This window comes from Cnephaeus nilssonii, assembly GCF_951640355.1.
Source record: "Cnephaeus nilssonii genome assembly, chromosome: 3".
NCBI classification, from domain to species: domain Eukaryota; kingdom Metazoa; phylum Chordata; class Mammalia; order Chiroptera; family Vespertilionidae; genus Cnephaeus; species Cnephaeus nilssonii.
In genome coordinates this window covers 96,654,466-96,798,644 of record NC_137074.1, presented here as the reverse complement: position 1 = coordinate 96,798,644, position 144,179 = coordinate 96,654,466, and positions in this window count along the sequence as shown.

Genomic DNA, 144,179 nt, shown 5'->3' with positions numbered 1-144,179 from the left:
AACAAAGAAAATATCATCACTTTTTATTTTCTTATAGTATCCTTAACTAATTTTTCAACCAATAGGTCAGTTATTCTTTATTAGAAAAAGTGTTATTCTCACCTTTAGCATACACATTTCAAAGTAATCAATTTTTACTTGAATTTAATTTAATGAGCACTAAATAAGTGGGCCATTTCTTTTAAAATGTTTTTGTTATATTCTGGTTGTGTCACATTAACTACTTTTTTGAAATATTAAATTATGCAAATGAATTTCTTTAAAATCCCAGAGATTTTACTCGCCTATAAAATTTGCATTGTTAGGAATATATAGCATAAAAAGAACCCAAATGCTATTAAGGTTTTTAAGCTGTCAACTGAATTCTGCACACTACACTTATTGAGCTCCCATTTGCTATCAAGGAAAAGTGCAAAGTCAAACATGTTCTTACAAAAAGCACTATGGGCTGCATGTAAATGAGCAGTCTTTTCCTGAGGGTTTATCTTCAATTTGATGGTGCATTTAAGTGCCTGCTTCCACTTAGAATAGACTGAAATATACAAATAGAAATTGAGAGCAGTGAAAATGCCATTTATCAAGTTTTTTTCCAGGAATAAAAAATTGAAACAGATTATCCTGTCTCTTTAAAGCAGCTATTTTATTAATTAAACAATTACTTTTTATCAAGAAATAGAAACATTAAAGGTAAAACAAATGCTGCAGGCAATAACTGGCCAAAAAGATACACAAAATTGTCAATTTTATTGAATATCATTCTTAAGTCATTTAATTTCTTTCTTTTATTTTTCTTTCTTGGTCTGAATATGGCACTGATATCTACAGATGTTTTGGACTTATAGCTATGGCTACTTTAATTTGCAATTTTTCAAATAGTAGGAGTTCTGTAGATATGAAAGCCTATTAATTCAGACAAAAAAAAAAAAACCTGCTCATATTTTCTTCTTTATTTCATGATTTGTAGACACATCTTATCTTTTTAATATTAGTTGTTATGGCCTGCATTATCAACATTTCCCATTTCATAGTTACTTCTACAGTGGTTTACCAAGTGGAACCTATTTTGGATGAGAGTGACTTTGATAGGCCTGGTTACATAGTGGTTAAAAAGCACAATTTCTGTTGTCAAAACATACCTAGGTTTAGATCCTGAGTCTCCTCCTAACTAGCTATACCACAGAATGTTAGTTACTAAACCACTCTGAGCTTGTTATCTTTTCTAAACAATAGGTATAATCTTATCTAACTCAGCAGTGAAAGAATATTTATAAGTTTCTTAGAATAGCCCTGGAATTTAGAGAACATAGTAAGTGCTAGTTCTTGTTATTTCACCTTTCCTCTGCTGTATGTGGCACTGAATAAATTCTGAAGAGCAACTCTGTCCATGATGAAAATAATTTTAAGTAATATTAAATAGAACAAATCAACTTAGTGTATGAATCAGATTCTGTATTGCTTGCAGAAATCCATCTGCTTCTTTACTGTGTGAGAATCCCTCTTCATTCCACTGAATTGGGATTAGTTCAATTGACATGCTTAATGAACATGAGCAGAGGTGAGTTATCTATTTTCCAGCAAAAGCTTGAAGAGGCATCCAAGTTACCACAACCTCTTGGGGCCTTTCAGATATGAGAACTGGAATGTCCCACATAAAGGGACTCCTTCAGCCTAGGCTCTGGAGCAGAGCTGAGCAGAGCTAAGCCGCAACCAAAGTACAGCAGTCAGTATATAATTAACGTGAATTAAAAAATAAATATTTTTATTGTAAGCCACTGAGTTTTGAGGATTGTTATTTCAAGATAATTGCCTAATACAAAATTTGATACCTAAAAGTAGGGGACATAACAAAACTCTAAACTGTGTGTCTTTGGCTTTGAGATTAGGTGCCTGTATTGAGAAAACTGTTATTGCAGTCTGGAAAAATGACAGCTCATTCTATGCAATGGTAAGACAAATTTGGATGGCAACTGACATATGTAATAAATCTGTGGCTTTAGACAAGGACTTTGCCAAATTTACCATTGCTAATATCTCTTGGTTGCTATTTGTTGCACTGAACAAGGCATGACAAGAAAGAGGTGCTCTCAGATGCATCATTTTTCAGGAAGGAGTATAAGAGAGAAAAGAGAATCTAGGTTATATTAAGACTCTTTGAAAGATGCAAATATTCATCTTCTGAGTGATAAAGGCTGATTTAAATGCAGTTTTGGTGCACAGATCAAATCAAGGGTGAAAGCTTCAAAGGTTTCATTAAAACTTCTGATTGGATTAAGGTGCTCCAGGAGGTCCTTTCAGTTAGACAGAATGGTGGAGCACAAAGAGAAAGGATGGGGTCCTGCAGAAGCAGGGAAAGTTGAACACATACCTATACTTATCTTTAGGAAGAGAAATGCTCCAGGGAGTGTAGATTGGCCATTGGTATATAATACTAACTGCGGTCAAATGATAAAATGAAACACTACAAGAAGAGTTTGTGACTGATCAAAATGTAAAATGATCTTTGGTTCCTAAATTTTTCAGGCAAAAAGTAGTCTTAGATGACTTCTCAACCTGTATAGAGAACATATTCTACTCAACTTTCTTATGATGTAATCAAGGAAAATAATATTAAAAACTACTATAGGCTACAACCAAGCATCATGGAGGTCAATGGCCTAGGCCCTAGGGTCCTACTCCAGGCTAAGATAACTAGGCCTATTCAAAAAAGATGGCCACTATCAAGGTAAGTATTCCATGCAAGTTTTCCCAGAGGGATTTTTTTCAAATGACCTTTCATCAGTGGCTGCTACGAACCTTCCCTTCTTGCTCTATCAAGGGGAGTACTTGATGTAGTTATCCGCTCTTGGCTCCAGCATTGAATATGGGTGTTGCAGTGGTAGTGTAAGAAATAAGGGGAGCCCCCAAATTCAGGGGTCCTGGTAGAACACAAAACATACTCGGGAGCCAGGCAGCAAGGCAAATATCTTTCCTTCTATGTGTAAGAGTATGCACACACATGGTCTGGAAGCACGTGCACACCCAACAGGCAGTCTGCTTGGCTTTGTAATCCTTTACGCACGTGACCTGTCCCTCACTCTTGATTGGAGCTCAGGCACACAGTCTTTCACGATTGGCTCATTCAAAGGGAGGGATCGACCTTTGCCGTTTCAAGATGGTGGCCCCCAGGGGAGCTGCAAGTCATGTGGCCAACATGGCAGCTGTCTAAACTGTTCTTTGACAGACAAGATGACTTGTTTATTCTCACAGGAGGAGGAGGTAAATGATTTGTCTTTATGGATCATGGGATTCTATACCATAGTACTTGATGTGGAAGATGTCATGAGATCCCAGAACTAGAGCTTGATGTTGCGATTAGGTGAATCTTTTGGGAATTCTTCTTTGGGGGAGGTGTACATGTGTTTTGAGTACACAAGGGAGATTAAATAAATTCTTGTGAATGAGAAGACAGATTACAATAAACTTTAAATATTGTCACTTCTTCCATGTAGGAAGAAAATATCCTGACCCTAATGACGTGTACACAGACCTGTGATGCTCACTACATTAACACTTTAAAGTATAAGCCTGTGTTTTAGAGGAAAATACATGGAGCAGAGTAGCAGTCGTCCTGTTGTCTGGAGTGGAGCCCCAGCCTGCATGCAACATGGGTGTAAATAAAATTGGCTCTAAAAAAACCACTGACATTTGGAGCTGTTTGCTACTATAGTAAAGCTAATAAGTCCGTCCTGAATCTCTTACTTTCAAATTTAGAATTTTTTTTTTCTTTACCTACAAAGGAAGCAGTGTTTGCCCTCTATCACCCCCAAAAGTGCAATCTTTCTCCCAAAGACAAATTCATTATGCATCAAGTGATCAAGGGAAATGGAGAAAAACTATTGGCCACCTTTAGAAAGCTTAAATGTTGATCTAAGCTTCTAGTCATAAAAATTTAAGGAATTGTAAAGTGTAGTTCCAGAGCACTTTGAGTACTTATTATGGGTCAGATACTATACTAATATGTGTGTGCTTTACAAAGATCTTTTTTTTTAACTTTCACAATAACAATAGGAGATAAAGGTTATTATCCATATTTTACATATGAAGAAAGTACTACTCAAATAGGTAAGTAATGTCCCTGAAATAACAAAGTGCCAGAGTTTAGCTCAAGTAGTCCATGGTGTTGCTGATGTGGCATATGTCTTAATTGGCCCAGCAGCCTGCAGGGACTTTAAATTGACTTCCTTCTTATACAATCACATGCCCTCAATGCCCTAGACATCTGCAGAGTGGCAAGAAAATGTAAGTTCCTGATAGGACTTCCCCAAGAGCACTTGTGATTCCCTGCCTCCCGGCACCTTCCCCTTGTGTGTGTCAGACAAGACCACCATGAGACTGAACAAAAGCCTATACTTTTGGTTTAAATTGACCAATTTTGGAGACCCCAAACCTATCCACCCACTGATTCTAATAAACCATGTGTCCCAGGTCCTGTGTTCTCTGTCTGCACTCTGACTTGACCTCCCCATGTGGCCATTCAAGGTATGCTTATATTTCCTCTCAGCCCTGTGAGTAATAAACTTTCTACTTCAATTTCTCTTATGGTCTGTTGCTGAATTGGTTCACCATCCAGCACCCCATACTCCACTTGACAAATGTTAATTTGAGAAGTCATACACAAAACCAGAAGTCCATAGAAGTATAACCAATGCTCTTTCCATTAATTTAAAATAATCTGCTACTATGTTTTCACGTGTCATCACACTGTGACAAAATTCACAGAAATAATCACAGTAAAGGTCTTTTTTGGCTTATTTATTAACACCTTGCATAACCACAAGAAGATTAAACTGCACCATTTTTGGATGGGCCAATCAAAGCCATGTGAAAAAAGCAAAGTAGTCAGAAAATCAGCATTAACAAACCTAGAAACCTTATTTTTAATTAAATCTTTATTGTGTTAAAGTATTACATTTCCCCCCATTGACCTATAGTGCCTAAAATACCACTGGAATAGGATATTCAAATATCTGTAATGAAATTCCTCCAGCACAAATATGAGCTGTGTTAAATTCTCGAATTCCACAAGTATACATAGTGATGAAATACTTACTTATTCAACAAACATCTGAGTTTATTAATCTAGTGACACAGTATTCATATCACTGTTGGCTATTAATATACATGCTGGAAAATAGAATAATCAAAATAATAGAAAAACTGATGCTTATATTAATTTTTGCTAAAGATATATATTTAATTATTAGAAATTCTATTAATTCTCTATTTCAATTAGTATTCCACATTATTCTTAGAACAGAGACTATACTGGCAGCTTTTATTTTATTTAATCCACAAAATTAGAATACTTTTTTAATCTTCCTTTTAAAAATATCTTTATTGTTGAAAGTATTACATATGTCTCCTTTTACCCTCTTGTCCCCTTCTAGCCTGCCCCACCCCCACAAGAGGCCTTCACAATCCTATTGTCTGTGCCCATGGACTATGCATATATGCATACAAGTTCTTTGGTTGATCACTACACATACCTACACTCCCACACTTTCCCTCTGAGATTCCTCAGTCTGTTCCATGCTTTCATGCCTCTGGATCCACTCTGTTCATCAGTTTATTTTGTTTATTAGATTCCACATACAAGTGAGATCATGTGATACTAGTCTTTCTCTGATGGGCTTATTTCACTTAAAATGATACTCTCCAGGTACCTCCATGCTGTCTCACAGGGTAATAGATCCTTCTTTTTTACTGCTGCATAGGATTCCATAGTATAAATGTACCACAGCTTTTTTATCCAATCGTCTACTAATGGGCTCTTGGGCTGTTTCCAGATCTTAACTATTGTGAATTGTGCTGCTATGAACATAGGGGTGCGTACATTCTTTCTAATTGGTGTTTTGGGTTTCTTAGGATATATTCCTAGAAGAGGGATCACTGGGTCAAATGGGAGTTTCATATTTATTTTTTTGAGGAAACTCCATACTGTTCTCCACAGTGGCTGCACCAGTCTGCATTCCCACCAGCAGTGTACTAGGGCTCCCTTTTCTCCACATCCTCGCCAGTACTTGTCATTTGTTGATTTGTTGATTGTAGCCCTTCTGACAGGTGTGAGGTGATATATCATTGTCATTTTCGCATCTCTGATGATCAGTGAATGTAAGCATTTTTTCACATGTCTCTTGGCCATCTGTATGTCCTCTTTGGAGAAGTGTCTATTTAGGGTCTTTGCCCAACTTTAAATTGTATTGTTTGTCTTCCTTTTAAGTTGTAGGAGTTCCTTATATATTTTGGATATTAACCCTTTATCAGATGTATCATTGCCAAATACACATGTTCTCCCATTCAGTGGGCTCCCTTTTAATTTTGGTGATGGTTTCTTTTGCTGTGCAGAAGCTTTTCATTTTGATGTAGTCCCATTTGTTTATTTTCTCTTTAGTTTCCTTTGCCCTCAGAGATGTATCTGTAAATATATTGCTATGAGAGATGTCTGAGATTTTGCTGCCTATGGTTTCTTCTAGGATTTTTATGGTTTCATTTAAGACCTTTATCCATTGTGAGTTTATTCTTGTGTATGGTGTAAATTGGTGGTCTAGTTTCATTTTTTTTGGCATGTATCTGTCCAATTTTCCCAGCACCATTTATTGAAGAGACTGTCTTCACTCCATTGTATGCTCTTGACTCTTAATCTTCTTTTAATGGAAGATAAAGACAGAAATTTGTTTTCTTATATATAAGATTACATGTATTTATAAATGATATGTATATCTTTCACAAAACTATTTAAATAACTCACCAAAAAATGAAGTTAAAGGTAGAGTAGGTAATTAAAAACTGCATACAAATTATATAATTTCTCTAAAATACAAATTATATATGAATTATATATGACAAATAAATGATAAAAAATATTTTATTAATATAAGTTTTATATAAAAATCATTTTAAATACTATGGTACCATAATTCTATTAGAGTTAATCTATTCATATCTATGTCTGAATAAAAAGAATTTTTTAAACATCTTTTTCATTAATTTCAGAGAGGAAAGAAATGGGAGAGAGAGAAAGAAACATCAATGATGAGAGAGAATAATTGATTGGCTGCCTCCTACATGCCACCTACTGGGGATCGCCCGGGCAACCTGAGCATGTGCCCTGACTGGGAATTGAACCTTGACCTTCTGGTTCCTACATTGATGCTCAACCACTGAACCACACCAGCCAGGAAATAAAAAGCAATTTTTAATGTTCCTTGCATTTGGCATCTAAAAAAATGTCTCAAGATCATTTAGTAATTTAAATGGGAATTATGACAAAATCTATCTTGACCTTTTCATTGCAAATGTTATAATTGCACAGCATCAAACACACACCTTCCTTACATCTGTATAGTCCATGCATACAAGATCTGATAAACTCACCTTGAAATGTCTAGATATACTTCAATTCTCTGGCCTCAACTGTTCTCTCCATCCATCAACCATCTTCCAAGCCACCTTCATCTAGTGAGGTGTTTTAACATGAACTCTGAAACTCAAATAGCCAACTGCCTGGCCGCTATTCATTTGACTTTCTGCTCCCCACCTGAGTTCTTCCATCCACACTTCTACCTCATAGAGACCTCTAGTGCTTTGTTCCCTCCATTTTATTCTCCTCTGTGAGCCCTATTCAGACTGGATCTCAAATTGACTGTATGAACTGTGAACCAAGTTATATATAAGCACACCTATGGGACTTTGGTTTTTGTTTGTTTTTATGCTTCTCTCTTCTCTCTCTCTCTCTCTCTCTCTCTCTCTCTCTCTCTCTCTCTCTCTCTCATTTTTATCCTCCTGGCAAAACTGCAACTAAGGCGACAGCTAAGCACTTTCTCAAAAATCACACAGCTCTAGAGATGAGGAACTCTATACATTCTTTCTCCAATCCAAATTCAGTGGAGGCCTAGCAGTGTTTTCTGATTGCTGATCTTAGAAACATCACACCTATCTTATATTCCTGGATCACTCTGCTTCCTTTTGTGTGTGGTTTTGTGTGTTTTTGTTAATCCTCACCAGAGGATATTTTCCCCATTCATTTTGAGAATGGGAGGGAGGGAGTGAGGAGGAGCAAGGGAGGAAGAGAGAGAGAGAGAGAGAGAGAGAGGAGAGAAACACATTGATTGGTTTCCTCCTTCATGTGCCCTGACAGCGGTGGGGGATTGAACCTGCAACCCTTTGGTGCCAGGGCTGATGCTCTAACCACTGGCCAGGGCTCTGCTTTCTTTAATTGTTGATTAGCCTCATAATCTTCAAGTTTTCTAGTCTATGGTCTTTTGATATTTCATTCTTCAGATTTTCTTTCTGCTCTCTAACTATTCTTACTTCCTCTCTTTGGCAAACTTCTATTATTTTACCCATTCTTTTAACAGTAGTATTTCTTTCTTCCTAGTCCACTGCTTTACTTATTATCTCATGATATAGGTTCTCCCTCAGTAAACTCATTTTTTTTTACATAATTTTGTCACAGATCTATATTTCCAACTGAATTTACCCTCTGAGTTTCAGACTCATATATCCAAGAGCATGTTGAATATATAGTTCTACCATATATTAGAAAGTCTGTAATGCCTCAATCTCATCATTTTTTACCTGGTATTCCTCCAATATACATTCAATACTCCTAGCAAGTAATCTGAGAGAAGTTTTGATTCTTTTTCCCCCTCACTTCCCATGCCCAAGAAATCAATAAGTCCTATCAAATTATTCCCATAAATATTACCCTAATTTTTGTCTTGTTCATTTCTACTGACTCTTCTGTCTCAGGCCTTTTCTCCTCTGGCTTGGCATTCTACAACTACTATATAATTTTTATTTCTTCTGCCTTCTCTTTGTTCAGAATTACTAAAATTTCTTATGTAAAGAATAGTCACTTCTAATACATTTTCTATGGAGCAACTGACCTCCCCTCTTGGCCTCTAACTGCCTCTACCCCAGCCCCACCACCATGGCTTTGTCCAGAAGAACGTCCAGAAGGTCTCCTGGAAGGTCTCCCAGTCTAATTAGTATATTACCCTTTTATTAGTATAGATAGAGGCCTGGTGCACAGGTTGGGGCCGGCTGGTTTGCCGTGAAGCATGTCCTGGATCAGGGTGGGGGTTCCTTTGGGGCCTGGGGCGGCCTGGGCGAGGAGCCTGTGGTGGTTTGCAGGCTGGCTATGCCTCTATGGGGTGAGGCTCCCCACTGGGGGTGTGTGGCCAGCCTGGGTGAGGGGCTGAGGTCTGTTTTCAAGCTGGCCACAGCCCCTTCAGGGTAGGGGGTCCTGCTGGGGTGCCTGGCCAGCCTGGGTGAGGGGCTGAGGCTGTTTGCAGTCTGGCCATGCCCCCCAGCAGGGACTCTTACTCCATGGGGGTATGGCCAGCCTGGGTGAGGGGCTGAGGGCTGTTTCCAGGCTGGCCACACCCCCTTCAGGGTGGGGGGTCCCCACTGGGGTGCCTGGTCAACCTGGGTGAGGGGCTGATGGCTGTTTGCAGGCTGGCCAAGCCCCCCAGCGGTGACCCTCACCCCATAGGGGTGTGGCCAGCCTGGATAAGGGGGCTTTTTTACTTTCTTTTTTATTTTCAGCACCTCCTTGAGCAGAGGCCAGGGCCAGCTGGAAGCAGGTATCTGGGATTTATTTACCTTCTATAACTGAAACTTTGTAGCCATGAGCGGAGGCCAGGGTCAGGCAGGGTGGGCGGGAAACTTGGCTTCCTCCATCGCCAGGGGCAACCCAAGTTCCAGCTCCCTGGCTGCCGCCATCTTTGTTGGGTTAATTTGCATACTTGCTTCTGATTGGTTGATAGGTGTAGCAGAGTGATAGTTAATTTGCATGTTTTTCTTTTATTAGTGTAAATATCCTAAGAAGCCTGAACCACTAATCAGAAAGAACAGATGCACCACTGTGTTCATAGCAGTATTATTTACAGTAGCTAAGATCTGCAAACAGCCCAAGTGCCCATCAGTAGATGAATAGCAAAAACAAAAATAGTGTGGTACATTTACACGATGGAATACTATGCAGCAGTAAACAAAAAAATGGATCTCTTACCCTTTGAGACATCATGGAGGGACCTGGAGAGAATTATGCTAAGTGAAATCAGTCGGTCAGAGAAAGACAAGAATCACATAATCTCACTTATATATGGAATCTATTGAACAAAATAAAGTAACAAACAGAATAGATCCAGAGTCATGGGAGCATGCAACAGACTGAGGGTCCTCCAAGGAAAGGAGGGGACAGGGAAGGGAAGAGATCAACCAAAGAACTTATATGCATACATGCATAACCCATGGACACATACAAGAGTGGAATGAAGGCCTGGAGATGGAATGGGAGTGGGGAGGAGGGGGGTCAATGGGGAATAAAAGGGACAACTGTAATACTTTCAATAATAAAGATAAACTTTTTAAAAGATATAGAATGGTATCATCTGTCAAACACTGAAACCTAGCCATACCAGAAGCTAATTTATACACCTTGGACTTCTCCTTAGTTGAAACAAAACTTGCTTATTCTATTTTTCTTCTTTATTAAAATAATTTGAGATGAATTTCTGTCTTTCACTTACAACTAAAAAAAGTCCTAATTAACTTAACTAGAGTCCCTGTTTTCAAGGACATTTTAGACCTCTGACAATGGCGGAGAAAGACTGCCCCAAATACTACACTGCTCTATACAAAACAGCACATAAAATGAATTGAGAGCCCTTAAGAATAAATGATTATTTAGAATAGAGGAATTATAGATCTATGGATAAAACATAGAGTTTAGACATGAATAAATATACTGAATGTATTATTATTTTTAATTATTAAATAAAGTCTGTAAACTTGATTTAAAAGCACATTTCTGTTTTTCTATTAAAATCATTATACTATTTTATTGAGATAAAAGAATATAGAAAAATAACTTTCATTATATAAGTGCTATTCACAATTTCAAGTAAGCTTGTTTATATCAGTGTTGTGGATGCTTAGGAGATATACTACAAAGATGTCAAAGTCAAGTAAATATATCATTATGACTTACTGTTTTAGAAGAGGTGATTGTTGCCCTACATAAAGTTCTTTTGGAAAAATATAAGGTGTAATGAATAATTAATCTTTGGATAACCTTGCTGTATCAAGTTCAAGAAATAGATAGTGCCCTAGCTAGTTTGGCTCGGTGGATAGAGCATCTGGACTGCAGACTGAAAGGTCCTGGATTCAATTCCAGTTGGTTTGCAGACTCGATCCCTGGCCCATATCCAGATTACCTCAAAGAACAAAGCTCTGGGCATAAAGTGGGTCAAGGATAGTCCTCCCAAGTGGGTTACTTTTGCAGTATTTTTCTATATATCTTAAAAATAACAGTGTTCCTGCAGAAAATGTATGGTGCTTAGTATATCAATGACAGGAACAGTTATAGCTAAAGGGGAAGACTATGTAAGCCTGTCTATTCTTACAGATCAAAACAAAACTAATGACCCTCCTCTTTCCATCCCAAATCTGCTCATTCATTGTATTCTCAATATCAGAAAACGGCACTCTGTTGTATCAGGTACTAGACTTAGAATCCTGTGAGTCCTTTTATACCCTTTTATTTCTCCCCTTTTTCAGGTTTTCTCACTGTGGTCTGTCCATTTCAGTACATCAGCATTAAAACAACATCTTCACCACCCACATATTTCCATTTCCTACCTCTATTGTCTTAATTCTGATGTCATCACCTCTCTTTCTTGTCTAACTGTACTTCCAGAGAGAAAGGTTTATGGGAGCAAACATGAATATTGTGATCTAGACCAGAGAGTAACAACAACAACAAAACAAAAACATTTGTCTGGGGAAAAAAAATCATCTAGGTCAAACTGGAAAAAAAATTAAGGGAAGGAGAGGCCATGTTTTTGGTTTAGAGTTAAACTTGGAGGAGAGGGTATAGTGTATATTGGTTTAAAGGCATAAGGAATAAGGAAGCAAGCAGTGGATACTTCCTGAAGAAGGCAAACGTGAAGGGATTCCAAGGCAGGGTTGCATTACCTGTGGGAGGACTTTTGCATGGCTCATATGCCCATGTGTAATTGAGACACATTTATTCTAGTGGCCTAGAGATCAAACACCAGGACATTTACATCAGTCTCTCTACTGAATTTTTCATCTAACTGAAAGTCTTTTTTATTCAGTTATCTGTTCATATTTCTCTCCTGCTTAAGACCTTTAAGTGGCCAAGCTCAGTATGAAAGCCATTAAAAATAATGTTAACTGATCTTGATCCTTTAGTGCCAATGAAATAGAAAAGGAGGTACTGTAGATATCCAAGACAGTAAGTAAGTATACCAAACACCACCAGTCTCTGCAACATGCTACGTGTATAACTGTGTCTAGAATAGATTGATCTGTAGGAGAAACAACTCAATTCAATTGACCATAATCTCCCAGTTCCCTTTAACTGTCCATGCATGGGTGCTGTGTTAACATCCTGCATTTCATATTACCCTTGCTTTTTTATGTCCTTGTTCAAAGCTCTGATTTTCTTTTCTTCTCCTGGAATTCTATGTAGCTTCTGTTGGACCATTCAGGAAAAGGCTTACATGGGATGAGGAGCAATATTTAAGTCCAACTACTACTTCCTACATGTGGCTCTTCAAGGGGAAGATGGGAGAATTACATACACTCAGCAGGAGAAGCCACATTTGCAAACTGAATGGGCTCCAATGGCCCCGCAAACAGCTCTCTTGAGTCGATCTTCACCAACAGCTGAAAAACAGCGCTCCCCACACAGGACCTGGTAGCCTGGTAACTTTGGCTTCGGTATCCAACAGAACCATAAAAGTTCATGCCCTGCTGGAAGTTCCTTAACATATTAAAATAGATGAATATGGCCTGTATTTCCCCTTGGGGACAGGGAAACCTTGATCTCATGCCAATTTTCTTTCTCCTTAAAGCAGCTAAAGTTGGCTTAGAAATCAAGGGAGGAGAAAGTAGCTCTGTGCCAGTAAGGAAGTACTGTTATCTGAATATGTGTGTTCTCCCAAAATTTATGTTGAAATCCTAATGCCCAATATGGGGGTATTAAGAAGCATTAGAAGGTTTGCGGAGGTGCTTGAATTGTGAAGCTGGATCCCTTATTAATGGGATTAGCTTCTGAGACCCCACAGAGCTCCCTAGACCATTCCCCCATGTGAGAACACACCCAGAAGTCTGCAGTGCAGAAAAGACCCACCCCTTAACCATTCTGATCTCAGACTTCCAGCTTCCAGAACTGTGGAAAATAAATTCACGTTGTTTATAAGCCACCCAGTTTGTGGTATTTTGTTATAGCCGTCCCAACAGAGTAAGACAGCATGGAACATTTACCTGTGGTTTTGAACTGAGCTGGCACTGCTCCTGGCTCAATAAAAATAAACTTTTTGATATTGTTTGTCCATTTAAAACCCTACATCAGGTGACAAAGTCATCATTATTGCCATTGTTTATGTCAGTTTTAGGGACCCCTTGACTCAACAGCTACAGCCACACTGCTTTTTGCTGATTCAAGCTATACCTCACACTTTTTGTTAAGAACCCACCTTAATTCAGGGCATTTGCATCCACGTCATGAAAACATCTTTTAAATCTCACCTGGTCTTAATGTACAGTCTAGAAAAGTTCTCCAGGGTAATAGGGCTGACCACAAGAACTTATCTAGATGTATTTGGATCATTTCTCATTCTCTATTGAGTGACGTTCTTCAGCCTTATAGACTCAACTCTCCCTGGTAGTCTCAGAATACTAGGCAGGCAGGCATTTGTGAACAAAACACTGTATATCTGTCTCAGGAAAATCTCTCTAAGAAGTTCAAAGCTCCCTTAGAGCACACAGGACCCTGAGACATTATTTTAAGTAGGATGTTTAAGGAAGGCCACAAGAAGGAGATGATATTATAGAGTGTCTGATTAAAGTATGAAAGTGAACCACACAGTTATATGGGAGAAGAATGGTCCAGGATAGGAAATAACAAGTTCAAGGACCCAGAGAGAAGAGCTTGAGGGGTGTATTAGATGAAAAACAGACAGCAGTATGACTGGGATGGTGTGAAAGAAGAACTGTGTGGTAGGAAACTGTTAATTCCAATACAATGTCTAAAAAATGAACTACTTAAATATCATAATCCCATAATTCATGAGTACAATTCAATATTTATTCATCAAAAATATTAATACTGTATGTTTTCCCATAATTCTTCACATATATCTTCTCATATTTACATGTTTTGCCTTCTTTGCCCCCTCTTTTTTTGGGGGTGGGGTCTTAATTCTTAGCTATCTTCTAAATTATACTTGCAGGGAAAGATAAAAAATGTTAACAGAGTAAGTGGATGCTGCATGGACATGTCCCCAGGACCAAACTGGAATTAAAACTAAAATATAGAAAAACTTCCTGAACAATCAATGGAAGACGTGCTGGAGAGAACCCTGATAACTGAGGACAAAAAGTGGAGACCTCATAGAGATTGGTAGGAGGGGCGAAGATGCAAAAGGGCTGGCTGGACTCCCATAGACAGCAGCTGAAGTTCCAGAGAAATATCTCAGCTGTGGGGGGTTGCCACCAAGAACTCTTGGGTCTAATCCACAAGTTGGGCCCCCCAGCAGAAAGCACCAGAACTGAGAAAGGTACCCATATAACATCTGACTGTGAAAAATAGTGGGTGTGCTGTCTGCCAGGGAGAGATGGCTAGGAATTCAGGCAAGCCCTTAAAGGCCCAACACACAAAGATTTTCTGTAGAGCCACTCACTTTGTGCTCTGGCAGAGGGAAAACAAAGGGGACTGGACCTGTGTGAGCAGAAGCCAGGATCAGGGGTTCTGGGGTTACAGCTCTGGAGGTAGACTCCACAATTTCCTGTTCTGAGTCATTCCCTCGTGTTGCAGAGGACAACTTTCTCAGGTGGACTTTTGCTATCCAGGCAGTTTGGGCCTGGGGAAAGGAAGTTGCCCCACCCTGTTAGAAAACCCCATGCCCAACCCTGTGAAGTTTCTGAGGCCCATTAAGAGACTGAGAATAACTTAGCTTCCAGGCAGAAGCAATTGCCTCATCCTGTTGGAAAACCTCTGACCCACCTTTGGAGATACTCTGAGGCTACTCAAGTCTGAATATAATCAGTCTACAGGCAGAGGTGGGTCTCTGGAGGCTTCGAGTCTTTGCATGATCAAATTAGTCAGAAACAGCATTTGACACTGTCCTGCACTAGAGATTGGGAGGCACAGCAGATCTACCTAATACATAGTCATAAATCAAAACAGGCAGCCAAAATGGGGAACAAAAAAAAAAACAAGCCCCAAATAAAAGAACAAGGGAATTCTCCAGAAGAGCTAAATGAAATGCAGATAAGAAATTTATCAGACATAGAGTTCAGAAGAATGATGGCAAAGATGCTCAACAGCATGATAAAAGATATAGTAAATATGAATATTGACATAACATAAATAAATAACACAGTGAAAGGAATACACAGAGGATTAGTGGAAGCTAGGGATCAGATCAGTAAATTAGAAGACAGGGTAGAAAAAAATCACTCAATCAGAGAACCAAAAAGAAAAAACAATTAAAAATCAGGAGGACAGCTCAAAGGAACTGTGGGACAACATGAAATGTAACAATATTCACACAGTAGGTTTGCCAGAAGATGCAGAAAAGGAGAAAAGGATAGAGAAAGTGTTTGAAGAAATAATGGCAGAAAACTTCCCTAACCTGATAAAAGAAAAGGTCACACAAGTTCAGAGGCACTGAGAGTCCCAAGCAAGAAGCACCCAAACAGACCCATATCCAGACACATCATAATTAAAATGCCAAAAATTAAATACGAAGAGAGAATCTTGAAGGCCATAAGAGAAAAGCAAACTGTTACCCAGTTACCTACAAAGGAGCTCCCATAAGGCTGACACTTGATTTCTCATCAGAAACTCTATAGGCCAGAAGGGAATGGCATGAAGTACTCAAGGTAATGGAAAGCAAGGATCTGAAACCAAGATTAATATATCCAGTAAGGCTATCATTCAAAATAAATGGTGAAATAAAGAGCGTCTCAGACAAAAAAAAGAAGAAGAAAAGAAAGGCTAAAGGAGTACATCACCACCAAGCCAGCATTACAAGACATGCTAAATGGAATGCTGTAATGAGAAGAAATATAGAGAGAAACTGAGGCACACAAAATTAAAATGGTAATAAATAAGAACCTATCCTATACAGTAAAAGCCTAATATGCAAATTGTCCCCTCAGGAATTCAACCAACCAGGATTTTGACCACTCGCTATGACATGTGCTGACCACCAGGGGGTGGCATGGAATGAAGGAAGGCCCGGGCCAGCAGCTGGCAACTGGGGGAAGGAAGACCCCAGCTGGCAGCTAGAAGGAAACCCCTGGCCAGCAGCTGGAAGGCCCTGATCGGATCTGACCGCTGTCCAGGCCTAAGGACCCTACCTGTGCATGGATTTCGTGCACCGGGCCTTTAGTCAATAATAACCTTAAAGTTAAATGGATTAAATGTTCAAATCAAAAGACATAGGGTAACTGAATGAATACAAAACCATGAACCAATTATATGTTGTCTACAAGAGACCCACCTCAGAACAAAAGACTCACACAGGGTGAAACTGAAGGGATGAAAATATTTTTTCCATGTAAATGGAAAAGAAAAAAAAAGCTGCAGTAGCAACACTTATATCTGACAAAATAGACTTCAAAATGAAGGCCATCACAAGAGACAACAAAGGCCACTATATAATACTCAAGGGATCAATCCAATAAGAGGATTTAACCCTGGTAAACATATATGCACCCAATATAGGAGCACCTAAATATATAAAATACTTCTAGAGGACTTTAAGGAAGAGATTGACAACAACACAGTCATAGTAAGGGACTTTAACACCCCATTGACTTCAGATGATAGAACTTCCAGACAAAAAAATTAGCAAGGAAACAGTGACTCTAAAGGACACCTTGGATCAGATGGATTTAATTGACATTTCTAGAACATTTCATTCCAAAGTTGCACAATATATATTCTTCTCAAGTGCACATGGATCATTCACAAAGATGTAAAACAAGTCTCTACAAGTTCAAGAAGATTGAAATCATATCAAGCATCTTCTCAGATCACAGTAGAATGAAATTAGAAATCAACTACAGTAAAATCACCCAAAAACATTCAAATACATGGAGGCTAAATAGCATGTTATTAAACAAGATCATGCTATGAACAAGATCATGAAAGAAATAAAAGAACTTCCTGTAAACAAGTGAAAATAAACATACAACAACCAAAAGTGTCTGAGACACAGCTAAAGTAGTCCTAAGAGGGAAGTTCATAGCACTACAGGCTTACCTCAAAAAAACAAGAAAAATTAATAATAAATTATTTAACCCTACAACTTAAAGAACTAGAAAAAGAACAAAAAGAAAAGCCCAGAGTAAGTAGAAAGAAGGAAATAGTAAAGATTAGAGCAGAAATATATGCCATGGAGACTAAACAATATATATATATACAAAAAATTAATGAAACCAAGAGCTGGTTCTTTGAAAAGATAAACAAGATTGACGAACTGATAGCGAGACTCATCTGGTAACAAATATATAAAATCAGAAATGAAAGTGGAAAAGTAACCACTGACAACACAGAGGATTGTAATAATTGTAAGGATTTTAAGAAAATACTATGAACAACTATATGCCAACAAGCTGGACAATGTGGATGAAATGGAAAAATTCCTAGAAAAATACAATCTCTCAAAACTAAATCAGGAAGAATCAGAAAACCAGAATAGGCCAATAACAACTGATGAAATTGAAGTAGTAAACAAAAAACTTCCAGCAAACAAAAGCCCAGGTCTAGATGGCTTCACAGGGGAGTTTTACTAAACATTCAAGAAGAACTAATACCTACACTGTTCAATCTATTCCAAAAAATCCAAAAGGAAGGAACACTTCTGAGCTCTTTTTATGAGGCCCATGTTATCCTAATTCCAAAATCAGATAAAGTCACTACAAAGAAAGAGAATTACAGGCCAATATTCCTGATGAACATAGATGCTAAAATCATCAACAAAAAATTAGCAAATCAGATCCAGCAATATATTAAAAAGTTCATACATCATGACCAAGTGGGATTTATTCTGGGGATGCAAAGCTGGTACAATATTCACAAATCAATAAACGTGATATATCACATAAACAAATTGAAAGACATAAATCATGTGATTATATAAATAGATGCAGAAAAAGCATTTGACAGAATTCAACACCCATTTTTGATAAAAACTCTCAGCAAAGTAGAAATAGAGGGAGCATGTCTCAACATGATAAAAGCCATATATGATAAACCTAGAGCGAACATCATATTCAATGGGCAAAAAATAAACCATTTCCCCTAAGAACCGAACAAGACAAGGATGACTGCTTTCACCACTCTTATTCAACATACTACTGGAAGTACTAGTCACAGTGATTAGACAAGGAGAAGAAATAAAAGGCATCCATATTGGAAAGGAGTAAGTAAAACTGTCATTATTCCTTTTTTTAAAATATATTTTATTGATTTTTTACAGAGAGGAAGGGAGAGGGTCAGAGAACCAGAAACATTGATGAAAGAGAAACATCGACCAGCAGCCTCCCGCACACCCCCCCCCCTCCCACCGGGAATGCACCCGCAACCAAGGTACATGCCCTTGACTGGAATTGAACCTGGGACCCTTCAGTCTGCAGGCTGATGCTCTATCCACTGAGCCAAACCAGTTAGGGCAAAACTGTCATTATTCACAGATGACATGAGATTGTACATAGAAAACCCTATAGACTTGACCTAAAAAGTATTAGATTTAATAAATGAATTTGGCAATGTAGTAGGATACAAAATCAACACTCAGAAATCAATGCCTTTTTTATAAACCAATAATGAATTCTCAGAAACAGAAACTAAAAAAAAAAAAAATCCCATTTACCATTGCACAAAAAAATTTTAAGATACTTAGGAATAAACTTAACCAAGGAGGTAAAAGACTTGTACTCAGAAACTATAGGACATTGGAAAAAGACATAGAAGAAGATATAAACAACCGGAAGAATATTCCGTGTTCATGGATTGGTAGAATCAACATCATTAAAATGTCCATACTACCCAAGGCAATCTGCAGATTCATTGCAATCCCTATTAAAATTCCAACAGCATATGTCATAGATCTAGATCAAATACTCCAAAAATTTATATGGAACCACAAAAAGACTGCAAATAGACACAGCAATCCTGAGAAAGAAAAACAGAGTGGGAGTAATCACAAACCAGATATCAAATTATACTACAAAGCCAATGTAATCAATACTATCTGGTAGTGGCACGTATATATCAATGGAACAGAACAGAGATCCCAGAAATTGATCCAAGCCATTATGCTCAATTAATATTTGACAAAGGAGGCAAGAACATACAATGGATTTCAGACAGTCTCTTCAATAAATGGTGCTGGAAACATTGGACAGATACATGCAAGAAAATGAAACCAGACCACCAATTTTTACCATACACAAGAATAAAACTCAAAATGGATAAAATACCTAAATGTAAGTTGTGAAACCATAAAAATCCTAGAAGAAACCATAGACAGCAAAATCTCAGACATCTCTCATAGCAATATGATTATCAATACATCTCCAAGGGCAAAGTAAACTAAGGAGAAAATAAACAAATGGGACTACATCAAAAAGAAAAGCTTCTGCACAGCAAAAAAAACCCATCACCAAAATGAAAAGGGAGCCCTCTGTATGGGAGAACATATTTGGCAATGATATATCTGATAAAGGGTTAATATCTAAAATATATAAAGAACTCATACAACTTAACAAAAGAAAGACAAGCAATCCAATTAATAAATGGGCAAAGGATCTAGTAGACACTTCTCCAAAGTGAACATACACATGACCAAGAGACATATGAAAAAATGCTCAAATTCATCAGAGAGATGCAAATTAAATGGACAAGGATGTATCACCTCACACATGTCAGAAGGGCTACCATCAACAAATAAGCAGATGACAAGTGCTGGCAAGGATGTGGTGAAAAGGGAACCCTCGTGCACTGCTGGTGGGAATGCAGACTGGTGCAACCACTGTGGAGAACAGTGTGGAGTTTCCTCAAAAAAATAAATATGGAACTGCCATTTCAGCAGTGATCCCACTTCTAGGAATATATCGTAAGAAATCAGAAATGCTAATCAGGAAGAATGTATGCACCTCTGTGTTCATAGCAGCACAATTTACAATAGCTAAGAACTGGAAACAGCCCAAGTGCCTATCAGTAGATGAGTGGTTAAAAAAAGCTGTGGTACATTTATGCCATGGAATCCTATGCGGCAGTAATAAAGAAGGATCTATTGCCCTTTGAGACAGCATGGAGGGACCTAGAGAGTATCATGCTAAGTGAAATAAGTCAGTCAGAGAAAGACAAGTATCACATGATCTCACTCATATGTGGAATCTAATGAACAAAATAAACTGATGAATGGAGTGGACCCAGAGACATGGAAGCATGGAACAGAGTGTGGATTCTCCGAGAGAAGGTGGGGGAGGATGGTTGGAGGGAAGGCAATGACCTTGTATGCATATATGCATAACCCACGGACGTAGACAGTGGGGTGGTGAGATCCAGCGGTGGGTGGCAGGGTGGGCTGGAGGGAGTTGATGGGGGGAAAAAGGGGACATATGTAATACTTTCAACAATGTGGATTTTTAAATTGAAATAAAAATAAATAAATTATATTTGCTGGCGATTATAGTTTTAGTTGAATAATTATGAAGCATTTGGCCTCATATTTGATCACACTTAGTTCTAATATTAAAACCATCAGGAAAATACCTACTTTTTTTTTTTTTTTTTTAGAATGTGGAAGAAGACATCAGGTGATTCAAGGGTTAACTTCATGTACATAAAATCTAGGGTGATTATACTGGCCACTGAGTAAATAAAGAAAAGGAGACAGCTCTGCTCTCTTAATGAAATTGCAAATTTATTTTTTATAGTTTCTACAGTTACTGTTTTCCTTTAAATGGCCTTAATCTGTCTTCCTGCTGTGACCTATTTCCAGTGATGCATATTCAGTATAAAAATAGATCAAATCATATCAGAATTGAAGCTAGTCCTTGTCGAGCAGAAATACATACTTTTCTATAACACTGAATCAATTCCCCTCATACTAATTATTTCATTTCCATAATACACTGAAAGTATTCTGCCATTAAGTGTTTGCATTTAAAACATGTTTTGTAATATTTTAATAGTTCTTTCTTTAAATAACACAGTGAGGAAATATAGTTACTATTTTATAGATCAAACAATTGAGCATCAGAAAGTTAAAATATTAATCTAAGGCCATATAATGAGGTTATGCTTATTCGTATAACCAGTGTCATCTGATTTAACTTATATTACATTTCAAATGAGTTGATTGAATGAAAATGTATCACTCAAACTGATATAAGACTAAGTTGATCAGCTTTTAAGATTGATCATCCCAGGCTGGTGTTTCTCAAACTATGGCCCACAGACCATATGCATTGGAATCTTTACAATCTGATTAAAACTAAAGATTCTGCTTCTTAGCCCAAATCCACTAAATAAAGATTTCCTGGACTAGGGCACAGGATTCTGTATTTTAAACAAGTATCCCAGATGATTCTAAAACTATAGTTGTTTGTGGGCAGTGTTAGCAAAGTGCATTTCAGGTATTTCTCAAACTTCACAATTTGAAAAAGTAACATTATAATAAAACCTGGGGTCTAACAACTAGACAGGTGGAAATTCTCAATGCTAACTAAGCTATGGAAAGTGGAGTGGAACTTGCTCAAGGTTTAACAATTCTAGATGCTCCTTCAAACATTAAATGCAGCTCTTGAGTCCACCTGCAGAAATCAGAAAATGTTCTCTATTTTTATTTTATATATGAAAGAAATCATGCCCCCATAGCCAAAGTATCCTATAAAATAAAAGGCTAATATGCAAATAGACCAAATGGCGAAACAACCGAACAACCAGTTGCTATGATGGGGGGCATGGGCGGAACATGGCAGGCGTTGGCAGCAGGTGGCAGAGTGTGGAACATGGCAGGTGTGGGCCGCAGCAGGATGGTGGAGCAGGTGAGTGGGGGCACCAGACCAAGGCGGGGCACCGGTCACTGCCATCAGGGCAAGCCTCCGGTGGTTACTGAAAATTCTTTGCCCCCACGTGCTGCAGTGCTGCCCGGCACTCGCACCTGCTGCTGGCACCGGTCCCGCTCACGCCTGCTGCCAGCGCCCGGGGCCAGTCCTGATCGCTGGGCGTCATCAGTGGGTGTGAGTGGCAGCTGCCAGCCCAGATCGACCATGAGGGCTTCTCCACCTCCCCCTGCTCCTGAGGGGCAATTGGGGCAGCAGCCACTGCTCACATGCGCTGACAGCGCCGGTCCCATTCACGCCTGCTGCTTGCACAGCCCCAATCTCTCTGAGCCATTAGCAGGTGTGAGTGGGGCCCGGCGCCGTCAGTGCATGGGAGCGGCGGCGGCAGGAACAGGGCTGCCGGCAGCAGGGGACCAGGGGCTGTGGTGGGAGGGGCTGGGTGGGGGCACAGAGGGTGGGCTGAGACCCACCCTTGTGCCCATCACAGCCTCACGGCCCACAGTTCCTTTCAAGGTGCACAAATTTGTGCACTGGGCCCCTAGTAGTGTGTGTGTGTATATATATAAAATGTAAGAAAAAATAAAAATATATGAATGATTGAATTGATTGTGATCCAACTATTTAATAACACCACAAAATGTAAAAATCAGATCATTTGACTTCTTCTAACCTAATTGTTAGTAAGCATTAATAACAAGAATAACAAAAGTAGCACTAATGAGTTCCCTGGTCTTATAAGACAAATGCATATCATACTGCTGCCAGAGGATTGGCTGGGTGGAGTTACTCTGTCACTAGTGGGAGTGGGACTTTTGTGATATCTTCAGGAAAATAATTTTCTAAGACTCACATGGGAGAATAGATGATTTTTATTTGTATAGAGTTACATTCCTTGGCTTGCAAAGTCCCATTGTCTTTAAACCAGTCCTGAAAAAGGTGCAGTTGGTGCTTTAGCAGAGCTGAAAGCAAAGCCAGTGTCCAGAGTCTGCATTCCATGGTGGAGTCAGGTCCTATGTAGTGTCAGGCTAGTTAAAATCCATCAGTCCATTGTGTGGAGTCCACGTGGTTCTGGGCCATGTGGGCGAGTGCAGAGTGAGAGAGTTCTGCAAACCAGCAGTCAGGGGTGATCAGCAAGAGAGCAAGAGAGAGAACCTTCTTTATTCAGGAGTTATCCAGCTCAGATTTTGTACCCTGGAGATGACCACACCTATTCTGGCCACTGACTCTCTCTCAGGTGTGATTGACAGGTAAGCATCTTCCCAAGTCACTCAGACCTTACTGGGCATGTGTCTAAACTGCCTTCATCCAGTCCTTTTCACCATTGACTTGCAGGTAATAGACTTAGAGGGTGTTAAATTGTAGCTTTCTGGCAAATCTGTATAAATGGCATGCCTATATTATGTAGTCTCCCCTTTACTCCCTTTCCACTAATAATAACCAGGTTATTAATGGTATCAATACATCACAATGCAAGTTCAATGTAATGGGAAGTGCTTTGTTATATTAACCTAAACCTGATTGCTTATGATTTTCATGGTACTCTCATGGTAAATAGAAAATGCTAATTCCCCCATCACATTACAGCTAGAGTATTTCCACCACAAGCTTACTCCAACCCAATCTCCAGACAATACTGACCAAGACACAGGAATTATATTAGCAGCCACGGTTTCCACCAGAGGGTCTAACGCTAGTCTTAGAGCTATAACTGACATGTACAGTAAGGCTGTGAGATGAATCCTAGCTATCCTAGGCCACACATTCAAATCCTTTCAGCTTGCCATCATTTTTATCTCCACTCAATCTTCTTGTGTCCTCATTAGGATGTCTGTTGTCTTGATACCTCATTCCATATTCTCTCCCTCCCTTCCTTCTCTCTCTCTCTCTCTCTCTCTCTCTCTCTCTCTCTCTCTCTCTCTCTCTCTCTCTTTCTGTTGTTTTTCTTCTTCTAGGTTTACTTTCTTTCTTGTCCAAACTGGATCCATACAGTGTACCAAGTCTTTCTCTTTCCAGGATATTCATGATTCCCCATGTTGAATCAATGCAACTATCTTTCTTTTAACTCAGGTAGACAATCAAAGCCAATTTAGAATTCTACTGCCTCATGCAAAAATTACTCTGATTTTCATTTACCATAGCATTCCTTTGCTTATTCATTGATTTTCTCATTCAATATATTCTTACTGACTACCTACTCAGCATGTAACATGTTTAATGCTGATCTCTATATGTTCTCGGTTTCTCCTGCCCACCGCTTTCCTTTTCAGCAGATGAATTATACTTCTTTGTAAAGAACACTGATGATAACATGAATTCTGCTAATTCTGTCCATCCCTCCACCTCTTACCATAAATTTAAATAAAGTTTTTTTCTGTTTTTCAAATGGGAATTTATTCCAATACAATTAATAAATTAAGATACAATTTAAATATAAATCAAATTTTATAATTTCTGATTCCATCCACTAGATAAACACAGAAAGCAGCACCAAAGTGAGCTGAGCAGCATAGTAATAAACAAAACGCACCTACAAAGATCTACCTCAAACATCTACCAGCTTAGTTCCCCACTGTGTGTTATAAACACACCCATCCACATCTGGTATTACTAATTTCTGGGCAATTTTAGCTAACCCTCCATCCATCACTTCACAATGACTCACAAACTGAAACCCTTCCCACATCCACTTCCACAAATAAACCAGTTTTTAAGGTAAAGTGTCATATTTATTGTAGTATGTATATATTTCTTTTTTCTTTTTTAAAAAATAAATCTTTATTTTTCAGATTATTACAGGTGTTCCTCTTTTTTATTTCCCCATAGTTCCCCTCCACCTGATTTCCCACCCCACCCCATGTCCTTACCCCCCACCACTGTCTTCATCCATAGGTGTAAGATTTTTGTCCAATCTCTTCCCGCACCCCTCAAACCCCCTTCCCCCTGAGAATTGTCAGGCCACTCCCTTTCTATGTCCCTGATTCTATTATATTCATCAGTCCATTCTGTTCATCAGATTTTTTATTCACTTGATTTTTAGATTCACTTGTTGGTAGGTATGTATTTGTTGTCATTTTGTTGTTCATAATTTTTATCTTTATCTTTTTCTTCTTCTTCCTCTTCTCAAAGAATACCCTTCAGCATTTCATATAATACTGGTTTGGTGGTGATGAACTTCTTTAGCTTTTTCTTGTCTGTGAAGCTCTTTATCTGACCTTCAATTCTGAATGATAGCTTTGCTGGGTAGAGTAATCTTAGTTGTAGGTTCTTGCTGTTCATCACTTTGAATATTTCTTGCCACTCCCTTCTGGCCTGCATAATTTCTGTTGAGAAATCAGCTGATAGTCATATGGGTACTTCCTTGTAGGTAACTAACTGTTTTTCTCTTGCTGCTTTCAAGATTCTCTCTTTGTCTTTTGCCCTTGGCATTTTAATTATGATGTATCTTGGTGTGGTCCTCTTTGGATTCCTCTTGTTTGCGGTTCTGTGCGCTTCCTGGACTTGTAAGTCCATTTCTTTCACCAGGTAGGAAAAGTTTTCTGTCATTATTTCTTCTAATAGGTTTTCAATATTTTGCTCTCTCTCTTCTTCTGGCACCCCAATAATTTGGATGTTGGTACGCTTATAGTTGTCCCAGAGGCTCCTTACACTATCTTCATATTTTTGGATTCTTTTTTAAAAATATATTTTATTGATTTTTTACAGAGAGGAAGGGAGAGGGATAGAGAGTTAGAAACATCGATGAGAGAGAAACATCGATCAGCTGCCGCCTGCACACCCCCCACCGGGGATGTGCCCGCAACCAAGGTACATGCCCTTGACCAGAATCGAACCTGGGACCCTTGAGTCTGCAGGCCGACGCTCTATCCACTGAGCCAAACCGGTTTCGGTAGGATTCTTTTTTCTTGTTGTTTTTCTGGTTGGGTGTTTTTTGTTTCCTCATATTTCAGATCTTTGGTTTGATTCTTGGGGTCCTTTGATCTAGAGTTGAATTTCTGTATATTCTTTATTTCAGACAGTGTATGCTTAATTTCTGACTGGTCCTTTTCCATTTTTTTGACATTCTCATTAAGGTCCTTGATGGTCTCACTAAGCTCCTCGGAGGTCTCATCAAGTTTCTCAGCGGTTTTTAGAAGATTCTTGAGTAACCTTATAAATGTGGTTTTGAACTCTATGTCGTCCAGTAGTTTGCTTTCCTCCATTTCTTTCATTCGTGACATGTTTCTTTGTCTCCGCATTTTGGCTGCTTCCCTGTGTTGATGTAGTGGCTTTGTGTGGTAGGTGACCTACAGGGGCAAGTGGCTCAGCCTCCCCAATCACCTGAGGTGGGCGCTCTTGGTGCACCCCTTTGTGGGTTGAGTGCAAAGTCTTGGTGTAGTTAAGCCTTGATTGCTGTTGGTACACTGGGAGGAATTGACCTTCAAGCCAATTGGCTGTGAGGACCCGCTGTGTCTATAATGGAAGAACTGCTGTGCTGGAGACACGCTTATGGGGAGGAGTTGAAATCTGGTGTCATCTCACACTGACCACTAAGTACACTGGCTTCTGGATCTCCAATGGGGTGCAGGTCAGCTACTGTCTGAGGCCACCCAGCAGGAGCTACAGAGAGAACTACAGTTTTCTCCTCTTTGCTTGGGGTTTGGAGGTTTTGGAGCTGTCTGACCAGAGCTGCAGTTTGTTAGGTTAAGCTGCGATAGGGGAGGCCATTCATATGCAAAAGCTGCTGCACGGAGCTTGGGTGGGTTTGTAGATTGTGCGGGGCAGGGTCTCAGGGAGTCACTAGGCTAGGGCATGGCAAACAGTGATGGCTGCCAGTCAGCTGTCTCTGCGTCTCTGAGTTTCTACGTCCCCGCATCTTACGCCCCAGCGCAGTAAACAATGATTCCTGCGCGCAACTCTGCAAGCAAGCCACCCTCACTTTCCGACCTGATGGCAGACAGTCCAGCTTCTCCCCGTAGGAGTTCAGGTCCCCAGCGTCTCCCCAGAAACTGGATTTCAGAGTAATCGGGAGCTTGTCTTCCTTCGGGTTGAAAAAAGCAACACCCACTGCCAGCCCAGTTCGCGCGCCTCCATATCTCAGCTTTTCAGCACTTTTGCACGTCTCAATGCTCTTTTCTCTTTCCTTCTAGTTGTAGAACTTCCACTCAGCCAGCTTTCCCATGGTTCTGGGTGATAGATGTTTTGTCTTTTAGTTGTAGTTTTGAAATTTTTGTGCGAGGCAGCAGTTTAGGTGTTTACCTATGCCTCTATCTTGGTTCCGATCTGTAGTATGTATATATTTCTTAACCATTAAAAGTATACATATTTTTGTGTCATTGATGAATTTTGAATGTTAACCTCTCAATCCCATTTTTTCCATAAATCCTATGGCTTTGATTGTATGACTTTGCATAGCCTTGTGGGATGGCTAATTTTGTGTCAACTTGGATAGATTATGGTCCCAGATATTTGGTCAAACACTAGTCTGGATGTTGCAGTAAAAGTATCTTTTAGATGAAATTATCATTTAAATCAGTAGATTTTTAGTAAAGCAGATTATCCTCTATAATATAGTGGGTCTTAATAAATCAATTGAAGATCTTAAAAGAAGACAAATTGAGGTCCCCTGAAAAAGAGGTAAAACTGCCTTCAGACCATCTTTGGACTTGAGCTGTGACATCAAGTCTCCCTAGGGTCTCTGGCTGCCAGTCTGCCTTACAGATTTTGGACTTGCCAGCCTCCATTATTCTGAGCCAATTCCTTAAAATAAACCAGTATCTATCTCTTCTCTCCTCTCCTCTCTAGATAAATAGAGAGATAGGAATAGAAATAGAGATAAAGTACAAATAGATATACATCCTATTGCTTCTGTTTCTCTGGAGAACTCTAATAAATACATCCACTGATTTTTAGGAACATACATGTCATGTTGTAGAGAACTGACTGCACCTCTGAACTCATACGTATTATTTTCCAGTCATTTCAGAGAATAGGGAACTTCTGTATCAGACATATTTGTCTCTCTCTGTTCTAAATTTCATCTCCTGTTACTTCGCTTTTTATTCTTTTTTTTTTTTTCCTATCGTGTCATCTTTTCTTTTCTTGCTAGCTCCTTTCCTTCATTACATGAACTCAGATCACAAGGGCCAGAAGCTGGAGAAAAAAGAAAAACTGTTAGGGTAGTTTCATTTTAGTTTCTAGAAGAAGATACTATCTTAAAGTAAGATCTTATCAATGAAGATTGAGAAAATATCTTGAAAACCTGATGAAGGTAGGATCATTGATGGAATTTGGCAATGAGTATAGAGCCAGTTTAGGGTGAAGGCAAAAATAAGTCTCATTTTTTTCCTTCTTCATCTTCTGGATAAATAGTAGAGACAGTTTTATAAAAATGAAGGAAAGGATTTACTCTGGACATAATTTAAAATTTTTGCATGTCCCTCAAAGGTCTTCATGAATTTGTTCTCAACTAACTTCATTCCCTACCACTCCACCAAACTACTCTTGACATTCTCTTGATGAGTCAAGCTTCTTCATGCCTCCTTTCTTGAGGTATTCCTCTGCCATAACTATTAGTCTGACTTGTTTACAAAATAAATCCTAGGTCACATTTAGGCCACAAATTATGTGTCACATACTCAGTGGAACAGCTCCTGACTCTGATATGATGTTTATTATACACAGTGCATTATAATTGTTAACCTGTATAATCTCCTTGAAGAGGAAAACCATGCCTAATTTATGTTTTTATCCCAAGTAATTGGCACAGTGCTAGGCTCATATTACTCAATGAATATTTATTAAACTAAATGCATTTTTGACACAGCTAATTTGACAGTGTTCTGCTTTCACATCACCACTAGATCTGAATTCCTGAATTAAACTTCAGCTCAGCTGGCAGAAAATTGTGAATTTCATTTAAAAAAAATATTTTGCTCTAGCTCCTTAATGACTTTTTCTCTGAACACTTAAAAAACTTTTAAATTTCTTATAAAATAATGTGATGTGAAGGTCTGCTTTCTTGATATAGTTAACACTTCCACTTTAACAACTTCTTCAGTGTTAATAAGAATACCATCTGGGCACTATGTGCAACACAGTAGACCCTGATAATGCCAATTAACTCTTCATGGATACTTAGCATAGTCCACTGGGTTTATGTAGAATAGGAAAATTAGAAAATTACTGTAACATTTAGTTGTATTAATTCCCTTGAGGGTCATTCAATGGTATATATAGCATGATGAGCTTTCCATGTGACTTAATCAAGAGTCACAATAAACTGAATAAATAAAATGCTACATTATTTACATAGACCTTAAAAATCCTTAAATTGATTACTACCTTCCTCGGTCATGCTACTTTCCTGTACATAAACAATAAATACACTCAGCTACCAAATCCATTTAAAAAATCTTTCATTTCTAGCTGAGTAAAATTTCTTAAATAAGAGAGAGGTATAATGCTAAAAATCAATAACAAAAACAATTTCAATCCTGGCTTTACTATTTAATAGTTATGCGACCTTGGGCAAGTGTCTTAAATTCTCTAGGTCTCTATTTCTTTACTGATAAATTTGGGAAAGGATACTTATTTTTAGAGTAGCATGGAGGATAACATTCAAATATGTATTTAAGCATTTATTAAAGAGATCAGTATTTATTATCCTATATAATAAAAGGCTAATATGCAAATCAACCAAACAGAGGAACGACCAGGCGCTATGAAGCATACTGACTACCAGGGGGCAGACACTCAACTCAGGAGCTGCCCCTGGTGGTCAGTGCACTCCCACAGGGGGAGCACCACTCATCCAGAAGCCCTGAGCTGGGCTCACAGCTGGCGAGCACAGTGGTGGTGGCAGGAGCCTCTCCCGCCTCCGCAGCAGCGCTAAGGATGTCCAACTGCCAGTTTAGGCCCACTCCCCTGAGGGCTCCTGGACTATGAGAGGGCGCAGACTGGGCTGAAGGACACCCTCTCCCCCCTAGTACACAAATTTTGTGCACTGGGCCTCTAATATACTTAATAAAATTGAGTGTTTTTATAATTTGCTCAAAATATAAGTGCTTTGTCAAATTCATTTTGAAAAATTTAATGTATATAATCTGTTTTTCAAATGAAAACATTGTTATTTTCTACCATAAATTAATATATGCCTATTATAAAAATTCAACATAATTCAGGAGTGTGAATAATAAGAGAAAGTCCCTTCATATCATTCTCATAATGATAAACTAGTATTTGTTGTAATTGCTGTGAGATGTTTTGTGAGTATATGTGTATTCTACCAAAAGGGAATCTATACATTGTTCCATAACTGTTTTTGACTTAACTTCTGATAAATATTTTTATCTTGTCACTTATCCATTTTAATAGTTTAATGCTGGTTTGTATTTAGAAACTAATTCCGGGAAATATTTGCATTTTTTGTAACAAACACAAGAATCTTAGGAGAAGAGAGGAGGAAGCCTTTGTTTAGAAAATGCTATGAAAACTGTAAAGTGGAGCTGACATCCTCTGGGGCAGGCTGGCACTTGAAGACCTAGAGAAGAGGGAAACTTCTGTTTGAAAAGGGAAGAGAATATGGATGTTTTTGGCAAAGGAAGAGTAGAAAAGACAAGAAGCAAAGAGGAAGGAACTAGCAGAGCCAAGCTGTGTGTGTGTGTGTGTGCGTGTGTGCGTGCGTGCGTGTATGTGTGTATGTGTGTGTGTGTGTGTGTATTGGGAAGGAGGAGTGCACAGAGATCTATCCTCCGACATGGAGATGTGACAGAAAAGGAAGATTATGTCTAATGAAACTTTCAGTAAGTTGTAGGTACTGTAAAGTAAAACTAAAAGCACCATGTTGTTCTCTATATGATAAATTTGTTATGGAAGCTAATAAAGAGATTGGTGAAGGGCAGGAAAAAAAAAGATAGCCATATGTATGCAAAGTTGATAGCTGGATGACAATGCAATAGTATAATTTATTTATGTGATGTCCAATAGATGACAAACCAGTCCAAAAATCTGTAAGGAAGATACATGTAAATATATATCTCTGTATTGACATCTCCCATGGTTTTCTTAAGTATATGTTTCAATTTAGATAAGTTAGCTAATTAACACTATTGCTTAGTATAGCAAGTTATATTCCTTTCCTAGTATCTGAGAACTCCCCAAAGATGTCCACCTTCTTCTCTCCTATAAGAACTCTGTTCTAGCCCTGGCCGGTCTGGCTCAGTGGATGGAGTATCGGCCTGCGGACTGGGGGGTCCCAGGTTCGATTCCTGTCAGGGGCATATTCCTGGGTTGTGGTCTCAGTCCCCAGTGGGGGACATGCAGAAGGCAGCTGATCAATGATTCTCATCATTGATGTTTCTATCTCTCCCTCTCCCTTCCTCTCTGAAATCAATAAAAATATATTTTTAAAAAAGAATTCTGTTTTAAATTAAAGGTCCATTCTTAGTTTCCCAAATACATTATAAAATTCTTATCTTTGAACTTCTTACTCCTATTGAACCACACATGTATAAATTTAAATTTTATTAATTTCTCTGAAATTCTCTAAACTAAAATTGTACCCTTTCTTAAAAGGTAAGTTTAAGGCTTAGCATCTCCATGAGTTTATAATGATTTATTTTCTCTCAAATTCTTTGTCACTTACACTTATTCTTTTTCTAATTATTACTTGCTATTCATTGTTTTGTGATGCTTATTGTTATGGTCTATACATGTCCTTTCTTCAAAACTAGTCCATAAGTGTCTGATGTTAGAAACCTTATCTTACCTACAGGACTTATCCTGGACCTCATTCAGTGAAAGTCAGTGATAAATTTTATTTTAAAATGCTTATATTTAGAATATTTTAAAGAATCTTGTAAAAAACCACTATGTCCTCAAATTGTTAAAACATCATGATTGCTCATAGAGAAAAAATTGTCAATTGAATAATGGTTTGTATTTTACTCTACACAATTCCTGTTATGAATTCAGGTTCCAAAAATTATTATTAAGGGATAGTTAATAGTAACTATATATTGAGTGCTTACTATGTACCAGAGACTGTTCTTAAATCTTTGAATAATTATTATATTAATCCTAAAAACAATCAGTGAGATAGGTATTATCATTTACTGAAATTTACTACTGAGTATTCTCAGGACTAAAACAGTGTAAATAACATACTGAAGGACACACAGCTAGTAAGAAGTTAAGTAGGGAATTAAATTAAGGACTGTTTGACTCTAGCTTTAAGCTATTACTGCAGCTCACAACTAATGCTTAAATTGAGCTATACTTTTTGAAGACCTTGTATTGATTCACTCTTCAAATAATTTTTTAGATTAATTCATCCTAATAAAAGGCTGAAGTTAGCTTTGCTTTGCAAGTTAATTTAATGAAGCAATAGCCTCTTGAAAATCCTCTAGGATTTCAAATAAACTCTAGGTCAAAAGCAGACAAATTAGCATAACATTCATATTTATGCCTCTCAAAGTGTGTTACACAAGAAGTAAATGCTTTGGAATCTATGCAATGCCAGATATATTCTTTTCAAAGGGTCTTTGGTTACTCATTATGGTGATGAATGACTGTGATGAAAATACCAACATACGTCCAAGTTTTTTCTTCAGTGTTTCTCCCATAAATGTAGAATTATTTAATGAGACAAGCAATGAGATTATTTGCAATAGGTGCAAGTTAATTTGATTTTCAAATAATACAGTATAACATTCCTCATGCTATTATCTACTGATTTTATTTGACCTTGCCATTGTTAGAATAAAGAAGTGTCTAAACAGACAACAACCAGTTCAATAGTTTTCAATAAATTGACTGCATGGTCATTGCCCCTTGTCTGTGGGGGATATGTTCCGAGACTCCCAGTAGATGCCTGAAACTGTGGATCGTACTAAACCCTGAATATACCATGTTTTGTTCCCCCTGTGCACTCATACCTTTCACTTAGAGGAAACACTTTAAGGCTTCTCTTTGGCATATCCAAATCGCCAGCACTATTACCCTTATGCTTTGGAGCCATTATTAAGTAAAATAAGGGTCACTTGGACACAAGCACACTGATACTTTGACTGTCAATCTGATAACCAAGATGTCTACTAGTGACTGAGGGGCTGCAGGTGACTTGAAATGAGGATACCCTGGACAAAGGGACGATTAGTGTCTCAGGTGAGACAGAGTGGGATGGTGAGAGATTTCATCACACTACTCAAAATGGCATGCAATTTAAAACTTAACAAATTTATTTATTTCTATAATTTCCCAGTTAATATTTTGAGACTGTGGTTGACTGCAGTTAACTAAAATTGCAGAAAGCAAAATCTTGAATAAGGGGGAACTACTGTATCTCATTGTAAGATAAATATATATATATATACACTGAGGGGCCAGATTATTATGACCACCCCATCAGTACTTCGTTGGGCCACCTTGTGCCTTCAATACTGCGGCAATTCTTTTTGGCATTGAACCCACGAGATGTTGAAAGGTGATGTGAGGAATCTGACACCATGCCTGATGAATAGCACTGTCCAGTTCTGTGAGATTTGATGGTTGTGGAACCAGCTGCCTGATGGCTCTTTTAACTTTGTCCCACAAATGCTCAATTGGATTGAGATCTGGTGATTGTGGGGGCCACCTAAGCAAGGGAAAGCCTCCCTCATGTTCTTGAAACCACTCCTGCACAATACGAGCACCGTGGCATGGCGCATTGTCTTGTTGGAAGAAGCCATCTCCATTGGGATACGCCATCAACATGATAGGATGAACTTGATCAGCAACTATACTTAGGTATGTTGTGCTATTCAGACATTGTTCCACACGAATTAAAGGGCCCAAATCATGCCAGGAAAACATGCCCAAACCATAACACTGCCCCCACCAGCTTGAAAGGTTGTACTCATGCATGTGGGGTGCATGCTTTCATGCTGTTTCTGCAAAATTCTCACTCTGCCATCTGCATGATGCAACTAGAAACGTGATTCATCTGACCACATGACTTTTTTCCAATGCTCGACTTTCCAATCCTTGTGTTCCTATGCAAATTGGAGACGTTTTATCTTGGTAACTGCAGACAGCAAAGGTGTTCGAACAGGCCTTCGGCTTCCATATCCCATATGATGCAGTGTACGGCTAATTTGCCTACAAACGTCAGGTGGTCATAATAACCTGGCCACTCAGTGTGTGTGTGTGTGTGTGTGTGTGTGTGTGTGTGTGTGTGTGCATATATATGTATATGTGTGTATATATGTGTGTATATATATATGTATATGTGTATGTATATGTGTGTATATATATATGTATATGTGTATGTATATGTGTGTATACATATATATATACACACATATACATACACATATACATATATATACACACATATATACACACATATACATATATATATACACTCATATATATATGAGAATTTTTTTAAAGAGAGACAATTTTTTAAATCTAGATGACTGATGAATTAGATATAGCCAGCCCTCTGTGTACTACCCAGTAGACATATAGAATTTGTGATCATGACAGTTATCAAAACTATACTTAATTATTTGACACATAGATACCTTAAATATGAAAAAAATAAGTATAGAAAAATCCAGTTAATTTGAACATATGATAAGAAAAAAAACTGTAAAGATAACTTTTTGGACTGTGCTGTGGTCCAATTGACTTGAAAATCACACATAAGTGGGTTGAACTTGAAGTGCTCAAGAGGGTGAGTTAAATTACCCATATTTTCAGTTAATAAACTTGTGCTCATTTTATACTTTACATAAGTAAATATTATCTCTAAGTAATACCTAACAATATTCAGTTCCAAAAGAGATTAGGCAAGAGCTAGACAGTGGCAGAGTCAGTATTTGCAACATGGCTTCAGGGTCCTTATTTATGAACCTCTTCTGAATACATTTGGCAAGCACTAGGCCACCTCATATGCTCAAATCAATTAATCAGAATCAGTATTCTGTCTTTCTGGACTCTAATTATTATCAAACTCTTAGTTGAAAATATGGTGTTCAAGCTCCTGTTTTTGCACAGCAAATATTTTGTGATATTGTGAGAAAAACAAACCGTCTCTGAATAGGGTTCTTGACCACATCCCTGGTCAGATAGGAGACTGATCAGAGACTCCCTGGGAACTGTAAGTTAATCTCAGAGTGATCAGTTAATATGTGAGGCATGGCTGGAAAAGCCATTTAGTACTTGGGCTGCAATTGCTAACTTTTTCACTTTCTATGTAATCTTGAAGACATTTTCTTCCTAGGCCTCAGTTACATGTGAAGCATGTAATTCAGTATCAGATACACATAAAACTCATAGTTTCTCAAAGAGGCTCTGTGCTAACAAGGCTGACTTTGTGGCAGAATTTACCAAGTGCCTGGAAAATACATGAGTCTTCGGAGATTCAGGAAAAACCCTTTATTTAAAGCAGCGCTATTGGTTCAGGGGATTCGAAGATCCAAAGCCTGAACAGCTAATACAATGAGATCACCCCTTATATATTCCTAAATTTCTTTGTTTCCTATTTGTTTCCTAACTACTGGGCTTTTGTGGTGAGCTTTCACAGCCCCTCCTGAGTCAGTTAGAATGGGAGGTTAGATTGTACCTAAATGCCTGGCCTGGCTGGCACCAGAGACCCCCCCCTCTGGTCAAGCTGCCAAATTCCCAGCCCGTGGCCACTGCAAACTGGGAACACCCAGGAAAACAGACTATTGCCTAAGGAAGGGGCAGTGACTTAATGATAGGCTAACAAGAATGTGCACCAGGATACCGGTCACTGGCACAGATTCAGATTGCTAGCCGCGCCCCCTCCGACCCCCCCCCCCGCCAGGTTGCCCCCTATATTCCTCCTCAAATTAAGACCAAAAGATAATTAACACTGAGTCCTTATCATAGTCACTTGTCTAATAATTTGAAGATGAGTAGATAAATATATTTCTCATTTTTCTTATAAAAATAACAAGATTAGAATGTATTCCCTAAAAAAAAAATTGTGATTCTATATTAATTTTTTAAACGGAGGAATTTACAAGAGGAATACTTGTTTCTTTAAGTGCAAGAAAAACTATAATATAAATATGTAAAATGCACAAGTGTTGTTGGAGAACTCTTACTCAGAGCTTTCTCTTTGGCATTTTGAACCCATGTTAAAACGTATTTCCTATCTCTAAACAGAAAGCAGTTGTTTAGCCAGGGTTTTCACAATATATATATTCACAAAATGCTGCAGAAATATAAACAGTTTCTTCCTTGTGGAAGGAAATGTTAAATATAGCTACTAAGACGAGTGCTGGATCAATACATCAATGTAGTTCAGGTTTCCTGATTTCCAGAAAGATGTGAAGCCTGAAGCGAGCTACTACATAATTGAAGTTATAAAAAGAATCCATCATTACTTAGGGGCATTTTCCTCAGGAAAATATTTGTTTCCTCTCCCACAAATCATGCCTACTTTGTAATTCTGAAAAGTGGTTTGTGCCAGAGTATCCTGATCATCAATTTATCTTTCATTCCTATTAGTAAGTGTAATGCTTAATTTTTTTTTCTGGTGAAATTTGAGCAAGCCGTGGCTTGCACAACTTTCCGCCATGATATGATTGTACTATAGCTATGCCAAATGACACCATTGGGAAAACCAGGTGAAAGCTGCATGCAACCTCTCTGTTGGTTTTTTGTTGTTGTTGTTTTGTTTTGGTGTTTTTGCTCCCATGGTCAAAAGTGCTTCACTGAAAATGTTGGTTAAAGAATCAAATTCAATTCCATGGCACTTAACTTCTTTATCCATTCTCCTGTCCCCCAATATCCCTTTCCCAGCACCCCCCAACCCTGCCTTTAGCCACTATCAGCTGGTTCTCTGTTTATATGAGACTATTACTGGGGTTTTTTTTGTTGTTGTTTGTTCATTTACTTTGTTTTTTAGATTTCATGTATAAGCAAAATCATACCGTATTTGTCGTTCTCTGTCTGACTTATTTCACTTAGCATAATACCCTCTTGGTCCATCCATGTTGTCACAAATAGCAAGATTTTATTCAGATTTATTGCTGAGCAATATATTTTATTCCACATTTTATTCATTTATATATCAATGGACACCTAGGTTGTTTCCAGTGTGATGCTTAATTTTATATTAAAATTTAGGAAAATAATGTAATAATAATATAATCCTCATCCTATCTAATAATAGAGTAAATGCAAATTAGGCATCACTCCACGACAAAATGGCAGCCCCCATACCCACAAGATGGGGGCGCCCAGTCCCCTCAGCCCTGCTGCTGGAGTGTCTGGCCTGTCCCACCAGCAAACAGAGCACTGAGAGCAGGGCATGGTTGCTTCCTTAGTGCTGCGGCAGCGGGAAGCCGCCAGGCCCTGCACACACGGAGCCGGCAGAGGAGCAGGGCATGGTGTCTTCCTGATGGTCACCACGGCGATCGGGAAGATGCCAGGCCCTGCATACATGGAGCCGGTGGAGGAGCAGGGCATGGCGTCTTCCCGATGGTCACCGCGGAAATCGGGAAGCCGCCAGGCCCTGCACACACGGAGCCGGCGGAGGAGCAGGGCCTGTCGCCGAGGCCATCGGGAAGACTCCAGTGCCAGCAGAGCAGGGCATGGCGGCTTCCTGATCTTGACAGCCGGGAAGCCGCCAGGCCCTGCAAAGCCGGGCATGGCAGCTTCCTTAGTGGGGCAGTGGCAGGGAAGTCCCCAGACATGGCAGACAGAGCCCAGACAGCAGGGCTTGGGGGCTTCCTTAGTGGGCAGTGGCGGTGGGAACACCCCCAGGCCCAAACAGCAGGGCTTGGGGGCTTCCTTAGTGGGCAGTGGCGGTGGGAACACCCCCAGGCCTTGCAGACAGAGCCTGGACAACAGGACATGGGGGCTTCATTAGTGTGTCTGTGTCTTGGAAGCCCCCAAGCCTGGCAGACAGAGCACACTGCAGGGCATTGGGGCTTCCTTCACATGGCACATGGCGGCAGCAGGCAGAGAGCGACAACAGGGCATGGGGGCTTCATCTCCATGGCTGCAGGGAAACCTCCAGGCCCTGCAGAGAGCAGAGAACCATGGGGAGTGGGCCTAAGCCATCAGTAGGATATCCTCTGAGAGCTCCTGGATTGTAGAGGGTGCAGGTTGGGCTGAGGGATCCCGTGCACGAATTTCATGCACCGGGCCTCTAGTAATATATATTTATATAATACATTTTTCATTACCTCTTTCTCTGCCCTTGGTACTATTCAGACCCTTAGTAGATTAGTTGATGTTCCCTTATAATAAGGAGGGCAATCTACTTTTACTGAGCCCACTGATTCAAATGCTAATCTCATCTGGAAACACCCTCACAAATACACCCAGAAATAATGTTTAATCCTGGCACTCTGTGGCCAGTCAAGTTGACATGTCAAATTAACCACCACAGGGGCTTTAAGTAATTTATTCCATAGTGGCGCTCTCTCTCTCTCTCTCTCTCTCTCTCTCTCTCTCTCTCTCTCTCTCTTTCTCTCTCTCTCTTTGTTTGTTTTTATTTTTAATGCAATCATTTGCTTGTTTTAGTGTGTAGTGAATTTACCTGGCTCCAAAATCATAGTAAGGGGAGAGAACCCTCTTTGAAACTGTATTCCTAAAGAAAGGGTAAAGGAAGAGAGTCAAAACTTGGTTCCTGAACTGACCTTGGCACCTTCAATGACCTGGAAAAAGGGATGCACCTCATAGAGACCTTCCCATTGAGCAGAGACAGCAGAGTTTCTCCTAATAGTCTCTTCATCAGTAGACATGAACAAGTGAAAGAGTGAAACTTGAGAAAGGATCTGAACTGAATTTGTCTTTAAATCATAAAAAAATATATTTTTCCTCTTTTATCACCTCGTTTTTGTTTCTCTACTCTTGGCTATTTATCTTGTTTTGGTACCTGTTTCAAAATGTATGTGTTATATCTAAACACGTTAAGCGTAAGATCCTAAGTTTTTATAAAGGATGACTGTGAGCTATGTAGCAAAATGGTTAAGTGCATGAGCTTTCTATTCTGATGGACATGTATTTGAAGGATGATTCTACTTTATCACGGAGAAATGTATTAACCTCTCTATAACTAGTAGGTTTCTACCTTATACTAAGACAAAGACATGGTGTCTGATAAATACTATAACTAAATGATATGGATTTAGTCACTTTCTGAATAATATGGAGAGCAAATTTAGAGTACAAAATAAATGGAATCCTTGAAAAAACAGTTAAACAATTTTTAACCTTTATTAAATACACTGTCCTAAAATCAATCTCAGAGGTAAATTAGCATCTAAAAACAAAACTACAACTTAAAAACAACACATATTTTGATTAAGGGTAATAATAATAAAAGACATCTTCACCTAGTTCAACGATATATAGGAGACCCATAATCAACTACCAAAGGAGCAAAAAGAAACAACTTTGAATAAGAGCTTATGTCATTTCTATACTTGCATCACAGATAACCTAAGACAAAGGAGTTAGTAGAAATCTAGGGAGAAGCTGATTAGGGGAAGAAAAGGGGAGGTTTTTACTTATATATCAAATCTGATTCCTAGAATGCAATAGAGATTAGATGAGTCACTTGTCATCTAATTAATAGTTGATAACATCACAATAAGAGGTGTCAGCTCTGGGCTGTGAATAGGTGTGTTTGGTGTTGGGCAAAATGGGGGTGGGCCCTTCAGAAGAAAGCTTTTATTCTCCAAGTAGATGGCACAGATTTTTCTAGATGTTGTATTGCAATTACAGAATGAGTTTTTACTAGTACCTGGTCTCTGCTGCTACCCTTGGGTGGGATGGGGGAAATCTAGAGAAGCATCCTTACAGAGAAGCTACAACAGAGAGTAAAATGAAGGCATGGGCATAGGGCAAATGAGGTGCCTGAATGAGGACCTGACAAGATAGAAATGTGCAAAGATAAATATTTTTTATTTTAAAAGTCTGCATATTGACTTTCACAATTATTATATGTCACCAAAATAACCTAACATAGTAATTCTTATTACTTTTCTACTTATGCTATACATTGCTTCATACCAATGCTATGGCTGTTTAATCATAAAAGGTGGAAAACCAATTGCATGGATAGGAATGCCATTCTGTTCATACTGAATCTGCACTGAAAAATGTCTACCACTGGATTTTTCAGGTGTGCTTCACTACAAAAGAAATTAAATAGCTAATAAGAGCAAGACATACATGATAGAAGACACCAGTGACCTTTTAAATCCTGACAATTTGCTCTTTTCTGGGTATTTCCAATGGCACTATCACTATTAGTAATCTATGAGAGTCATGTTTTATACTTTGTTCCTAGATTCTGTATCTGACATATTTTTCTTTAATTTCTACCCAAGAGAAGGCTCATAAAGAATGTCGTGAGAAAGGCAGCTCTCCTTTGAGACTTGGTATTAGAGGAAAAGGTCTATTTTGGGGTCAGCCATGGGGGAGGAGGGGTGGATTACACTTCCAGGGCAGCGCTGTTTCTCTGAGGGAAAGTACATCTTCCCCTGTTGCCCTTCACAGGACTAATGAGATACGCAGGTCTGCAACACCAGCCACCTCGCAGACTCACCACCTAGTTTATCAAGGAGACGTTAACTCTGGGAGCAACTACAAAAAGGAAGCTACTCTGATTTAGATGGTGCAGAAACACAGGCGAGGGCTTCTCCCTCCAGTCTCATTTGATCATTTTTCATGCTTTACTCTGTTTCTAGGGGCCCATTCATCTTTTTCCCCCCTGCATGCTATGTTTTAAGTGTTTCCAGTTCTAACTGGAACTTGTCTTTGAACCAGTAAGATTTACTTCTCGCTTGGTTCTTTTCTTTCCCTCATTTCTTTTTATGCTCTCCCTGACTTTAATAGCTTTTCTCTCGGTAATGCGAGTTCTGCATTTATATACATCTATGCTTGCTCTCCTGCCCAAGAACCTTGTAATCAGAAAATACATAGTACAGTAGAAAGGGCAAGGGTTTGGCTGACAGGGATCCTGCTGTGTGACCTTTGGCACACCGATGACCTCCTTTAAACAATAGGTTTCTTACAAGATGAGAGTGTTAGATTTAATTATCTCAATGATCACCCCAGCTCTAATTTTCCATGATTCCATATGTTCTCACAGTTCTCAGTCTACCATGCAAGCTGAGTACATGTGAATGAGTTTCCTATTATTGCCAAAACAAATTAAATGGCTATAAACAAGACAAATTTATTATCTTCAGAGTTCTGTAGAGCAGAAGTCTGACATAGTTCCATTGGGTTAAAATCATTGTGTCAGCTGAGCTGTGCATTTTCTGGAGATTCCAGGGGAGAATCTGTTTCCTTGAACTCTCTAAATTTTAAGGGAACCTGATCCCTTGGTTCATGTCTCCTTCCTCCATCTTCAGAGTCAGAAACAGCAGGGCAAATCCTTCTCTCTTTGCATCTCTTTGGCCACTGTAGCCAAACAAAAAAGGTTCTCCACTCTTAAGAACTCATGTAATCAGATTGGGCACATCTGGATAATCCAGGATAACCTCTTGATTTCAATGACTGTTACCTTAATCACATCTGCAATACCCCCTTCACCATGTAAGGTAACATATTCACAAAGTGTGGGCATTTGGGGGGAGGGGCATCATTGTGTCTATCACAATATGTTACTAACACTAACATTTTATATACGGTAGCATCAAATCAAGCCAAAGAAATCAAATACTTCTGCCCTTTTTCCTGCTTCCAATGGCATCCTGGAATGACCCAGTTCAGCCTCAAAATATTATTATCCAGGCTTATAAAGCCATTACTGCAACATCTTTCAAATTAGATCTTCCTAGAGCCTCCATTCCTGCCTGTACCTATTCTGAATCTCTACTATCTCTGCTCAGACTCACAGCTTGTCACTAAATGTATTCCAGGGACTGTCGCCTTCTATCCTACCTTGTTAACAGCCTAGTTTAACTTTTTTATTGTTGCTCTCCTCTCAGTTGATCTTTGGTCACTATAAGAGATTGCTGCTCTCTGAAGGTATCCTCTAATGTCCCTAATGAGGACAAACTTTGACACTCAAATTTTGATTTTCTGCTGTGGTTTCTAAACCATTGGATTTACAAAGCAATTCCTATATGATCCTTTAAACTTGCTTCTTAAGATTTCTGCACCAGCCATGCAGTCACCTCTTTCATCTCTTCCAATTGTCATTATAAGTCTACAGAGTCGACTTCATGGCTGATGAGCCAATTCAGTCACACACAGGGACCTGGACTCAGAGGGGGACCCCATGCTAGGTGTGTAATGTTGTGTGGTAGCCTTCTTGAAAATTTGAATAACTGTTTTTGAACTTATGTTTTGTTAGTCAAGTCTGCTAGAACAATTGAAGCATATCTGTACACTTCAATGGCTTAGAGCCTTGGCTCACTGTGCACCGGACTCCTGATGCTTCTCTGCCTCTTAGGATGGGTTCTCTGCTACCTACTCCCCCATCGCTGCTCAGCAACCTATGCTACCCTTCTCCCTCGGCAGAGCCTATGGTGGGCAAATAGAGACCTAAAGTCAGGACTCAGTTTCAGGGTGGAGTCCTGGATGTCTCTGGGGATCTGCAGTTGCTCAGTCACTAATCCTGTCCAAGGAAACATGGCATTAATTAGGGGATGAAAAAAAAGAAAAAAAAATCCATTTCTGCTTTTGGGCCTGATGCCTGCATTTTCATTTTGTCCTGGACCCCACAAACTATGCAATTGGCCCTGATACTCTAGTTAAAGATTACTCCATTTCAGCACTTGACATTTTGAGACAGATAATTATTTGCTGTGATTACTGTCCTCTGAGTTGTAGGGTGTATTGAAATATACATAACCTAAGCCTACTAGATGCCAATAGCACCTCCTTTCAATTGTGGCAACTGAAAATGTCTTCAGACATTGCTATGTGTTCTCTGGAAGGGGGTGAAAACCATTCCAGTTGTGAATCACTAATTTGGTTTCTGAAAACTGAATCCTTTTATTGGAACTTCCTGTTTAATTAAGGTTTTTATATCTAGGCCCTAAATTTTAAGTCAAACTACTGTTATGGTCTAATATTGAGTAAGATCACAGGTTTTAGAATCCACCCTGGATTTTAAATCTAGTTTTGACCTGAATTACTAATATTACTGTGGGCAAGTTACTTAATCTCTTACAACCTAGTTGTTGTTTTTTTTACCATTATTTAAAAAACAATAATAATAACAATCATAAAATATTTTTATGAGAATTAAATGACACAACACATGTAAAATTCTTAGCAGAGTGCCTTGGACTGGCACATAGTAAGTAATCAGTAATCAACAATATTACTGTTGTTATTATCACAACCAATTCCATCACTCCTAGAAAACTCTACTCTTTCTTTTACTGATTTTCACTGAATTTGCATTTTTAGCATACTCACCAGTAATTTTGCCATTATATAGTACTAGAGGTCCGGTGCACAACTTTGCGCACTGGTGGGGTCCAACCAGCCCGCCCCCAATGGGGCCATTGGGGGCGGGCTGGCTGAGGCAAGGGGCCATGGGTGGGGCCAGCAGGAGTGAGGGGCCGAGGGTATTCTGGTTGTTCCACAGTTCAGTTGATTTGCATATTACCCTTTTATTATATAGGATTATTCTTTTCTGTCTATTGTTCTAAACAAACGTCAGAGTCTTTCCTGAAGGTCCTAGGGTTCTGATAGCAGAAGCCAACATAGTTGCATCATTTATTTCCTGCAGAGTAGCCCAAATGGCATCTCTTCACATTTCATTTTATTTAAACCCACTGTAGAATTCCTGTTTACAGTATAAGGGATACCTGCAATTTTTCAGGTCATTTACAGGGCAGAAACTGATGACTTTAGTCTAGTATAGATCTTTCCAGTTTAACTGTCAGCCCTCTCTGATCCTCTTATAGGGTTCACTCAAACATCCCCCAAACCAAGAAAAGCATCTTTATTAAGGAAACAATTCAAAATGCATGGAAGCTAAGGGCTATTATTTTAAAAAAGAGAAAATGCTAGGGCATCCAAGATGGCAATGGGCTAGGTGGATGATACACTCATCTCCTCCAGGACCAAACTGAAACTTCAACTAAAATATAGAACAATCTACCTGAATAACCAACTGAAGAATAGCTACAAAGAAGTCTTATAACCAAAGATACACAGAAGATGCCATATCGAGACAGGTAGCAAGGGCAGAGACGCAAAAAGGGCTGATTCCACTCCCGTGGGTGGCAGCTGAAATTCCAGAGGGATATCTCAGCTGCAAATGTTTCCCTTAGAAAAGTGTGGTATCTCAATCCCAAGCTGGGCTCCACAGCGCAGAGCATCAGAGCCAGGAAGAGGTACTTGCATAACATCTGGCTAAGAAAATCAGTGGGGATTCTGATTGCCAGGGAGAGAAAGGAGTCGGCTAAAGTACCCTCTTAAAGGGCCAATGCATAACATTTTATTCACAGCAAATGGAGGGAGGGCAGAGCAGACAAGAGTCACATGAGGAGAGACGGGGGTTTGTGGCTCTGGGAAGAGAGCTGAAGGGACAGCCTCCAGGATCCCTGAGCTGAGTTTCTCTCCATACCACACAGGCCAACTTTCTTAGGTGAAGCACACCTCTCCATACCGCATCAGCCTGGGGGCCTACAATAGCCCAACCCTTTGAACTCCCTGTTACCCCATCCTGCAAAGCTAGAGCCCTCTGACTTTTCAACTGCCAAGGCTGAAGTATAGGAGTCTAGGAAGAATCAGGGGGTGTCATAACCAAGTCAAGCTTTGGAGAAGGGGCCATTTCCCTCACTTTCCTGTAAAGCTGACTGGCACCACCCCCACACATGAGATTCATTAGCTGCACTCTCAGGGCTTCTGGAGGCCCAACCCTCCCATCTACTGGTGTCTCCACCCTGTTCTGCCAATGTCTGGGCAGAATCTAAGATAGACTGAATGGTGTAGCTTTGGGGTGGGGGCCGCTCCCTCCACCTTCCCTCAAGCCTGACAGGAACATCCCCCTCATAGGAGAGCCACTAACCCCATCCTCCTGACTCCTGGTGGCCCTGCCCTGCTGAGACCAGACTCCAGGCAGAATCCGGGGACTGAGTGGTATGACCTTAGGATGGGAGCATTTTTCCCTTGCACACCTGACTGGTGCAGAACCCCTCCCTTCTCACAGCCCAATTTTGGTCTGTGTGGGCCTGATAAACTCTGCTGGCCTCACCATGATAACTTCCTGAGGTATGCAAGCACTCAGCAAGTGGCAGCTAGACTTAGTAGACCCTGGGACATTGGCTGAGAGGCCTCAGACATAGTACTGGCAATGGTTTGAACTGGAATCAGTCTGCTGAACACCACTTGCCCCTACCTGTTGACTCATTGAGAACCTACATTATGCAACTGAACTACCATGAGAGAGGCTTTTTCAGTGGCTGAGCCTAATAGACAGCCAACAGGCAGAGGCAGATGAATATGGATCTTGGTGTGTCTTGGGACTTTTGTTGACCTGCCCCAAGCCTGGTGCTGGTAAAAGCTAGCCTTGGTGCATAGCTTGGTCCTACACACACACACACACACACACACACACACACACACACCCAGTGGAGGCAGCCACAAACTGCTAATCACTTTGTAACTCTAAACAGGTTGCCCAGGGCCAGTCAAAAGCAGCATCTGACATTGGCCTACACCAAAGTCGCTCCCTAGAGGCCCAGGAACCAGCACACTCAGTGGCCATGTCATGTTTAGACAACATTAGAGCAGGATCCAATTAGCTTGGCAAGGGAGATCTTGGCAGGCACCTCACCCTATAGAGGTGAATTATGCTCTAGGTGGTCAGCGTCTGCATAGCAGCTTGTACACTCTGGTCAGGGTTGATCCTCACAGTCAGTCAGCCTGAGGGTTGACCCCTCAAATGAATAGGCCAATAGAAATCAAGACTCAATAAGAACAGGAAAGCCCACATAACACACACGGGGCATTCCTGGAGCACCCAGCTCAGGTGATGAAGAAGAGTACATCACTTGGTCTATCAAGACTGGATGTTATACCAGACCTATCTAATACATAGAAACAAACATAAAGAAGCAACCAAAATGGGGAGACAAAGAAACATACCCCAAATGAAAGGACAGGAGAAATCTCCAGATAAAGAGCTAAATGATATGGAGGTAAGCAATTTACAGATATAGAGTTCAAAAGAAATGGTTATAAGGATGCTCAAGGAACTTGGTGAGAACTACAACAGCATGAAAAAGGGTATTTAAAAAACAATCAGAAATGAAGACTACAATATCTTAAATGAATAATATACTAGAAGGCATAAATAGTAGGTTGGATGAAGCAGAAAGTCAATCAGCATTTTGGAAGACAAGGCAACAGTGGCCTTAAGTGACAGAATATATCAAATGGATTTAACGGATATCTTCAAAACATTTCACCCTAAAGAAGAATATACATTTTTTCAAGTGCACATAGAACATTTTCCAGAATACACCACATGTTAATACATAAAATAAGTCTCAATAAATGTAAGGAGACTGAAATCATATCAAGTATTTTCTCTGACCATAATGATGTGAAACTAGAAAGCTATCACAAGAAAAAAATAAAAAACACACAAAGACATAGAGGCTAAATATCATGTTACTAAATAATGAATGGGTTAACTATGAGATCAAGGAAAAACTTGAAAGATACCTTGAAACAAATGAAAATTAGAATAAATCAACCCAAAGTCTGTGGAACATAGCAAAAGCAGTTATAAGAGAAAAATCATAGTATTACAAGCCTACCTCAAGAAATAAAAAAAAGCTGAAACTGGTTTGGCTCAGTGGATAGAGCGTCGGCCTGCGGACTCAAGGGTCCCAGGTTCGATTCTGATCAAGGGCATGTACCTTGGTTGCGGGCACATCCCCAGTAGGGGGTGTGCAAGAGGCAGCTGATTGATGTTTCTCTCTCATCGATGTTTCTAACTCTCTATCCCTCTCTCTTCCTCTCTGTAAAAAAACAATAAAATATATTTTTAAAAAAATAAATAAAAAAAATCAAATAAACAATCTAACTTTACACGTAAAGGAACTAGACAGAGAACAATAAACAAAGCCCAAAGTGAGTATAAGAAAGGAAATAATAAAGATCAGGGCACACAGTATTTTTAAAAATAAAGTCTAAAAAAACAATACAAACAATTAATGAAACCAAGACCTGGTTCTTTGTGAAGATAAATATGATTGATAAACTTTTAACAAGACTCGTTGAGAAAAAGAGAGAACACAAATAAATAAAATCAGAAATTAAAGAGGAGAAGTAACACCTGACCCCAAAAATCTACAGTGTACTATAAAGAAATATTATGAACAACTATATGCCAACTAATTGGACAATCTGGACAAATAGATACAATTCCTAGAAATATACAATCTTCCAAAACTGAATCAGAAAGTATCACAAAATCTGAATAGACAGATTACAACTAATGAAATTGAAGCAGTAATAAAAAATTTTAAAAAACTCCTCAACAAACAAAACACTGATTCAAAGTATATATGTACCCCTATCTTCATTGCAGTGTTATTTGAAATAGCCAAGATTTGGAAGCAGCATCCCAAGTACCTATCAGTAGAAGGATGAATAAAAAAGCTGTGGTAATTTACACAATGAAATACTACTTGGCTATAAAAAGAGAAAAAAAAAAGTATTTGCAAAAGCATGGATGGACCTAGAGAGTATTATACTAAGTGAAATAAGCCAGTCAAAGAAAGATAAATACCATATGATTTCACTTGTACATGTAATCTAATGAACAAAATAAACAATCGAAATAAAAACAGACTCAGATATGGAGAACAGGCTGACAGTTGTCAGAGGTAAAGGGGATTGGGGAGCTGGAAGAAAAAGGTGACGGAATTAAGCAAAAACATACAAACAAAAACTCATAGACACAGACAACAGTATGGTGATTACCAAAGAAAAAGGGTGGTAGGAGGAGGTAGAAAAGGGTAAAGGGGATAACAGTGATGGTAGGAGATTTGACTTCAGCTGGTGAATGCACAATACAATATACAGATGATGTATTATAGAATTGTACACCTGAAACCTATATGATTTTATTAACCAATGTCACCCCAATAAATTCAATAAAGGAAGAAAGAAAAATGCTGATTTTGTCCCATTAATATAATAATTACCATTAAAGATCATGTTGAGAAAGCCTAAATGATGACCTAAGAAAACAAATCTGTGAGGATATATAATAAGAAAAGTTATTTTACAAATTATACAACTTATGAATGTGCAGAAAGTCAAAATTAATAGTAACATAAATAACATTTTTCAGATATAGCTGCAATAAGATAGCATTTTAACATTTTATAAAAGTGAATACCTGGATCATATATAGATATTATTGTATTTACACACACATTCACACACACTATAATTTGGAATCTGCTATATTAAGCATCATTATTTAGGGCAATAAGAGCTTTGAATTCTTTCTTTCTGTTTTCAGTCAACTATTAAGCAGAAAGTTATTCATACTGACCAAAACACTAAGTCAATTAAGGGAATACTTGGAATCAATTGTTTATTTTCAAGTTTTTTGCACTTTTTTAAAGGAATTGAGGTTTTTACACACAATTCTCTATTCAATAAAAATAAACTGATTTGGCTAATTATTAAATCTATTAAACTATTTACTTTTATATTAATAGAAAGAACAGAGTTTTTGTTAAATATGTTGGCAGTTTGATTCAACTGAAGTTTGCCTGTCCATAGCTCTCTGCACATGACTCATTACCACACTTACCAGTTTGCACTCTAATTATGTGATCAATATCAATTTGTTGAACTGACTGTCATCTTCTTATGCCAAAGAATCTGGCATAGGTTAGGGCTCAAAACATAGTCAGTAATTTGTGAATCATCTATGCTTCAACAATTTCCACCTAGTTGAATATATATATATATTAAAACAAAGAAAATCAATAGACTGTATATGTTATATGCTTGTTATTTTGAAAATTGCTCATACATTTTTGTTTGAGGATATGTGATTCAGATTATTTAAAAAGAACTTTTGCTGAAATATGGAATTTTTTTAATGAAACAGAAGAAGAAATTTAATCATGAACCAAAAATAAGCTTAAATCAAACTATTTACCTGATATTAAAGAATAAATCTAAATATGAAAAGTTAGAATGTAAAATTAGAAACCTTTTATTATTTAAAAAATTTTACTAATTTTGGTTGTATTTTGGGTAAGAACTTTTCCAAAACAGATAATGTTCCCTTCATAACCTAAAATGTTTCATGCATATTTATTTAGATTCCTAAGAGGATCCGATTATCTCAACCAAAAAAAGAATTAATAATACTTAATGGTTTCTAATGACACTTTGTCTTTGTCCCTTTCTCAACTGTGCTGATGTCTTTAAGCATACAAATGTTTCTTGACCTCTAAAATATCTTGCATCATCACAGGATTAAAAAGGAACAATTTTTGGGGGAGGGAAAATGGCATCTGAATATGCAGACCTGTGTGGCGCCTCATTCCAGGGCCAGGCTGGAAATAAACTCAATTGGAGAACACTCACCTGGAATTTCCAAATGCGGTCCAGCTGAGGAGGTGGCTTATAACAAGGAAGAAGAGAAGGCACCTGGAGACTGGCAGGAAGGACGAGGCTGTGAGCGGTGGGGAGCCTGGAAAGAAGGGGGATGAGCTATGGGGAGAACTGATCTGGGAGCACAGGCAGGGCTCCACACACTTGCCAACAGAGGCGTGACCTGTGATGGCATGACCCACAATGCCCCTATCATCCAAGAAGCTACAAAAGGTAGCAAGACGGCTGGTGGCAGCGAGTCTGAACCGAGCAGACCAGAGTCAGTGGGGGAGAGAGCCGCAGTTTCCATTGCCTTTTTATTTTTTTAAATCTCTAAACCCGGAGCACAGGCGTTTTAATTTGCAACTACACAGACAAGGCATCGATGCAGGAAGGGAGGTACGGAATTGAGGGGCAGGGATGGGAAGCAGGGCAGGGAGACTTGGAAAAGCAGTAGCCAGGAATCCTGCATTGGGTTGTTCTTTGCTTCCAAACCAAAATGGCCATTTTCTCTGGGAGGAGCTACCCGCTCCCAAGACCAGAGGGCAGGTAAAGGAAAAAACCCTGCCCTAGGTGGTAGAGCCATTTTGACTTTCCTGAGGAAACAAAGGCAGAGGTCAAGCTTACCCGTCTGAACAATATCAAGGAGCCCTCAGTGACTAGATTGGAGGAGGGGCCATCAGCCCCACTATTCTAGGAACCAGTCTGATAAAAACTCCGGGGTCCCAGATGACCCCATGGGTCCCCATACAATGATCTCTGTCCAGCCAAGGGCGGAAAAATATTTTGGGACACTCATGGAGGAGTAGCTCTGGGACAGGGAAAAACACCCATCATATTCCCTGAAAGCAAAACAGCACCAACCCTACCTAAAGCCCTATCAGAAACAGAATCTTGAGTGATTAAGATTGACAGCTGGCTGATAGGCAAAGAGGGCAAATTGGCCCCTCATGCTTCCAGCCAACGCCTGTGGAGACAGACACAAGCTGTGGACTGGTGGGTCAGGTGGAGCTTCAAGCAGGGTGCTAAAAGCCAAAAGACAGAGCCCAACAGTGGTTAGCACATAAGTAACTAATAGGAAGCCCAGAACTGGCAGATAGAGCAGAAGAGTTGTGTCCTAATCCAGTTCCCATGAGGCATTAAAATTCAGCTGAATCGAACAACATTTACCTTCACTTTTTAATTTATTTAATTTATTTTTAGCACCTTTTTCTTCCTCTCTTCTCTTTTTGTCCTATTGTTTTTTTTATCCTTTATCCTTTTTAGTTTTTCTCTTTCATTTCTTTTTTCCTTTTAAAAATTGATCTTCTTCATATACCTGCTTTATTGATTTGTTATTATTCTAGTCTCTGTTATTTTGTTTATATATCTAATTTCCTCTTCCCTGCTCCTACTCAGTTTCCCTTTCTTTTTTTTCCCACTACTCATTTTTTTCTCTCTTTTCTCTTTCTCTTCTTCTCCTGATTCCTTAAATTGTTTTACTTCTTAAATTTAGGCCTATTTGCTCTCTCCTCTATTCTCCTTTTCAAATTATTTTTCTGGTCTTCTCATTTATTTTCTCCCTCCTTTATTCTAAACTGTGATCCTTTCCATATTTCTCTAATTCTTTAACCTCATTTGTTTTTTTAAATTTAAGATCTGCATGTATAGATTCTGCCCCCACCTCTTTTCTGGGTGTTTTTTGTTTATGCTTTTTTGGTTTATTTATTTATTTGTTTGTTTTGTTGTGTTTTCTCCTATTTTTTCTTTCTTTTTTCTATCATTCTGGCCCTTTTTTCTCTTTCCTAATTCTCATTTTTCTGGTGGTCACTTTTTGGGAAGCTATAAAGGTCTTGTGTACATTCTTGTTCTGTTCATTCTGTGTCATGTCTTGTTGTATTTTGTGCTGTTTGGTCAGCCCCTTTACAATGGCTGGCACGAAGTGGTAGGGAGTTAGCCACATAATCAGACTCCATCCACAAATGGAACAATAACATCCAAGACCCAACTACAACAAGAGAACCCAAATATATCAAGTAGGGGGCCTCCCTAGAGACCTGAAAGACTACACCACTAGGTCCCACAAAACATCTACTACATAAGACCAACCCAAAATTTCTGAGTCGCATAGCAGTTTGACCTAAAACAAAACAAACAAACAAAAAAATACAAAGGAACAGCAAAAATGGGAAGACAAAGAAAAAACCCAAATGAAAGAAAAGAAGGAATTACTAGAAAAGGAACTAAATTAAATGGAGGTAGCAAGTACCTTGTGAGAGAAAGAATTCAGATTAATGATTATAAAGATGCTCAAACAGCTGAATGAGAATTACAAGCAACTCAATGAGAATTATAAGGTCAAGTTAGAAGACAAGTTATTAAAAAAAAAACCACCCAAGCAGAGCAGCAACTGGAAAAAAAAAACTATTAAAAAGCTGAAGGAGTGTTTAAGGAAGCTTTGGGACAACATGAAATGAAACATCCACATACTGGGGTTGTCAGAGGAGAGGAATTTGAGCAAGAAATAGAAAACCTGTTTAAAGAAATTATGACAGAAAACTTCTGACTTTGGGAATAAAAAATCACACAAGTCAAGTAAGCACAGGGGGAGTCCCAATCAAGATGAATCCTAAAGACCTATACCAAGACACATTGTAATAAAATTGGCAAGTGTAAAAGACAAAGAAGAAATCTTAAAGGCTTCCAGAGAAAGTACACAAAGTGATAAAAAGCAAGGAGCTAAAAAAAAAACAAGGAGCTGAATCCAAGAATACTCTAACCAGGAAGGCTATCATTCAAAATTGAAGATGAATTCAGGAGCTTTGCAGGAAAAAAAAAAAAAGACTAAGGGAGTTTATTACCACCAAACCAGCAATGCAAGAAATGTTAAAGAGACTGTTGTAAAAAGAAGAAATAGAAAGGGAGAAAGGAGCACAGGCATAAAGAATAAAAATGGCAACAAAGAAGTACCTGCAGGAAGCCTGTTCCAACATGTCATAATTGCAAGAGTTTCATCAAAAGGCTGATGGAACTTGGGGACTCAACAAGGGCTGAGTCACATATGTAATCACCTGTTGGAATGGCTGAAAGGCACTTCCCCCAAACCTGAATAGGATGATTGTTTGCTGTCAGACAGCTCAGGGTATCTTAATCTACATGTTATTGCCTCCTACTGGTCAAACATCTGAACAGCCGTAGGCTATTCCGCAATCTGACAATGCTTCTGTATGAAATGCTACCCTTTGAAGTGTATTATCTCCACCTTGCCTTAGGACAAATTGTGTTAATAAAAAGCAAGGTTCCTGAGACAAGGAGAACATGGCTTCTTCAGCCAGGCTCCTCTGACCCCCAATGCCTTTCAAAATTATCTTTTATCTTTGGACTCCTATTTAATCTATGCACAGCCTTTCTCCAGATTGCTGAACGCTTCTTAATGCTGGAACAAGAACCCTGGCAAGTACCTATCAATAATAACCTTAAATGTAAATGGATTAAATGCTCCAATTAAAAGATGTAAGATAAGAATGGATAAGAAAACATGACGTATATATGCTATCTACAACAGATCCACCTCCAAACAAAGGAATCACACAGACTGAAAGTGAAGGGATAGGAAAAAATTTCCAGGCAAATGGAAATTAAATAAAAGCTGGGATAGCAATACTTATGTCTGAAAAATAGACCTCAAAGTGAAGGCTACAAAAAGAGACAAGGAAAGCCACTTAACAATACAAGTAGCAATAACTCTTATAAACATATGTACCAAATACAGGAGCATCCAAATATATATATTTCAGGAGGATATCAAGGGAGAGAGAGATCGATAGCAATACAATCATAATAGGGTACTTTAATACTGACATCACTGGATAGATCATTTAAACAAAAAAATCAACAAAGAAACAGCAATCTTAAATGACTCACTAGATCAGATGGAACTAATTGGTATCTTCAGAATATTTCACTCAAACACTGTGGAATATACATTCTTCTCAAGTGCACATGGGGCATTTTCAAAGATAGACAACATTATAGGACAAAAGCTAAGAGTCTACAAATTCAAGAAGATTGAAACCATATCAAGCATCTTCTTTGACCACAATGGCATGAAATTAGAAATCAGCTATAATAAAAGTGCTCAAAAACAATCAAACACATGGAGGCTAAAAAGCATGCTATTAAAACAATGAATGGGTTACCAAAAAGATCAAAGAAGAAATTAAAAATACCTGAGAAATAAATGGCAAGGAAAACACAACAATCCAAAATGTATTGGACACAGTGAAAGCAGTCCTGAGCGGGAAGTTCATAGCACTACAGGCCTGCCTCAAAAACAAGAAAAACTGGAAAAAAGTTATCAAACAATACGACTTAAAGAACTAGAAAGAGAGCAACAAGAAAATTCCAGAGTAAGCAGAAGGAAAGAAATAAAGATCAGATTGGAAATAAATGACATAGAGACTAAATAAATAAATAAATAAATAAATAAATAAATAAATAGAACCAATAGCTGGTTCTTTGAAAGGATAAACAAGATTGATGAAACTCTAGCCAGACTCACCAGAAAACAAAGCAAGAAGATCCAAATAAACAAAATCAGAAACAAAAGAAGTGAAGTAATAACTGACCCCACAGAAATACAAAGGATCATTTTTTAAAATACTATAAATGACTTTATTCCAACAAATGGGAAAACCTGGACAAAATGCACATATTCCTAAAAAATACAACCTTCCAAAACTTAATCAGGAGGAATCAGAAAACTTGAACAGGCCAATAACACTGATGAAATTGAAGTAGAAAAAAATAACAAAAAACTTCCAGTAAACAGTCCTGGTCTGGATGGTTTCACAGTGAAATTTTATCAAATATACACAGAAGAACAAAAACTTCTTTTCCTCAAAGTATTCCAAAAAATTTAAGAGGAAGGAAAACTTCCAAGCTCTTTCTATGAGGCTAACATTACCCTAATTACAAAATCAGATAAAAACATGACCAAAAAAAAGAACTACAGGCCAATATCACTAATGAACATAGACACTAAAATCATTAACAAAATTTTAATGATCAAGAAATATATTAAAAAGATCATACACCATGATCAAGAAGGGTAGGGGAGGGGATTTACTCTGTGGATGCCAGGCTGGTGCAATATTCACAAATCAATAAATGTGATACAGCACATTAACAGACTGCAAGACAAAAATCACATGATCATATCAATTGATGGAGAAAAAAATATTTGACAAAATCCAACACCCTTTTTTGATAAAAATTCTCAGCAATGTGGGAATAGAGGGATCATACCTCAACATCAACATAATAAAAGCCATATGCAACAAACCTACAGCCAACATCATACTCAATGGGCAAAAACTAAAGACATTTTCCCTAAGAACAGGAACAAGATAGGGATAGCCTCTTTTACCACTCTTGTTCAACAGAGTACTGGATGTTCTAGCCATAGTAAACAGACAAGAAGAAGAACTAAAAGGCATCCAAATTGGAAAGCAGGAAGTAAAATTGTCATTATTCACAGATAACATGAAACTGTATATAAAATCCCTAAATACTCCATTAAAAAAACTAATATTTTAAATAAATGAATTTGGAAATGTAACAGGAAACAAAATTAACACCTAAAAATCCATGAGATTTTTATACACCAATAATGAACTCTTGAAGGGGAAACTAAAAAACAACAATCCTATTCACAATTGCAACAAAACCTTAATTTACTTAGGAATAAATTTAACCAAGGAGGTAAAAGCCCTGCACTCTGAAAATTATAGGATGTTGAAAAAAAAAAAAGATAGAGGAAGATATAAACAAGTGCAAGAATAAAACATGTTTATGGATTGGTACAATCAACATCATTAAAGTATCCATACTACCCAAATAAATGTATACATTCAATGCAATCCCTACTAAAACACCAATGGCATATTTCACAGACCTAGAACAAACACTCCAAAATGTTATATGGAACCAAAAAAGATCCCAAATAGTAGCAGCAATCTTGAGAAAGGAGATCAAAGTTGGAGAAATCGCAATACCAGGTATGAAGTTATACTACAAAGCCACTGTGCTCAAAAGAGCCTAGTACTAGCACATGAACAGGCATATACTAGTATCTCAATGGAACAGAATAGAGAACATAGAAATTGACTCAAGTCACTATGCTCAATTAATATTTGACAAAGAAGGCAAGAGCATACAATGAAGTCCAGACAGTCTCTTCAATAAATGATATTGAGAAAATTGGACAGATAAGTGTAAAACAGTGACACTAGACCACCAATTTATACCATACACAAGAATAAACTAAAAATGGATACAAGACTTCAATGTGAGAGATGAATCTATAAAAATCCTAGAAGAAACCATGTGCAGCAAAATCCCCGACATCTCTTAGCAATATGTTTACCATTACATCTCCTAGGACAATGGAAACTAAGGGGAAAATAAACAAATAGGGCTACATTAAAATAGGAAGCTTCTGCACAGCAAAAGAAACATAATCAAAATAATAAGAGAGCCCACTACATGGGAGAACATATTTGCCAATGATACACCCGATAAGGTGTTAATCTTCAAAATATATAGAGAACTCATACCATTTAACGAAAGGAAGACAAACAATCCAATTAAAAAATGGGCAAAGAACCTATATAGATATTTCTCCAAAGGGGATATAAACATGGCCAAGAGACATATGAAAAAATGCTCAAAGTCACTAATCATCCGAGAGATGCAAATAAAAATGACAATGAGATATCACCTCACACCTGTCAGAATGGCTATCATCAACAAATCAACAAATATGTGTTGGCAAAGTTGTCAAGAAAAGGGAACACTAGTACATTGCTGGTGGGAATGCAGACTGGTGCAGCCTCTGTGGAAAATAGTATGGAGTTTCCTCAAAAAATTAAAAATGGAACTCCCATTTGACCCAGTAAGCCCACTTTTAAAAATATAGCCTAAGAAACCCACAACACTCATCAGAAAGAATATATGCACCCCCATGTTCATAGCAGCATAATTTACAATAGATAAGATATGGAAACAGAATAAGTGCCCATCAGCAGATGAGTGGATAAAAAACAAACAATGGTACATTTACACAATAGAGGAAGTGAATGACCTTCACTACTGCACATTCTATTTTTCTTCTTTTTTATTCTAATTTTTTTAATTTTTATTTTTTAATTTTTATTTTTTGCACCGTTTACTTAAGAAACTAATTTTTTTTCTTTTTTTCTCACTTGATTTTACCTTTTTAATTATTACATTTTTATTTGCAATCAGCATTATTACTACTACTATTTTAAACACCCCCCCCCCCCCTGTTTTTTTTGTAAGTGTCATTTTATTTTCTCTTTATTTTACTTTGGGATTAGTGTTCTGCATTCTATTTTCATCTTTCCTTTTCCATCATTTTATTCTATATCAACCTTTATTCCATCACTCTCTTTATTCTACCTTTATTCGATCACTCTCTTCCTAACCTTTCCCCTTTTGGTGTCCTGTTTATCTTAACCTTTTCCTGCATTAGATTTCCCTATTTTTTCTGTTTACCCCCTGCTAAAATTTCACCCTACTTATATATCTAATTTCCAATCCCCTGCTCCAAGTCCATACACACCTTTCTCTTCGCTGTCTTAACTATCAAAAATAAATTGTTTTTCTCTCTGTCCTTTTGTTGTTGTTTGCTTGAATGTTAAGTATATCGAATTTTATGCTTTTTTGTGAGATTGTTTTGCTTATTCTTTTTTTGTTTGTTTGTTTGGTCTTTTTGTTTGCTTTGTTTTTGTTTGTTTTTTACTTCTGTTTTCCCTTGCCTTGCTTGATATTAGTTGGTGTTATAGATTGTATTAATCTCCAGGTACTTGTTGCTGGCATTTGCTGTGATTAGTGGTTATTCTATTGGAGTTTTCTCCCCATATATATAATTTTTCCCCTTTTCTGTCTTAGTCTCATTCTAGTCTCTCTTATTTTTTTTCTCCCTTTCCCAATTTCATTTTGACACTTTTTTTTCTTTCTTGTTACTCTTCTTTCTCTCCTATCCCCTAATTAGCCTTCCTCTCTTGGTCACCTTTATTGGAGGTTATTAATATCGTGAATACATCGCTGTTCAGAGCCTTGTGTGTTGTACCTGGTTGTGTTGAATTTTGTGCCTTTAAATCAATGCAGGAGATAGAGAACTACATAACCAGACATCTGGAGAAGAGAGAAAATGGGGAGACAAAGAAACAGCCTGCATATGAAAGAAAAGCAGGCATCACCAGAAAGGGAAGTAAACAAATTAGAGGCAAGCAACCTATCAGAGAAAGAATTCAGAGAAATGGTCATTGGTGGCTGAAAAGAATGGAAGACAAATTCGACAATATGAGTAAGAACCAAGAGTAAATGAAGAAAAACCAAGAAGAAATGAAAAATGACATCGCTCTGTAAAGAACTCAATAGAAAGCATCAAGAGTAGACTAGAAGAAGCAGGGGACCACATCAGTGAGCTAGAAGACAAGATGGGAAAAAAATACCCAAGTAGAGCAGCTTCTAGAAAAAAAAAATTAAAAAGCAGGAGGAGAGCCTAAGGGAACTTTGGGACAACACCAAACAAAACAATATCCACATAATAGGGGCTCCAGAAGGAAAGGAAACTGAACAAGGAATAGAAAACTGTTTGAAGAAATAATGACAGAAAACTTTCCTGATATAGGGAAGAAAAAACCCACACAAATCCAAGAAGCTCACAGAGTCCCAAGCAAAATGAACCCCAAAAGACCGACGCAAAGGCACATTATAATTAAATTGGCAAACACCAACAACAAAGTAAGAATCTTAAAAGCGGCCAAGTGAGACAGAAAGTTACATACAAAGGAACCCCCATCAGACTAGCAACTGATTTCTCAACAGAAACTCATCAGGCCAGAAGGGAATGGAATGAAATATACAAAGTCATGCAAAGGAAGGGTCTGAATCCAAGAATACTGTACCCAGTAAGGCTATCAATCAAAATGGAAGGTGAAATCAGGAGCTTCACAGACAAAAAAGAACTAAGGGAATTTATTACCACCAAACCATCAATGCAAGAAATGCTAAAGGGTCTGCTGAAAAAAAAAAAAAAGAAAGAAAGAAAGAAAGAAAGAAAGAAAGAAAGAAAGAAAGAAAGAAAGAGGAAGTGAAGAAGGAACACAGGGGTATAGAATAAAAATGGCGACAAATAAGTACCTATCAATATAAATTTAAATGTAAAAGGATTAAATGCCCAATCAAATGACATAGGGTAACAGAGTGGATAAGAAAACAAGACCGATATATCTGCTTTCTACAAGAAACCCACCTCAGAAAAAAAGACGCACACAGACTGAGGGTGAAGGGATGGAAAAAGTTTTTCCAGGAGAATGGAAATGAAAAAAAAAAGCTGGGGTAGCAATACTTATATATGACAAATTAGATCTCAAAGTGAAGGACATAACAAGAGATGAGGAAGGCCATTTCATAATACTAAAGGGAGCAATCCAACAAGAAGAAATAACTCTGGTAAACATATACGCACCCAATACAGGAGCACCCAAATACATAAAACAACTGGAGGATATCAAGGGAGACATTAATAGCAATACACTCATAGTAGGAGACTTTAATACCCCACTATCACTATTGGGCAAATCCTCTCAACAAAAAATCAGCAAAGAAACATCAATCCTAAATGACTCACTAGACCAGATGGAATTAATTGACATCTTCAGAACATTTCACCCCAAAGCCACAGAATATACATTCTTCTCAAGTGCACATGGGTCATTCTCAAAGATAGACCATATGTTGGGAAATAGGCAAAGTCTCTTCAAATTCAAGAAGATAGAAATAATATCAAGCATCTTCTCAGATCACAGTGGCATAAAACTGGAAGTCAACTACAATAAAAACAACCCAAAGAAATCAAACACATGGAGACTAAACAGCATGCAATTAAACAATGACTAGGTTACAAGAGAGATCAAGGAAGAAATAAAAAACATCATGATAACAAATGACAATGAAAACACAACAATCCAAAATCTATGGGACATAGCGAAAGCAGTCTTGAGAGGGAAGTTCATAGCTCTACAAGCCTACTGCAAAAAACAAGAAACAATGGTAATAAATTACCTAACCCTGCAACTCAAAGCATTAGAAAAAGAGCAACAAGAAAAGCCCAGTGTAAGCAGAAGGACAGAAATAATAAAGATCAGGGTGGAGATAAATGACATAGAGACCAAAGAAACAATACAAAAGATCAACAAAACCAAGAGCTGGTTCTCTGAAAGGATAAACAAAATTGATGAACCTCTAGCCAGGATCACCAAGAAGCAAAGAGAGAGAACCCAAATTAACAAAATCAGAAATGAAAGAGATGAAATAACAACAGACCCTGCTGAAACCCAAAGGATTGTAACAAAATACTATGAACAACTCTATTCCAACAAACTGGACAACCTGGAGGAAATGGACATATTCCTAGAAAAATATAACCCTCCAAAACTCAATCAGGAAGAATCTAAACAGCTCAATAGGCCAGTAACTATGGAAGAAATTGAAGCAGTCATCAAAAAGCTTCCGGCAAACAAAAGCCCAGGGCCAGATGGCTTCAGTGGAAAGTTATACCAAACATTCAAGGAAGAACTAAAACCTATCCTCCTCAGACTATTCCAGAAAATTCAAGAGGAAGGAACACTTCCAAGCTCCTTCGATGAAGCCAGCATCACCCTAATACCAAAACCAGATAAAGACAACACAATGAAAGAGAATTACAGGCCAATATCCCTCATGATCATAGATGCCAAAATTCTCAACAAAATTCTAGCAAATCGGGCTCCAGCCGTACATCAGAAAGATCATATACCATGACCAAGTAGGATTTATCCCAGGAATGTAAGGATGAAACAATATCCGCAAATCAATAAATGTGATACATCATGTAAACAAAATGAGAGATAAAAATCACATAGTCATATCAATTGATGCAGAAAAAGCATTTGACAAAATACAACACCTTTTCTTGATAAAAACTCTCAACAAGGTGGGAATAGAAGGATCATACTTCAATATAATAAAAGCTATATATGATAAACCCACAGCCAACATCATACTCAATGGGCAAAAACTAAAACCATTTCCCCTAAAAACAGGAACAAGACAGGGATGCCCACTCTCACCACTCTTATTTGACATAGTACTGGAAGTATTAGCCATTGCAATTAGACAAGAAGAAGAAATAAAAGGCATCCAAATTGGAAAAGAAGAAGTAAAGCTGTCCTTATTTGCAGATGACATGATATTGTACATGAAAAACCTGAATGACTCCATCAAAAAACTAATAGACTTAATAAATGAATTCGGCAATGTAGCAGGATACAAAATTAACGCCAAGAAATCTATGGCCTTTCTATACACCAATAGTGAACTTACAGAAAGAGAGACTAAAAAAGCAATCCCATTTACCATCACACCAAAAAAATTAAGATACTTAGGAATAAACTTATCTAAGGAAGTAAAAGATCTATACGCGGAAAACTACAGGACACTGAAAAAAGAGAGAGAGGAATACGTAAACAGATGGAAGAACATACCATGTTCATGGATTGGTAGAATAAACATCATGAAAATGTCCATACTACCCAAAGCAATCTATAGATTCAATGCACTCCCGACTAAAATACCAATGGCATATTTCACAGACCTAGAAAGAACCCTCCAAACATTCATCTGGAATAAAAAAAAAAAACACCTCGAATAGCCACAGCAATCCTGAGAAAGAAGAATAAAGTAGGAGGGATCTCAATACTAGACTTCAAGCTGTATTACAAAGCCACTTTTCTCAAAACAGCATGGTACTGGCACAAGAACAGACATATAGATCAGTGGAATAGAATAGAGAATCCAGATATTGACCCAAACCACTATGCTCAATTAATATTTGACAAAGGAGGCATGAACATACAATGGAGTCAAGACAGTCTCTTCAATAAATGGTGTTAGGAAAATTGGACAGATACATGCAAAAAAATGAAACTAGATCACAAGCTTACACCATACACAAAAATAAACTCAAAATGGATACAGGACTTAAACATAAGATGGGAAACCATAAAAATTCTAGAGGAATCCACAGGCAGCAAAATCTCAGACATATGCTGAAAGAACTTCTTCACTGATACTGCCCCTAGGGCAATGGAAGCTAAAGAGAAAATAAACAAATGGGACTACATCAAAATAAAAAGCTTTTTTACAGCAAAAGAAAGTATCAAAAAAATAAAAAGAAATCCCACTGTATATGAGAACATATTTGCAAATGTTATCACTGATAAATGTTTAATCTCCAACATCTGCAGGCAGCTTATACAACTTAATAAAAGGAAGATAAATGATCCAATTAAAAAATGGGCAACGGACCTAAATAGAATCTTTACAAAAGAAGACAGAAGGAAGGCCAAGAGACACATGAAAACATGCTCAAAGTCACTAATTATCTGAAAGATGCAAATCAAAATGAAATGCGGTACCATCTTACACCTGTCAGAATGGCTATCATAAACAAATCAACAAACGACAAGTGTTGGCGAGGATGCGGAGAAAAAGGAACCCTCGTGCACTGCTGGTGGGAATGCAGACTGGTGCAGCCACTGTGGAAAACAGTATGGCGTTTCCTCAAAAAACTAAAAATGGAACTCCCATTTGACCCAGTAATCCCACTCCTAGGAATATATCCCAAGAAACTAGAAACACCAATAAGAAAGGATATATGCACCCCTATGTTCATAGCAGCACAATTTACAATGGCTAAGATATGGAAACAGCCTAGATGCCCATCAGCAGATGACTGGATCAGAAAACTGTGGTACATCTTCACAATGGAATACTATGCTGCCATAAAAAAGAAGGAATTCTTATCATTTGCAGCAACCTGGATGGAATTGGAGAACATTATGCTAAGTGAAATAAGCCAGTCAATGAAAGAAAAATACACATGATCTCACTCATTTATGGATAATAAAGAACATTATAAACTGTTGAACAAAAAGATAGATACAGAGACAATAAAGCATCAAACAGAATGTCAAATTACAGCAGGAAGGTTAGGGAGAGGTGGGGAGATAAGAGATCAACCGAAGGACTTGTATGCATGCATATAAGCATAACCAATGGACGCAAAACTCTGGGGGGTGAAAGAATGTATGGGAGTGGGGTGGGGGTGGGGGGGCAATGGTAAGATATGTACCCATATAATACCTTAATAAAAAATAAAAATAAATAAAAAAGAGAAATATTAAAAAAAATAGGGAATTTTTTTTTCCTGAAACCCTCTCAGTTTTGAAGTCTCCTGGTAAGAAATATGAATCATTCTCTAAATTTGCACACATCCCTAAACTCCAAGGAGAGCTACCAAACTTGTTCTAAAATTTCTTAGCCCTGTGTCTCTCTGCCATAATTTGAGTAACCTTATAGACTGCAACCCCAATAAGCATCCAGTCTGAGGTCAAGTGTCTAGTCTCCTCTTTTTTCAGGGTTTTCTAATTTTGCTTAGTGAATTTTTTGGAGCATAACTTCTTGTAACAGGGAATGAATACACTATACTTATATGAAGCTACCATATTAATCTTAATAAATGTTAAACCGTTTTTGTTATTCTAATCTGATTTTCCCTCTCAAAACTTTAGCTTACATGTTAAAAGTTTATTTTTTAAGTGATTTTACTAGAATTAGCAATTTCAGTTCTTTTTTGAACCTTAAGAGCTGCCTGACCTCAAGGCCCCCAGACACAGGAATCCAAACAAAATGGCCAACTCCAGGATGCTGACCTTGAAAATCCATATTGAGACCAGCAAGGACACTGCCTGCATGTCCATAGTCCCTTCCCCCTGATCTCTTTGTTTTGCTTTCTTTCTCCTTCTTAATAAAAATACCTGCACTGAGATGTTAAGATGGGGTTTTGAGGACTGGGAAAAGGCCCCCATCTTTTCAAGATGCCAGCACTTGAATAAACCTCTTTTCTTTTTCACCAGCACCTCTCTCATGAGTTTGGCTTTCGTTTGTGGTAGGGAGCCAAACCTGAGTTTGAAAGTGTAGGGGTCAGAGAGGTTATAGACTTGTGCCGTTAACAGTTCACTCCCCTCAAAGCAGGTGATCCAGACTCAAATGTGTCTCTCCTCATCCCTAGGCCCAGAAGCCTTCTTATATAGGAGGGTTACTAGTAACTGGTAAGGAGAGCAGGGCAAGTTCTGCTTTGTTCTGATGAAAATATAAAGGATTCCTCTTAGTCATTTTTGGAAAAATGTGGCTACTTCTTCTCCTGAAAATGGGATTATTTTGTGTGCAAAGCAAAGAAGAAGAAGAAGCTATAAATTATCAGTGGAAGAGAACATAAAGGAGCTTAATATTTTAAGCTAAAGCAATGCCTACATCAGAATTTGGATGAAGATACATAACCAACTTAATAATCTATTCCTACTTGTTTGGGCTATTAACACCTATTTTTTCCAAGGCTGACTCATTATTATACAAGACATTTTAAAGTTAAGGACTATCACCAGGATCCATATGCAACATTTTATTCCCTTTTGTATCATGAAGACGTAGATTCCATGTCACAGATGAGACTTTTTTCACCACTTGATTGGCTTTGTTTGGGGAATCCTGCTGGTTATTCCTTTAATTGTTGGCATGGCTCCCACTGAATGCTGAGCTTTAGGGGTGACAGCCACACAATATATTTTTTTTTTTTGCTAAAATTGCGTTGTTGTTAGAAATAAAAGCAAAATAAATTCTGATATTTTTTAAATATACAATCGTATCCCAATTTCTCCTTTTTCTTAATCTTTATTTGGGGCTTTTATTATTCAACTTACTAAATAATATCTCCATTTGATTATTTAAAACTGTCACTGAAAACCATGTATTTACAGTTATAAGTAGTCAGGGAAAGTTACATTTTGTATTATCCTTAGGCATTATGAATTTCTGAGTGTTATGCAGAGAGTTACTAGAATGATTTCGACAATGGGGGATTCAATTTTTAATAAAAAGTGACTCTCTTTTAAATTCTAGCAATTAAGATCTAGCAATTATTGGCAGGAAGAGTACTGCCCTGCAGTATGAGGCTTTGCTTCTGTGATTCCACTGGGCTTATAATATATCCTACTCTTCTGGTTATGATTATTTCCAAGACTCAAGATTATTGAGCCAAGATAAGTAATATATGGAAGGCACAATTCTTCAAAATATGTCTGAAGAACTGTTTTTTATCTAGATAGGCTTAGACTCTCATCATATCTAAGGAAAAGGAAAGAGAAAGCAGCAATACATAAGGAATTAACATGTTTCTCTGTGGAAACCGTGGTTGAAAACATTTTGTCACTATAACATATTGTGAGTGGATATTACACTTCAGCTTGGGTACACACATGAAGAATATGTTTTCAACAAATGACATGTTCATTTTTCTCACTCTCTATATGTGATCCTTTTAAATAGGAAAACTCACACAGGAATTAAAACTGCCCAAATGCCAAGTTTTATGACAGTTCTATTTTTGTAGTATTCTTAATTAAACCTGAAACTTTCCAATATTGTCACTGACATCATTTATGTTGGAATTAATACTTTTTACTGGTAAAGATGGTTATTTTCAGATGAACTCTTTTATCTTGTTGTGGTTCATACTACAAAACTGAAATAATAAAACCATAATTACGAAAAGTTGCTAGCCACAAGTTTGCACAATATGGCTCTGTCCCTAAGCAACACCAAAAGATAATTAAATGCAGAGTAGTATAAGATTGCAGAACCATAGACCACTGCCTAGTGTTTTTATCTTTCTGGAATATTTTAGCAATATATGCAGTTGGCAAACAATTTAAATGATGGCACTAGTATAAACCTATAAAAATGTATATTTTGAGCAGATGGCACAGCAAACTGCAACTGTAAATGATGAAGAATAAGAGAACTATATATAAATATTATGATGACACCTGAAAGTCTGTATAATTTCTATAAAGTAGCATAACAGTTGGAAACATAAATATGTAGTTTGACACACACATACATCTTCTTGAATATAAAGTATTAGGCAAGATAATATTAAAAGTACCCAACAGATAAGTAATAAAACATATTTCTTAATATTAGTACAATATTTGCAATATGCATTTTAAAATTTTTATTTTACCCAAATTTAGTGCAATAAGAAATATTATAAAGTAAAACAGATGCATTTATGGTATTTTTCTTTTAAGAGGAAGAGAGTTGGAATAAGTGGAGGGGAGAGAGACATAGCTATTAAAAATGATTTGATCTGTTGTATTGATGGGTGTAGAGGAAAATGCTGAGAACCATACCTCAAGTTGGCACAGCTCACTGAAAGCAAATTTGCTGTGAATGATGATAATTTGTACTGAGAGAAATTAGTGCCAATTTGATTAGGAATTGCCCTTCTGTTCAGATTTCAGTGGCTAATATATCCTGACGTGGTTACAGCTTCATCTAAGATCTAGGAGTAAAACAAAAATAGTTCAGAGAGGAAAGAGGATGATTACAGGGAGCATTCTACTCCTTTGATTTGTAATTTTTTTTTCCAGCCAAGAGAAGGAACACAAAAGAGATATCTATTTTACATTTTATACAAAACTATACATTTTCTCCACCTGCAGGGCATTATGATAATTTATCTTAAGCTTGAATGGTGCATGAAATGAAAATGTTTCTAGTGCTGTTTCCCCTTCATTTTACAAGTGAGAATAATTGATCTTCATCTTTTTTGAAAAATAACGTCTACACAGAACATGTTATAATTTGTAAAATGCTTTCACAATTTTAATTCTACTTAATTTTCACAACAATTAAGACTCACAGAATCTAGGTCCTCATGACCAGTACACTTTACTATATAAAACTGTTACTCATGTCCCTCCCATGGAAACTGGATCACCATTCCAGCACTAATGAGCTCTCCTTCCATCAGTATGTCTTCACAATTCCTGTAAACTTTTGGTGAAATTCTATAAACAAATATTATTCAATATGTTTCAAAGATGTTATGCCTGTAATATCAAGAATGTGTTGGCTCTCCATTATTATTACATGACAAAAGTTCACATCTCTCCTCTGTTGAGTTTTCAAATATAATTTGTACATACTCAATTGAAACCTATGAAACATTACTCAATTTATGACATTAATCAACTGATAAATCAATCTTTTTAAAAATATTGTTTAAGGTGGGCAAGGATCAGGCAAAGGGGAAATAAAAGAATATTCTTACCTGAGTATTTATAAATCTTACTTTCCCCATTTATATCTCTTTCAAATATTATTTTTCCAGAATAGCCTGTAATCCCTAGTCTGAATAATCTAGTCCCATACCTTTTCCTCCACCCCAATGACACAAACATTATATACTTAGACCCATTTAATTTTTCTTTAGGGCAATTATCATAACCTGCATTTTACTAGTGTTTATTTGTTTAATGTGTCTCTATTAGAATGTTATCTCTAGGAAGTCAACCATTTTGCCCTACATCTAATTAATGTCTAGCACATGTTACTAATAATAACTAACCAGAGTGCTCACTGCATCATTCATTTATATCATTTTTGTATAAAATAGATACTACCAGCTTCTTGGTTTCAGATGTAAGAAACCTGGGGCACAGAGAGGTTAAGAAATTCTGTTAAGTTCATACAACTAGACATGAAAGAGCTGGGATCTGAACTTAGAGTGAGGCCCCAGAGTCTGTGCCTTAACTCCTATGTTGCAGACCTTTAAGATATATGCTTCAATTAATAAATTAATTAATAAAGGTGTATTATTGGTTAAGTTTTGAGCATGAAACAAACAAACTTTATTGAAAAACATGTCTGACTACCTTTCACTCATAGCCTTAGCCAAGGAACCTATTGATTTGAAGCTGAAAAGAGATGGGAGTTTATTCATATCTTTAGTTGAAAATTCCTAAACTACCTGGTCAAGAACTTTATAATTGGTGTGTGTGTGTGTGTGTGTGTGTGTGTGTGTGTGTGTGTGTGTGTGTGTTTCTTTATAAATTTACTCAACTTTTTGTAAAATAAGAACTGCTTTTAGCCAACTTGTTAAACAAGGTCATGTTTACCCTGCTGGGAAAACAAAACATCTACATTACTTGATTACTTAGAGCTATTACTTCCCTGATAGGAGTCCAAACACTTGCATTTCAAAACTGGACAGATTATCTTCTAGGTCACACTCAGCATTTTACTCCCAATCTGGATGGAAATTGAGATTTTTTTTTAAGTTAGCAGGTTTTCTTTAGTTAACATGATCAGTTTTTATAGTAGCACTACAATCAGCATCCAAAGACTTGGTGCTGATTTCTTCCCTTTGCCTCGTGGGACCTTTCATTCCTCAGGCCGACACTCTATCCACTGAGCCAAACCGGTTTCGGCCACACTCATATTTCTTATTGCTCTGCCTGATCCCTCTGAAGCTGGACACTATGTGGTGCACTTTTCTAGGCTTCAACCTAGATCTGCTCAACAGGCCAGAAGAAGATCAAAAATGAATTGTAAAATTTTGAGAGTCAGCGCTACCTGGAGTTTTGTTTGCTCTACTTATAGCTCTCACCAAAAGAAAGACCTTAAGGATTCAAGTAATAAATAACATACATTTTAAATAAAAACAAATAAAATATGCCAGTGTCTTCCACCATACTCTACCCATTATCTCAATGACAAAGGTTTCTATTGTTAATGTTTTACTATTGGGAGGGTTCAGTCTATAAATGCTCTAAGGCAGTCAAAAAGCAAAAATGATAGTTTAATATTTAATATGGGGTTATTTATTTATTTTATAACAAAGTGCCCACTGCCATGTCTTGAGATAAAGGGCAAATGATACATTTATTTTCAGTATAAAATCATATGGACTCAATTTGTACTCCATTTTACAAGTAACACTAACTATGTTTTAAGCTACATACAAGGCAAAAAAGCAAATATTTGCCAAGTTATAAGCATGCTTATTGCATCCAAACCAGTTCTTTAATGTAATACTTAATAAAAAGGCTAAATAGCACCTGGTTCAGTGCATGACATTTCATAGGACCCAAGCACACATTGTTGAATGGAATGGAATCGGCTGAAAACAAAATCCAGAAAGACTTTTTTGAATGATAGTTTTTCTTTCTTGTCACTGAAGGAACACTTAATCTAGAGCAAACTTCTAATGCATTCCTCTTTTGATTTACACAACAAGCATCTATTAGCAGTAGACACACCCCAAAAAAGAAAGAGAAAACATAATGCAAGAGAAAAAAAGCAAATTAAAAATATATTTTAAATATATTTAAGTTGTTTCTGGGTTATTTTTTAAAGGTCAACACAGCACTCAGTTAGAGTTCAGTTATTATTTTAACTGTATAATTCATTCCCGAGCTCATGGCAGGTTTAATGAAAAGGTACTTGTTAGATGGAAGGCCTCAGAAATTCAAACTACCCTCTTGAAACAAAGCCACATCCTTTTGATCTGACTCTAGTAAGAGATGTCATTTGGTGATAGATGTGGATTCTGAAATCTCATTTTCAGTAATAAAAGCCTAAGGAGAAAATCTATAAACTTCCAACTACCATCTTAGTAAAAGTAAAGAAATATATTCCCTAAATCCTCTTCTGTAAGAAATTATTAAACTTCTATAATATTTCATGCTATTTGAGATTTTCTGTTTTCCCACATTAATTAGTAGGACACCCTTAAAAAGTATTAACAGGTAAGAGTTTTGAACATTTTACTATATGCTGGGCACTTTCCTAAGAAAGACATGAACTTCAGTCCTCATTAAAACTTTACAAGAACATTTAATATACTACAGGCTAATTTTCAAACAGGAGGGGTTAGGAAAAAATCACCAGCTGCTGTGCAATGCTGCAATCCTTACTGGGATCACTTCTGACTCCTTGACCCCACACATTCCTCCTTTGGTTTAATATATTCCTGATGTTCACATATTGGTTCTTAACCAGAAATAAATGCACAGTGGCCTTGTCCAAAGATGCAGCATTTCACAGTGATATTAACATTATGTCCTACAAAAGTGAATAAATTATTTGTAACAGCACCAGAGGACTCTGTGAGCAAGACAACTCAAAAGAGAGAGAGAGAGAGAGAATATATGTGCCCTTCCATCGTGCATTACATTTGGCATCAGATGGACTCTATTAAATCCCAACCCTAATCCCAAAGGTAAATCACCTGAGCCCTCCCATCTCTGGCTTCTATCCAAGTCTTTTCCTCAGTGCCTGGCATACCCAGATAAACTTCCTCCTGGCTTTCTTCTGGCCATGAGCTCCTTAGGCCTGGCCCCAGCCCCAGGTATCTTCCCTGCAAAGAGAGAAGTGAGATCCATTGTCTGAGAAAGAAAACTGAGAGAAAGAAACTGCCAGTGAGCCTTTCTTTTTACTTTTTAAATATGTTTTTATTTATTTCAGAGAGGAAGGGAGAGGGGGAGAGATAGAGATAGAGACATCAGTGATGAGAGAGAATCATTGATCAGTTACCTCCTGCATGCCCCTACTGGTGATCAAGCCCACAACCCTGGCAAGTCCCCTGACCAGGAATCAAACCATGACCTCCTGGTTCAGAGGTGAATGCTCAACCACTGAACCACTCTGCCTGGGTGCCAGTAAGTCCTTTCTAATGGGCAGAGTAGCTTTAGTGAAGGCAAAAGAAACCCAAAGTGAAGAATGGTCACCCAAAGACAACCCTGCTGTTCTAGCCACAGCCACAGTCCCAATCTTGGTCACAGCCTGGTCATATTGTTACCAGTGAAAACATGTTCTTTTGCAGTGTCATGAGAAAAGAATTTCAAAGGCTCACATGTGGAGAAGTTTAAACGTGTTAGAAAGATTTTATTTTGTTTAAGGGAATTAATATACCCTCAAGGACATAGAGGATGCTACAAAACTCCTATTAATCCTCCATGTATTTTCTTGGTTCATCTACACTAATAAAAGACAAACATGCAAATTGACCATCACTTTGCGACCCCCACCAGCCAATCAGGAGTAAGTATGCAAATTAACCTGACAAAGATGGAAGCGGCCCCGCCCCCCAGCTGCTCCGGGCCTCTGGGCAGCACGCATGCAGGCACAGAGTTGCTGGGCAGGGCAGGATGCCTGCTATAAGGGGGAGGGCAGGGGGCAGAGGGAGCTACAGGACCGGCGCTCCAGCTGGAGCGAAGACGGAAGGCAGCGGCCAAAGTGAAGGCCTGGGTCCCAGGTGCCAGAGGAATACCGGTGCCGGCAGCCAGGGGAAGGAAGGCCTATTGCTTGAATCTTCGTGCAACGAACCTCCAGTATACTAGTAAAGAACAAACTACCATTGAAACTATCCAACCCAACTTTCTGAATTATCCCAGGCCTGAGTCAGCAAATCTTTTCTTGGATCTATTGGAGTTCCATGACCTCTAGCCAATTCAATTGCCTTTCTAGTTTTTTTCTAGGCTCGGGAAAAATTCTGTTATAGTCATCTGGTTTTTACTGCACATGTGTTCAGCAGAGGAATTCCCCTTCATCTCTCCTCTGGGAATTTGCTACTGGGCCAGCAACACCCCTGTTCTCTTTTGTTGTTGTTGTTAATCCTCACCCAATTATATTTTTCCATTGATTTTTTAGAGAGAGTGGAAGGGAGAGAGAGAGAGAGAGAGAAAGAGAAAGAGAGAGAGAGAGATCTATGCGAGAGAGACACATCTATTGGTTGCCTCCCATACACACCCTAATGAAGGTTGGGAATCAAACTTGCAACCCAGTTGCCCTTGACCAGGAATCGAACCTGTAACCCATCAGGCTATGGGCAGACACTCTAACCATTGAATAACACCAGCAAGCGCTCCTTTCTGTTCTTGTTTGGAGGATTAAGTCTTTGTGGCAAACCCCTGAAGTTTGTGAATGAGTCTGTTTACATTATTCCATCCAGTTTCGCAGCACACTGATACTTGTTTCAGCTTCCCAGGTTATTAAGCTTATTATTTAGTTCCATTTTGCTTTCTTCTTTATATTAATAACTAGCTACCTATGCTGACAATGCAATTTTCTTGACTCTACTTCTACTAAGCCCTCTGCAGGGACACAAGACTGCTAGCTGAAAGGAGGACAGCCAAGAAGGAATGAGAAAGAAAGCAGAGGGAAAACTCACAAGAAAAAAAGAGAGAGAAAGTGGTTCAAAAGTTGTTGAAGAGAGGACTCCCAGGGAGGAAAAATCTTGTTGACTAAATACTAAGTAAGATAGACAGAAGAAATAACAACTTCAAAAGGCAGGTGGAGAGAAAGAATGAAGCAGAAGGAGTAAATGGAATTCATTCAGAAACAGCAAAAAAGAAGCTCATGTTTCTGAAGAAGACCCCACAGGAAAAAGAGAAGTATTTCTAGAGAGAAGAGCAAGAGGATATGAAGACAAATTGTTAGGGGCAAGAGGGAGAAATAGAATAGTGGGGATTAGCTACAGTTATAAGTAATATCACTCAAGTTCTGTGATTGTTTAGTTCTGATGAAGCCCAAAGACCTAGGAGTTAACCTTGAAATGTGGTCCATTCTTCTTATCCGAGAACCGCCTATCATCATGAAAAGATTAACAGCCTTGTTGCTGAAATAATGGAATCCCAGAGTCGCTTGCCCTTTGCAACCCTAAGCCTCCATTGCCTGTAACCATTACACCCATTTTTCTTCCTTTTGCATACTCATTCTTATTCCTTTTGCCTATTTCCTCATGTAATCTTTGTTCTTCTACCTGATATAAGCAGCTGGCTTAGATTGGGGGTGGGGGTGGGGGGGAGTTGGCAAAGAGCAGATATTTGTGGATGACCTGCTGCTCTTCCACACTGTCAGCAATATTGGAAAAAAAAAAAGCTCATGTTATTCAACTCTGTCTCTGCTTAATTGGCTCAAGTAGTGACAAGAAGCCTGGTTTCAAAAGAAGGGACTTAAGCAGATTATGAAGGGGGGAAATGGAGAATGAAATCTACAGATTAGAAAGCAGTGGGTCTAAGACATGGCTATATAACCAAGGGGACTAGCCCTGAAGGAATAACAGTATCTCCGTTTCCATATGACACAAACTCCAGGAAATAGAGAACCAGTGGCCAACTTGTTCCCAGTACTTCCCAGGCTACAATCATGATCAAGTGCATCCAAAACTTTTCATGAGATGTGCCTGATGGACTAGCAATTTCTTAAGTTGCTTAATTTAAGATAAAGGCAAATCAGCAAAAATCTATCTAAGGGTAATCTCACTAACAAAATTAAGCAGAATTAAGAGACAGAAACAGGACAGGACCTGGTTGTGCATTCATCCAATGGTAAGGGAACCTATGATAGAAGATAATTACATTAAAAATTTTGAATGAGAAGAGGAAGGGGTACATAGTAGACTGAGGATATAAATTCAAGGGACAGTTTTTGTTTGTTTTGCTTTAGCTTGATTTTTAGAATAGAAGGAGTTTATCAGATTTATATAGGTTAAAAGCAGGGAAACAGTAGATAAGGAGAGATTGAAGCTATAAGGGAAGCAAGAGATAATAGAGTGAGGAAGAGTCTAGAGAAAGTGAGAACAAATGGAATGAAGAGGCAGGTGGATAGAAAAATTGTCTTAGAATAGAAAGAAAAATAACTCATTCTATGACTGATTCTTTAAATCATTCTATGATTCTGAAGAAAAAAAGGCTGTTGGGAAATTTGGGTAGGTGATGAGCATGAATTTAATTGAAGGCATGCCTATGTCCTCAGTTTTCTCTATGGACTGGAAGGCATAATCATCAGTTGAGGTGGTATTCAGGAAAAGGTTGAAATGCTGAGAATAATTGCTGAGAGAAACATGATAGGAAGATGGCCAAAGACAAGTGAAACAATGCCAAGCAGTATTAAAGATTTTATAAATTATTGTCAGATAAAATAATTCCATAATTTATATGTATATATTAACTTGTGTTATTAGATTTAGATAATGTAATATAATATAATATACTAGAGGCCCAATGCATGAATATTCTGCAAGAATGGGCCTTCCTTCCCCTGGCTGCCGGCACCACCTTTGTTCCATCCTGGAGCCTCCTTTCCACCTTCCCATGCTTCCCAGAGGCCCAGATGGGCTAGGGCAGTGCAGAACACCTGCGTCATCGACATGGCAATGACACAAGCATCCTGTTCCACCCCTGGCCGCTTGGCCCCTGTGTATGCAAATTAACCCGCCATCTTTGTTGGGTTACTTTGCATACTCACTCATGATTGGCTGGTGGGAGTCACAAAGGTACAGTCAATTTGCATCTTACTCTTTTATTAGTGTAGATATTTGGTAATATTTGGTAAGATACCGATTTGGATTTTATATAAATAGACATGATATGAATGCCTATAGGGCTCTAGTCCAAAAATGTCTTTCTCACTCCCTGAATAGCCTCCATTACAATTCACTCATTTTATTATGAATAGTTTTTCAGTTCTAAGAATTTTCTCCTAAAATCCTTCTAAATGTTTGAGCATTATTAGCTGAGGACATAATAGGAAAGTCCTGGCATAATAGGAAACTATTATCTACAGTAGAACAGATACTGGAGGGGCTTTTAAAAAGGGTTTGCAGAGATAAATCCTGAAAAGGGACAAATAGTACTGTATTTAGTTTGGGATACTTTGGTTTTAGAATATTTTGCTTCTGTAAAAATTTGACTACTCTAAGAACTTCTAGATAAATAGTAAGCACACTGGGAATTTTTTTTCCATGCAAGGTCAGAATTATTTTTTCCAGATTTCATTCTATGATCCACTTCTGGTTAAAGTCATAGAGATAGTTGTCCTTGGATTTCTTCTATCATGTAGAAACTACTAGAAGCCATCTATTTGTGTGTGTGTGTGTGTGTGTGTGTGTGTGTGTGTGTGTGTTCTCCTCAGTGAAGCTACAGTGCAGGGAATATTGAATTTGTTGTCTGAAAAGGTGCTATGCTCTCAACAGAGATGATAACTTACCATAATAATGAAATCTGACCTCTGTGGTATGGCAATAAAACTGCTGAAGAGCAATGTGATTTCTTTGGAAACAAAACAACAACAAAAACACTATTTATAACCAAAACTGATTAAGGTAAGTCTGTCTTATAATTCTCTCTTATACCATTTTCAGTGACCAGTAGAGAAATTAAGAAAGAAAAGACCAACATTTTCATTTCTTCTCTGAGAAAAAATGACCCTGGATGAGACCTTAGTTTAGCAGAGCAAAACAGTGAGCCTATGTCTATACACACTGGAAGAGCCAAGCAAATTAAAATGAATAAGATGCCATGCCCTAGCTGGTTTGGCTCAGTGGATAGAGTGTCGATCTGCTGACTGAAGGATCCCGAGTTCAATTCTGGTCAAGGGCACATGCTCAGGTTGTGTGCTTGATCCTCAGTAGGGAGCATGCAGGAGATAGCCAGTTGATGATTGTCTCTCATCATTGATGTTTATATCTCTCTCTCCCTCTCCCTTCCTCTCTGTAATCAATAAAAATATATTTTAAAAATAATAAAGATGAAAGAAAGAAAGAAAGAAAGAAAGAAAGAAAGAAAGAAAGAAAGAAAGGAAGGAAGGAAGGAAGGAAGGAAGGAAGGAAGGAAGGAAGGAAGGAAAGGAGAGAGAGAGAGAGAGAGAAAGAAATATAAAAGGCTAATATGATAAGTGTCCAACCATCTGACTGGTCACTATGATGTGCACTGACCACCACCAGGGGCAGATGCTCAACTCAGGAGCTGCCATGATGCACACTGGTCATTTACAGAGAAATAGAACCATGGACTTGACGCCGACAAAGCAACACTCGGCTTCCCCCAAGTGGGACACAGTCCCCACCATCACCCCGGAGCGACAGCCCACCAAATTGCAGCCAACGCTGCCAAGACCCCGTGGTGCAAAATGCGGTCCACAGCCCAGCCCAGCCCAGAAATGGTGGCTGTGAGTGCCGGGTAATGACATCATGTAGCAACGCCCGGCTTCATCTCCCTAGTGAGGACTATCCTCCTTGCAGTTTTTTCAGCCCAGGAACATGACTTGCTTTATAGCCAGGTGGAAGCATTTTCCCGTGCCTCATCTCATTTGATCCTCACAGAATTACTGGAGTAGGTAGATAAGAGACTCAGTGGAATCCTATTTTCTTTTCATTAGCCAGAAAATGGAGACTTAGAAAGCTTAGAAACTTGACCTGACTGAAAAGAAGTAAGAAATGGTGGACCTTGAAAATGACTTCAGGTTTTTTCACTGCACAGAATATAGTCAAACACTGCTGCAGTTAAATATTTTACCCTTTGTTCTCCCTGCATGATCTATGATAATAATCTGCTTCATGTTGATATTTACTGCTGTGTTGCTGACAATTGCCTGAAAGAGAAGTTGGGGCACTTCACTGGGCTGGAAAAAGTTTAGCTAAATCAGAAAGCAGGTCTAATTAAGCAAGTTTATTCTATATCTATAAAAGGCTAAGTTGACTCGCGCATGCGTGATACATATAAAGCTCTCACGGGCACCAATCACAGGCGTGTGTTTCCATCTGTCATTGTTGATGGTGAATTTGGTTGACACGTCTATTATAGAGAAAGGACGAATAGCGATATTAAAATATTTATTCTAATTAATTCCCTTTCAATGTGCACCAGGCCTATAGTAAATAAATAAAATGGATAAGATGCCAGAAAAAAAAGTTTGGGAGATTTAAAGATGTGGCCAAGTACTTGGGCTGAATCAAAGCAAAGGTGACCTACCACATCTGCATTCAGACAGAGTAAAGAAGTGAGAACAGCCTGAAGGATGAGATGGAAGTAAAAGAGTCAGAGCGGGCTGGTGATTGCACACCACTAGAAATCACATATATTTTGGGAGGCCCCTCTCACAGTAGTAGGAGAGTGGGCCCAGCCCATTTTATTCAAGTGTCATAAGGTGACTTCAAGTGATATGTAGGTTTTCGCTCTAAAAGCTTCATGAAGATTTACATCAGTCTATAAAGTTTTAACACATTTTATCCTACTTTCTGGTTTACACGAACCCCATTTTGTTTGGAGTCACTACACTACACACCAAAGTGCAAGTGAGCAGTGACTCATCTCCACTGAACAAAGACAGCTTCTCAACTCGACTTCAGCTCCCATGTTCTGAATCCTGGGTCTCACTGCAATGGCAAGTGAGCAAACTGAAGAATTTTCCAGAATATAGTTAGTATACATATACATCTCTAAATGCTATATGTAAAATAGACTTAGATAAATATTATCCACTTATTAGAAGTATATGAATTAGATGAATCCTAAAATAGTTCACATTGTGCCATATTTTTTCAGTATTCATTACATTGTTTAGTAGATATTTTAAAAGTGAATATTAAATACTAGAAGCCCGGTGCACGAAATTCGTGCACGGCAGGGGGTTGTCCCTCAGCCCAGCCTGTACCCTCTCCAATCTGGGACTCCTGGAGGGATGTCCGACTGCCCGTTTAGGCCCGATCCTGGTGGGATCGGGCCTAAACGGGCAGTTGGACATCCCTCTCACAATCCAGGACTGCTGGCTCCCAACTGCTTGCCTGCCTGCCTTCCTGATTGCCCCTAACCGCTTCTGCCTGCCAGTCTGATCACCCCCTAACCACTCTGCTGCCAGCCTGGTTGATGCTTAACTGCTCCCCTGCCAGCCTGTTTGCCCCCAACTTCCCACCTCTGCCAGCCTGGTCACCCCTAACTGCCCTCTCCTGCAGGGTTGATCACCTCCAACTGCCCTCCCTTGCAAGCCTGGTCCCTCGCAACTGCCCTCCCTTGCAAGCCTGGTCCCTCGCAACTGCCCTCCCTTGCAGGCCGGGTGCCTCCCAACTGCCCTCCCTTGCAAGCCTGGTCCCTCGCAACTGCCCTCCCTTGCAAGCCTGGTCCCTCGCAACTGCCCTCCCTTGCAGGCCGGGTGCCTCCCAACTGCCCTCTCCTGCTGGCCATCTTGTGGTGGCCATCTTGTGTCCACATGGGGGCAGGATCTTTGACCACATGGGGGCAGTTATATTGTGTGTTGCAGTGATGATCAATCTGTATATTATTCTTTTATTAGATAGGATAGAGGCCTGGTGCACAGGTGGGGGCCAGCTGGTTTGCCCTGAAGGGTGTCACAGGTAAGGGTGGGGGTTCCCTTGGGGTGTGGGGCGGCCTGAGCGAGGGGCCTGTGGTGGTTTGCAGGTCGGCCACGCCCCCTGGCAACCCAAAGGGAGGCCCTGGTATCTGGAATTTATTTTCCTTCTACAATTGAAACTTTGTAGCCTGGGGCGGCAGCCATTTCTGGGACGGCAGCCATTTCTGTGGCAGTTAATTCACCTTCAACAATTGAAACTTTGTAGCCTTAAGCGGGTGGGCCCGGCCAGGGTGTGCGGAAAGCTTTGCTTCCCCTGTTGCCGCCGGCAACCCGGGCCTGCTCTCTCAAGCTCCATTCTGCCGCCATTTGTTTGAATTTGTTTACCTTCTATAACTGAAACTTTGTAGCTTGAGTGGAGGCTTAGGCCTGCAACGGCTATGGAAAGCTTGGCTTCCTCTGTTACCTGGGAAACCTTGTTCTCTGTGGCTGTAGCCATCTTGGATTGGGGTTAATTTGCATACTCGCCCTGATTGGCTGGTGGGCGTGGCTTGGCTGGTGGGCGTGGCTTATGTAGCGGAGTGATGGTTAATTTGCATATTACCATTTTATAGAGAGGATGAATTTTAACAGATGTGGTATTAGCATTTGTACTTGCTAAAGAAAAAGAGAATAGATTTTTTAGGTAACTAAAACAATACATGTACGAAATCATAAACAAATACATTTATTAAAAGAAACTTATTTAATGGTCAAAAGAGAAAATTTTTCAAATTATCTTAATATTATGAAATGACAAAACATGACAGATGAGCTGTCTTACTATTTTCCTTAATATTTTTCTACATACCTCCATATAAAGATTCTTCTATAACTGATAACATGCACAAGTATATATCCTTAATGCTAAATTTAAGGACCTTAGTCAAGTTTGAAAACATAGACTTGGTGGTTGTGAGGTTAAAAATGAAAAGAAAACAAAATAATTTTCTGTGTTTTCTTGATCTAAGTTCTCTTGGGGTTGGTGCCTCATATTACCTCACAGATAAATTAGGGAAAAATTGCCATCTCCTATTTTACAATGTTGTACGTTTAAAATGAAAATGTTCTTCAGAATCTCTCAGTGTGTAACCCAACTCCCCATAACTAAATTAAGCATTTGAGATAATGCATCAACTGTTTAGATCATAGTTTTGTTTAATGTGTATGACATCAAGGCAGCAAGTGGTACCTGGGGTTTCCTAACTTCTCTGTAGCACATGCATTAATATCAGTGTGTATTCAAAGGAGTCAAAGTAAAACTGTCACATGAATATTTATTTAGGACAATTTAACTTATTTTTGAAAAAGCTAAAAATGAAGCCTTATGCTGATAAAGGAGGGGAAAGCATTAAGTCAACTAAGTCAATATTTGCCGAGGGAGAATGAATACCAACTGCCAATTTGCTAATCAACTCTCATCAATGTCCAAGATGACGGTCTTTCATTGCAACTGCATTTCAGTTTTTGTTTATTGAATTTCAGATGGTTTGCTGAAACTGCCAAGAAGAGGACTAATTGGTGCCAATTATAGGGTCTTTCGCAAAGGAATTGGAATGAGTCCACACATTCATTTCACACACTTGACTCATCTGCCCTCAATTTAATAATGATGATTAGCCACCTTGATACCATTATATAATCCCTGATTTGTCTTATATAATATTTGATCTGAAGTTAAATCAAATATCATTACTGATACTGGTACCGATATAACTGATTTCCCAGAATTTGGATTTAATTTTCAATGTTCCCAATATTACAACTTTGTGGAAATGCAAAATTAGATTTCATAAGAAACAAGAATCTAGTTTTAAAATATTATTGAAATGTTACTTTTGAAAAAATATTTTTTTAGAAAATGCAAAAATAACACAAGCTGTGCTACTATAGCGTGCATTTCTTAGTTGACAATGCAAGAAGCACATCTTAGTCCAATTCTGAAAAGCAGTTGCTATTTCCGATGCTGCTATTTTAATGTAAAGAGCTGATCAGACCCCCAGAAGTTAATGTCTTGCTTCCCAAGCCCTACCAAAATATTCACTCTTATTTAAAAGCTACTATACATCTGCACAGAATCACAATGTTTTTATCTTTATAAAGAAGGAAACTTTTAGATTGCAAAAAGAATGTCTCTCACATATTCTTAATAAAAAAAATGATAGCATTATGCCTTAAAATGTAGTAGGTGAACAGAAGATAAAATCTACTATGCATTGTATCCTATTATATGACAGGCATTGCCCTGAATATGTTGTACACAGTGTCCAATTTAATCCTCAGAACAATTTTAAGTTGTAGATATGAGGATCCATTTTCAAGAATGAGGAAATGGAATTGAATTATCTAAATTCTCATAATGGTGATACCATTATGCAAGGGAGAATATAAAAATGAAAGCAGGCCTAGAAGAGATGACGTATAGCAACTACACAGTTTAAATGGTGAATAACCACTTCTTGGACTGTAAAAGTTTTTATATGAGGCCAAGTAATTGTATACATGCTTAAGAAAATTTAATAATTGAGCTTTATGGTTTTTACTAAACATGCTTGAAGAAAATATATTTATTTTGTTTCTACATACAGTGTATAATTTTGATACAAAGGATTGGTGGAATTTCTCTTTTATAAAATATTACATATTTTTAATCATTTATTTCATCATCACCCAAATGACTCTTTGAGAACACAATATGCACAACCAAAGTTTGGTGAAAAGGAAGCTAGAGTTTAATTTCAAACATTTAGAAGAGAGCATGTCTTGTCTCATTTTGGACTAATATTATACTTAATTCTACATAATAAACGTTATCTGGTAATAACATTGTATGAACTCTTATGACATCACAGAACCTCAAACTTCTGTATTAGTAAAATTTAAACATTAAAGAATTAATGACTAGCATTTATGTATTTACATTTACTTCAAATTATCATTGCATATTAATAAATACCATAAAATATAATGCCTTTTTATATGTCTCTAAAATAATTTTTATAATGATTTATATTGAGAGTGTTGAGAATATCCTTGCAGAGCTCTGTGGTCTTATTTGTAGGGAATTTAGGTAAATGTCAGTTTATATTTTTCTACATGCTTCAACTTTTAAAGTAGATAAAAAATATCTTAATAAAGCAGGTATGTCCATAGCATCCACCTGTTTTCTAAAAGAAAACTAGTGGATAAGCAAAATGAGAAAGAAAACATACCTAAGGTACCTAAATACAAAAGGTACCTAAGAAAAATAATATAGCGCCCAAACACTACAAAATAAAACTGATTATTTTTTAAAAAGATAAACTCTACTTTTAAAAACTTAATGCAACCATTGTTACTTGGAAATTCATCTGCTGCATCAGTTTTATAAATTGAAATTTGTCACAACAGCTCTAAAATAAAAATATATATATACATTCAGAAGTATGTCTGACTTTAATTCTAATTATACTAACTTAATTCATAGAAATATTTCATCTTCTCTGTTCATATATATATATATATATATATATATATATATACATATATATATATGTGTGTGTGTGTGTATATACATATATATATATATATGTGTGTGTGTGTGTGTGTATATATATAGTTGATAGTATTACAGATGTCTCCCATCCCCCCTGCCCTCCTTTCTTTACTTGCTAGTTGCACGTTGTGGTTTCCTGTGACCATCCTTCTATTAATCTCCAGCTTCACTGGAAGAAAGTCCTCGGACCTGAGAACCCTGAACTAAGTGGACTAAATGACAAGTATGAAAAAATACAAGATTCATTTAACAAGGGTCTAATGAAATCTGATAAACTTTTCTAAAAATTTCAGAATAACATTTTATTAATTAAGATCAAATATGGAAGCATTTACAAAGAAATTTCAACAGCTATATAATGGAAGCCATGAAAATGTTTGATGTCTCCAAAGGTATAGAAAATAAGACTTTAGAACAAAAACTCAGTGATTAAGATATCTATATATATAAAACCCTAATATGCAAATAGACTGAATGGCCGAACAACCAAACAACCGAACAACCAGTCGCTATGATGTGCGCTGACCACCAGGGGACACATGGAACATGGCGGGCGTTGGCAGCAGGCGGCAGAGTGCAGAACATGGCAGGCATCAGCCATAGCCAATGGTGAAGCAGATGAGTGGGGGAGCAAGACCAAGGCAGGGCGCCAGTCGCTGTCATCAGGGTGAGCCTCTGGTGGTTACTAAAAATTATTTGCTCTCATGCACTGCGGTCCTGCCCGGCACTCGCACCCACTGCCAGTGCTGGCCCCGTTTGCACCCACAGCTGGCGCCGGAGCCACCGCTTGCACCTGCTGCTGGTGCCTGGCGCCGGTCTCAATCCCTCAGTGCCATCATAGGTTATGAGCAGAGTTCCTTTCACCATGGCCCATAGTTCCTTTCAAGATGCACGAATTCATGACTGGGCCCCTAGTAATAAAATATAAACTATAGGAAGTACTTATCAATTATGATGATATATAAAATATATTTAATGCATTTGATACTTCAGACACATAGATAATGAAAACCACAATTGAGTATCTACTACAGAATATAGAGGCACTAGGTTAAGCATTGTAAATAGACCTCAATGCTCATAATATATCTTTGGTTAAGTTCATTTTAGGGAAATGGAAACCAAGTTGCAGAAATGATGAAACAAAATTGTCAGTTACTTAAAAAGCAGTGATGCAAGGTTTCTACCCAATGCTTTTGACATAAAACTCCATGTTCTTTTTGCACCATACTGGTTCTTGCAATTACTTATTACACTAATATTTATGTTTGGCTAGTGCGAATCAGGCTTTGTGCAGGTGCTAGGAGCTAAGGAGGCAGGATGTATGCAAAAATGTATGTCATTTGCTCTCAGACAAACTTGAATTTAAATTCAGGTCTGCTGCTTCAGCATCCTCTTCCTCCTACTCCCTTGCCTCTTATAAGACTACTAGAGGCCCGGTGCACAAAATTCATGCATGGGTAGAGTCCCTATGCTTGGCCGGTGATCAGGGCCGATCTGTGGGGTGACCGGCGGGGCAATCGGGGGGCCTCTGCTGGCACCCACCTTGGCTGACCTGGGGTCTGCAGGCTGGGGACACCTCCTGCATTGAGAGTCTTCCCCTTGGTGGTCAGTGCATGTCATAGCGACTGGTTGTTCCACTGGTTGTTCTGCCATTTGGTTGATTTGCATATTAGGCTTTATTATATAGGATGGACTGATTATGTGACTTCTCAGAGTCTTAGTTCCTTCTCTAGAAAGTGGAAATGAAAGCAGGATGTCCTTCAGAGCATTTTTATGAAAATTAATTGCAGAGCATTAGATACTTAGCACAATGGCAAGACATAGCATATGCACACAAAATGGTGCGTGTTATTATTGTTACCTCATAAAGTTGTTCTAAAGATTAAATGAGTTTGCATCATCAAATTATTGGCAAATCAAAAATATCAGTTTTAATCTTTTCCATTCAAATAGCAAATGAGATAATACATATTTATTGGATCAAATAATTCTGATTTTCTTTTTTTAATATGTTTTTTATTTATCTTTTAGAAAGGGAGAGAGGTACAGATTAACATTGATGGGAGAGTAACATCATGATTGGCTGCCTCCTGCACACCCCCTACTGGGGATTGGGCCCACAACCTGAGCATGTGCTCTGATAGAGAATGAAGCTGCAACCTCTTGGTTCCTGGGTCGATGGTCAACTGCTGAGCCACACCAACTGGGAAATAATTCTTATTTTTCTATAACACTGAAACCAATAGATGATTAACAAGAAATTATAGAACCCCATTGACATCCATAAATAAATCTTCCAAACAGAAAATCAGCAAGGAAACAGCCTAAAATGACATACAAGACCAGATGGATTTAATTGCTATCTTAGAAGCATTTCACTCCAAAGGAGCAGAATATAAATCCTCATCAAGTGCACCTGGAACATTTTCTAAGATAGACCACATGTTAGAACACAAAACAAGTCTCAATGAATTTAAGAAAATTGAAATCAGATTCAGACTCCTCTCTGACCATAATAATATGAAACTAAAAATCAATTAAAATAAAAAAACTGAAAAAGACACAAAGACATGGAGGCTAAATAATATATTACTGAACAATGAATAGGTTAACAAAGAAGTCAATGAAGAAATCAAAAGATACCTTGAAACAAATAAAAATGAGAACACAACAACCCCAAATCTATGGGACACAGCAAAAGCAGTTCTTAGAGGGAAATTCATAGCATTATAGACCTATCTCAATAAACAAGAATAATGTCAAATACACAATCTAACTTTATACTTAAAACCATGAAAAAGAATAACAAACAATACCAAAGTGATGAAAATAAAGAAAATAATAAAGATCAAAGCACAAATAAATGAAATAGAGTCTAAAAAAAATACAAAAATCAATGTAACCAAGAGCTGGTTCTGTGAAAAGATAATCAAGATTGACAATTCTTTAACCAGACTTATCAAGAAAAAAAGAAATACAAAGGATCAAAGGAAGTATTACAAACAACTATATGCCAACTAATAGGACAATCTGGACAAAATAGATACATTCCTTGAAACATATAATCTTCCAAGACTATATCAAGAAGAATCAGAAAATCTGAATAGACAGATTACAACTAATGAAATTGAAGCAGTAATCTAAAAACTCCCAAAAAAACTAAATCCCAGACCTGATGGCTTCACAGGTGTATTTTACCAAACAGTCAAAGAAGAACTAACATCTATTCTTCTCAAATTCAAGAGGAAGTAAGATTCCCAAGATTATTTTATGAGGCCAGAATTATCCTAATTCCAAAATAAGATAAAGACACTACAAAGAATGAAAATTATAGACCAATATTCCTGATTAACATGGATGCTAAAATCCTTAAGAAAATATTAGCAAACTGCATCCATTCTCTTCAAAAATCAGTAATTCAGATTGTGTGTATTGTCTTTATGTGTATGGTCTTTATGTAATGTGTTCATCTGTATAGTATGTTTGGTGTGTTTTCTGCCTCTGGATAGCATTACTAGGGTGTAATATTTTATTGGCCCAAAGAGATTAAATATTTATATAAATTAAGCAGAATCCTGTAGTCTGAACAGAATATTTGATATTAAAACCTCATACCACATGATCTCACTCCTTGGTGGAATATAAAGAACATTATAAACTGATGAACAAAAATAGATACAGAGGCAAAGAAGCATTGGACAGTCTGTCAAACTACAGTGGGAAGGCAGGGGAGGAGGGTTGGGAGAGGGTAAGAAATCAACCGAAGGACTTGTATGCATGCATATAAGCGTAACCAATGGATGGAAGACACCGGGGTGGGGGGTGAGGGCATGTGCCGGGGGGTTGGGGAGGCCTGGGAGAGGTCAATGAGGAAAAAAAGGAGACATATGTATTTGTAATACCTTAAACAATAAAATAAAATTTAAAAAAATAATAAAAACTGTTATAAGTTTGATTGACATCTTTCAGAATTATTACCATAAATTGTATTGTTTTACCAAGGATTACAAAAAGTTAATGTCATATTCTTTTGGTTAAATATGTTTGACAACCTTCCCAAAGTTTAAATTTTGAGAGACTTTTTTTAACCAAGAAATGGCTTTGAGTTACTCCAATATGCCCCTGGAATATCTCAAGGATTTGCTCTCTCTCCTTATAAAAGAGACATTTTAAAACAAATAAGGCCTATTTTTGATAAGCTTCAAATTTCATAGAAATATTTGCCTAAAAAAATAATAACTATGTTCTATTTGTATATTTTTATTAAAATTGGTGTTCTAGAGATTTCAGGCTACTCTAGGGAGAAAATTACAAAGATCCAGAGCCAAGTTCAAACTGGGAGGTCTCCAGAGTAATAGGTTTCCTGTCAATGTCACCAGACAAGCCAAGAATGATGTTTCCCTGCAGGGGCATCCAACAGTGGTACTCTGGGTGTTTGTGGTTCACACATTTAGAGTTTATGAATTGTTTCCAATGCTCAGTGCAAACTTCTAATAAGCCATTTGCAGTGTTCTAAAATCTTGCATATTACTTGTTTTTTACATATTAGAATTGTGTATTAAATCTAAACATATGGGTTTTATATAGTTATTTTATGTCATTTTGTAGTAATTACTACTTACCAAGAAATTGTTATCTTGGAATATTATATCCTTCAAAAAAGCAAATATATTTTTGGTTTTTGTTTTTATCAATTGCATTATAATTAGGTTAATATCCACAGCATTTTAAATTTTGTCATTTGCAGACAGTCATTGTTTTACTCTAATGCAAGCATGTCAAACTCAAAGGCTAATACAGGCCAAATAAACAAGGTTTAAGTTTATGTGGGCCGCAAAAAAACAAAAGCTTCAGTTTTCATAGAAACATTTATTTCAATAGAGACATGCTGAATACAAAGGGCTGAAATAAATGAGTAATTGTTAACATAAAATAATAGAACATTTTAATAAAAATTAATATTTTTTCTTGAACATTAACTTGCCAAACACTGAATAACTGCACAAATTAATAAGCATAACACAAATAAACCTATTTTTCTTATTCTCCAAAAGCGAAATCTTTCCTGTTGTGCACACCAAACAAGTCAGTCTGAAGACTAATGAAGTGGCAATCGGCTAAATGGTGCACCTGCGCATGTAAGGCACGTAAGGGAAATGAATGCAACACGATTATAGAAATCAGTCATTAGCAAACGTTGTAGTTCGTTATTAATAATTATGTATAACAGGATATTGTAAAAATTAAGTTACAAAATTCTTATTAAAACATTTCTTACATACCGTTATACTGGCTGGGCCGCAAACAATATTCATTGTGGGCCGCATGCGGCCCGCAGGCAGCAAATTTGACATACTTGTTCTAATGCATTTGCAAATATGTTACATCTTTAGAAAGATCCATGACAAGGACCCTGACTTCCTCTAAATTATAGGTTTCTAAGTAGGTCATATGTTTGAACTAGATGACTTACAAAACTCTGAAGAAATAACTGAATTCATAAAAATAGTGGCAAATAATCAAGATAAACAAAAAAAAAAAATGGTTATGGGACTGAATGACCTGAGGATAATTATTATTCTTATGACTTTGTTCGAAATATTGCTGATTTTTTATCTTTTTGTTAAAAAAAAAAAAAGCAAAACTTAAAGGAGACATTCTGCATTATCAAAGGCTCATTAACCAGCTTATAGGTTCTTAGAAATCAGTAACATTCATTTCACAATGCAATCCCAGGAGGCAAAGACTTCAAAGACACCAACTTACAACCAGGAGATTTTAGTCCATTGGCAAATACATTAAAGATTTTCTTCAATGTTGTTGGGAGGGACCTTATCAGGGGCTTAACCTTGAGTGGACATCTGCCCCTGTCTCTGACACTTACCTCCACCTATAGCAGAGATCAAAGACTTCTGGACAATGAGAAGACGCTGACATTAGAGACAGACATCCCAAGACTTGGACAAGGCCTGTGTACATACAAATTGATGTTGAACTTTATTTATTTAATTGTCTTTATCTGTCTGCTAATATTAATCCTATATAATAAAGAGGTAATATGCAAATTGACCCTCACACCCTCACAAGATGGCTACCTATGACCAGGCCAGCAGGGGGGTTAGTGAGGGACGACCAAATGACTGAATAGAAGGCTACGTGGGGTGATCAGGCTGGCAGGGGAGGGGGGGCAATTAGGGGTGACCAGGCTGGAAGGAGGGAAGTTGGGTGTGATTAGGCTGGTAGGGGAGGCAGTGAGGGGCAACTAGGCCGGCGGAGGGTGGGGAGTTGGGCGTGACCAGGACAGCCGGGAGGGCAGTTAGGGGTGACCAGGCCGGCATGGGGGGCAGTTAGGGGTGACCAGGCAGGCAGGCAGGTGAATGATTAGGAGTCAGCAGTCCAGGATTGTGAAAGGTATGTCCGACTGATGTTTTAGGCCTGGGAGATCTGGCCTAAACCGGCAGTAGGACATCCCCCAAGGGGTCCCAGATTGAAGAGGGTGAAGGCTGGGCTGAGGGGAACCCCCCATTCACAAATTTCGTGCACTGGGCCTCTAGTATTATAATAATTATGCTTGGGTATTTTGTTTTTGTTTCTCTCAAACTTGTGTATACAGCCCAACTATTAATAATTGGTATAGAATAACTTTTGTATCTCATTTTATTGTTTCTCTTTTGAAATTTAGAAGAAGTGCAATTACAAAAGGAAAGAAAGGGATGTATATATATTTAAAAGAAGTTAAAAGAAAGTAGTTTGTCCTAATAAGTTGGTTATTTCTGAACAACAACAACAAAAAAGACAAACTAAGAAAAAGGGAAGTTGTAGAAATAGAGTAAAAAACAAACAAACAAAAAAAAAAACACACCAATATTGAGAAAGGAACTGTATATATACTAGTAAATGCCAGAACCTAATTATGGGAATGTGCTTACCCCCTAACCCAACAAAGACTACTAAGTATATTAATTCAGATAGAAGCTGGAATGGCTATAAAATGGAAAACAAAAAGATAAAATGGCCCTTTATAACTATGGCTGAGACACAGGAAATTTTACTGATGAAACTCTTACTGTGTTCCTGGCCTCTGGAATTAAATAGTAATTGTAATTTATAGTATTATGTTCTTACAGCCTTGGCCCTGATTAAAACTTATGGTTACAGCTTCCAAATATACAAGTAGTGAGAATCAGATAAATAACAGCAGCTTAGTGTTTCCAATGAGAAGTAGATGGACCATAGTAAATAGGAATCCACCTTATGGTCAGATTATAAAATCTGAAAAAGTGTATGATGAGTCCTTGAACTATAATTAATAGTTATACTAGATGCAAAATATAGAAAAGTGAGACAGGTAACAAAACTGGGTGATACCTAAAATTTCTGTTTGGGTCCAAGTTCACTGTCTCACAATATTGAAGGATGAGTACGTGGAAAAAGAGATGAGTGAATGTAAAGGTTTATTACAGAAAAGCTCCCTGCTGCAGAGAGGGGACCCAAGCAGGTTGATATGGAAGCTTCTTTGTCTAGGAATGGATAAATGCCTTGCTAGCTCTTGATTGATCCTTTCAAAGGATTCTGCCTTAGCAATATCCATACATTTCAAACTTCAGGGATCTGCTCATTTCCCCCACCCTGTGTGTTGAGCCTGGGATCAGGGCCTTTTGTACTTGTGACTTTACATAGGACAGGGTGTGGCTGATGAACTGGTTTCTACTCATGAGGTTCAGCTGTACCTCTCCTTTACATTCCCCTCCCATAGTCCTCTCCCTAACTGCCCAGCCACTCCTAACTCCTCATTGGGTCATGATAGTTTAGGTTAGAAATGATCCAGAGTGTTTTTCTTAATAAAGGCCCATAAGACCTGACTGCTTCCCATTTACCTACTTTTCATTTTTGCTAAAAATTTGGCCTTGACTTCAATCCAAGGTTATGGTCTTGCCCTATCCCAGCAGCACACCTTGTTCTGCAGGACAAATGCTAACACTGAGACTTCCTAGGAATGAACCTTCTAGAAACATGGGAACTTCTTATTCAACCAACAGGTTGGGTTTATGACCAAAAGAGGGGCATGTGAACTGAAAGGGACCACATACTAAACCTGACAAGCTCAGAGGAGGCCTACATGGTGGCCTTACAAACTCAGAGACCTAAAGTAACCACATATGATGCTCTGAAATTAAATTTTTTGAATTAAAAAGGGTTCATGGGGTGGGGGGAGTGGGGAGGGATTAAAAATGGCAGTGTGGTAAGTGAAAGCTACATGGACACTCTCCCAGGACCATATAGAAAATAAAAGTAAAATACAGAAAACCACCATGAAAAATCAATTGAAGACTAGTTGGAGAGAACCATGATAAACAAGGATGGAAGGCAGAGACCACATTGAGACTGGAAGGAAGGGCAGAGGCATGAAAGAGCTGGCTGGGCTCCCACAGATAGCACCTGAAGGTCCAGAGGGATATCTGAGCTGTAGGGGGTTCCCACTGAGAACTCCAGAAAAAATAGAATCTCCCAAAACTGAATAAGGAAGAATCAGAAAACCTGAATAGTCAAATAACAACTGATGAAATAGAAGCAGTAAAAATAAAAATAAAAAACTTTCAGCAAACAAAAGCCCTCATCCAGACTGCTTCACAGGAGAGTTCTATCAAACCTTCAGCAACAACTAATACCTATCTTCCTCAAACTATTCCAAAATATCCAAGAGGAAGGCACACTTCTGAGCTCTTCTTATGAGACCAGCATTATCCTAATCCCAAAACCAGATGAAGACACTACAAAGAAAGAGATTATAGGCCTATATCCCTGATGAACACAGATGCTAAAATCCTCAACAAAATATTAGCAAATCGAATACAGCAATATATTAAAAAGCTCATATACCATGACTAAGTGGGATTTATTTCAGGGATCCAAGGCTGGTACAATATTCACAAACCTATAAATGAGATCCATCACATAAACAAATTGAAAGACAAAAATCACATAATCATATCAATAGACACAGACAAAGCATTCCACAAAATACAACACCCTTTTTGATAACAACTCTCAGCAAAGTAGAAGTAGAGGGATCATATATCATCAGTATAAAGTCCATAGATGACAAACGTACAACAAACGTGATATCCAATAGGCAAAAACTAAAACCATTTCCCCAAAGAACAGGAACAAGACTAATTTATCTGCTCAGACCACTCTTGTTCAATATAGTACTGGAAGTCCTAGTCATAGTGATCAAAAAAGAAAAAGAAATAAAAGGCATCCAAATTGGAAAGGAAGAAATAAAACTGTCACTATTCACAGATGATATGATATTGTACATAGAAAACCCTAAAGAGTTCACCAAAAAATTACTAGAATTAATAAGTGAATTTGGCAATGTAGCAAGATACAAAAGTAATACCCAGAAATCGTTGGCATTTTTATACTCTAATAATAAATTCTCAGCAAGAGAAACTAAACGAATAATTCCATTTACCATTGCAACAAAATAATTAAGATACTTAGAAGTAAACTTAACCCAGGAGGTAAAAAAATATTGTACTCATAAAAATACAGTCCTATAGTTTTGAATAAAGAGATAGAGTAAGATAAAGACTAGTGAGAGAATACACCTTGTTCATGGATTGGTAGATTTAACATCATTAAAATGTCCATACTACCCAAAGCAATCTATAGATTCAATGCAATACCTATCAAAATACCAACAGCATATTTCACAGATCTAAAACAAATACTCCAAAAGTTTATTTGGAACCAAAAAAGACCCAGAATAGCTGCAGCAATCTTGAGAAAGAATAAAGTTGGAGGGATCGCAATACTAGATATCAAGTTATACTACAAAGCCACTGTATTCAAAACATCCTGGTACTGGCACAAGAACAGGCATATAAATCAATGGAATAGATCAGAAGCCCCAGAAATCTATCCAAGCCATTATGCTCAATTAATATTTGACAAAGGAGGCAAGAGCATACAATGGAGTCAAGACAGTCTCTTCAATAAATGCTATTAGGAAAATTGGCAGGTACATGCAAAAAAATGAAACAAGGCCACTAACTTACAATGTACAAAACAATAAACTCAAAATGGACAAAAGACTTAAATGTAGGTCATGAAACCATAAAAATCCTAGAAGAAACCATAGGCAGCAAAATCTCAGACATGTTTCATAGCAATATGTTTACGGATACATCTCCTAGGGCAGAGGAAACTAAGGAGAAAATAAACAAATGGGAGTACATCAAATAAAAAGCTTCTGCACAGCAAAAGAAAACATCAACAAAATGAAAAGGGAGAACATATTTGGCAATGATACATCTGACAAAGGGCTAATATCCAAAATATATAGGGAATTCATACAACTTAACAAAAGGAAGACAAACAATCCAATTAAAAAATGGGCAAAGGACCTAAATAGACACTTCTCCAAAGCTGACCTTCAGATGGTTGAGACATATGAAAAAATGCTCAAAGTGACTGGTCCTCAAAGAGATGCAAATTAAAACAGCAATGAAGAGTCACCTCACACCTGTCAGAATGGCTACCATCAACAAATCAGTAAATGACAAGTGCTGGCAAGGATGTGGAAAAAAGGGAACCCTGGTACATTGCTGGTGAAATGCAAACTGGTGCAACCATTCTGGAAAACAGTATGGAGTTTCCTAAAAAAATTAAATATGGAACTGCCATTTGGCAGACCCCACTTCTAGGAATATATCTTAAATAACCTGAAACACAAATCAGAAAGAATGTATGCACCCCTATGTTTGTAGCAGCACAATTTGCAATTGCTAATATCTGGAAACAGCCCAAGTGTCCATCAATAGATGAGTGGATAAAAAAGCGGTGGTACATTTTACACCCTGGAATACTATGCAGCAGTAAAAAAGAAGGATCTCTTACCCTTTGAGACAGTATGGAGGGACCTAGAGAGTATTATGCTAAGCAAAATAAGTCAGAAAAAGACAAGTATCACAAGATCTCACTCATATGTGAAACCTAATGAACAAAATAAGCTATGAACAAAATAGATTCAGAGATATAGCAGCATAGGACAGACTGAGGAATCTTTCAGAGAAGGTGGGGGATGATGAGTGATTAGAAAGAGATCAGCCAAAGAACTTGTATGCATATATGCTTAACCCACAGACAGAGACAATAGGATGGTGAAGGTCTAGGGAGTGGAGGCTGGCTAGAATGGGTCAATTGGGGGTAAATTGGGACATATGTAATACTTTCAACAATAAAGATTTAATTTAAAAAAGTAAAATAAAATAAAAAATAAATAAAATGAAAAGGTTTCATGGAGGGTAGTCATGTGCTAAGACAGTAATTTTCCATTACAAAGGTCAAATCTTCATCATAACTAAGCCAGTCTGTTGTCTTTTTGCATTTATGATAACATACCTAATAAACTTGCCTTTGGAATCTTACCTTATAATAGACAAATATGCAAATTGACCGCACCTTCACTACGCCCAAGCCATGCCCACCAACCAAGCCACGCCCACCAACCACGCCCACCAGGAAACCGTTGCAGGGACGTTGGGGTGTGGCGGAGCCCAAGGCCGGGAAAGCCTCGGGGCGGAGGCTTTCCCGGCCTTGGGCACCAGCGGGGAGCCTGCAAGGATCGCAGGAAACCACTGGGGGTCGGCTCCTGCGATCCTTAGCAGGGATGATGGGTGCGGCCGAGCCCAAGACCACTGCCCGGGGCCAAGGCCCGACCCTGAAAAAGGCAGAAGGCGGTGGCCACAGGCAAGGCCTGGGTCCCTGGTGCCGGCAGAAAACTGGTGCAGGCAGCCAGGTGAATGAAGGTCTATTGCACGAATCTTCGTGCAAACGGGCTACTAGTAACAATATAACTTCCCTTTTGTGGACCCCTCAAAGCACAGGCACCACACCAGAGCTGAGACCACAAATCCCCTCATTGTTATTGTTATCAAGTTAATTATTGATTGTTAACTGTCCTGTGCCCTCCTCTGTAAAAGAAGTTTGTGTATATCATTGTACTTTTTATCCAATTCCAAAGGTTTCTCCACTTTGCTTTCCCCCACCTCCCTAATCTATCACCAATGTTTTTAATGTAACCCACTTACATCTTCTCTTTTGACTATTTTGTATAAAATAACGTGTAAGACTGCCATTTTCCAGGAGCATTTGAGGTTTTGCTTCCCCACAATTTTTGTCAATCTGGCTCAAATAAACCTAAAAAAATTATCTACAGGTTTGAACATTTCTTATATTGAAAAAGACAGGAGGAAAGTCATATTGTCATATTTTTTGGTCACCTGCAACTCCAAAGAATTCAATGGGTACAATTATTATCTCATATTACATGCTAGGGACCATTGGCACTGGAAATATTTTGTATTTGCTCTGAGTCCACAGCTACTTTGTACTAGGGTCTGGATTAAAAGACAGGCAGTCTAGTGAGAGGCGTTAACTTGACATGCAGGCTGACAGGGGAGGGGTCCAGTAGAAAACAAAGGCAGGTGGAACATAGGCAGAGGCAGACACAGCAGTTAGAGCGAACCTAATCACAGAAATCAACTATGCTGAAAAACAGAATGTTTTTAGACTCAGAGTGGGAGGTATGTGAAACTAGGGAGGATCTGCAACAATAAGGTGAACTGATGCATAGGAACAGAGAAAGTTCAGTTCCCATTGCTGGCAAGAACAATTGAGAGAATCAATCAGGTGGTTACATGGGTAGATATAGTAGAACAGGCTTGTAGCAAATCCTATCTAATACTCCTATCTAATAAAAGAGTAATATGCAAATTGACTGTCACTCCAAGACACAAGAAGGCCACCCCCATGTGGTCAAAGATGGCTGGCCCCATGTGGACACAAGATGGCCACCACAAGATGGCCAGCAGGGGAGGGCAGTTGTGGGCAGTTGGGGGTGACCAGGTGGGCAGAGGAGGGCAGTTGGGGGCAATCAGGCCAGCAAGGAGGGCAGTTAGGGGTGACCGGGTCAGCAGAGGAGGGCAGTTGGGAGAGACCAGGCCAACAGGAGAGGGCAGTTTTGGGGGGGACAAGCCCTGCAGGGGAGGACAGTTGTGGGGGGACCCAGGCCAGCAGGGGAGGACAGTTGGGGGCGACCAGACTGGCACGGGAGGGCACTTAGGGGTGACCAGGCCAGCAGGGGAGGGCAATTATGGACAATTGGGCCAGCCAGGGAGAAGTTCGGCATTGATCAGGCTGGCAGTGAAGTGGTTAGGGGGTGATCAGGCTGGCAGGCAGAAGTGGTTAGGGGCAATCAGGCAGAGGCAGGCGAGCGGTTGGGAACCAGCAGTCCTGGATTGTGAGAGGGATGAGGCAGTCGGACATCCCTCAAGGGGTCCCAGATTGGAATGGGTGCAGGCTGGGCTGAGGGACACCCCCCGGTGCACAAATTTCATGCACCAGGCCTCTAGTATAGTATATACCCCTAGACTAAAAGGCTTCAGTGGCAACCCTTTATTGGGTCCCCTCCCTGTGTGGGGAGTCTGAATCTGCTTATAGTAAACTAGAGGCCTGGTGCATGAAATTTGTGCACAGGTAGGGTCCCTAGGCCTGGCCAGCGATCAGGGCCGATCAGGGCCTTCCGGCTGCTGGCTGGGGCCTTCCTTCCCTGGCTGCGGGGCCTTTCTCCTTGGCTGCCTGCTGCCGGCTGCCAGCCAGGGCCTTCCTTTGTTCCGCACCACCCCCTGGTGATCAGCGCATGTCATAGCTAGCGATCGAACTCCTGGTCTCCCAGTCAAACTCCCGAGGGGACACTTTGCATATTAGCCTTTTATATATATAGACTAGAGGCCCAGTGCACGAAAATTCATGCACTGTGGGGGTCCCTCAGCCCAGCCTGCTCCCTCTCACAGTCCGGGAGCCCTCAGGGGATGTCCTACTGATGGCTCAGGCCCACTCCCCATCACCTCCTCGCTGCTGCTGCCTCTGGCATCCCTCTGCGGGAGGTGACCAGGCCGATCAGGGGAAGGCACTGCCCCCATCACCCCTCTGCTGCTGGGGCTTACAGCTGCCTGAGCCCTGGGCCTCATAGCCGCCGGGGTTCACGGCTGCCTGAGCCCATGGCTGCCTGAGCCCCAGGCCTCGCAACCATTGCCATGGCTGCCTGCCTTCGACCCTCGCAGCCACTGCAGCTTGTCCGGAAGGATGTCCAGAAGGACGTCTGGAAGATGTCCACTCTAATTAGCATATTACCCTTTTGTTGGTATAGATTGTACACACTGTTGCTTAAACCTTCTGGTCTAAGATACCATTCTTCAGCTTTGCAAGACACAACCCCATGAAAAAAACCTCGGCTTGCCATTCAGAACCTGGGCTCGCTGTTCTGAATATCACTAGTAGCAGTGTTGTGCTCTCAATTAATACACTGTGTAAAAATGAAAGTATGTATTGGACACAAGGACTCCATTCCTGCATTCTTTGAGTTTAGGTGGGTATAAAAAATAACAACATAACCCTGGTTAGTGTGGTTCAGTTCTCTGGGTGTCCTCCAAGCACTCAAAAGTTTGCTGTTTCCATTCCAGATCAGGGCTCATGACCAGATTGTGGGCTCCATCCCAGATGATCAGTGTTTCTCTTTCTCTTTCCTGTGGACGAAAGTGGCCACATGCTGACCTGACAAACTTAGGGAAGGCCTGCATGGTGGTCTTGCAAAGTCAGAGACATAAAGTAACCACAAAGGATGGTCTGAAATTAAACTTTAACTAAAAGCAGTTATGGTGGATATCCTAGGCTGGTATCTTCACTGACAAGGTCAACCTTTACCTTAACTGAGCCTATCTGTCTTTTTGCATCTATAATAACATACCCTTGAAATGTCCGGGTAACTTGTAACTTCCCTTTTTCTGGACCCCTGCGGCACAACCTAATGTGCCTGGGCTCTAGGTCAGATACCACAAATTTCTTCATTTTATCATGTTAATTGTTCCTGCAACCACCTAAGTATGTATCTATCATTTTATTTTTTATCCAATCCCAGGGGTTTCCCTGCTTTGCTTTCTCCTGCCTCTCTAGTCTATCACCAATGGATTTCATGTAACCCACCTATGTCCCTTTCCTTTTATTGCAATGTATAAATACAGATGTAATCTGCCATTCTCAGGAGCAACATCTCAATTCATTGAGGTTCTACTTCCTGGCATATGTCAACAGTTTGGCTCAAATAAACTCACAAAATTTCTTTACAGGTTTCAATGGTGTTTTTGTTTCTTTTGTGATGGGGTTCTTTTCCCAGCCTTATAAAGGGTTCAGCATTCTGGAGAAAGGGGCTGTGCATAGATGATTAAAAAGTCCGGAGACGAAAAGTAATTTTGAAAGGCATTGGGGGTCAGAGGATCTTCAGCCGAAGGAGCTAAAGACTCTCCTTGTCTAGGACCCCGTGGTATGTATTAACATGATTTATCCTAAGGCAAGGTGGAGATATACATTTCAAAGGGTAGGGTAACAGGAGCATTGTCAGTTTGGGGAATAGCCTACAGCTGTTCAGGTGTTTGACCAACAGGAGGCAATAAAATGCCCTGAGCTGTCTGGCAGCAAACTATTATCCTATTCAGGTTTGGGGGAAGTGCCATTTAGCCGTTTCCAAAGGGTAAACTACATATGTGGCTCACCCTTGTTGAGCCCCCCAAGTCCCATCAACCTTTTGATGGAACTCTTGTAATTATTACATGCTGGAATTGGTTCCCAGCACTTTTGTGTTTTTGTTTTTATGTTAACACTCCCTTTCCCTTCCTCTCTCTCTAAAAATCAATCAAAATATTTTTTTAAATAATAACTTAACATGAAGCTGACTATCTAAAATGTGGGAATTATTTTATCTCACAATAAATATTCTTCACAAATATAAATTCTGTTTTTAGGCATAACAAATGGGGAGAGAGTCTTTAATACTTGAAAACAATTTTCGTGGGATTGTTTAGTTTTGTTCTGTCTTCCTTTCATGGAATAACTCTCAGGCTCTCCTCCTAGGAGATATTTTTACTGTGCTAATAGAATTTCCTAGAAAATGGTTTATCTTCCTATATAGCTTGCCTTCTTTAATGTCAAATATAACTTTTTTGTGACAGATTTAAACCATTTTATTACACATGTTTTTTATTTATTTACTAGAGGCCCGGTGCACGAAATTCGTGCACGGGGGTGCGGGGGAGGGGGTCCCTCAGCCCTGTCTTGGTCTGCAAATATACCAGCATCCCTCACCCTGGCCTATAGCTAGAGGTACCTCCCCTCCTTCTGCACAGCCTCTGGGAAGATGCTTGTCCTGGGGCCTCCTCAAGGCCCTGGCCCACGACACCCTGCAGTTCGGGTACCCGGGGGCTTGGGCTTTCAGGTCTGGCTTCCTCATCTGGCATGGTGAGCATCATCTGCCATGGGAGCCTTGCCTTAGGAGTCACCCCCTTGGACCGTACTACTTGCGAGAGTGTGTGTGTGTGTGTGTGTGTGTGTGTGTGTGGGTGTGGGTGGCCTCGGTGGCAGTGATTTGATGTCTGTAGCATGCCCACTGACACCCACTACCGCGGCGCAACACTGGTCCCGTCTAGACTGCTGGCAGGGGGCTTCCAGTCTGCGACTGGGGCTGATGGGCTGAGACTGGGGGATGCAGGTGGAGGACCCCAGAACCCATAGGGCTGTCAGCATCAGGAACTGGAAAGATTCATTTTTCTGGTTCCTCCTCTGCCCCGCAGATGCTGAGCTCTGGGCCCCACAGGCCCGTTCACTCCTGCCGCAAGGCTGGCCAGGACGGGGGCATGGGCTTGCTGCCCCAGAGGCCCCTTCTGTGCCCCAGCACAGCCATGGTGCAGACACTGAGCTCGCGCCCCAGCTGGCGATGCAAGCTCAGCATCCAGCCGGCCCCATTCGGCCACACCCGGCCTTTGCCTCCATTTGCCTTCGCCGCTTAGCGGTGGGGGGGGGGGGGGGGTGGCTGCGATCGCGTCCAGAGGGAGGCAAGGGCGGGGGGAGGGGACCCTCCGTCCCCTCCACCCGGCCTTTTCCTCCATTTGCCTCCACCGCTCAGCGGCGCGGGGTCCCGATCACGTCCGGAAGGAGGCAAGGGCGGGGGGCCGGGACCCTCTGTCCCCGCTGCCCGGCCTTTTACACCATTCGCCTCCACCGCTCAGCGGCGCGGGGTCCCGATCACGTCCGGAAGGAGGCAAGGGCGGGGGGCTGGGACCCTCTGTCCCCGCTGCCCGGCCTTTTACACCATTCGCCTCCACCGCTCAGCGGCGCGGGGTCCCGATCACGTCCGGAAGGAGGCAAGGGCGGGGGGCCGGGACCCTCTGTCCCCGCTGCCCGGCCTTTTACACCATTCGCCTCCACCGCTCAGCAGCGCGGGGGCCCGATCGCGTCTGGAGGGAGGCAAGGGCGGGGGGCCGGGACCCTCTGTCCCTGCCGCCCGGCCTTTTCCTCCATTTGCCTCCGCCAATTGGGTCTGGAGGGAGGCAAGGGCGGGGACCTTCCGTCCCTGCCGCCCGGCCTTTGCCTCCCACCAGCCAATCGGCTACCCCGGCCACCCGGAGTCCCGTCCCCTGCGCCTCTCACCGGCCCAATCATGAGCGTAGCGGAGTGATGGTAATTTACATATTACCTTTTCATTAAGTAGGATTGCTTTTTAGCATCTAATAATATGTGCAAGAATGTGAGAACAATACAGTCTATAGCTGAAAGGCTTAATATCACCTGAAATACAACATTGCACAAAGGGTATATTACACACAATCATCACACACACACACACACACACACACACACACACACACACACACCACTACTGGTAAATGAATCAATCCAGAAGTTCAAATGCTACATTCTGTTGGCCACCCATTGAGTGTTTCAGGCATATTCCTAAGGGTGGAGAAGTGACTCTAATCTTCATTAACTTTCACTTTTACAGTTAGTTAATTCATGTGAATAAAGCCTGTGTTTTAGAGAAAAGGAAAGGAGCAGCCTATTCACTCTCTGTAGGTGTATGAAAACCACTTGAAACCAATTAGGTGTCAACAGAATTGTTCATTATCCTGGGGTCCACCTTTTGTGAAGCCTTTCAGAGTAAAAGGGGTGTGGCTTAGCTCACAGCAGGTTCAAACAGCCCTCTAATTGACAAATTTCATACTCAGCAGTTGGGTTGGCTAGAGAAGTTAAATCACATTTACTCTCCTTCCATAGATGAAAATGAATAGACTATTGTTTATCATTATGAAGCAAATACCTATTGGTTTGAACCTGGTGATCCAGTGGTAAATAAGAGCAGCAATCTTTGCCTGGAAGCTTACATCCCCTTTTTATGAGGAAATACCATCACTTCCCAATTTTCAAATGATTAAGAGGAACCAATTGTGGAATATGTCAGAAGACTCTAAGTCTGAAGACTTTCAAAGCCTACTGTTTTGTTTCCTATTCTGAACAACAGGAAGGTGAAGGTACTGTAACTTCCCTCAAGTTAAAGAATTAACAAAGTCCTGAAAAGGACAGCCTCACACCACAAACAAGGCACCAACTTAACCAGTATGGGCTCCCAATTCCAAGATTCCCATTCCCTTTTATAAAAACATATTTTTTATTGTTGATAGTGATACCGAATTTTTGGACTGGAACCCGGATTCTTTGTCCGCCGGAATCGAAGAATGAATCCTCGGACAGAAAGTGGTATAGCAAAGGTGGAGATTTTTTGAAGAACAAGTACAGACTCCCAAGTAGGGAGGGGGCAGGGTCCCACTGGGTTCCTTTTCCTATGGCTTATATAGGCTGCAGATCCTGGTGCCTGATATCCCCTCTGATTGGTCACTATCCCCTTAGAATTGGTTACTATAGTAACTCCTGGGTTCAAAGGTTGAACCTCACATGGGACACGTGAGGTTCTTCCCCCCCATCCCCCCTCGTCCTTCCTTATTGTTTTCCTATTCCCTTTGGGCTTCCTTGTTTTCCCATTCCCTTTGGGCTTTCTTCTTCTCCTTTTGAATGAAGGGCTTCCTTCTCTTTATTTTGTAAATATAGACCTTTCTTGGCTACTTCCAGTTCCCTTGTCTTATGTAAATATACCTGTTGCTGACTCCTTGTCTTATGGAGATGTAACTGCACCTGGCTTCCTTGTGTTATGGAAATGTACCTTCTCCCAGTCTGCAGCCCCACGCTTTTCCAAGGACCCCAATTCTAAAAAATCCCTAAGCCTGCCTATATCCCCCTAATATTCCTGCTTCACTAGTATTACAGATATCTCTCATTTCCCCTTTTTTACCCCCCTCCTCCTAGCCCCTACCCACCACCACCCCCAGATCATCACCACCTATTGCCCATGTCCATGGGCTATGCATATAAGTATATAAGTTCTTTGGTTTATCTGTTCTCGTCCCCCCAAACCCACATTGAGGTATATCAGTCTGTTCCATGGCTTCATGCTTCAGGTCTTATTGTGTTGGTCAATTAATTTTGTTCATTAGATTCCACAAATAAGTGAGATCCTGTGATATTTTTCTTTCTCAGATTGGCTTATTGCACTTAGCATAATATTTTCCAGGCCCATCTATGCTGTCCTAAAGGATAACTTCTTTTTTTGCAGCAGAGTAGTATCCCATAGTGTAAATGTCCCACAGCTTTTTTATCCATTCATCTACTGATGGGCACTTTGTCTGTTTCCAGATCTTAACTGTTGTAAATAACACTGCTATGAACAGAGGGGTGCATATATTCCTTCTGATTAGTATTTTGGGTTTTTTAGGATATATTCCCAGGAGTTGGATCATTGGGTCAAATGGAAGTTCCATATTGAATTTTTTGAGGAAACTCCATACTGTTTTCCATAGTGGCTACACCAATCCCATTTCCTTTTGAGGGAGCCATCACTACCACCCTCGATTATCACTATCACAAAATCTCATGTGGATTCCATTGGAACTTACTCTCTCCCATAGAATCAGTTAAGAATTATTCTTGGATATATTTTAAGTACCATTCACAGTTTTAGTGTGCTGTGTAGAAAATATCCTGAATCAAGAGCCAAATGTCTGGTTCTGATTTCTACTTGTGTACTTAATAGCTAACTAATATTGGGAAAATTTTAAACTTTTGTACCTTTATTTTTCCTCATTGGTAAAATAGGAATAATACTATTTCTCATCTACTTAACAGTATCAATATAACACAGAAAGAAAACTGTATATGACATTTCTTTGAAAATTAAACAATAGTATATAAATATAAGGCATTTAAAAACTTACTATGCTTTCATTCTACAAACTTGAAATAATAATGTCTACAATCCTCTCACCATAACTGTTTATCTAAAACTTCAGCTTTCAGAGGGTGGTCCAGGAACACTTGATGGTTCCCCACACCATTTAGGAGCTCCACGAGATTACAACTATTTTGATAATAATGATAATAAGATGTTATTTGTCTTTTTTACTCACATTTTCTCATGAGTGTATATTAGATTTTTTCAGAAACTCTGGGACACATGATATTGATACCGAATTTTTGGACTGGAACCCGGATTCTTGGTATTTGGGTTAGAATAAGCCTTTATTCCGCAGGACTGTCCCAAGATAGCAGGAATTTATCATCACTGACCCTTGTTTATTAAATGCCAGCTGCTCTGCAAACTTATGACAACCCTCAACACCCCTAGGGGACAGTTTTGTCCCTAGTAGAGAACAATTAAAAGTCTGGATTGCTCCACAGTACATTAGCATATTAATCTATTTTTTAAATATTTTTAAATCATTAGGTAGAAAAAAAAGAACATACTTATTAAAATCAATAATGTTCCCAGACTGCAAATTAGTGTTTTGAGGAACCAAATTGCTGAAACTAATAATGGTCTTATCAAATTAAAGAGGTTGACAAATAATTAGAATTTTATTATAACATTTATTTTATTTTTTAATAGAGAGGGAGAGAGAGTTAGAAATATTGATGAAAGAGAAACATCAATCAGCTGCCTCCTGCATACCCCCTACTGGGGATGTGCCCACAACCCAAGGTACATGCCCTTAACCAGAATTGAACCTGGGACCCTTGAGTTCGCAGGCCAAAGCTCTATCCACTGAGCCAAACTGGTTAGGGCTTATTATAACATTTACAAGATTAAAGTCATTGAGGAAAAACATATTCATTATATTATAAGATATTTTGAAAACAAACACATAGACCAGTATTTCTCCAGACTTAATGTGCATCAGCATGGCCTATGGGCTAAATATAGATCTGGGCAATGCACTCTGTCTTAGAATGTCTAAATTGGAATCCCAGAGGGTGGGCCAGGGCATGAATGTTTTTATACAACATATTGTTAGCAAATGTAGAGTGCTTTAAAGTTATTCTATTTTGTAGGTTTCACTAATTCAACATAATAAAAGGGTTCTATAACATAGGTTCATCAGCACCTACTATTTTACTAGCACTCTGCTATGTATAAAGGATATAGAGATAAAAAAGGTATAGGTCTGAAATCCAAAGGATCACTATTTGGTAGTGGAAAACATACATTAAATATAGTATATGATGTATAGCAATGTGATAAAATTTTTAAAAGCTGAAAAAGGAGAGGAGGAAACTAGTAAATACAAAGTGATGACAGGGAGTACTTCCAAGAGGACTGGATGAAGTTTAATTATAGGAATTAAATGGCAGAGAATGGAGGAATTTTTCTCCTCATAAACAAATTTGTGGTATGCACAAGGAACAACTGACTGACAAAATATAGAAGAATGGCATCTATGTTGGTCAGAAGATTAGAGGTTAACATAAACGCAGGTGCTGTTCATTCTGTTGTTTTGAGCAAATTAATTGCTTAACTGAAAAAAATATTAAATGTAAATGCATCTTACTAGAAAATGCAAGCAGATATAGGAGAGACAATATTTATTAGAAAAATAGGGGGTTATTCAGTCAGGAAGGCAATTTAAAAAATATATATTTTATTGATTTTTTACAGAGAGGAAGGGAGAGGGATAGAGAGTTAGAAACATCGATGAGAGAGAAACATCGATCAGCTGCCTCCTGCACACCCCCCACTGGGGATGTGCCCGCAACCAAGGTACATGTCCTTGACCGGAATTGAACCCTGGACCCTTCAGTCCGCAGGCCGACCCTCTATCCACTGAGCCAAACCGGTTTCGGCAAGGCAATTTTGGATTTCCCTAGAAAGGTATTATATATTTGCCCAGTGAACTGCATGTCAACTTTTTCTTCCTTCTTTTTTCTTTTCCTCATAAAGCAGAAAACACATCCAAGTTAGAATAGAATTAGCATTGTAAGAGGATGGAATTTTAAAATATATATATATAGAGAGATAAATAGGTCTCAATTTAGCTATATCTTTGACTATAATTTGTGCCCTGATGTGCAAACTGAGACCCTTATAACTGCAAAACTACTCTTACTTTAGTAATTTTAATGATTCACAGACTCTGTGTTTTTTATGCAATCATCAATCTCATGAAAAAATAACAATCATGACATGAGAAGGTATTGGTTTTTTATAATTAGAAAACAAAAAATAATTCTTATGAATAAACTAGAGGCCCAGTGCATGAAAATTTGTGCACTTGTAGGGGTCCCTCAGCCAGGCCTGCACCCTCTTGCAGTCCGGCTCCCCAGGGGAATGGGCCCAAGATGGCAGTCAGACATCTCTCTGGCAGCTGGGGAGCCCTCGGGGGATGTCCCACTGACTGCGTAGGCCCACTTCTTGTGGGGGATGGGCCTAACCCACCATAGGACAACCTTAGAGCTGGCAAGGAGACAAGAGAGGTTCCCACCATTGCCGCTGCTCAGCCATCAGCCCAGCTTGTGGCTGAGTGGAGCTCCCCCTGTGGGAGCACACTGACCACCAGGGGGCAGATCCTGCATTGAGTGTCTGCCCCCTGGTGGTCAGTGCATGTTATAGTGACCGGTCATTCCCGGTCATTACGCCGTTAGGGTTAATTTGCATATTATCTTTTTATTATATAGGACAAGTAAGTGAATAAATTACACTTATATTCTTTTTTGTGAAATTTTATAATAGAGACCAAATTTTTTATCATTTCTTTTAAATGTATTTTCCCCCAAAGAATAGGAAAAATGGTGTCATGTACAAAAAAATCACACACTAGATCACATGGAATTAATTGACATTTACAGAGCTATAGAATGTGAACATGGGTCATTCTCAAAGAGAGACCACATGTTGGGACACAAACTAAGTCTCTACAGGTCAAGAAGATTAAAATCATATAAAGTATCTTCCCAATCACAATGGCATAAAATTAGAAATCAACTACAATAAAACACTCAAAAACATTCCAACACATGGAGGCTAAATAGAATGTTATTAAACAATGAATTGATTACCAAAGAGATCAAAGCAGAAATAAAAACCTTCCCAGAAAAAAAAATGAAAATGCACACACAACAACCTCAAATCTATGGTACACAATGCAAACAGTCCAGAAAGGGAAGTTCATAGCATTACAGGTCTACCTCAAAAAACAAGGAAAACTTCTAATATACTATCTAACCCTACAACTTAAATAATTATAAAGAGAACAACAAGAAAACACAGAGCAAGTAGAAGGAAGGAAATAATAAAGATCAGAGTGTAAATAAATGACATAGAGACAAAAAAATAAAATAAAAAGATGAATAAAACCAAGAGCAAATATAAACAAGATTGATGAATCTTTAGCCAGACTTACCAGGAAACAAAGAGAGAGGACCCAAATAAATAAAATCAGAAAGGAAAGAGGTTAAGTAATAACTGACACCACAGAAATACAAAGGATCATAAAAATATATATGATCAACTGTATTCCAACAATCTGGACAACCTGGATGAAATGGACATCCATTTACTTTTAAACTGTATATGTCTTTATACTTAAAAAGGGTTTTGTGTGGACAACATGTAGTTGGGTCTTGTTTTTTTAATCCACTCTGACATTCTCTATCTTCTAATTGGTGCATTTAGATAATTAATGTTTAATGTGATTATTGATAATTTGGATTAATATCTGCCATAGTTGTTACTGTTTCTATTTGTTGCATTGTTCTTTGTTGCTATTTTATATTTTACTCTTTTTCTACCTTTTGTGGTTTTAATTGAGCATTTTAAGTAATCCATTTTTTCTTCTTTCTTAGTATAAGTTGAACATTTACAATTTTTTAAAATTCATTGCCCTAGAATTGGTAATATACATGTACAATTAATCCAAATCCACTATCAAATAACACTATACTGCCTCATAAATAGTGTGAGCATCCTATATTATAAAGAGGTAATATGCAAATTGACCATCACACAGTCACAAATGGCGGCATCCACAGTTGGGGCGGGGCCAGCTGCTCCGCACACCTGCTGTCAGAGTCCCGTCAGCCCCAACAGGGGCCTCAGGTACTCCTGCATCCTTCTCTGAGGCTCAGGCAAGGAGGGCCTGCTGAGGCACAGGTAAGCCTCGGATAGCAGCTGCCCAGCTGCCCAGGGCCAGCCTGAGGCTCAGGTAACCAGTGCTGGCCGAGGCTTGTGCTGCCGGCAGTGGCAGCAGCAGAGGTGTGATGGGGGCATTGCCTTCCCCCAATCGCCAGGTCGCCTCCTGCCCCTGAGGGCTTCCAGACTGTGAGAGGGGGCAGGCTGGGCTGAGGGACCCACCCCCACCAGTGCATGAAATTTCATGCACCGGGCCTCTAGTTTATAATAACAAAATGATCCTGATTCTACTCTCCTATCTCTTATATCACTGCTATCTCTCATTTCACTTATATCTAAGTGTATATGTTTTTATATCCACATATAATCAAATATTGTTATTATTTTAATAAGCTGTTATCTATTAGGTCAATAAAAACTAAAAGTTTTTATTTTACCTTCACTGCTTCCTTTCTTTAAATAGATCTGATTTTCTAACCTATATCATTTTCTTTCTTAGTGCAGAACTTCTTTTAAGATTTTTTGCAAGGCAGACCTACTGACAATAAATTCCCTCAACTTTTATTCATCTGACAAAGTCTATATTTCTTCTTCACTTTTGAAAGATAATTTCTCAATATACAGAATTCTAGGTGAGTGGGTTTTCTTTTTTAAAACTTTAAATATTTCTCTCCATTTTCTTCCTGTTTGCATGGTTTCTGATGGTAAGTATGATGTAAATATTATATTTGTTCCTCTGTAGGTAAGGAGTTTTTCAACTCTACCTTCTCTCAAGACTTTTTATTAATGTTTGCTTTTTGTTTTTAATTTGATATGGTGTGCCTGGGCACAGGTTGTTTGTTTTTTTGTTTATTTTTGCATTTATCTTGCTTGTTATCCTCTGAATCACATGGATGTGTGGTTTAGTGTCTGGCATCTGACATTAATTTGGGGAAATTCTCTGTCATTGCTGCTTTGAATATTTCCTCCATTCTCTTCTCTTTTCCTTCTCCCTTTTGTATTCCCATTATGCCTATGTATTAATCAGGGCTTCTCAGAGAAATACATAGATGATGATAGATAGATAGATAGATAGATAGATAGATAGATAGATAGATAATAGATAGATAGATAGATAGATAGATAGATAGATAGATAGATAGATAGAAAAAGATTTACTATGAGGAATTGGCTCACATGATTATGGAGAATGAGAAATTCCATGACCCGCCTATGTAAATTGGAGACACAAAGAAGCTAACAGTTCAGTCTGAGTCTGAAGGCTTAAGACCCAGGAGTGCTGATGGCTCAAATCTCATTCTGAATTCAGGAGAAAACCAAAGTACCTGATTAAGCAGTCAGGCACAAAGGGCAAATTCTCCCTTTGTCTGCTATTTTGTTTTATTCATGTCAGATATTTGGCTATTATCTATCCACATTGGAGAAGGCCTTATGCTTTTTTACAGTCTACCGATTCGACTACTAATATCATCTGGAAACACACACACAAAGACATATCCAGATATAACCTTTAGCCAAATATCTGGGTACTCCATGATCCAGCCAAGTTAACAAATAAAATTATCCATCACAGTGTGTTTTTCACAGTTTCAGTTGTCCCACAGTTCTTGAACATTCTGTTTTTTTAGTGGCTTTTTTTTTTTAGTTGTATTTTCCTCTTTGCTTTTCTTTTAGAATCTTTGACATGTCCTGAAGCTCAGAGATTCTTTCCTCAGCTATCTCCAGTATGCTTATGAGTCCATCAAGGCCATTCTTTATTTCTGTCAGTGTTTCTTTATTTCTAGTATTTTAAAAAAGTATTTTTTATTGGTTTCAGAGAGAAAGAGAGAGGGAGAGAGACAGAAGCATCAATGATGGGAATCATTGATTGGCTGGCCTTCTGTATGCCCCACATTGGGGATCAAGCATGCAACCCAGGCATGTGTCCTGACCAAGAATGGAACTGCAACCTCCTAGTTCATAGGTCGATGCTCAACCACTAAGCCATACCAGACAGGCTCTAGTATTTTTTATTCTTTCTTGGAATTTCCATCTTTCTGCTTATGTGCTCATCTGTTCTTGCAAGGTGTTTATTTTATCACTAGAACCTTTAACATATTAATTACAGTTGTTATAAATTCCAGGTCTGATAATTTCAACCTCTTTGCCATATCTGAATCTGATTCTGGTACTTTCTCTGTCTCTTTAAACTGATTTTTTTTTGCCTTTTATGTGCTCTGTAATTTCTTTTTTAATAGACAGACATGTTATAGTAGGTTCATAAACAGACTTTTAAGTTTTGGGGCAAAGAAAGCATTCTTAAGCCTTCATCCTTTAGTTAGCTTCCATCTATGTTCTCAGTTTTTCTCCTCCTAAGATATAAGAAATGGTTCAAGTGGGCTGGGGTTTGGGTACTAGTATTTCCATTCTCAGGTCAGTTAAGCTCTGATAAAACCCCAATAGTTTAGGCTTTGGTAAAATAGTTTCTTTTGAGTGCAGGCCTTATTTATTTACTAGCGTTCCTGTTGCAGGAAATTTCCTGCAATAGGGCTTCCTGCTGCACTCTATCCCGCCCCGCCTGCTTTCCTCCCTTCTCCCCCGGCCCCGCCTTCTCCGCCTGGGCTCCTCCCTTCTCCCCCGCAAAGCCTTCTTTGCCAGCCCGCCTGCTTTCCTCCCTTCTCCGCCAGCCCGCCTGGGCTCCTTCCTTCTCCCCCAGCCCTGCCTGCTCCGCCAGCCCACCTGCTTTCCTTCCTTCTCCCCCGACCCTGCCTGCTTTCCTCCCTTCTCCTCCCCCCGGCTTGCTTGCTTCTCCGCAGCTTTGCTCCCTTCTGCAGCTCTTGGCTTCTTTCTACGCTGTCTTGATATGCAAATTAACCGCCATCTTGGTTGGGTAATTTGCATATTCGCCCTGATTGGCCGGTGGGCGTGTCTTGGGCGTAGCAAAGGTGCGGTCAATTTGCATATTAGTCTATTATTAGGTAGGATTTATTTATTTTACATTTGTTAATATGATTATGTAGGCTTCGGGTGTGGGTTTCTATGTTACAAAATCTGTATAATTGTACTGTGTGCCCACCACCCAAAGTCAAATCTTTTCCCGTCACCATATATTAAGATCCCCTCATACCCTCACCTCTTTCTCTCTAGTAACCACCACACTGCTGTTTGTGTTCACGAGTTTCAGTTTATATCCCACATATGAGTGGGAATGTAGACTGGTACAACCGCTATGGAAAGCAGTCTGGTGAGTCCTCAAAAAATTAAGAATAGAGCTACCATAAGACTTAGCAATCCCTTTTCTGGATATGTATCCAAAGAACTCAAAAGCACGTATTCTTAAAGATATATGCACCCCTGTGTTCATTGCAGCATTATTCATGGTGGCCAAGACATGGAAACAAAAAAAGTGTCCCATGATAGAGGACTGAATAAAGAAAATATGGTACATATACACAATGGAATACTATTCAGCCATAAGAAAGGATGAAATACTGTCATTTGCAACAACATGAGAAGAGATGTTTTCTCTAGACTTGTCCACACTGAACCTTTGCAATTTATCAACTACAATTCAGATTTTTCTAATCTGGCACTGGTTCTCACAGAGGTCACTGCTCTGGTAAGTTGTGATTCTCTGTATTTGCCTGTCGTCTATACAAGGCAAATATTATGTTTGGGGAAGAGTGATTTGCTCTGTTATATCACTTATCTGATGGATCCAAGAAGAGTTGTTGATTTCTCTGTTTAGCTGTTTACTTGTTCAAACAGAGTGACAACTTCCAAGCTTCTTTTTCTTAAAATATATTTTATTGATTTTTTTTTTTTTTACAGAGAGGAAGGGAGAGGGATAGAGAGTTAGAAACATCGATGAGAGAGAAACATCTATCAGCTGCCTCCTGCACACCCCCTACTGGGGATGTGCCCACAACCAAGGTACATGCCCTTGACTGGAATCGAACCTGGGACCCTTCAGTCTTCAGGCCGAAGCTCTATCCACTGAGCCAAACTGGTTAGGGCCCAAGCTTCTTAATTGCTGGAACATGATGGATTGGAAATCCCCCTGTGATTTTTTAAAAATATGTTCTTATTGATTTCAGAGAGAGGAAAGAAGAGGGAGAGAGAGATAGAAACATCAATGATAAGAAAGAATCATCGATTGGCTGCCTCCTGCATGGTCCCTACTGGGAATGGGACTCACAACTCAGGCATGTGCCCTGACTGGGAATCAAACCGTGACCTCCTGGTTCATGGGTCAATGTTCAACCACTGAGCCACATAAGCCAGGCCTCCCTGTGGTTCTTACTGTGACATTTCCACTTGTATGTAGTGAACACACTTTCTCCAGATTGACCCAGAGTTGTCCTTGCCATTTGTAGAACTGGCAAAACATTTTTTAAGCTGTGCATGTTATCTTTCTGGTTATATTAAATATCCTAGGAATACTGTTACTAATGAAACAGATGTTAAAAACATGGCATCTTTTTCTCAGTAAGCCATCAATGTGAGATAAAAATAAACCTATGTATTTAAAAACTATTTCTTCTGGAGCACACTTTCCCTTTCCACTAAAGACTTAACACTCAGTTTCCCTGGCTGAGCTGAAACTCCAAAGATGTCTGGCAGCAGCAGAGCGGAGCAGACCAGAGCACAGTGGAGCAGAGCTGTCTAGTGGGAGAGGTACCTGGCCTCAGGGCCACCTTACAGATGAGCTGTATCACAATTGAGCTGAATAAAGTTCCCTTCTTCACCACACCCCTCCAAAAATAAAAATAAAAAGCTTTACTTTTTCTTCCTATGCACTAAACCCTTCCATCTCTTTAAATGTTCTACCTGCCTATACATAGATACTGTAATAAAGTTAATTCTACTGGCAAGTATTTTTTAAAGCAGTTTTTTAAGCATTGTAAGTGACAATGGAGGTACCCAGAATTTTATCCAGGTAATATAGAATATTAATGTATTTAAATTTTGTTAAGTATGTCAATGGGAACAATTTCATAGTTACATATCTAATTTCAACAACTTTAGCAAAGTGTCTTTGTCTCTTATTTCTGTTTTGTGTGTTTGTTTGTAGCTTAACTATCCTACATGTAGAGATCATCTTAATCTTTCTATTTTAAAATATTCAAACATCTGCAATAACACATAGTCATAAAGCTCTTTTATATCAAGTTATTCATCCATCAGCTTGCTTTCATTATAGGTCTATTGGAAGATTTCCACCCTCAGCCCTGTTCTCTTAAGAGTTAATTAAGATATTCTTGCTATTGAAATGTACTATACAGTCTCTATAAATTAGAGGATGTCAAATATTGTAGTTTGCTTAGAGAATCTAGGGTTCAATTGTTTTTAGTTCCCACTGTTTCATACTTAGTCATTTAGAAAAATTGCTGATGTATCAATTAATGCAAATTATATAGACTTCTATAATTTAGGCTTAAAATGCCAGATCCAGCTAGGGAGCTTTGTATCTTCATGAACTGAAACTTAAAATAAGGCTTCAATTTTCATTTACCTACTGTTCCCCAGTAATAAAGACGTGTCTATTAAGGACATCTGCTACAATTGGTAACCCCTAATTTTAATGGGAAATAATAGAGTTCATGTCTGTAAGATTAGAGGTTATGGACTAGGTTTTTACACTGGTTTGGCACCCTTGATAAAATGTTCTGCCAGCCAACCTCAAATATTCACAAAGGATCCAGCATCTTGGCTCTGCAGGCCAAAAAAAAGGGGGGAGGTGTGTGAAAAAACTTTTCTATCTTGTCACTTTGCTCATTGCCTTGTCGAAAATCTCTCACCACTTTCTTGAAAATAATTTTTTAATTTATCTTTTTAAAAAACACATAAAGAGACAAGAAACCAGTTAATAATTACATGGTAAAATGTACTTTGCCAACTGACTATGAAGGAGAGAGCCAAGGGGTAGGAGAGGAGAGAGGAGAGGAGAGGAAGGGAGAGGAGGGGAGGGGAGGGGAGAGGAAGAGAGAGGAGGGGAGGAGAAGGGAGAGGAGGGGAGATAAACATGAAAGCTCCTAAAGTTCTTCAGATTCACAATGCCCCCACCAGAGTCCATGGCCTGATGTTTTAGATATTTTTCTCTTGGCAGGGGGTGAATGATGGGGGTGAGGAAGGGACAAAACCTTTCTTTCCCTCCTCTTCCCTCCCTTGCACTAGCAACCTACAGATAGTAAAGAAATTGTACCTGAGAAAACAATTATATCCGCCAACTTCAGCAACCATAACAATGAAATCCTCTCTTTTTTCCCCTTATTCAAGTCAAACTTCAGCATTTCTTTTGAATCCAAGTCCTTAATGGCACTTATGACTCTCACAAGTATTTATTTTAGCTGAATATCTTACCTTTACTATGCCAAGAACAATCTCTAAAAGGTTCCTGTCACTTTATTCAGGCTTCCACAAAAAGCAACCAAGCCAGTGAATCACTTCTTTTGACATGCCTACACAAGCTAAGCCCAGAACTCCATAAAAATCAATTTCTCTCATTTGACATCTGAGTATTTTAAAGTGTTCCAACAGGAAGCAATGCAATCAAATTTTTTTCAACTTGCTTTCAGCATATGATAACCAAACTGACCAGGTTTCAAGTATCACTGAAAGTCCAATGTCAACTTGAGGCCACCTTCATAGGGAGAAACAAAGATGATGGCAAACAATTGGCTTTGATCATGGGAACTGACAAAAATTGAGCAAGTCACGTTTCACAAAAATATATGTGTGCTTTTTCTTAAGTTGAGTAAGGTTGGAAGCATTCCTCATCCAGTTCCATATTGGAGTATAAAAGGAGAAGGGATATGCAGATTACCCTAGGTAAGATACTAACAAGATTATGGGACTTTCAAATACATGTAGAAAGTTGATGAATATAGGTTACTATAGTCCATCCTCTAATAACAGTCCTTACCAACAAACTCATTAATCAAAATCATGAGAAAATGCCATATTATGTGGCACTCCAACTTTCTGCTTTCCATTTCTAAGAAAAAAAAATAGTCCTTCAAATCTGTACTTTTTCCACTTTAGTCATATTGTGTTTTCAGTTGCCTTCTCTCTCTAAAGGTAGTAAACTGAGTTGTCATTACATGGTGTCATTAAATATATAGGTTGGGCAAAAGTAGGTTTACAGTTATTCGTGTGGAAAAAGATATGCAGGTTATGATTATTACAATAGCTTTTTTTACTCTGTTTTTCATACTCACAACTCTAAACCTACTTTTGCCCACACCTGTATAAATGACCATTTTTTTATATTTCTAAATGAATATCCTACTTTGTGTTTTATATTCTCAAAAATAGTTTTATCTACCAAAATGACCAGACCAGGAAACTTTCTTATAGAGAAGAAATAAGGTGAATATTTTTATAGCCTCGCTAATCAAACACACTTCTATTGGATTTTCAAGTAAATTAAATTAAATTGCCTTCAAGTGTCCCTAAACCCTCAAATGACCCTATGTATTTTGCTGAGTTTATTTAAAAATGGTTTAGTAATAATAATAACTAGAGTACTCATATTTTACTAAATAGCATTTTTAACTTGGATGTTTGGAAAGTTGACCTATTTTTTTTTATTGGTAATAACACAGAATTTAATTTAAAAAAAAAGAAAGCTAGAACATTATTTTTTCAGACTTTTGTGGCTGTTTTGGTGATTTATAGATTAATCAATCATCAATGGGATTAAAGGCCATTTACACTAAACAAATTACTTATGGCTGCAGCAAATTGTGTTTTGAGACTTAGTGATAGAGACTATAAATTGCCAGGCAGGTTATTAGACATATAAATCAGAGAGTTACTGAAAATTGATTAGCTGACTCCAATTTTTTTTTAACACAATGTTACTCTATTATTTTCTTTCCCAGGTCAGAATAGTTCAACTCTACAATTCAGTGAAGGAATGTACATTACCCAAAGCTAATACTCACGGATTTTTGTTTTTGTTTTTATCATTTTTATAGACATTATTTAAGATTAAAAAAAAACTTTATTTTTTTTGTTGTTCATGTGAATATTGCAGTGTTGTTTTTTTTTCTCTTCAGTACCTTAGTATAATTAGTCCAGATATGAAAACTAATATATACTAATAAATTAATCACAAAGTATTTCTTGTTTTACTGATGGAACCATGTTATAATAAATCCATAATGAACACAGCCTCTTCCTCCTCTTTTGGAATTTTCTAAGATCCTAAATATATACTTATTTTTAAGGATATTAAAATCACAAAAATAGAAGGCATGCACTGTGTACACATTGGTAGTTGTATTGTTACAATTATCTTTATAATAGTTAGCTATCATTAAAATTATAAGATATAATTTATTTTTTAAAGTTTGCAACAATTATTTGCTTCCTAGATGAGAAACTTGTTTAGGATAATATTCTGGATGCAGACTTTGAGTTCTAAATCAGTATACTAGCTTCTTTGACATTTCTCTTCCTATAGCAATACACCCCATACAAAGTTACTAGAATATTCTTACACATGGCTCTCATTTTATTATTGCCCTGCTAGAAACTAGTGTTTACTAGTATCTATTATCAGGTGAATTCCAAAAAGGGTTCATGATCTAAACATCCTCCTGTCTTACTCACTATTGCTGTCCCTGCTCCTTATAATGATGTTTCTGCGCTTCCCACCGATTACTGGCATACCCACACTTCAGGGCCCATCTCTAAGACAATTTTCCCCATAGATTGTTCCTTGTCCCTTGCTAAAATGCCAGTTAAATTAGCACATGTCATTTATTTATGCTTCTATTAATGCATATTCCTATTGTACTCTAGTTTTTAAACTGTATGGGCCTTTCTATAATCTACAACAGGTATAAAAAGTAAGTACTAAGAAAATGTTGGTGATCGCTTTTTATCCTGCATTTGAGAAATATGTACTTTATAGAACAAATCAGTGTCATGACCAAACCACTTGCTAGCAATCTATTTTATACAATTATTAAATGAATCAATCTGAAAACAAACATAACTGCAAATTACAAATCAATTCCAAAGATATTACAAAATCTCCCATCTTCAACAGCTTCCTAAGTTTAAGACCTTGAGAATGTAGCAAGGGGTTGAGAAGAGGAAAGGGATGCATTTCTTTCCTCGAATCATTCCCTTGTGAGTGTTACTGATGGACAGTGTAGATACAGAAGTTAGGGTGAGAAACTTTGGTGTTAGAGAAACCTGGATTCAAATTTTAGATGTTACCTACTAGCTACGTTACAATGGAAAATGTTAGTTGGTATTTGATGCATGTAATAATCTGTAGCTTGAACTTTGCACATGATAAAAGTAAAATCATAACTTGGTCTTTTAATTCTCCAAATATATCAAGAGCTTATGCTCCCAAAGGAATATACAATTTTTCTGCAACAATGTAGAGCAGAACGTTAGCACTGTTTCTTACATATTCACTCTGTACTTAATCATCATAAATGTCATGGCTTGTGCTTAAATATACAAGCTGAAGTTTAGAACAGAAATACATATCCAATTAATTCTGCCACAAATATAAATATCAGAGGACTATTTCAACATCCAGGAAAAATAGCAATTTTAGGGGTTTTTTAGACTCTTAAGAGTTAGCTATTATAAGTATTTTAATTTATTTGTCTTCTTCCTTTTGATTGTGTAGAAATGTGCAAATGGATCATCCACTTTATGTATCCTAAAGATTTAAAAATAAAATTGATATTCACATTACACCTTTCCATCATGTGGTTGCGGAGTAACATTTGATTTATGTAGAAAACCTTAGGTGGCTGGAAGTGGTAGACCCTTGTTTTTCTTTTTATCTTTTCTTTCTTCTTATCTTTTTTTTTTTTTAATGCTATGAGTAATTTCCTCTGAACAAAACATTTCTCAAAGTTTTATTACAGCTAAGATGCCAAAAATGTTGGTAAATGGTCTGAGGGTTTCACTAAACCACAAACCTTTCTGCAGGTTTTCTTTCTTTTTTTAAAAAATTGTTTAATCTATATTAAGTTCCCCATGAGTGCACTACTTCATATGAACTATTTTTCCAATAAACTAGAATATCTCTTTGGTTCAAGGAAATAAAAAGATGTTGTTGTTATTCTTAGATATTATACCAATAATTGCTTTAGTTACATTATAATAGAATTTCTATCATAGAAAATCTATGATAGAATTCTATGATAGCCAGCTTGGGGGTTGAGGTGGGGGCGGGGGTAGGTGTGAATCTTATCAAATTACATCAAAGAAAATTGCTCCAAGACTATATACTTTAAAAAATATCTATAGATATATGGGGAGATACACTCAAAATAATCTCAATAATTCCAACTATAATAAATTAGACTAGTGTCTTCTCTCTGTAAAAATTTTCTTTTCCCCCTCCTTTTTTAAACAGTTTTCTAACTGGGGTTGGAATTTTTTTGGTGCTGTAAAATACATCAGAGCCAGCCACAGTCATTAAAACTGGGAGACCAAGGGTGCGAAATAAATATTAAACATGTTTGAAAGTTGAATAACCAAAGTAGATTTTGGATTCTGCCAGTTGCACCTGAGTAGGGCTAATAAAGACTCAGAATCCAAGTGATCTCCCTACAAGTATCACATGAAGGTGGGAGAAGACTCATCAAAACTGCCTCAGTGAATATGGAAGGAATCAATATTTGACATTCCTATAACGCATTAAGTCTATACCTAAAAAATATTTCACTCTTGATTGGATGTTGCTTGGTTCAATGTTCCATTTATCTTTCTTTATTTTCCTATTTCTGAATTAATCCCCCACCCCATCTGCTACTTGATATTAATGTAGAATTTAGAAAGAATAAATTTTATATTATCAACTCTGCAGAACAAGACAGATACCAGATATTTAGTTCTTGGATTACCACATCAAACTAAGGTCAACTCATTAATCTTCTATTTTCACCCCACATTCCAAATAGACATACTTATGCAATTTAGCAGTTACAGAAATGATTAATAGGTTTCTCTAGTGCTAACCTAATTGCTATGACACTAAAGACAAGAACAATACAGAAAGATAAAGCATTGAAACCAGAATGGCCTCCCTTTTAGGTAACATTCAGCTGTTAAGGGCAATTCTTGAACACCTTTGAACAACAAACAAATTATTGTCTCCAAGTATGGTTCCTGACTTGCTGGATTCAGCTAGAAGACAGCCTCATTAACAAATCCTCCCCGCTACCTCACTGTTTTGTATTTTGTTGACAGTTTCTGCTATCAAATTTCTTCTGGAACAAAATCATTTAAAAAATTTTAAATGATATTTTTCTTTTATACTTCTATATAGCAGCATATCATAATCTTGAATTTTTGTTTGATGTACATCAACTAAATGTGGAGATGTATTTAACAAATAAGTGGAGTGGAGGGGAAAAGGCAGTAACTTGAAAAATCCACTTAGTTGTCCCATTTCTGCTATAGGGTGGCAGAATATGCCACCCACAAACAAAAATGCCATTTTGGCATAAGGATTATTTAAGCTGCAAGCAATTGAGAAGAAGTGTGTATTAAAAAAACTCTTTGCCTAAAAGGAGGACATAAATTTGTAAAGGTATCTCCCCTGCTCTCTCTACCATGAAGGGAAAAGTTAGTCATTGGAGATAACTCTAGACCTTTACCAGCCCAAAGATTGCACCAGAGCAGCGAGTTTCAACCTTTTTCATCACATGGCACACATAAACTAATTCCTAAAATTCTATGGCACACCAAAAGATATATTTCTTGCCTATGTGACAAAAAAATGTATAATTTTGATTATTCACATCAGAAGGCTATTGTGTTGGCTGTTGTAATTTTTTTTTTTACTTGAAGATCTAAGGGAAAAGAGGTCAGTGCTTCTGACTAAATAGGTATTGCATGTTTTAAAAATTCTTGACGCACACTGGTTGAAAATTGCTGTACTAGAGGAATCCATATAATAAACTTTACTAACTAGGCTTTATATTTCATTAGTTTTCCCACAATTTAACCCTTAGAAACTCAAAGTCCTTTCCTTTGTCTCATGGCTTCTCTGAAAATCTATTATTCATCTGTTAAGATGCTGTATAAGCCCGCTTTGAGGTACTCATCATTGAGTACTCCCATGTGTATTTGAGATGCACATATTAAGAGACTTTATTTTGTTTTTCTATTATTAATGTATTTTGCTTGTTAATATGGCTTTAGTCTAATTTACAGGACCCCCAAAAATGAACCCAAGATAGGTAGAGGAAAAACTACTTTTCATACACAGTGCCACCTATATATTTCCAATAACAATTTTTTTTTGTCAAAGTGTTACCCAAGGAGGGCCAGGACCAGGGCAGATCTGCCCAAACATGGTCTGGAAATAGGATGCTTCTCTGGTATCAGATGGGAGTTTTTAAAGCGATAATGGGAAGATTTATTAGAGTGAAAAGAGAGTACACTCTCAGAGAGACAGAGCAGCAGGCTATAGTGGCTGCATCGAGGTCCTTTTAAGCTTCCATATATTTTCTTGGGTTTGAAGAAGAGCAGTCTTTCTTTCAAACTATCCAATCTCTTTCTAAGCTCTTCCCAGGCCTGTGCTAATGCTCTGCCCCAACCCAATCCCCTTCCTGGATCTCCTGGGGATTTATGCCCTTATCCTACCCAATCTTTTCCTCAGATTTTCCCAGGCTAGTCTCCTCCCCCTTTTGATCACCATCTTAGCTTCTACTGTGCATGCACTCAGTGAAAGGAAACAGTGAATTTCCCTCCCTTTGCTGTCTCCCCTAGAATCACTGTGAAGCTGCCCTTTCCTAGTTAATCTGGCTTAATCAGATGTCTGGTTCTGTTAGGTAGGAAGTTAGACATGAGTGGCTGGGATGGGGCCTGTCCTGAACAGGAGTCATACCAACATTGCCTTCAGACCGCCTCTCTATGGGCAGCCCAACAGACTGCCAGCAGGCAGGTTCAGAGCTAGTCACTTCTTGATGCAAACTCAGAAGAAAACAACATGACCTTACTTGGGCCCTGGACTAATTGTAATAACACTATTAGCCCTGCACATGAATCCATGCACCAGTATGTCGCTGCCATCCTCCTGTAGCTCTCTGCCCACTGCCACGCTCTCCTGTAGCTCCCCCCACCCCCTCTCATAGCTTGCTGCCCTGCCCCCTCCTGTAGCTCTCCGCCTCTCACTTGCTTGCTGCCCTGCCCCCTCCCTTAGCTTTCTGCCACCCTCTTGTAGTTCACTGCCCCACCCTCCTGCAGATCCATGATCCAATCCTTACGTGGTCGGTCATTATGCCTCACAGTGTAATGGATAATTAGCATATTCTTCTCTTATTATATAGGATTTGCATTTTGGTTTTGACTCCCCACCATGGGTTTTTCTATATGCATTATGGGTAAGGTCATGCCCCGAAGAAAGAGAGTTTCTGTCAATCATCCTTGAATATAAATGAAAGTCGCCATCCAGAAAATCCCTCCTTTAAACCCATAAGTTTGGGGCCATGCTCTCTCTTGCACACTCTACCTTCAAGGAGCATGCCCATGCCATTCCCTTTCCTCTCCACTTCCCCCACAGACAAGTGTCCCTAACCTCTAAGGGACCTCATGAGACTTGCAACCAGAGAAGAAATGGGCAGCTACAGCTCATCCTAGGCCAACCCCCTGAACCTGTCTCCAAGCCCCCCTTTTCTCTGACTTCCCAGTAAGCTAAAGCAGCCTTGCCCCCCCCCCCCCATCTCTCTCTCTCTCTCTCCCCCCTAGCCCACTCCTCATTTGGAGTTATCTTCAATAAAGCCCATTTTGCTTTACTTTCATTTTCATTGACCTTAAAATCTTTTCTGCGTTGACAAAATTGCAGAGTTTGGAGTGGCTAGGTAGTTGGGGGTGGGACAATGGGAGAGGAATGTGAAGGGAAGGTGCAGCTAAACCCTGCGGGCTTGAACAGAAACCAGTTTTTCAGTCACACCGTTTCCCATGTAAACTCACAAGAACAAAGGGCACTAATCCTGAGCTGAACACACAGGGAAGGGAAAATGAGTGGAAACCCTGAAGTTTAAAATGTATGGATATTGGGTGGGCTGAATTTTTTGAACCAACCAATGGGAAGTTAGCGGGGCACATATTAACCCCCAGACAAAGGAACTGCCCCAACAACTCTCTTGCATCCCCTCCCTGCAGTATGTAGCTTTTCCCTAATAAAACTGCTTTCGCTCATCTCTGTCTGTGAACTCATTCTTTGATTTTAGGAGACAACAAACTCAGACCCAGACAGATATTTTGGATATCAAAATGAACCGAGGTCCCAACTGGTAACTCCAAAAAGGTTCCATTTTCTCCCTTCCTTTTTGTTAATATCTAACTAACTGAAACCAAAATGTGGGGTGTTGAATCCAGTTCATTTTCTCATGAAATTGAGAAATGAAGTTGTGGACAAAAAACGGTTAGTGGAATCAAAGTTTACTGAGAGAAGCCAGTCCTGGAAAAGCTGCAGCTTGAGTTCCAGGAACAGGCCAGTGTCCAGAGCTTCCTTTCCATGTGACAGTCAGGAGGAGTTTAGCATTCATTGAAGTCTATTAGTCCACTGTGGAGGTCCACATGGCCATAAGCCACATGGGCAATGGGATGTTCTCCTCCTCCACAGGAACAAATGTCAGGAACCCATTGTGTGCCAAAGAGAAGAGAAGAGGAAGTGAGTGCTTTTTTGTATATACTAGAAGCCCGATGCATGAAGATTTGTGCAAGAATGGGCCTTCCTTTCCCTGGCTGCCAGCACCGCCTTTCCACTCCAGCCCCGGAGCTGCATCTTTCCGCTCCAGCCCTACCTTCCCACGCTGCCCAGAGGCCCTGAGCGGCTGGGGCAGTGCAGAATGCCTGCATCGTCACCATGGCGACAATGCAAGCATCCTGCCTCGCCCCTAGCCGCTTGGCGCCTGCGTATGCAAATTAACCTGCCATCTTTGTTGGGCTAATTTGCATACTCACTCCTGATTGGCTGGTGGGTGTTGCGAAGGTACAGTCAATTTGCATCTTTCTCTTTTATTAGTGTAGATGTTTGTTAGTTCCTGATTGGTCCTTTCAGAATTTTGACTTAGCAACATCCTTGGAATTGGTTTATATGCCTTACTATCTTGTGATTGGTTAGCTGCAAGCTGCCTGTCTTAGCAACATTCATACATTGTAAAGTCCATGCCTCTGGCCCACACCCTTCCTTCCCCACCCAATTAAGGTGCCTTAGTAACTCCACCTAGCTGGTTCCTGATTTCACTCCCTTACCACCCCATCCTCTGGCAATGGTCCCAGTTATTGACTACCTAGCTTCCCTTTGTCTCCTCATAACTCACTCCTGTAAAAAAATATTCAGAATATTGTTTCAGGTTTTATATTTGGCTTTCTCTGTTTAGATGACCTAGTCATAAAATGCCCCTTGGGTTACAAAGTACCAAAAATTAGTGTTTTCAAATTTCTCACATAAAATTGAGATATAATTTTTGATCACTTAAATGAGCATGATTTGGTTATATCCACAACAAATTGAAGTCTCTTCCTAGGCTATCATGTCTTTATCCAAATCAGCCTCATGAATTGATGCTTGTATTTTATATTTAAATCCCTACACAATAATGATCATTGATAGATTTGAAAAAAATTTTAAAAATGTATGTGTTGATATTGTTGGCTACATGTTCATTCCTATCATCTTAATGTAATCTGCACTATCTGTAATTTTCCCCAAAAAAAGTTTGTCAGCTAAAAGAAAAATATTTTCTCTTCTTTTGTACATTGTGATTCTAATACTTCATTAAGCTTTTTGAAGAAGACATTCTACCCTTCTTTAGGTTCTCTACTTGGTGGAATTGCTGCCAGTGATTTTTTATTATGTAAATTATTGCAATCTGGTTATTTCCTTCCATCTTCTTTTTCTTAACAAAAGAGGTCTGCAAATGCTAATCAAAATGCTGCAATTTACATATTAATGAAGTTTTTGTAATGACATTCCCTTTATATACAGGGTAAGCAAAGGGGAGATTTTATTTTATTTTGAGAAAGCAACCACTAAATCATGATCTTAGAAATATTTTGAAACTTTCCAAAGCTGGCTGGAATGGCATTTATGTATCTTAATCCTATATAATAAAAGCCTAAAATGCAAATCGACCGAACGGCGGACAACCGGTGGAACAACCAGTTGCTATGATGCACACTGACCACCAGGGGGCAGATGTTCAATGCAGGAGTTGCCCCAGCCCACAGGCCCCAGGCCAGCCAAGGCAGATGCCAGCAGGCACCCCCATCATGCCGCCGGTTGCCTCCCACAGAGGGAGATGACTGGCAGCAGCGGGGGAGGGTGGGGCTGGCGAGCTAGCAGCACCAGGCTAGACAAGGCGGGTGCCAGCAGGTTCCCCAATCGCCCCACCGGTCACCCCACAGATCAGTCCTGATCACCGGCCAGGCCTAGGGATTCTACCTGTGCACAAATTTTGTGCACTGGGCCTCTAGTCCTATCTAATAAAGAGGGAATGTGCTAATTAACTGCCATGCCCTCAAAGATGGCAGCACCCACAGCCACAAGATGGTGGTGCCCAGTCCCCTCAGCCCCGCCAGGGTGGCAGATGCGTGGCACGGCCGGGCCCACCCCCAGGCAGGTCCGGCCGCTCTGTGTGCCTGCCTCCAGAGTCCCCCAGTCTCCTCAGCCTCCCAGCCACTGAGGGCGAGCCCAAGGCACAGGCAAGCCTCGGATGGTGGCTGCTCAGCCACCCTGGGCTTCCCCGAGGCACAAGCAAGCCTCAGATGGCAGCTTCCCAGCCACCTAGGGCTGCCCGAGGCTCAGGTAACCAGGGCTGGCCGAGGCTTGTGCTGCCAGCAGTGGCAGCAGCAGAGGTGTGATGGGTGTGTTGCCTTCTCCTGATCACTGGGTCACCTTTCACTCCAGACTATGAGAGGGGGCAGGCTGGGCTGAGGGATACCCCCTCCAGTGCATGAATTTTCATGCACTGAGCCTCTAGTCAGATAATAAAAGCACAAGGTATGAACTTCACACATGTAATGTTTATAAGCAATAATTTTTATATACATTCATGCATGTGTAAATATACAAAATACTAAGTCTACTAGTATCTATGGCAGTGAGGAAGCTGTGTGCAACTAAGTCTTAATCATTTTCAGGGAAGAAAAAACATTCCACTAAAAATGAGGAGAGACAAGTGAAAGGAGTTTTTAGGGGTGAAATAGGCAGGTTTAGAAAATTTTAGAAATTCAGGGTTCCATGGAAAAAGCACAGGGCTACAGAGCTGCAAAGGTTACATTTCCATAAGATAAGGGAGTTGAGAGTAGCAAAAGGTACACATTTACAAAATAAGAGTGAGGAAAAAAGGCCCAGAGGGAATAGGAGAACAATAAGGGAGAAAAAGGAGGGAACCTCAGGTACTGCATGTGAGACTTGAGCTCAGGAGTTGCTGTAGTGACCAAATCAAAGGGGAATAGTGGATATTGAGGATATTGAGGCACAAATATCTGTGCCTTTATAAACCTTAGAAAAAAGGGACTCAGTGGGACTCTTCTCCCTCCCCACGTGGGAGTCTGTGCTTGTTTCTCAATAAATTTCCACCTTTGCTATACCATCCTCTGTCTGTGGTTTCATTCTTTGACGCCAACGGACAAAGAGCCCGGGAAACCATCCTGCCCAGGGGAACACCGTGTGTTTCCAGTCCAATTTTCCCGTATCACAAGGAATGTTCAAAAGCTATGTCAAAAGTGTCTGGCTGTTTTTGTAGAATATAGATGATTTCCTGGTACTAGCAAAATCTAGAAGAAACATTATAACAACTAGAAATGTCTATACTTGTTTTGAACCCCAAGTATGAAGATTCACAAAAATAGATTAAGGGGATGAAATTAGTTAAAACAATCTTCTTAAGAATGAGACTCTCTGATTATTAAAGTAATTTATCTCTTTAGAATTAAAGAGTTAACTAAAAACCAAGCTGAAAAAAGAAATTAACAATCTGTCACTGAGAAGTAGCCTCATAAGTAAAAAGACAGAGATTCTTGCTCATAAGTAAAAATTCAGAGATTCTAATATTAAATCATACTTTGTCAGTGACATTGTTTGGAAATTTAGGCAAGGAATCAGGTGTATTACATTTTCCTTAATTACCAAATGAGCATAATATTTGTATAAGAATTATCTTTTTCAATCAATAGCACTCTGAAAGGCTAATGGAAGGGGGAAAAAAAAAAGAAGAAAAGTGATCTAAACATTTTATGTGAATTTCTTATTGTATTATAAAAAAATATTTTACATGAAAAATTTGTCACTTACTTGAAAATGTGTTTTTAATTTTTTAAAAAATATGTCTTTTACTGATTTTAGAGAGGATGGGAGAGGGATAGAGAGATAAGAAACATCAATGAGAAAGAAACATCAGTTGGCTGCCTCCTGCATGCCCTCTACCGGGGATTGAGCCTGCAACTTGGGCATGTGCCCTGACAGGGAATCAAACTGTGACCTCCTGGTTCATAGGTTGATGCTTACCACTGAGCAACACCAGCCAGGCATGTCAGGGTTTTTTAAAGTCTTACAACTTTATTTTCAATAATTGATATAAAAGTTAGTAATATTTCAGGTATTTCTACAATAGCAATATAATGGTTTGCTTTCTCTAAAATGAAAGACATTTGGTATTCAGTATCAGTAAAATTTTCAGAATATTAACGAATAAGAAATTAATATTGAAGTTTATCTAATGCATCAAAAATCATTTTTAAATTTGAAAAAAATAATGATTATGTATATAGATCAATGTAACTTGGCTTCATTCTAACACACTAGCTGGTTATTTAGGATATGGCAGGTGATAAGGACAGACAGTTCCTGTTTTAGATTCATGGGATGGCATCCCGACAAGTGAATAATAAGATGAGTCTTTTCACAGCAGGACAGGAACACCCATTCAATTGGTTTAGATGACATCATGCCAAGAGCCATTAGTCCAGTCATTGACTTGTGCCTGCAGGTGCTACCATTTAAACACATGGAACTCTACCAGTCACATCTGGCCACTTGGGCATGTGACTTGGCACAAGCTATTCATTCTGTGGAAAGAATGAATGATCCTGCCCAAACTACCCCAAATCCTTTAATATTGTGGGGTCATTTCTTTTAATAAAAGAGAATCCTTAAAACTATGAAACTCTCAGCTGTGCATTTACAATCCACAGTAAATTTATTTCCCTTTTTCTTCTTCACTTGAGAGGTTTGATTTCCGAATGGTTTCAATCTTGCTCCAGGCCTTTGAACTGTTTATTGTTCATGGTCAGTCATTGATTTCAAGTTGCACCAATTCATTGAAATTGTACTTAATTTCAAAGGACCTCCATCACTTGCGGGAAGTCCAGTTTTTGTGAAAGTGAACAAATGACTTCCTTACGGGAACCTGACCTCTTCTAACCACAGGTATATAAAGGCCTTACCATGACAGAGAATAATTGTTCTAATCTTTTGCTGGTTATCCCACAGGTCTCACAATAGTTTCAGTCTCTAAAGTGGAAAAATATTTAGCTTAATTTTGTTTGCTGTTGTTTTTCCCCATCCCAATGCTAAACATAACTGAGTTCATATGCTTGTACTATTTAAAACCTACCAAGCTACGAACTCAAAAGAATTGAATTATATACAGTTGTTAGTTACCTTATTTTGCTACCATACATTGTCACCCAGAATTAAATCTACACACTCAAACTTATGCACACAAAAACACACATACAGACACTCACACACTATAGTAAGTCAGCCATAACAAATACAATAAGACAAAATTGTTTTCTAACTCTTTCTTTGCAGTAATCAAATTCTGAGCTGACTTGTCTCTTTTATGAAACCTCATCGTGCCTAGGTAGTTTATCTAAACATTATGTGCTGTGATTATTTCTGGTACTACTTGACTAGTACATACAATAGCTGTAGCTTGTCAACTTATTATATTTTTCCTAAAGAGGTGTGTTTGGGTTTATTTGTTTTTAACTTAATTCAAAATAGCATGAACAAGCTTTATCTCCCTCTCCCCCTCCCAAGCAGAAAGTGTGGAAGACTAGAGAGTAGAAGAATATTTTACTACTGGATTTTTTCCCTCCCAAACTAGTGATAAATAGCAGACTATGCCACTCCAAAATATACCTCTTTGGTATAAGGATTATTTTGAACTTGTTAAAGTACAAACATTCAACGGAGTAAATCTGAAGATCTACTTGGCTTTATTGAGTGATTCATGAAATGGGCAACATCCCTTCTAGAAAACAGAGAGATGCTCTGAGAATTTGTACAAAATGGAAGGTCTTCATAGGCAAAGCCTTGGCAGGACAAGAAAGTTATTAGCAAAAGAAAATAAAGGATTGTTTCAGGGGTCACCTTTCTTTGGGGGTAGGGTAGCAGAAATAGTCTTATCAAGCAGGTTATCTTACTAGTTTTGATCAGGAAATTTCAGGCTGATTGGTTTAAAATTTCATTCCTAGAGAGGATGAAACTGCAATTAGGTTAGGTATTAAATCTTGGTGAGGCTGAACGAAAGTGACTCCATTTTTGAGCTTATTTTTTCTTTATAACAAGCTAAATTTTTTTAAGAAACTGCAGACATAGGAGAATCTGAAAACAGAATAAAAGTCACCCTTCTATAAGAGTAATTTACATATAGAAAGATTGTTAGGGTCACCAAAGGAGGAACTCACGAGGACAAAAGGGATAAAGAATTATAAATTTAATATTACATCTGCGAGAAAAAATGGCATCAGTGGGGCAGAGTAGGGGGAGTGGGATATTTATGTCTCTTGTAAGGGTCAATCAGAACTGGCCAGACCAGGTACAGATGGGGCCAGGTGAAGGTGGTCCACTGGAAACTAGGTGAGTTGGTTTACTAGAAACTAAAGGCCATTAATCATGAGACCTATAATGATAATAACAGGACAATTGCCAGGAGGGGCAAGAGCCCCAAGCAGAGCATAATGGAGTGCAAGAATGTGCCTAACTAACATCCCAGCCTCTCTCTTTTGGTTTTTTTCTTGTAAGCCGGGGTTCCTATACGCTGGGGTTCCTGCAAGCTGGGGTTGATGAGGGATGACGATCTCATTCTTCTGTAGCTTCTTCATGCTTAGGTGTAGTACAGAGATGTTCCTAATTAGCTGATGATTGAGGGAGAGGATGATAGCTGCTGTAGGCCTGGAATAGCATCATTTCCCCTATGGCTCTATGGGTAATGGCCTGAATGCAGTTTTGGAGGAAGGAAGAAAGGGCTCCTAGGATGCACAGGCCAAAGATGAGTGCCAGGAAGAGCATTATGAGGGATCCAACTAGAGATAAAAGCCAGGAGGTCAAGTTAAGATTCTGTAGCCAGGTGGCATAGCCCCCCTTTCTCAGCTATGAGGAGGTCCAGTCCTCACCAATTTTGGAAGGTAACTGCTGCCCGTGAATCTAACTGGTTCTGTGCTGCAACAATACGTTGGGCAATTTCCTCTAAGCCATCTGCAAGGTCTTTCGATAGGCTCTGATAGTAGGAAAGAGAGATTGCCAGCCCCCCCTCTCCCAGCGCCTAGGCCTGTAGCTATGCCTAAGCTGGCAAGAGGAGAAGGAGGGCAATGCCCCTCCTAGTCTGAGAGTAAGTAGTGAGAGGGGCAATGTCTATTTTGAGGGTGAGATAGATTAGGGTGCAGGTCCCAGTCCAGTTGGCTGGGAAACAGACATAGGTATTGGTGCCGCACAGAAAGAAGATTCCCTGATTTCCTAAGCATAAAGTGTTTTTACTGGTGAAGAGGTGAGTGACCTTGTTGTTTTCATTTTCCCAAAGAGAAAGTTCCAGCCAAGGTTGTCCCTTGTAAGGGGCTGAAAAGGGCCTTTGGGATGGACCTGTGTAGCCCTACTGGTGGTGTTCTCAAATATATATACTAGAGGCCTGGTGCACAACATTCGTGCATGGGGGGGTGGGGTCTCTCAGCCATGCCTGCACACTCTCCTATCCGGACACCCTCTCCTCTCCAATTGGGCCTAAACTGGCAGTCAGACATCACTCTCGAAATCAGGGACTGCTGGCTCCTAACCACTCACCTGCCTGTCTGCCTTATCACCCCTAACCCCTCTGCCTGCCTGCCTGATCGCCCTAACCCCTCTGTCTGCCTGCCTGATTGCTCCTAACTGCCTCTGCCTGCCTGCCTGATCACCCATAACCGCTCTCCCCTGCCTTCCTGATTGCCCTTAACCGCGTCTGCCTCAGCCTCCACCACTCTGGCATATATATATATACTATATATATATTTTTTTTTTAATTTTTTTTTATTTTTCTCTGTCTCCACCCGAAATTCAGAATGTGTGAGACCATGGGAGGGGAGTTAGCAGCAGTTAGATGGCAATTGTGAATTGCAATTCTGCCATGAGAAATAGCTAATGCAGGAAAGAGGTTGACTTAAACAGAACTGAGAGGTATCAGTAGTTGGGAATGTCGCTGAGATGGTGGGCCAGGCTGAGAATCAAACTGCTTTCAGAAAAGGTGCTGTTTGAGTGACAAAATAGTTATCCCAGTTGGAAGAGGGCTGAAGGTTGAGAGTAAAGTTGCATAAGCATTGATCAAGATGTCCTAAAACCTTTCCTGCAGGGAGTGTTCTGTTGATGCAAAGAGGTGCCTGATATACTAGGAAAGTGTTGGTTGTAACTGGTCCTAAGATGGGGACTTTGTTTGATGAGTGCTCAGTTATGTTGTTTCAATATAACTGGAGTAACTGAACCACTCTGCCTGTAAGTGTTCCTCTTGTCATTTCTTGTCTGTGATTTGAAACTTATAAAGTTCATCAAGGCGCATGAGTTGGAACAGAGGCCCTTCATGTATCTTATAGTGGAAGGATAGACTGAAGTTGGCCCATGTGTGTAAGGAGATGGGGGCTGCCATATAGCTAGTTGATGAGAGGGGAAGGTAGAGCCAGCTGTCCCGCGCAAGAGTGGGGTTGGTAGTATTGAGGAGGTGATGTTTTATGTTGAGGGTTCTGGCAAAATAGTGAGGACTTAGAAGATGTTTAAGAGGTATGGAGTAGACCTGCGTACACAATAAGAGGAGGAGAATGTTTGGAGGGGGGCGGGGGTCATTGTAGACTCTAACAGTGATGGGTATAATTCCAACCAGATGGTATAAGGTAATGGCACATTAAAAGCAAAAATGACAAGGAATATCATGAGGAATACTGTCAGACAGAATAAAGGGTCAGAAAGGGCTTCCCAGACTAAATTCTAGTTAAGTTAATCCCCAGAGTTGACTCCTAGCCAAGAGGTTATTTGGTCTCAGGAAAAGTCTATGAAATCTCCCTGAAGATAATAATCCCACAAGAAAGTCAGTAACTGTGTATCAGTACTGGAGCTAAAAGGAGAAGAGACTTATTTGAGTAAGGATAGAATAAGATCATAAAATTGTTCTTGGTTGTTGGGTAGGGAGGGGCCTGGCTGGGGTGGGGGGCTGAGAGACAGGGACCAGCACAAATAGGACAGTGACGGGCAATGGGGGAAGACTAGCTCATAGGGGATTAGGGTAAGGATCTGGAGCTTGTGGTTCTCAGGAATTTTTGTAAGTTTAAGACAAGTCGGTCTGAGTCTAATGCTACAATATAAGCTGATTGGCAGTGGAGCCTGAGGTATGAGGACTCTCTTCAGCTTGGAGGAGTGGACCCAGGATGGATATCCCTGTAGCGTGGCTGCTGTCACGAGTGCTCAGGAGTACCTGGTGGGGGCCTATCTACTTGGGCTTTGGTGTCCCTGTGCTGTAGGATGCCTGGAGGACTGTCCCTAAATCCTTGTGGCAGGACAGTCCAGGTTAGTTGCTGTGATATATTGGAATCAAAGTCTGTCCATGTGAAAGCAAATAGGTTTGGGGAGTCTTCTGCAAGGGAAATAGAGAAAAAGGCATGTTTGAGGTCTAGGATGGTGTAGTTGGTGGTGGTAGCTGGGATCAAATAGAGGAGGGTGTAAGGTTTGGGGACTACTGGATGTATGGGGAGGACAGCTTGGTTGATGATGCGAAGATCCTGGACTAGGTGATATGAGCTGTCTGCTTTGCAGACAGGAAGAATGGGGGTGCTGTAGGGAGAATTGGTGACGTTTAGGAGGATGGACAATCAAAGTCTGTTAATGATGGGCTGGAGGCCCTTCTGTCCTTCTAATGGGATTGGATATTGAGATTTGCAAGAGCCAGTATTAGGGTCTTTGAGATGGATGGAAATGGGTTGGTGATGGGTTGCAGTAGTGGGGGTGGAGATGTCAGGAGAAGGAGAAAGGCCAAGGCTGACAGGTGGGATAAGGGTCAAGAGAAATTAGGGTGATAGAGGCGTGAAACTTGGAGAGAATATCCCTCCCCATGTTGGGGGTTGGGCACCGAGGTAGAACTACAAAAAAAGTGGATAAAGAGGGTGTCTAGTAGGATGCAGTGTAGAGGTGAGGTGGCTAATGGCTGTGAGACTAGTCCATCAACCCCCATAATAGAGACTGAGGAGGGGACAGAGTCCCAGTGGATTCGGAAAGGGCAGAATAAGTGGCCCCAGTGTCAATTAAATGATCAGCTTACCTTCCACCACAATTATTACCCGAGGCTCTGTCCTGGTGCTGTAAATCTATGGGGCCTTGTCAGGGCCTGGGCGGCTTCAGTCTTCTGTGGCCAGTCCCAGGAAGTCTGGGAGCTCCAAACTGAATCCAGAGGGTGGCCTTGCTGGACTGGCTGAGGTCTGACCTGGAGGGGCCAGATTACAGTTTGATTTCCAGTGTCTTTCCCTTCCATACCTTGGGCAGGGCCCAGGTGGGGGTCTCCAATTTGGGCAGGACTTGGCCCAGTGTCCTTGTTGCATTTGAAACATGGGCCTGGAGGAGGCTTAGCCCTGACTTACCCTTGGTTGGAGGACCAGCACTTCCCTTGCGATTCATGAGAGTGGTGGCCAGGAGCTGGAAGGCATCCTACTGGGCCTCAGCCTTGGCCTGATTTTGCCTTTGTTTTTAGGTTTGGATCTCCTCATCTCTATTATTAAAAGCCAGGTTAATGAGGTCTTTTTAGGGGTTTATGGACCTGTGTCTATTTTTTTTTTTAAGTTTGCAGCCTGTCAGGTGCTGATTGGGATATAAAACAGGTGTTCAGAATAAGGGTTCCCTCTGGGAAGGTGGGGTCCAAGGTGGTAAATTTCTGTAAGGGTTCCCTTTGGGAAGGTGGGGTCCAAGGTGGGGTCCATGAGGTGGGAGAGGAAGAGAGCTGGGTTTTCATAAGGTCCCTGAGTGATTTCATTAAGTTTGTCATAGTTGACTGCCTTGAGGGCAGTCTTTTTGAGTCTGGCAATGAGACAGATGGTCATATGGCTATGGAATTGGCACCCTGGAAAATTGACCTGATAGTCCCATCTTGGGTCAGTTTGGGGGACTGTATCAGTGCCAACAGGGTTGGCTGCCATGTCCTGTCTATGGAGGGCATTGGCATGGTCCTGAGCCTTTAGCCAAACATGCTCCATCTCCTCTGGGGTTAGAGAGGAGGACAGGATGACATAGATTTCGTGCCAGGTCAGGTCATAGGACTGGGTCAGGTACTCAAATTCCTTAGTAAAGATGTTGGGGTTGGTGGAGAAAGACCCAATATGCCTCTCAATCTGTGCGAGGTCGGACATGGAAAATAGGATGTGTGCCTGGACAATACCTTTGGCCCCAGCTACCTCTTAGAGGGGGAGGACAGGGGCTGGAGGCTGGGCTGTTCAGGAAGGAGTAAGAGGGGGGCTTGGTAAGGAGATTGAGGGGGTTGACAAAAAGGGGGGCAGTTGGAGGGGCATAAGGAGATGGGTTCCTGGAACCTGGAGGGGAAGGGAGAATCGAGTGATCAGAAGGGTTGAAGGGCACATCTGAAGGACCTGACAGTCAGGGAAGGATGGATCAAAAGCCTCGGGGTGTAAAGGTCTGGTGTTGGCAGAAGGGGGTTTTAAGTAGAAAAGTGGGAGTTTCTAGGTAGAGCAGGTTTGACACAGAGAAGCACAATTACAAAGTGTGAATAAGGCCTGGACGTAGGGGATCTCTGACCACTTCTCATTGTGGTGACAGAAATTGTCTAAGTCTTAGAGAATGTTAAAATAGAAAGTTCCATTCTTGGGCCAATGTAAATCATTGTCTAATTTATATTGTGGCCAGGCAGTATTACAGTGTATACTAATAAAAGTGTAATATGCTAATCAGACTGGGACACCTTCCAAGAGACCTTCCAGATGTCCTTCCAGACAAAGCCATGGTGGTGGGGCCAAGGCAGAGGTGGTTAGGAGTGATTAGGCCAGCAGGGGAGGGCAGCTGGGGGCAATAGGCCAGCGGGAGGGGCAGTTGGGGGTGAGCAGGCCGGCAGGGGAGGGCAGTTTGGGGTGACCAGGCTGGCAGGGGAAGGCAGTGGGGGCGAGCAGGCCAGCAGGGGAGGGCAGTGGGGGTGACCAGGCCAGCAGGGGGGTCAGTTGGGTGCAAGCAGGCTGGCAAGGGGGGCGGGAAGGAGGGGGCATTAGGCAGGCAGGCAGGTGAGTGGTTAGGAGCCAGTGGTCCTGGATTGTGAGAGGGATGTCTGACTGCCAGTTTAGGCCCAATCCCAGGGCAGATGGGGACTACCAGGCTGGCAGGGGAGGGCAGTTGGGGGCTACCAGGCTGGCAGGGGAGGGCATTGGGGGCGAGATCATCTCCCGAGGGGTCCCGGATTGGAAAGGGTGCAGGCCGGGCTGAGGGACATCTCCCCCGCCCCCCAGTGCACGAATTTCATGCACTGGGCCTCTAGTAGAAGATAAGGTGCTTTGGCCAGACCTCCATGAAAAGACTGAGTTGTTAAGATTATGGAGGAGATATCCCAGAGGAATGTTTTTGGGGGGGATAGAAAAAGAATTCCCCATGATGTAAATTAGGAAGAGGAGGTCAGAAACAAAGGGACATCCAGTGAGCTAGACTAGAGAGAGAGCATCCCCACCTTTTAGTCAGGCTCTGGAGAGAGGAGGACAGACTAATCCATGTGGCAGGTGTCCCCTAATGTAAGGAAGACTGTGGGACCTGGTCCCAGGGCCAAGACATGACTAGAGAGGATTTCTGGCCTAGCACTAGGTCTTTTGTCTGAGATGGCAAGTCAGAAACCTGGAGGGTGGGTGGTGATCAAATTGTCACCTACCAGAGATGAAATGAGCCAGTGCCCAGTGCCAGGTCAGAAATGGGAAGGAGAGGTCCCCAATCTGGTATCCTTCTTGGTTGGTTCCAGAGGGCCTGTAAGGCAGGGAGGCCTAATCGAAGCCAGCAATCATGTCACCTGAGTAGGATTTGGAGGGAAGCCCAGGTCCACTTGTCATTGCTTACTGCTCTCCAAGTAGCAAACTCAGGGTGACAGAAATCGGGGCAATGGCTCTCCTTCCCCATGGAACCCTCTAGGGTTTTGGCACCAAATGTTAGGGTTGTCGAAGGAGGAATGCATGAGGCCAAAAGGGGTAAAGAATTATAAATTTATTGTTACATCTTCTAGAAGAAGGGCTGAGACCAAAATGTCATCAGCAGGGCAGAGTAGGGGAAGTGGGATATTTATGTCTCTTGTAAGGGTCAGTCAGGGTAACCAGTTGGACCAGGTGCAGGTGGGGGCCAGGTATAGGCAGTCCCCTGGACACTGGGTGAGGTGGTTTACAGGAAGCCAAAGGCCATTAATCATGAGACCTATCCTATATGATAAAAGCATAATATACAAATCAACCGAACAGCAGAATGACCCGTCGGCGGAGGGTGGGGCTAGCAAGCAGGCAGTGCCAGGCCAGACAAGGCACATACCAGTGGGCACAGGGAGGGGACTGTGATCGGGGGGCGGTGGCGACCAGTGGTGGTGGAGAGGCAATCGGGGGTCGGGGGCAGGGCTGGCTGCTCATCGGCCATTGCCATCCCCTGATCGGCCTGCCCTGTCACCTCCTGCAGAGGGAGGCCACCAACAGCAGAGGCAGCTGACGCGGTGGGGGGTGGGGCTGGACACTTGCTGGCCAGCTTCGTCCCCTGATCAGCCTGCCCAGTCGCCTCCCGCAGAGGGAGGCCAGACTGCGGCTTAGGCCCGCTCCCTCCGGGGAGCAGGCCTAAGCCATCAGTCAGACATCCCCTGAGGTTCTCCTGACTGCAAGAGGGCACAGGCTGGGCTGAGGGACCCCCCTGAGTGCACGAATTTTCATGCACTGGGCCTCTACTAATGAGAATAACAGAACAATCTCAGGGAGGGTGAGAGCCCCAAGAAGAGCATGATGGGATGCAAGAATGTGCCTAACAAAGATCTCCATATGTAAGGGCATTTTCTCTTTGTTCCAAGTAATAAAGGATGACTAAATCATAAAAAATCTAATCAATGGAGAGGGCACCCACTTAAATCTAATAACAAACCTTACTCTTATTTACTACTAGAGGCCCAGTTCATGAAATTTGTACATGGGGGTGTGTGTCCCTCAGCCCAGCCTGCACCCTCTCCAATATGGGACCCCTTGATGAGGCCTAAACGGGCAGTTGGACATCCCTCTCACAATCCAGGACTGCTGGCTCCCAACTGCTTGCCTGCCTGTCTTCCTGATTGCCCCTAACTACTTCTGCCTGCCAGCCTGATCACCCCCTAACCACTCCCCTGCCAGCCTGATTGATGCCTAACTGCTCCTCTGCCAGCCTGATTGCCCCTAACTGCCCTCACTTGCAGGCCTGGTCACCCCTAACTGCCCTCCCCTGCAGGCCTGGGTCCTCCCCAACTGCCCTTCCCTGCAGGCCTGGTCACCCCCAACTTCCCTCCTCTGCCAGCCTGGTCACCCCTAACTGCCCTCCCCTGCAGGCTTGATCACCCCCAACTGCCCTCCCTTGCAGGGCTGGTCCCTCCCAACTGCCCTCCCCTGATGGCCATCTTGTGGTGACCATCTTGTGTCCACATGGGGGCAGCCACCTTTGACCACATGGGGGCAGCCATCTTGTGTGTTGGAGTGATGGTCAATTTGCATATTACTCTTTTTTTAGATAGATGCTTTTTTTGTTGTTGTTAACATATTTCTATTTTCTATTGTTAATCTATTTTGTTTGTTTTTTTATTATTACAGGGCCTCAGCCAATAACTCAGAAGGGTAGAGGGGAAATTATTTTTCCTCCCCTATGTCCACATAAGAAATATTCAAACCCGTAGAGAATTTCTATGAGTTTATTTGAGCCAAACTGATGACAATGACTAGGAAGGAAAACCTCCACAGATTGAGAAAATGCTCCAAAAAATGGCCATTTTGTACCTTATACATTACAATCAAAAGAAAAGTTGTAAGTGGGTTACATGAAATCCATTGGTGATAGATTAGGGATGTGAGAGGAAGCAAAATGGTGGTAGGAGTGGGTTGGGTGTAGGGTGGGGGTTGAAGGGTGGAACCTCTGGGATTGGATAAAAAGTAAAATTATAGACACATAATTCTTTTACATGGGTGGGTATAGAATAGTTAACAGTCAACAATGAACTTGATAACAATAACAATGAGGGGGGTTGTGGTCTCTGTTTGGGTGTGGTGCCTGTGTTTTGAGGTGTCCTGAAAAAAGGGGAATTACTTTGTTATTGCAAATGCATGTTTATCAGATTTGTTATACTAGATGCAAAAATAAAAAAGATAGGCTCAATTAAGGTGAATATTGACCTTTTTTAGGAAAAAAATACTGCCCTAGGACATGACTGTCTGCCATAAACTGCTTTAAGTCAGGAAAATATAAAAAAGAGTTCTAATTTCAGACTATGTAGTTACTATGCAGGCTCCCCCTGAGCTTGTCAGGTTTAGTGTGCTGCCCCTTTCTGTCCATACCTACACTAATGCTGGACAATTAATAGTCTTCTGCCAGCCTAATGCCTTTATAGTTATACTATAGGCCCAGTGCACAAAATTTGTGCACAGGGAGGGAGGGGGGTGGTGTCCCTAAGCCCAGCCTGCACCCTCTCCAATCTGGGACCCCTCAGGGGATGTCTGACTGTGGGATCGGGCCTAAACTGGCAGTCAGACATCCCTCTCACAATCCGGGACTGCTGGCTCCTAACCATTCACCTGCCTGCCTGCCTGATTGCCCCTAATCACTCTGCCTGCCAGCCTAATAGCCCCCTAACCACTCCCCTGTCGGCCCAATTGATGCCTAACTGCTCCCCTGCCAGCATGATTGCCTCCAACTGCCTTCCCCTGCAGGGCTGAGGGGACTAGGGGACTGAGGCTGGATGAGGCTAGATGCTGTGGGGACTGGGTGAGGCGGGGCTGAGGGGATTGGGGGACTCTGGCTGGATGAGGCGGGGCTGTGGGGACTGGGCGCCGCCATCTTGTGGCTGTGGGCGCTGCCATCTTGTGAGGGTGTGACAGTCAATTAGCATATTCCCTCTTTATTAGATAGGATTTCAGGGTATAAGAAGAAAAAAGAAGCAATTGGTTCAATGAAGCTTTTGCTGAAAAGAAATAAATATGAAAACATGTCAAGTAACTATTAGGCTAAATCAATTGAATAAAAAGCTAAGAATGCCATCAAACAATATAGCCCACTAGCGTTCCCGTTGCAGGAAAAATCCTGCAATAGGGTTTCCTGCTGCACTCTACCCCACCCGCCTCCGCTCCTCCCTTGTCCCCCGGCCTGCCTTCTCCACCAGCCCGCCTGCTTTTCCCTTCTCCCCCGGCCCCGCCTCCGCTCCTCCCTTCTCCCCCTGCCCTGCCTCCGCTCCTCCCTTCTCCTCCCCCTGGCTTGCTTGCTTCTCCGTAGCTTTGCTCCCTTCTGCAGCTCTTGGCTTCTTTCTACGCTGTCTTGATATGCAAATTAGCCGCCATCTTTGCTGGGGTAATTTGCATACTCGTCCTGATTGGTTGGTGGGCGTGGCTTGGCTGGTGGGCATGGCTTGGGTGTAGCGAAGGTGCGGTCAATTTGCATATTTGTCTATTATAAGGTAGGATGCCAGAGAGGGAACTTATTAGGTTTTAGTTGATGTTCTGTTTAACATTGTATTTATAGGTCCAATTTCCTGTTTAAAGTAAAATGTATTTAAAATATCTGATACAGAGGTTTAATAAATTTCCTAATAGTATTGGAAAATAAGTATTTCACCATTAAAGGGCTAACAAGATCATAATAAACATATTTTAAATAGACAAAAATATAGATAATTCACCACAAGTGAGAATGAGTAATAAAAATTGTTACCAGAGAAATGCATAGATGGTCTTTCTCCATTGCTAGTGGGAGTGGGGTTCTTGGGGGACCGCTGGAATAAGCATTACTGGAGGCCCCCACAGGAGGACGAAAGGTGGTAGGGAGCTTTATTTGTGTGGATTTATATCCCTGGGTTTGCAAAGTCCATTTCCTTTAAACCAGTTCTGGAAGATGTGTAGCTGGGATTCAGCTGAGCTAGAAGTTAAGCCAGTGTCCAGAGTTTCCGTTCTATGGTGGAGCTGGGTCTGGTATAGCTTCAGGCTAGTCACAGTCCTTTAGTGCACTGTGTAGGGTCTACATGGCTATGAGCCATGTGGGTGAATTCAGGGGAGCACATGTCCTGCAACAAGAGAGCCAGGAGCCCAGTGTGCAAGAGAGAGAACTCCTTCATTTAGGAGCGTAAATATCTCAGACTTTGCACCCTTGCAGTGGCCATATCTATCCTGGCCAATGACCTGTTCCCAAGTATGGCTGACATACAAGTATCTTCCCTATGTCACCCAGACTTTACTGGGCATACATATGATATGGAATTTTTGGACTAGAACCCGGATTGTCTGCCAGAGTCGAACAATGAATCCACAGACAAAAGGTGGTATAGCAAAGGTGGAGATTTATTGAAGAACAAGTACAGACTTGTTCCCACCGAATGGGCTCCCACATGGGGAGGGGGAAAGGGTCCCACCAACTTCCTGTTTCCATGCTTTATAAAGGCTGCAGTTCCTGTGTCCTGATATCCCCTCTGATTGGTCAATATTCCTTTTCGAATTGGTTACTATAGTGACTCCTAAGGCCCTCCTCCTTCATTGTCCTCCTATTCCTTCTGGGCTTTCTTCCCTCTTTATTTTGTAAATATAGACCTTTTTTTGGCTACTTCCAGTTCCCTTGTCTTATGGAAATGTACCTGTTGCTGCTTCCTTGTCTCATGGAAATGCAACTGTTGCTGCTCCCTTGTCTTATGGAAATGTACCTTCTCCCAATCTGTAGCCCTATTTTTTCCCATGGACCCCAATTCTAAAAATTCCCTAAACCTAGATAACAATAACAATGAGGGACTCTGTGGTAAGTCCCCTGGTGTTCTTTGTTGTGCCCTGAGGTGTCTGGAAGAAGGAAAGTTACTAGTTACCCTGACATTCCACAGTATGTTATCTTAGATGAAAAAAGACAATAGGCTCAGTAAAGATGGAAGTTGATCTTTGTCAGGGAAGATACGGGCCTAGGACATGACTACCCACTATAAACTGCTTTTTAATTAAAAGGTTTTAATTTCAGACCATCCTTTGTGGTTACTTTAGGCCTCTGAGTTCACAAGGCCACCACAAAGGCCTTCCCTAGTAAATCAGGTTAGCATGTGGCTCTTTTTCATCCATAAGACTCACCTTAACAGTATCTATAGAGGAGGAAAACTCCCCCCCACCACACACACACACACACCTCCCTAGGTTCAGTGGCTGGGAGTGCTGTGAATTAAATTGACAAAAACAAAGCATGGATCAGACCATCAAACCTCAGAGGGAAGGTAGGGGAGGGTGGGGGTAAGGGGGAGAGATTAACCAAAGGACTTATATGCATGCATATAAACCTAACCAATGGACACAGACAACAGGAGGGTGAGGGCATGAGTGGGGGGTGGGGGGGGCAATGGGTGGGGGGATAAGGACACATACCTGAATCAATAAAGAAAAAAAAATACGTTAAAAAAAAGTCAGACTAATAAGAGAAAAAAATAATTCTAGAGATAGGCACAGGAGTTCACAAAGAAGTGAGACTCAATAATTGGGGGTTTTATATATTACTAGAGGCCCAAGGCACGAAATTCGTGCATGGGCGGGTGGGGGGTGGTGTTCCTCAACCTGGCCTGCAGCTTCTCGAAATCAGGGAATCCTTGCTCCTAACTGCCCGCCTGCTCACTCCTTACTGCTTGGCTTGCCGCTCCTTAGTGCTGCCGTGGAGGCAGGAGAGGCTCCGCCACCACCGAGGGGGAAGCTCCTGCATTGAGCGTCTGCCCCCTGGTGGTCAGTGCACGTCATAACGACCAGTTGCTCTGGTTGTTCCACTGTAATGGTCTCTGGGCTTTTATATATATAGATTTCAAAGGGGGAAAGAATGTGAAGAAGAGTCTAGAGGAAGGAAAAGGGATTAGGGATTTGGAGCTTTGGGAGGAGAGTAATGGAAAGGTGGAAAACAAGTTTTGTTTAGCAAGGTTTCATGTGCAGATTCACTGAATGTCTTCTCCATTGATAAGAGTTGTTAAGAACCATCCTATTCCTGCTAGGGAGAAAAAAAAACAAAACACATCTCTACAAATGACAATTTCCTTTTTAATGTAAATTTTCTTTACAAAAATGAAACTTATGCTATGCTTTTAGAACTTTTCCTTTATCTTCTGTTCCTCAATTATCTTTAGCTCAAAGTAATCCTTATGCCAAAATGGCATGTTTTGGAGTGTCATATTCTGTTTTGTTTGTTTTATTTTTTTTTTTAATATTTATTTCCAAGCCTTTTTTTCTTATTACTATTAGCTGTGTTTTCTTTCTGTAGAGCAGGAAAAAATATATCATTTGTCCTCCATACTTCCAGGTTTTCTGATTTGACCCCTGTAAATTATACTGACAAAAGATAGATTAACAGAAAAAAATACAAATTAATTTAATACAAAGTTTGAAATGACATAGAAGCCTTCATAAGGAAATGAAGACCACCAGGAAACTGTTAAACCTGAGAGTTTTTATAGTAGTGATACTATAGTAGTGATACGGGGTATTTGGACTGGAACACACGGTGTTCCCTGGGCTGGATGGCTTCCCCAGGCTCTTTGTCCATTGGAGTCGAAGAATGAAATTACAGAGGGAAGATGGTATAGCAAAGGTGGAAATTTATTGAAGAACAAGCACAGATTCTCACATGGGAAGGGGGAAAGAGTCCCACAGAATTCCTTTTTCCTATGGTTTATACAGGCTGCAGTTTTTTGTGCCTTGATATCCCCTCTGATTGGTCACTATTCCCCTTTGATTTGGTCACTATGGTAACTCCTGAGCTCAAAGGTCAAACCTCACTTGAGACAGGTGAGGCCCTCCTCTCCCATTGTTACTATGGTAACTCCTGAGCTCAAAGGTCAAACCTCACATGAGACAGGTGAGGCCCTCCTCCCTCATTGTTCTCCTATTGCTTCTGGGCTCTTCTTCCTCCCTCTTTGAAGGAGGGGCTGCCTTCCCTTTATTTTGTAAATGTGTACCTTTTGCTACTCCCAGTTTCCTTATCTTGTGGAAATGTAATGCTGCCTCTCCCAACTCCCTTGTCTTATGGAAATGTACCCTTTTGCAGCTCTATATCCCTGTGCTTTTTCCATGGACCCCTTAATTTTAAAAATCCCCTAAACCTGCTTATTTCACCCTAAAAATTCCTATTTCAGTAGGTTTGATAAAAGGTGGCAAGTTGTGGGGAAATGTTATAAGGTGTATGAGCTTAGGAAGTCAAATTGCTGTAGGCGGTTTCACACACGTGAGCAGAGCAAGGATGATGGGCCAGGGACAGAAGCGCAGCAGGGTGGAAAGCCCCAGGTGCCCAGCAATGGACAATCAATCATAGAGGGGGACCTTGCCTTCAAGGAGACTTTTCCTCCCCTAGCATATTGTTGGTCATGAGGTTTGGACTCCCTAACCTTTCCTCCCTAGAGATAACATCTATGGCTCATGTTGTATTTCAGCTCCAGGCCCAGATAAACAACAAAGCCAGCCTCAGGACCAGCTGCATTGAATAATGACCCCTGGTGTGGGCCAATCAATCAGTGGAGATCACAAGGCTGAATGGACAAAGCTACTGAATATTCTATTAAGATCTTTCCCTGGGACCTCCCCTGAAATCTCCACCCTCACAACCCCTAGGAAGGAGGACCCAGAGCGCTCTCCCTCCCAGGAGCATGCCTGTGCCTTTTCTTTTTCTCCCTTTCCCCTCTCATCACCCCCCCTCCCCCCAACCACCGGCCACATTACCGTTAGCTTCCTCTCTCCCAAGCTCCATGAGCCCTTCCTTTACCTCCATAGCTTCTTTCCTAAGCCCATTTCTTCTAGGAATTATTTTTTCTACCTCTGTCATTTACCCAATAAATGTTCTCTTACAGCTTGGTTCTTGCCCTGAATTCTTTCCTAGCAAGAATCCAAGTACCAAGGTTGCCAAACCCCTGTTTGGTCTGACCCCACCGGTCAGACACCTGGTGCTGTTCCCGCCATCTTCAACAAAATGGAGAAAATCAGCAAGGCTCATTCACTGGGATTTCTCTACTGTCCCTCTGTCTTTGAAGGTAAGGAGGCTCATATCTTCTGGGTATAGAGAGAACATCTTTGAGTATTTTAATATTATAATTTGGTGACCAAATAGCTAGACCTTTCTGCAATTTAATCTCTGGCCCTGCTTAAAATGTTTCCATACTTAGCTAATTATTAATGGCAAAGGAAGCAAGGCGGGGGTCAAACATCATTGAGCATACTCAGGTGGGAAGCAGAGGCCTGTGTGCTTCATCAGAAAGCCACAGCTTCACACCCTAGGGAATCACAGCATTGTTCCTTCAAGGGAATCAGGACCCCCCTCTCTCCTCCTCCAGCACCAGATTGTACGCGGGGGTGCCATGGGAGATACGGACATGCGCAATTAAGTCAAGATGGCACAAGGGGAGGTACTAAGCATAGAGGACTGTCAGTCTAACCTGGGAAAAAGATTGTTGGCTGGGAGGTGGACCCCAATGCAAGCCTGGGAAAACTTAGGAAGTTGATTGGTTATTTTTTTTAAAAAAAGCTCCTGGTTATAGCCCCAGGAGATTGTTCTCTCTCTCTCTCTCTCTCTCTCTCTCTCTCTCTCTCTCTCTCTCACCCACACTCACCTGTTCAATGACACACTGTCTCCCCTGGGAGCACATGACCACTTGGGGCCCATAGCAGGCTGTGTGGGCTCCACAGGACTAAGCTTTAATATGAAGCAGAAACACTGGACATTGACTTTTATTTTGGCGCTGCCGAAGACACTATTGGACTTTTCCATGGTGGGTTGGAGTGAGATGGAACATTGGCAGCTACAACAAATAAATCACCTTGTCACCACATCACAATCTCCCGTGTATGGATCTTTGAAATGCTTTTCTCGTGATCCCACGGAAATGCCTAATTTCCACCCACAGGAGAAGGACTAAGCACTTTGGCAGTTTGAACTCTGACTCTGTCTATGTGATAAACTGCACTCCCTGCATTGTTCATTTAACCATAGAACTTGTTTTAGCAGTTTGTTTTGCAGGCTCCTGGGTAAATTGGGATGTTGGTCCATTCTTGTGATCTGGCCCCCTCTGCTTACCATGCCTATGACACCAACCATGGCCCGAGTCTCCTGAGCCCACCTTCTGATCCTAAGTTAACCAAAACCTAAAAAGCCCCTTTTCCCAAGCCAGTAAAAAAAGTGCAATATGTACTGTGGCTTTGCTTTCTTTATCAACCAATTTCCTTAAAGGTCAGTTCTTTGTTGTTTTTTCTTTAAAAACTCTGTCCCAAGTCTCTCTTTGGAACATACTTTTGGTTTATGCCAATGACTACATCTCCTTGGTTTGCAAACCATCCTCTCTAATAAAATGGTAATATGCAAATTAAACATCACTCTGCTACATAAGCCACGCCCACCAACCAAGCCACGCCCACCAGCCAATCAGGGCGAGTATGCAAATTAACCCCAAATCCAAGATTGCTACAGCCACAGAGAGCAAGGTTTCCCAGGTAACAGAGCAAGCCAAGCTTTCCATAGCCGTTGCAGGCCTAAGCCTCCACTCAAGCTACAAAGTTTCAATTATAGAAGGTAAACAAATTCAAACAAATGGCGGCAGAATGGAGCTTGAGAGAGCAGGCCAGGGTTGCCGGCGGCAACAGGGGAAGCAAAGCTTTCCGCACACCCTGGCCGGGTTCACCCGCTTAAGGCTACAAAGTTTCAATTGTAGAAGGTGAATTAACTGCCACAGAAATGGCTGCCGCCCCAGAAATGGCTGCCGCCCCAGGCTACAAAGTTTCCATTGTAGAAGGAAAATAAATTCCAGATACCAGGGCCTCCCCTTGGGTTGCCAGGGGGCGTGGCTGGCCTGCAAACCACCACAGGCCCCTCGCTCAGGCCGCCCACACCCCAAGGGAATCCCCACCCTTATCTGTGACACCCTTCAGGGCAAACCAGCTGGTCCCCACCCGTGCACCAGGCCTCTATCCTATCTAATAAAAGAGTAATATACAGATTGATCATCACTGCAACACACAATATAGCTGCCCCCATGTGGTCAAAGATCCTGCCCCCATGTGGACACAAGATGGCCACTACAAGATGGCCAGCAGGAGAGGGCAGTTGGGAGGCACCCGGCCTGCAAGGGAGGGCAGTTGTGAGGGACCAGGCTTGCAAGGGAGGGCAGTTGGAGGTGATCAACCCTGCAGGAGAGGGCAGTTAGGGGTGACCAGACTGGCAGAGGAGGGAAGTTGGGGGCAAACAGGCTGGCAGGGGAGCAGTTAAGCATCAACCAGGCTGGCAGTGGAGTGGTTAGGGGGTGATCAGGCTGGCAGGCAGAAGTGGTTAGGGGCAATCGGGAAGGCAGGCAGGCAAGCAGTTGGGAGCTAGCAGTCCTGGATTGTGAGAGGGATGTCCGACTGCCCGTTTAGGCCCGATCCCACCAGGATCGGGCCTAAATGGGCAGTCGGACATCCCTCCAGGAGTCCCAGATTGGAGAGGGTGCAGGCTGGGCTGAGGGACAACCCCCCGCCGTGCACGAATTTCGTGCACCGGGCTTCTAGTATATGAATAAAACTCTCTTTTGCCTCTCAAAAAAGTCTTCTGGGATTTTTGTTGACATCTCTTACATGAGAATCTTAAAACCTCCTTCAGGGGAGAAAGGAGAGGTCAGGGGTTCTTCCTGCACCTGCTTCCAAGATAACTCCTTCAGCTACACACATGCAATATGCCAAGGTGCCATATGTTGGTATAGCATGCTCTGAAGCTCATCAATTCCCTTTTATCTTTTTTTTCTTTCCTTTCTTTCTTTATTTTCTCTAAAACTTCTGACACTATGCCAAGCCAATTTAGAGAAAGGGTTGTAAGAAGTTTTACTTCCTCTCACTCTTGCTCACAGGTTCCCTGTGCCCTGATTAATAAATGTGAAGACAGTCATTAAGGGTGTGGCAAATTATTCCAACATTTTGCTG